Source organism: Rhinolophus ferrumequinum, chromosome 5 (genome assembly GCF_004115265.2).
Source record: "Rhinolophus ferrumequinum isolate MPI-CBG mRhiFer1 chromosome 5, mRhiFer1_v1.p, whole genome shotgun sequence".
NCBI lineage: Eukaryota > Metazoa > Chordata > Mammalia > Chiroptera > Rhinolophidae > Rhinolophus > Rhinolophus ferrumequinum.
This window is the reverse complement of record NC_046288.1, coordinates 30,504,745-30,624,164: the sequence shown is the minus strand read 5'-3', so window position 1 is coordinate 30,624,164 and position 119,420 is coordinate 30,504,745. Positions and strand designations below refer to the sequence as shown.

General features: G+C 35.8%; 4 protein-coding genes across 4 annotated transcripts; all 4 read right to left on the bottom strand.

Annotated features, from left to right (window-relative positions):
- Positions 1-486: 486 nt before the first annotated feature.
- On the bottom strand, positions 487-36,260 carry LOC117022256 (alpha-fetoprotein-like). The gene is made up of 15 exons (XM_033106207.1): positions 36,138-36,260; positions 34,968-35,019; positions 34,674-34,815; positions 32,853-33,064; positions 30,875-31,007; positions 28,006-28,103; positions 26,595-26,724; positions 22,564-22,778; positions 20,879-21,011; positions 18,857-18,954; positions 16,386-16,524; positions 14,148-14,374; positions 4,789-4,921; positions 1,094-1,133; positions 487-860 (listed from the first exon to the last, which is right to left on the bottom strand). Exons 1-15 carry the CDS (start codon positions 36,217-36,219, stop codon positions 832-834), a joined length of 1,863 nt encoding a protein of 620 aa, XP_032962098.1. The 5' UTR covers positions 36,220-36,260; the 3' UTR covers positions 487-831.
- Positions 36,261-39,400: 3,140 nt separating this feature from the next.
- On the bottom strand, positions 39,401-53,491 carry AFM (afamin). Its single transcript, XM_033105753.1, is given in 14 exon segments — positions 39,401-40,000; positions 40,632-42,007; positions 42,121-42,206; positions 42,295-42,427; positions 44,304-44,407; positions 44,409-44,528; positions 47,184-47,313; positions 48,103-48,200; positions 48,800-48,934; positions 49,802-49,994; positions 50,679-50,810; positions 51,118-51,166; positions 53,283-53,371; positions 53,487-53,491. Coding segments are annotated over 13 exon segments (1,314 nt in total). The 3' UTR covers positions 39,401-40,000; positions 40,632-41,967.
- Positions 53,492-63,729: 10,238 nt separating this feature from the next.
- On the bottom strand, positions 63,730-83,256 carry AFP (alpha fetoprotein). The gene is made up of 14 exons (XM_033106199.1): positions 83,137-83,256; positions 82,254-82,305; positions 81,085-81,217; positions 78,682-78,893; positions 77,424-77,556; positions 76,119-76,216; positions 73,403-73,532; positions 71,285-71,499; positions 69,540-69,672; positions 68,873-68,970; positions 68,154-68,292; positions 66,054-66,277; positions 64,794-64,926; positions 63,730-63,785 (listed from the first exon to the last, which is right to left on the bottom strand). Exons 1-14 carry the CDS (start codon positions 83,219-83,221, stop codon positions 63,741-63,743), a joined length of 1,830 nt encoding a protein of 609 aa, XP_032962090.1. The 5' UTR covers positions 83,222-83,256; the 3' UTR covers positions 63,730-63,740.
- A 15,064-nt stretch (positions 83,257-98,320) lies between these two features.
- On the bottom strand, positions 98,321-114,268 carry ALB (albumin). The gene is made up of 15 exons (XM_033106291.1): positions 114,141-114,268; positions 113,387-113,444; positions 112,418-112,550; positions 110,794-111,005; positions 110,139-110,271; positions 109,257-109,354; positions 107,532-107,661; positions 106,406-106,620; positions 105,087-105,219; positions 103,916-104,013; positions 102,723-102,861; positions 101,859-102,082; positions 100,506-100,638; positions 99,785-99,852; positions 98,321-98,495 (listed from the first exon to the last, which is right to left on the bottom strand). The coding sequence occupies exons 1-14, from the start codon at positions 114,217-114,219 to the stop codon at positions 99,811-99,813; spliced, it is 1,827 nt and encodes a 608-aa protein (XP_032962182.1). The 5' UTR covers positions 114,220-114,268; the 3' UTR covers positions 98,321-98,495; positions 99,785-99,810.
- Between the last annotated feature and the right edge of the window lie 5,152 nt (positions 114,269-119,420).

Below are 119,420 nucleotides of genomic sequence, written 5' to 3'. Positions count from 1 at the left end.
CTTTGTTGAAACCATGCCCGTTGTCTGTCTAGTCCTTGACCAGGGTCACTTCTTCCATGATCTTTCCTGGTCTTTGTGACACTGTGTGATCTCAAATTTCTATGCATCACATTATCAGTTAGCTCTGCTCGTGACCCTGGACATTGGAAATGTACCCTTTATTATAATTCCTTATGTGTTTATATCTTGTGTGAATTCTTGAGTGCTCTGGTCTTAATCATATTCATATTCCTCCCTGCAGCATCTAGCACAGTGTATTGAATGCAATACATACTTAACATCTTTTTATTGGATTTAACTTGCTAATGTACAGGAACATGTTGAAATCACTGGAGTGAGGAATACTATTTAAAATCAAGTAAAGAGCACTATAATGAGAATTAAATTTTTTCTCTAATCAAAATAATTCACTTACTTAGGAAACACTAAACTAGTACTGATTATTTTTTATTACCCCCAAAACATCTGGAAAAGTAAAAATAAATCCAAATAAGATTTTATATCATTTATGCCAGGATTTCCAGGGAAAAGACTACTATTAGAAATCATCAGTGGAAACTCAAATTAACAGAAACATATTAGGAACGCTTGTTTCTAATGTCAGTATCCCATACACAGGGTAAAGATGAGAGGCAAAACAGTTATGAGGGTAACTTTATTATAAAGCACATTTCATTCAACTCATCAATAATCACTTTTAAGAGGTGTAGATAGAAACTCCAGTTGCACTTGGGGTCTTTTTCTCTCTGAAAATCCCATAGCCAGTTCCCAGTTGATGGCAGCCCACTACATCTATCTGAGACATCACAAAGGTCCCTTTGATTTCATATTTCATTTTGCTGTTTCTAGGAAGCAGGAAGCTTAGGAGGGAAAGGAGAATGAAAGTGGGTTTTATGAGGGTAACAATAAGTAGATTTCTCTGCTGAGTAGGAAAGGAAAGATTTAGTGTAGACTGGCTAGTGTTCTTGAGTAATATTGTGAGTAGCTGAAATATTATTTTGTTGATTCTTATTTTATTTTGCATAGTAGACATAAGAAATAAAATGCACATCTCAGCAAAGATTCTATGTCGACGTTTTCTGGGATCATTTACCTCCCAAGAGAGACTGGCACTTTTCGATCAGTTTGGATTCCTGAGGAAAAAAACAAATAAGCACATCTGTGAGGGAGAGAGAGGGAAAACCAACAAACGAAAACACCTACACAGCTAGGATCCCCAAATAGAATATCTTTAAGATGTCCCTGTTGTATGCCTGAGTTGGGTTCTAATGTGCCTGCTTCTCAAGGTCTTAGAATTTCTCACAGGACTAGTCTGTGAGCTTAAGGATTTAATTAACTGCAATGCCTCTAACTTTTAGGACCCTAGACTTGGAATAAATAAAAATTTGCTTCCTCCTCACAAAAATATGGGACTCTTTTGCTGCAAGGTAAAAATGGACAACATCAGCTTTTCACTGAATCTTAAAACTGCTCTAGGCTAATCCCTGACTAGTTAATAATGAGTCAAGTACGGGTCTCAAGAGGAACAAACCACTAAAATAGATTAGATTATCTCTACCTCTACTGCTGTAGACCTCTATATATATAAATTCCAGCAGTTTTCCCAAATTTTTACCTGTATTGTCATTATTCAAATAAAAATCATTTGTGGAAGCCCAGATAAATAGATGAAAGTGAGATCTTTAACAAAGTGAGAATGGGACCTTCAGAACTCCGTAGCTAAGATATACACAAGCCGCCTGCACACACACGCGTGCAAGCGCGCGCGCACACACACACACACACATACACTCACACCCTGATGGTTAGATGACTTGCGCTCCTTAGAGCCTCTACAATGCTGTGCAAAATGGTTAGAAGTCTATTAATTTAGTCCTCCTTTCTACCCTCAAATAGTACCACACCTAAATCATCTAGAGAGACTGGAATCTGTTTAGGCTCATTGGAAAAAAAGAAAAAAAGAAAAAAAAAACCTCTGAAGTTTAGGTATCCTCACTTGTTTGGTAACCCAGACTTTTTAAATCAACCTTCATGGGAAATTTTCTCATAAGCAGCCACAAGACCCTGATATTTGATCTTATTCATTTTCTCTGAACCTAGCAATAGTGGAGGACATCACATTTCTCCACGTTAGCCGTTCCTGACTTTATTTATTCCATAGTTCCTTGGTAAATTTCTAATTTGTTATGATAACAAATGCTGGGGCAGGGGGGAAGAGTTTCTGGTAAGGCTAAGGTAGAAGAAAGGCATTATAATGAGGAATGTCCTACATGGAATAAGAAATTATGATATCTCTACATCCTGTGGTAAGGCCCAAGCAAGATTTTGAAATACAAAACGTGAACTCATGATGAAATAAATGCAAGTAACAAAGAAAAGAAAGAGGAAACATTTTCCTTGCACTGAGACCAAATCAGCCACTCTGATATCCTATAATCCTGGACATGTTGGGAGACGGCTAACATGTCACTTATCCTAAGACTTAGGGATAAAACATTGCCAGTCTATTTCTCCATATTCCGTGGGACAAGCTTTTCAATTATTTTTTCCATTTTACTCTTTGGACATAATGATTTGCCAGTATCCTTTCAAAATGTGTTGTCTCTCATCTTTTTCAAAATTCCAATGCAATAACAGTAAAATATACCAAAAAAAAAAAAAGAAAAGAAGGAAAAGAAGGAAGGAAGGAAGGAAGGAAGGAAGGAAGGAAGGAAGGAAGGAAGGAAGGAAGGAAGGAAGGAAGGAAGGAAGAAAGATCACTATCAATGTAAGAGATATTGATGAACTTCTGGGGGGAAAAAAAAGCCATTGGTATGATATGAACCAATATACCAAACTGCAGAAATAGGAGCTCAGAATAGTAACATGAATAGATATACCAGCAGTAAAAGACCAGAAAGTCATTGATGTCTGAGCTGCTTTTGTTCTTGTCCACTGTACTGCCTGTTTTTCAAGATTTCTATTTTTCAAAAACTTCCTAAAGATTCCAGAAGCTACCACTATCCTTTCAAAAACTAAATTTTACTTAGGTTAGCCAGAATTTGATCCTATTATTTACAACTGACTAGACCCAACTGCCATACCAGCCAAAATATTATGAAAATATATGGATAAAATAATATTTATAAATGAAGGACCCAGAAAGTTTATATTCCATGTACCCATTCTGAAAAAATACATACATACAAATACACATATGAATGCAGCCCAACGAAACTTAAAAGAATCCAAGAAAAAAACAAAGGGGATTTTAGAAATAATTAAATTTACCTAGGATTACGCTGAAAAGAAACCCCATGTGGACAACCATGAATTAGTCCCAGAAATTAGTAGATTCAAAGTGAAAGATTAAGTCAGAGGACTTTTTGACATACAGCTTTAAGATGATAGAATATGTTATTATAAAAACTGTATGATTAAGAAGCTGAAATATTGTAATGGTGCGATTAAAGTAGGTGCTTTATTTGTGAACATGGTAAAACAAAGACAATTAGAAACTCTCAGAAAAGAAGGATATACTAGGAAATCATAGTACAAACATACAAAACTAAATAAATATGGCATGATTTTCTACAGTTGATAGTAGGTAAGGAAAGATATTTCATTTAATCTTGACACCTTTTAGGGTATACAGGATAAGTCAGGAACCAATTGGTCAATTCATTCATGGTATTGCTGTAAATAATTTTTCAAGTAAATGGGCATGGCAGTGTTCCAATACAAGCTTATTGACAAAAACAGGAAGTAGAATCAATTTAGCCTGAGGGGTGTAGTTTGCCTACCCTTGAATAGACTACAGATATATGACTTTTAATATAACATACATGTACAGTTTAGCTGAACAGGTAGAAAAGAGTCACCGAAAGTAATAAAGGCATTCATGAAAATTGTTACCTGTGAAATGACTTTTCTGGGCCATGCTAAGCTTATCCACTGTCCTAACCAGCCCCAGCCTGTTTTGACTGTAAAGACTTCTTTATTTTTTTTAAACTGCACACTTGCATTTCTCTACTCACATACAATTATCTACTGTATCTAAGTTTCTGCTCCTCAACTCATGTCCCTGGGAGAGCAGTCCATCCCAAGTCTGCTGCATGACTTTACATGGATATTCTATGCCACCATGATAGTCTTTGAAATTTAAGTCACACAACTTTACCATCTTATGAAAAATAATTTATTTCTTAACTATATGCAATTAAATTGCAGAAAACAGTCTCCTGGTAGTCAGTTTGGCGTGTATGCGCAGATAGACACTCTTTTCTGGCCATTGCTCTTTCCTCTCTCTGTTCTCCTACCCCTATTCTAATGATCTTCTAACTACTGAGAAAATGAAATCCTTAGGTTCCCTAGTTAAGCTGCAAACTACATTTGGTGACTCTTCCTAATTGTGCCCTCAGAAATTTCTAGAACAAAACTAGCATTTGCTCAGACAGGTCCTTAAACTGCTACTTCTTATCAATTTTTCTATATTTCCAAGGACACCATTTCTCTGCAATTACCAGAGTCTTCAATTCATCCTTCTTTCTCCCGCCCCCAATTATAAACACGCCCAGTCCATCTGGTGCCATGACTCTTGTATTCATCTCTATTCATGTCTAACACTCCTAGTTTCCTCAAATAAACATAACTATTAACATATCCTAAAACCAAATATAACCAATTACACCAGTCCATCTAGACAGTGATTTTCTCCTAATTCACTCATAATTGGAATGGAGAAGAGATTTTTTTTAACTTTAATAACCGCTAAGAGTACAGAGAGAATAGACAAGGAAACAGGGATACCTCTTCTTGGAAACACATTTCACTTTTTTCTGCTTGGCAGCACATCTTCACCAGGTGAGTGAAATCCACAATAATTGATTGGAACTGCATCTCTGCTGCATACGGTTTCTGCTTCACAAGGTTGCTGAGGAGTCTGAAATCAGAAATGAGTGGTAAAAATACAAGCATTTCCTGAGTCCTAGAAAGTTTGCTTGCAAACCAGCCTTAGTTATTTAAAGCTGCATAGGACCATGCCTTTTCATCACTCCCACTCCTAAGTTTAAAGGCCCTCAAAACACCCTGATATCTTCATACTTTTCACAATGTCCATCACCAGCTTCATGTTTTATTCAACATACTTTTCTTCAAGCACATCTCTTCAATGTAAGTATTATATTAAATTTAATTATCTTCATGTAATTTTTACTAGGGTAAATATTTTTGTTTTCTATTTTCATTGCATGGAATAGTAAATAGGTTATATAGTAAGTTAGATAGTTTTCCTATAAGATTTGTTATAAACAACACTTATAAACAACAGCTTCCAAATAAATATTACAACTATACACATCTGGAAGTTGAAGGCCCTGCACATGGTATTAATGATAAAAACAGTAAATTAATTTGAAATTTCAATGGCTTGACAATCATCTCAGATTTCTCTCACAGAATGAGTTTCCCTCACAACTATACAAACAAGTGTTTCAAACCACTCTGAATATTTAAAATTGTAACCAGGTTTCTGTCTATTTAATAAAATAGTATTCCAAATCTTCCAATGTTATCTTTCCCTTCATTTACTGTTTTAGGCCAAAAGAAACTTAATCACAAAGGAAACAAGGCATGAAGGGTAGTGGAAATGTACATTAATTGGTATTTTACTGCTTATTTAAACATCCGTGGCACCCCAAAACCATTAATATAGTAATGCCAAAGACCACTGATCTCAGATCACCATGACAAATATAATAGTAATGAAAAATTTTGAAATATTGCAAGAATTACCATGTGACGGGCCAGCCACCACAAATCGAACAGTACCTGAATGGGGGAGTGGGAATGAAAAAAAGACACTCACACATGTAATGATGCGGCCGGTCTTCAGTGATCCTGAAGCACTGAGTTTACTCTCCTTCACCAATTTATACCATCAGAGTACATGCAGCTTAGCAGTTACAGAAATGCATTACATCATTGAACGTAAATTTTTAACTTTAACATAGACACTACAAATCACTAAAAGCTCCCCAAAGCAATTATCCCATAACAGAGCCTATCAATTATCCTGATAGCCATCAGTGATCTGTGTCCCAGAAACTGGCCATTCCCACCACATTCCTCAGCAACTTGTAAACACCCTCCAGTCGCAGGCAAAGATAACAACTGAGCCAGTCTGCAAGGCTTCAGAATAACAAGAAATTATGGCTCCCCACATTACCAGAACGTGACAGAGAGAGACACAAAGTGAGCAAATGTTGTTAGAAAAAAAAAAAATGGCACCAATAGACTTGCTTGGTGCAGGGTTGCACAAACTTTCAATCTATAGAAAAAAAAATATCTGCAAAGCATAACAAAATGAAACGTGCCTGGACGAACTCACAGCTAACATCATACTCAATGGTGAAAAGCTACAAGTGTTTTCCTTAAGATCAGGAATAAGACAAGGATGTCCATATTCACTCTTTTATTCAAAATAGTACCGGAAGTCCTAGCCACAGCAATCAGACAAGAAAAAGAAATAAAAGGCATCCAAATTGGAAAGGAAGAAGTAAAACTGTCATTATTTGCAGATGACATGATACTATATATAAAGAACACCAAAGATTCCACAAAAAAAACTATTAGAACTGATAAATGAATTCAGCAAATTAGCAGATGCAAAACTGGGAAGGAAAATTTTGAGAAATAGTGACAGAAAATTTTTCAAATTTTGTAATAAATATTAATCCTCCAAGCAGCAAGCTCAAGGGATACCAAGTAAAATAACCAAAAGAAACCCATATCTAGATACATTATAGTCAAAGTATTGAAAACAAATTACTAAAAGAAAATCTTAAAAACAGCCTTAGAGAAAAAGACAAATTGTTTGCAGAGGAACATTAATACATAGTTATATTGATTTATCATAAAATTAGTGCAAGGTACAAGACAATAGGAAGGCCATAGAAAGTACCAAAATAAAAACAAATTTGTCAACCTAGACAATGCCTTCAAAAAGGAAGGCAAAGTGTCAGAAATGGTAGCTTTGCAGGTAAATATTTCTTATTGTATTTATTGTTTTTTAATTTTTAAAAGATAGTTGGCTGTTTGAAACAAAACCACAGTGTAATGGAATTTATTGTATATATAGAAATAGAAAACAATATTACCAAAAGTGGGAATATAAAAGAAAAAAATATGATTTAAAAAGAAACAAGCAAACAAAGTATGCCTGTACTTGTGAGACTCATCCTGAGACAAGAAGTCAGGTTCACTGACTTCCGTTCAGTAGGAAAGGCTTGATTAGTGGTAGACAGGAGAAATTCTGTGATTCCAGCTGGGTCTCCAATAGACCCATATCTGAGTCATTTGGGATCAGAATAACTCTTTGAAAAAGTGCTATAAAAGTACTTCATAAAAGTCCTGCAAACCATTAAGACACAAGCAGCACTGCCATGACACCTGCTAAAAGCATATAATCCCAGGGGTCAGCGGAGGGTATCATTTTCTTCTTACAACTAAACGTAAAGCAGCTTTGTCACATCAAGGGAACCAGTCTTCAGCTGAGCAGGAGACAGTGGTACCTAGAGGGCATGACTGTTCCCAGGGGTACAGAAGCCGTGCCAGGAGAGCATGCCTGGAGAATTCCTGGGGCATAGGAGAGGTGAAGGGAATTTCATAAGCTCTTCCCTGAGGATTCTGGGGATATTTGCTAGAACTGAAATTTAGTATAAGTGGGTAGTAGCAAGAGTATGCAAAACTTGCATTATTAAATATTAGAATCATTGACTGTGGACAGAGGGCAGTCGTGGACACCCCCCCGCCCCAGTGCACTTGTATACATATGTGACATTCTATGTTCCTTATGTAGTACATATAGTTATAATAGATATTTCTGCCATGTTGGAATAAAAGTATTATAATTTTCTTCTCTCTACTGTATTTTCTTAATATTCTGCAATGATTATATATTATTTTAAAAATAAAATAAATCAATATTTTAAAAGAAATAGAATAGTACAAGTATTATTTTTTCTATCCAACTGTACCTATTCAATTTTCTAATCAGACCTAAACTTGGTTGCACTTGAAAGAAAACATTGTACTTGTTTGTATCTCAGTATAATTCAAGTCTGTATGGTTAGATATATAGTCAAATCAGTTTATGCTATCTTCAAATAATAATTATCAGTTTTTAACAAATTAATTATTTAAAGTGAGAGACACGGGCTATTTCCCATTGGAATTTGGTGGATTTTGGCTCAGAATATATTTTACTACAGAAACAATATTGCTCATGATGCTGAAATTCACTGACCAACCCTTAATAGCCTTGGATAGCATAAGTCCCAGGTTACAGAAACTACCATCATTGGTACCTACACAGTGAGATTATCCTGTTTCCAAACACCTATTTGGAGCATCTATGATCTGGCTTAAGGGATTCAGCACCACAATGGGCCAAAGCTGGTGTAGGAAGAGGACAGAGTTTACTGCTAATTCATGCAAAATCTGGAATTCTCTTTCCTTCTAATGTCATTGAAAGGGCACAATCTGAAGTCAAACTTACTTTGGTTCAAGTTAGGTCCTCCACTCACTCGTTTGTGTGATGGTGGGTGAGAGACTTAACCTCTCTGACCCTCATCTATATAAAGAAAATTTGAATACCTACATTGCAAGGTTTTTTTATAACAAAAAATAATATATTCAAGGGCTGGTATACTGAAGGCACTCAATACATAGTGGCAAAGATAAAGAATTATGATACTAATAATAACAGCACAACTTGCTTCCATTTCCAATTATTGATTGCTTCCAACCGTGGTCTCCCTCCTCCATGACTCCCACAATAAATGGTACATCATCATAACTTTTCTTCTATTTATTCATGTATTAATTCAGCACATAACTGATGAGCATCTTTACAATTTCCCTGAGGATCTGAGTTGTAGATTCAACAATTACAGGGAAACCTATACATACTCTACTTCTCTTTTCTCACTTACAAGCTGTGGGATTCCAAATGCCTTCATAGTTTAGTCTTTCCCAACCCCTCTAGTCTCATCCCAGAAAAGTTATCTCCCTTCTCTCACCCTATGCCTCCACACACTGAACCACTCTGCTTTTCTTTTTTCCCCTGCTGAGTCAACTGGTTTCTGAATGCAGTTACCCAGAGGAACCAGTAGAGGGAAGATGAGTGTAACTGTTAGGTTTCCAGAAGACCAGCCGGCAGCTGCTTATTTAAACAAAGAAAACCACTCCCATTGTACTGCTATAGGCAAGGAGAGAGAAAAAAGAAGAAAGAGAAGGAGGAGGAGGAGGAAGAGGAAGAAGGAAGAAGGAAGAAGGAAGAAGAAGAAGAAGAAGAAGAAGAAGAAGAAGAAGACGAAGACGAAGACGAAGACGAAGACGAAGAAGAAGAAGAAGAAGAAGAAGAAGAAGAAGAAGAAGAAGAAGAAGAAGAAGAAGAAGAAGAAGAAAAAGAAGAAATCTCCCGTTATGAGAAGGCAAAAGGTCTGGGAAGGAGATTCAGAGCAGGAGTATCAGGATGCCATGTTTGCTCTCCTTGGCACTCCAGATGTAACGGCTGCCATTTCCACAACTGGGGACTCTGTGCCACTTGGAAGCTGGACACCCCCTCCCCAGTAACTATGTCATATGCTCGTCATCCGCTTGCAGGTGCTTTGCCTCTCCTGCTCCCTCTTCCCTCCCCCACCCTGATCTCTCCACCTACCAACTGAACTGCTTTTGTTTAAAAATATTCCCCTAATCCTTTCTATTGTTTTAGTTTTACATTTTTTAATCTTAAAGTTTATTTTAATTTTCAATGCTATCAACTTCTTTTTGGTTTTTCTCTTCTATGATATTAACTTTTACTTTCATTAAGTTTATCCACCACTTTATTTACAATACATTTTAGTCTTTACATGCTGTCTTAAATTTTAACATCTCAACTGAATATTTTTTTTTCTTAATTGTATTTGAAATTCTTTTACTTTGAACTTCTATGTCCTTTTTTATTTTCTCTGTCCTATTCTGAGATGTTAACTCCTACCTTCCCTTTATTATCCTGCTGAATTTATTTTTTCCTCTCCAGGAATCCTAATCCCTTCACTCCCAATATGGATCCTCTCAGAATATTCCAGAAATCCTCAATTAACTCTCTCTATGCTACTCTTTTCTGTATCAGAGAACACAATAAATTCACTGGAACAGGGATGCTTCCTAATGTTTCACACTTATTATTTCACCCTTATATGAAGAGCTCCATGTTTTAGAAATTATAACAGTGTTATAACTCCTCAATAAGGGCACACTAACAGCTCGATGTTGGCAGTTAAGTTTATGCTTTTTGACCCAGACTGCTTGGGTGCAAATTCCTATCTATCTAGCTACCTGTCTCATGATCTCATACTAGGTCTTCTTCCCTTCACAGACTCAGTTTCCTCATAATTAAAATGGGGTAATAATATTACATACCTCATAAATTTGTAACAAGAATTTGGTGAGATGACATGTAGAAAGTGGTACCTATGTATGCCCAGAGAACTTCAAGAAAAAGCTAAGCCTGCACTCTAGAAGTAAAAATAGACTTCTTTCTCCTAATGTTCTCACATCAAGCCTGGGCTAAAGGAAGAATGACTCACTAAATGCTGCTACAGTGTTCTTCGGGTGCTTATTGGAAAGTTTTGAAGTCTGGTTTATGAGCAGCTCACCTCACCTGGGGAAATGAAGAAAGGACTTCAAGGATCAGCTGGCTTATAAGAATGCAAGGACTGTGATAAAGCAGAACCAGTAACAAGCTTGTGTTTGCTGACGGCGAGAATGTGTTCATCCCCAAAGCAACAAATACTTTGTATCACTTGGCAAAATGATATTGTCAGACTAATAATATTTAGACATTGCAAGAGCAAGTCTTAGAGTAAATAAGGTAATTAGAAATGAGGAACCACTTCTAATGCTCTTGGGGGAGAAGGAACAGGGAAAACCAGGGCCTGCTTTTCCTGAGGACAGGGTCAGGGGCCTGTAGGAGGGCAGGAAGCATGGTGGGCACTCTAAGGGAACTGCCCCACTGTCAAAGGTGGAAGTGCTTTCAATGCATCCTGCTGATTCAGAGACACTGGAATTTCACCCTTTGGCTTTTCCTAAAACAGTCACCATTTGTCGACTCCAAATGGGGCCTTGAACATCACGTCCATCATCAGCAGAATTCATTCCCAGGGAGAATGCCTGGACCATGGGAGTAACTTGGCTCTAGCTGAGTGGGGTGGGGGTGAAATAGATGGTCGATGGCACTAAGAAGGACATTTCTTTGCAGCAGCAAACAAGTAGCTTCTTTTCTAAGACCTGATAATAAGGGTTCCATTCAATCCATCAGTGTGATGTGGGATAGGGAGAATTGGGAGAAATTCTGAGCAGCCACTTGTCAGCTCTCAGGAGCTACGGGCAGGACCAGCTGCCCTAAGGTTGTGTGTGCTGCAGGTGGTACTTCCAAGGCTGAGCTCGTCATGCCTCGGTCACCTCAGTCAGAAAGCTAAATCTCCCAGATCGTCTGCCATCATATTGATGTTTCTACATCCCTAATCTGAACCATCTCCTGCCTCCTTGCCCTCCCTAACTTTTCCTCTGTCTGCTTTGTAACTTGAGACTTTCTCATCGAAAATTTCCCTATATCTACAGCTTCTTTTCGGAACTTCTCTTTCTTGCTCTCTATGAAAACATGAGGTCCTCCACACATAAAAACATATGTCCTCCCCAGAGGACACAACTTCCTCTTAGATCTCTCAAGAGGAAGCTAATTTTGCTTGAATTCTACTTACCTTAGCACCTAGTTCTCTTACTGCTTCCAACATATTTCTCCTTCATCCTCTTTTAAAAATCATAACTCCTTTATAGTATATGTCACCAAACTCGAACATCCCCCATCCCTTTTTATTCCTGTACATAGAAAACTTTGTCATGGCCCTCATTTTTGATGACTTCAGAACCAGTTAATTGCTGTACATTCCATTATTATCTTGACATTCATCATTTTCTGTAATTTCAATAACTACATTAATGATCCACATGTGACAGATAGATTTTTTTAAAAAATGGGCCTAATTGTCTATATTTTTCTGTATCCATGTCCTTTACATTGTGACTTTCCAACTCTTCCTATCAAGAAGTGAAGTCTATTCCCACACCTGTTTAACATGGGCTGGCCATATGACCTGCCTTCCAGCAAAACTGGCATTACCCAGGTTCCACACCTGGGCCTCAAGAGGCCTGCACACTTTCCCCCTTGCCCCAGCTACTATATGAAGAAGCCTGGATTAGCTTGCTGGAGGACAGAAAGCCACATGCATCAGAGACAAGCCATCCTAGCTGAGGAAAGCCTTCTGCCAGCTGTCTGAGCAGCTGACTTAGCAGTTGACCAGAGACCCTTGAGCAAGCCCTACTGAGAATAGCTGAGGCTGGCCCAGACTCTCCAATCAGCCCACAGACGCTTGAGCAACAATAACTGATTCTGTGTTGAATCACCCCATTTTAGCGTGATTTGTTATGCAGCAAAAACTAACTAAAATATCACATGAGGAATGGATGAGGGAAGAGATTTGACAATGAGCTGCAATAGCAGGAGGGCAAGAGGAGGGATAGCATAATGGAATGACTGCATATGTTAATCGATGCTGGAAAAGCAAGGTTGGAAAAGACCACTGGGCTGAACTCTATTGCTGACTTTATCCAGAAACCCTTTTTACATAGAACACACATTGGGAAACCCTGATCAAATGTAAAGTGACTATGTTCTTCTGGCAACATTTCTGGTCAATAACCTTCAGTACCAGTAAGAGCAACCAAATCAGAATAGCACTTTGTAAAGTAATAACTTATATCCATAATTTTTTTTAATTTACAAATATTTTCATATGCATTATACATATCATGTATATAATGTGCATGCACACACACACACATGCGTTTCCCCTGGAGATCCGTCTGCAAAGTAAGAGTATAACAACCCAACCTCATTCTCAGTTAGCAGTGAAATAATAGGGATCTATCCTTAATCAGCAACACAGAATATCTCTAGATAAATTATGTCTTTCTGTAGCTCCAGAAGTAGAAATTTGGTTGGAAGTAACAAGGAAACAGATTTCTACTTAATAAAAAAGATAAGCTTTTTAGTTAAGTGTATCTAGAGATAAATAGGCTGCTTTAAGCAAATGGTCTTTCCATTACTGGAAATATTCATGGAGGAACTGTACAATGTGTTTTAGAAGGATTTCCTTAACTTCAGGGTGGGGATGATTGATTAATATCTAAGCTTCCTTCCATTTTCAGTATTCTTTGATATTATATGTTTTAGAAAATATATAAATGGCATTTAAATATTTATTTCCAGTATTGTGAATTTTTAGTGATATCCTGTTTTTCTATATTCTGAGAAGTTACTATACAGACTCATCTGGTGCAAGACACTGTATTATAGGACGTGGGTGAGTGAGAGGAGAAGGAAATCAAGGATTCAAGGAGTTGAATTTACAGGCATTACATTATCAACCAGCTGCCACCCACTACCAATCACCCCAAAACTGTTCTAAACAGACAAAACAGTCACTCCTAGTAACAGTAGTAAAAGTAGTAGCAAAAGTAATGACATACTATGAGGTGATACACATCACTTCAATGGAATGTTCCGAAACACTTTCCCAGCATACTGGTGCTGCCTAATTTTAGTAGTTTCTATGGCCCAAATGATGCTAAATTAGAACAAGCTAAACAGATTATCGCAAGACTTCTCTGGCTTCCATTGTTAATGAAAGGTATGAATTTCTAAGAGGAGCAAGGAAATACAGTATTTCCAAACTTATTTGATCATGGAACCCTATTTGTATGAGACCCCCTTATGAAACTAATGTTCCAAAGTTCACATCGTAGGAAAACTACATGAATGTACTTCTCTGTCAATATTTTCTGACCAATAGGCTTCATTCTCATTTACTGATCAAGCTGGGGGTAGCAACCATGTTAGCCAAAACTGCAAAATTGCATGATATTCTCAATTTTACGTGACCTCCAACGTAACGTTTCACCACTGCATTCATTATGCAGTACTTATATCTGCACCCACTGTACAGTTCTCTATACCTCCTCCTTTGTTAGCAGAAAAGAACAAATTAAGCAAAGATCCTTACTTTTGCTTTTCAGTTTGGAATTCCTCCTCCTGAGCTTTGCACAAGCCCTCTTTAAGGCTGATAATTTGGTCACAGGATAAAGGTGGAGAAATGTAAGTCCCATCGACTTGCAGATCATCAAAGCATGGTTTCCTGAAGGCATAGGAGTCATCACAGCAGTGACCCACACCGACGTTGATAGGCTCTGCTTCATGTCTTCTGCATAAAGCTCCAAGAATTAGCTTAGCCTTTCCCAGGAGAAAATTAAAATAAGAGTCATAAAGTTCGTGGTCGTTATTTTCTTACCCATAGCAAATAAGGCTATATTTACGTATTCTCAAATTCTAGTTTCTGCTAGTTCAACTTGGGTTTCACTGTTCGGGAAAAAGCAAGAGTGTTAGGTGCAGTCTTATACTCCATTAAATTACAATAAAGCCTCAAGTCAACAGTACTGCTAATTTGACTCAACTGTAAGAAAGATGATTGGAGTGCCAAATGAATAAAAAATGAATAAATGAATGATGAAAAAAATTCTTAGCTCCTATTTCAGCTAACGCCTTCCTTTTCTTGTTCTTTTCTAGAACTGTCACTTGGTCTTGCTCCCAGTGTGTCTGATACTTATTCTCATGCTGCCTACAAGCCTGCCTGTGTGACTCTCTGAGTGTAATGGACACCCAAATTTGCCGTCACTTATGTATTTGGGAATGAAGTAATTGGAACCGCTAGGCATCAACATTTACTGTATGAGTTTATCCATCTTGAAGAGATGGATCACCTAAAAATAAGGCTTCAGGAAAATGTAAGTCTAACTGAAAGAGTTCTCCAAGGAAGGCATGACTATATAATAAAAATTTATAATAAAATAAAAGGAAGGCAGGGCTAGATAATAAAATTTTTTAATCTGAAATTTTTCAATACCCATATTTTAATTCAACTTCCCAAGTATCAACATTTTGATTCAGGAATAAGTGTAGCTTAGCTGTTAGGCCCAAGTAGGCCTGCCATTGGGAAAACATTGTTCATTGTAAATGAACATACTGGGGCTCTGCCTGATACATTTCATACTTGTGAGTTTGATGTAAGATGACAGAAAGTATAAATATTTGGCCTTTGATCCCAGTTCTTGACACAGGGCTTCTGAAACCCCTGTTTTGATAAGAGCAGCAGGAGCATCTTTTTTTCTAATAAGGTGACTCTGGGTGAGCTCCTGGATTGGGGCTGGTCACCAAAAAGACCAACATGTGATTAGAAGCTTGGAATTTTCAGCCTTACCCCTCGTTCTCCAGAGAGGGGAGAGTGACTGAAAATGGAGTTAATAATCGATCATATCTGCATAAAGCAGCCTCCCAAAGATCCCAAAAGTACCGCATTTGGAGAGCTTTCAGTTTGGTGAACACACCCACATACTGTGGGGGTGGGGGGGTGAAGGTGATGCACCCCAAATCCACAGGCACAGAACCTCCTGCACTCAGGACCCACTCAGACCTCACTTCATGTATCTCTCCATCTGGTTGTTCATCTCTATCCTTTATCATATCCTTTAATAAACTGGTAAACATAAGTAAGTGTTTCCCTGAGTTCTATGAGTCACTCTAGCAAATCAATCAAACCCTAGAAGGAGGTCGTGGGAACCTCTGATGTATAGCCAGTTGGTCAGAAGCACAGGTGACAACCTGGACTTGCAATTGTCATCTGAAGGGGGTGGGGGAAGTCATGTAGAACTGAGCCCTGAACCTCTGGGATCTGATACTATCTCCAGGTAGATAGTGTCAGTACTGAGTAAAATTGTAGGACACTCAGCTGGCGTCGCAGAGAATTGCTTGGTGTGGGGGAGATTCCCCCACATCTGGTGTCAGAAGTGTGAGTGTGGTGGCATTGTGAGAGTAAAGGAGAAACACAGGAGGAAGACTGGGTATTTTTCCTACACATTTGATTAGAATGAGTTAGTCTAAAGTCAGCATTATCTTTAAGTTGCTGGCAAAATCACTTTTGTTGACTTGAAAATCCAAGAAATAGACATGATCCAGGCAAAGGCCTGTTGAATCTGACACCCCCCAGGGTTAGGTCAGAGGCTTCCTTACCCCTGTTGCTAATCAAAGACAATTGGCATGAGCTGACCTAAAGAATTTCTCCCAGGGACAAAATTATTAGGCTCCATTGAACAGTTCAGAGATGTGTCCACTGACAGGAGATTGATTGCTGGGGATCGGAGATTAGAACTTCAAGAACAGGCAAACATGAAGTCACAGATGTGCTTACCTTATCCTCCATGCAGAGAAACTGTTGCTCATGACTCAGCGGGCAACATCTGGTGGCAGCAGCTGCCATGTTCTTCGTGAACATAATCAACTCTTGAACAGATAGCTGTGGGGCTTTTTTAGTATAAAGGACCATGAGCCTGCAAGAATAATTTCCTCTTACTCCTGGAAATGATTATGTGTCTAAAATGAAGACTTCTACAGAGGTATCCTCAATATCTGACATTATCTGGGATTTAGGATGAACAAGGAATTAAACTGAGTTTAATTCTATCCTTTCAGTCCTTCTTCCAATAGCCTAACGGCTTATTCAAAATACCTGGCATTCTCTTCCAAAATAACACATTGAGATGTTAATTATGTTGCCTAGAGAAGGGTTCTTCAAAGAAACACCAACAATGCAACTTTCGGTGTTTTCTCTTTTGCTTTCATGTGACCTTATGCATGTGGAAGATTAATACTGTGCCCCTACTTACACTAGTATTTAGTAAATCCTATTACTTTTTCTGTTTCTGCTTACTGGAAAGATTCAGCTATGTAGATTTTCTTTTGCTTTCAACTGGGGACATTTAGAAAAATATCAATCTCTTTCCTATACAGCATAGAGACGTGAATATTCATAACAGTTTTCAATTTGTTTATGATAATAATTTATCTTTAAACATACAATTTTAATAACTTGGTCTTGTCAGGCTCTGAAGACTTTAGAAATTATTGTCTTCAGGGAAAAATAACCTATAAAAAATTTGCTTCGCCCTTATCCATCTTTTTCTACTTATCAAGTTTAACTATGATAGCTAATTGGGATGGCTACAAAATCAGACTCGAGTAAACAGCTTCCTAAATAAATATATGCATAAGCCATTAAAGCTTTTATTGGTTGTCTGCAATGTGTAGGATTAGAGTCTACAGCAATGGTCAGGAAACAGTCTCTACTCTCATGGGGCTCACACCCAAGTGGGAGAGATAGACAAGTACCCTTGGCAGAGGGAGAGGAATACAGAAGTGCCTTAGGTACACATAGAATCATTGAATCCCATCCCAGGGAAATCAGGCAGGCCTCCTAGAGGAAATGACATGTGAACTGAAAGCTGACAATAACTAAAAATGACCCAGCTAGAGGGGAGTGAAAGTGGGAGGGGAGAATTTGGGAAGTCATTGAATGTGATTCTGTTTTCTTGATTGAAGGAGATTGAGGATTGGAGAGTGGAAAGCTTAGTTACAGAATCAGATTTACATTGCTTTTAAGATAATTATGGTTGATGTATAAAGAATGAACTGGAGGTGGGCAAGAGGCAATGTGAGGGAAGAAACAGTTTGAAAGCCATTCCTGTAATCCATGTGAGAGGTGGTGAACTAGAAGAGTGGTGGTGGGAATTGAGGGACGTGGAGAGAGATTTTAAGGAGAAAGACTCTACAGATCTGGATTTGAGGACAACAACTAAAAGAAAAACCGGAGTCAATTCTTGAATTTATGTTACATAAAAGAATTTTATGGGGGAAGAAATTAGCTATAACATCCACTGAAACAGTCAATCTAACCCAGTGGTTTTAAGACTGTGATTCCTGGACCAGCAGTATCAGCACCCCTGGCAACTTGTTAGAAGTGCAAATTCTCGCCCCATCCCAGAAACTCTGGGGGTGGGGCTGTATTTTAACAAGTCCTCCAGGTAATTCTGAAGTTTGAGGACCACAGATCTAATATTTAAACTAGACATTAGCAGCTGAACACAGCATAAAAGAAAAGTAATAAGTCAAATATTCTCTCTGAAACAAGAATTCTTTTCCTGGTTCCATTAATCTGGACAAGCCGTTTAAGCTCCATAATAGGGAACATCATATTAAACTGAATTTTTCCTTAATAGTCTGCTTCCAAATAGACTATTATAGCATGATTCTAAAGATTCCTAAATATTGGCTTTTGTTTTTTGATATATCAATCTTTGCAATACATTGGGATTTATCAGTCTCTCTGCACACAAGGAGTTGTGTGTGTTTCCTCTGGTCAATGACTAAGGTAACTAAGGAAAGGGATCCATCACTATTCTCGGTGGTGAAAATACAAAATTTGCTATGTGGACCTGATTTGAAACGGACAAAAGAACCCCACATTAGCTCTCTGCTGCAGCTTTGACTCAAAATTGCACGCAAAGCCCCAAACTAAATGTCTACGTGTGGGGGAATGAGCCCCTGTGAGATTGCAGTAAGGCAGCCAGGGGCTGGTTGGCTCTCTAACCTCTGGGTATTAACTGAAATCTGGAAACTGGCCTGGAAAGCAGTGTAAAAGCACCTAAAGTTATGTGGACACTATCTTATCAAGACAAAGATAGCTAGGTTAATTCAGAACTGGCTTTTACCTTGACCTCGGGGACTTTTAAGGTTGGATGGAGACTCTTGAGCAAATTCCAGCACCAGGAGTTAACAAAAACTCACTAAACAAGTATAAATCTGGACAATGTCTTACAAACATACCTGTCGTGGAAGTTATTATCTCCTAATTTTTCATGTAAACCACAATAATTTTTAACACGCTCATGGCTTTCAAGAACCACTCTTTGAAACATCTCTTTCTGAAAAATAAAGATAGTCAGTGTTTATCATTGCAACAATATATCTTGAGGTAAGATTGCAAAACCATCTTCTATAATCATTAAGTGTAACTGTTTTCCTAAACTCAGGACTTTATTTACCTACGAGTTAACAAATCTTGAAAAACACACTTTGCTAAAACAGGAATGGCTATGTACTTTGTGGAGAAAAAAGTGGAACAGCGACATTGATATTCGGCTTCCTGTGATAAAAACTCATTTGTGATTAAATGGTATATTTTACAAGCCTCAGGCAAATCATTCATCAAGCCAAAAATAGATCATTAAAGGTAGTTTATAGACCTAAATTTGATTGGTCGGTGTGTGTGTATGTGTGTGTGTGTGTGTGTGCATGTGTGTTTATGGGTTGTGATAATATAGCCTTACAAATAACCAGCAAATATAGAGATAAAGATATAGATATAGAAATATAGATATGTATTGTTGAAATTAAACTGACATCTTAAGACACTTAACCATAGAGCTGGGAGGACTATGGATGGAGCTGGGCCCCTTGTTAACTCTCCAGTCTTGACTTCCAGTTGAACTCTATGGTAACTTCCTGGGGAGGGATGCAAATAAAGTGGGGAGCCATGGTGGGTTCCTCCCTTCTTCCCACATGGGTGGCTGGTGGGCAAGGCTGGCTGGTGGGTGTGCATTTTCTCCTTGGTTCTTTTTCTTCCTGGAATAAACCGTTTTCTTTTGGTGGACTATCTGGAGGATTATTTGGCCAGTCGACAGTATTAAGAAGTCATAGTTTAAGGAAAACATGTACCAGCCTTGAATATAGTAAAGCTCCAGAAATACACATTGAAGTGAATCAAATGGAATTCTCAGCTCTAATTGCAAATTCAGAGTTCTTGAACCACACAAACAAATTCCAGTGGAAAGATACAAGTGAACTTGCAGTCTTAGCTGTTTGGTAAGATCACCAAATCCAGTCCATCAGATCCTAATAAGCAATATTTGTTATAGTAAAAATTTTACCAGACTTGCAAACTATTTGCCTGGATTTAACCCTTACCCTTGTCTTTACTGCCTGTGTGACATTGGGCAAGTCATTTGAACCTCCTGAAAAATCATTACTCCCACCTATAAAATGTTGTTAGTAATTCTGGCATTACCTATGTTACCAGGCTGTTATGAGGATCAAATGGGATACTGGTTGCAAAGTTGCTTTGTTGACTCCAAACATCCATGCTCCTGTATGTGTTACTATTAACATAATGATCATTGCGGAGGTCTGCTGGTGATACTATTAAAGGGTGCTAACCTACGAGAGACTGAATCACCTGCATTTATCCTTCTCTCTGGGAACACCAAGATACTGGAGTCCAGACAGGACAAGAGATGTCTTCATCCTCCACTCCCACCCCTCCACTCCCCCCTGTAAATATGCAACTCATTGTTTAGAATAACAATAGCCAGAACCACCTGGCTCCTGGTAATCCCTGAGTAATGGATGATCTGGTCAAATTTGTAAGTTCACCTGCTTTTTTCATGTCAAATGTATAACAGGAGCTGCTGCCTGTAAACAATACGATTTCTGGCCTGAAATAGGGACAGGTTCCAGGACTGCTTGGTGGAAATAGTTGACATTCCCCTAATAGGCTGTGCTTTCATGCTACCTGTTATTGTGCCAAGCAGACTTTCACTTTAAAGAGGAGATGCACAGACAATTTTCCGTGAAGCACAGAATCTATTAGACAGTGACTTGCAGAAAGACTTGCTACAGTATGATCTGTGGTCTTCGTTTTAGATGGAAATTATATTTGTTGTGCAGTGCTTGCAATTAGCAAGAACATGCATAATCATCTCGCTAACGTATGCCACTAATAGCACTGTAATTTTTCATATGTTTGTAATCACTTCTGTATAACAGGTTAAAAAATAAAAAGGCATTTACCCCATGGCGATAGCATTCTGGAGGATCTTCTAATTTACAGCATTTTCCTAATAAATTTTGATATACTGTAACCACTCTTAAAATCACTGGAAGTGGCAGCTCTGGAAGTCTTCTTGAATATTCATAAAGAAACCTGTAGTTATATGAAACATATTAGAAAGTAAACAGTAAAATTTAAAGAGTTTTCTTTGAAAAGCCAATTATAATTATGAAATTTATTCAATATTTTAACTGACCTTAAGACATTTGGAAACCTTGGGGGGCTGGCAGGGAGGTTTTATTGACTATATTTTAACATAAGGAACCCAAATCAATAAAATTACGTGATGGTTCCAAAGTCACACAGTAGTGAGTGGCAGCTCCATAACTTGAACCTAAAATATGTTAATTAGCTGATAGTTCCCGGCTCTGGATCTCTACTGACTTCTCTAGAAATTAATTTCAAGTATTTGGGTGAGATTACATGTTTCTCAATGATCTTTGAGGCTAGATTTTATAAGTATTACAATTCTTTTAAAGTAAGTGCTAGCCAGGTATTAAATCACCATATTCCCCTCTTTTCCATGAATAGACCATGCACAATCTGCAGTTCTTCTGGGGTACAAGAATGAAAAATCTGGACTTTAGAATATTTTGAAAGGAAACACAATCATGGGAGGCACTTTAGGAGTGATGCTAGCCAACCGCCTCAGTTTACAGTTGAAACACAAAAGCCTAGGGAAATTAAGTGGCATGACACCTTCTAAAGCTTATGTATGACAAAGCTAGGCTAGAACTCAGCTCTCCCAATTCAGTCTAATGTGATTTTCACTAGGAAGTTGTGCCTATCGACTTTTTCAGTATCAAATGCATGTTTAGGAATAAGTGGGCACAGAAAGTGACATTTACTTTTATAAGCCAGTATCAAATGAAATTTCAGAAATATAGCTACAGTCATTCTATAAAGAACCTTAAATAAAAAAATTTAAAAAAACTCAAATCTTATGCTTTGTTGGAATGTGGTTGCTCCAAATAATGCTTCACAAAGTGACTTTGGAAATATTTCAATCACACAGCAACATCATCTTAACATTACACATTAAACTCAGTTTGTCTTATGCACAAATTAATATGCACTTCTGAATGGACAACAGATATTAATACTCTGTCTCTCTAATCTTTAAATGCCACACCATGGCATTTAATATGCACTTCTGAATGACACCAGAGATATTAATACTCTGTCTCTCTAATCTTTAAATGCCACACCATGGCTTTGGTAGTAGGTATTAAATTAATTAGAATAGAAGAGTTGACCAGGTATACCAATCTGAAGCTTTTAGTGATGACTCTAAGTCTCTTAGAGTAAAGCTTGCCAACATTTGATCTCGATTGCATTTTTAAAGATTCCTGTGTTAGTTGTCAACATTAAAAAATCAAAAGACTTTCAGCTTCTCTCAAAATGCAATAGACCCAATCACCCAAAGACTGCATTCCAATGTGGTATCAAGTGGCTGGAGCTATTTAGTAGCTGCCAATGATGGACTCCACAAAACATCTCTTCTTGGTCACAATTCTCATTTCGTCACTCATTTGCATCATTGGCTAACCTCTGTCATCATTTAAGTTTACAGCCCGATATAATATTCCAAAGAATCCATAATCATAATATTCCATCATTAAGATTATACAAAAATCTGTATTACTCTTGTAGGAAATCATCTTGCTTGTCAGTGAATTGTTTGCATACAAATTGATCTTCTGTAAACCTGCTGAGTGGCAGGGATGAAAGATCAGGTTTATCATCATTTTCTGAATTAATAATGCATTCTCCTCGGAATGGCACCGGCAGTGCACAGCATGGAATGATCTTGCTGGATAGGATAGCCTGTTTAGAGCAGATATAGTTCATAAGCTGACTCTATAAAACATAAAAGGGAACGGTTATTTTGATGACTTCATTCTGAACTTATTTATTTGTATTGTTATTAGTAGAAAACCAGAAAAAACTTTGCTTCTTATATTGCTTTATCCTTGGCAAACTGAGAGACCAAAAACATCATTTCTAGTGATTCATTCTAATAAGAAAAGCTTCTCTTTTTGACCTTACTTACTCAAATGTCACAAGTACTTTTAACATCTCTTAAAGAACTTTAAAGGGAGACAGATCATATTATTGTTTTCATGTTTAACCCAACAAAATACAAATAGTTTTATTGTCTTGCTATTGCTATTACTATTTTAGGATCCCAGTTAGGAAACATTTGTTTCTGTCGTTTACTATATACATTACGATTATATTACTGTAACATTACTATTATCCTTACATATTTAACATGTTTACTTATACATAAACATGTGTACATGCACACAAATACTTTTGTGTGTTTGTATAAAGAAACTAGTCTCTATACTTAAGGAACTCACAATCTAGTTGGAGAGTTAAATAATTAAACAATAATAATAATGCATTATAATAGAAGTTGTAAGAGAAGTTCATGATGCTTTGGAAGAAAAAAGTGTGTTTGGCAATCCAGACCAGATGGAGGTCAGAGCAAAGATCTTGAAAATTTTGAGCCTGGAAGAACAAAGAAGTAAGTTGGAAACAAATGAAGAGGAAGAGCAGTCTAGAATTATTCATGTTTATATTAAAGAATCTTAGAGGTGAGAGGACATGATATTTCTGAAATGATCTATAGAATATTTGGAGGTTATTGAGAAAATTTAGTTCAAAAATGATGAGGCTTGAACCAAATGAGTATACTTAAGAGCTACTGAAAGGTAGAATTGACAAGATTTTAAAAAACAGTAATTAGATTGGAGTCAGGGAGTGAGATAAGGACAAAGGATCTAGAATGATATATGACAGTGAGTTGATGGTAGCACAATTTACTGAAATTGGCATTCAGGAGAAAAGAGCATGTTTGAAGAGGATGGCTAAAAGGGAAACCAATGAGTTCAATGTTGAATATAAAAGTAAGATGATTTAAGGCATCTATTAGACATCTTCATGGAGATTTCTTCTAAGTAGTTGGTATTGTAGATTAAGGACTCCTGAAAGAAGAATAGGCTGAAGATATAGAGCTGAGTGGTAAACTGAAGCTATATTCCGGGGTCAGATTGAGACTAAGAGTGTGTGCTAGTTAAGTAACTAGCACCACTCAGTGGCTTAGTAGAACCAGGGTTATTTCTTTCTCAGCAAAGTCCTATTGAGAAGGGAGGAGTAGCGCCTCTAGGCAGTACTTCTAGGAACCAGGCTGACAGAGCCTCTGTCATTTTCAACCTGTGGCTTCTCACGTTGCCTTCAGATGGGAGGTTTTTTAACCAGGAGATTTTTATGGACCAGGCTTAGAAATGGCATAAATCACTTCTAACCAGAACTCAGTCAGGTGGCCCCATCTAGTTGCAAGACGGACAGGAAATGTAGTTCATGGCCCAGCAACTAATCTAGGCTATGGAAGAGGAGAGTGAATACTTGCTGGATGGCTATCCAGTTCTGATTGTATGTGTAAAATAAGAAAGGACAAGGCCAAGATCAGATCTATGGGGAATACCAATTTTCAAAATGTAGTAAAAGAGGGGAAGAAGACTGATGAAAGAAACAGTAAGAATACATGCATTCTGGGTAGAAGAAAAACTTCTCCTACGATCTGTTGTCCTCCATACAACACCTTTGCAGGCATCATTGGAAAAATAAACTAGTGCAGTAGTTGACAGCTGTAGCTCTGTACTCAGATTTTCTGAGTTCTAATTCTGACTTTACTACTTCCTCACTATGTGACATAGGCAAGCTACTTACCTGTGTGCCTTGATTTCCTAATCTGTAAAATGGAGATAAAATAACACTTACTTCCTAAGGTTGTAGGAATTAAATGAGTTAATATTTGTTGAGAACAAAGGAAGGAGTCTGGCTCAGAGTAAGTACTAAAATAATGTTTGTTAAATAAAAGTAAAATGCTTAGAATTAGTGCCTGACACACAGAAAACATTTTTTAAAAACTAGTACTATAGCAATTATTATACAATCCTAGAATGTTGGTCTAATAATGCCATGCAGTCAGAGAAAGAGAGAGAACCTTACTATGTAAAATTGAATTATGTTGATACAACATATATATGTTTATATTGATTTATATCACTTAATATTAAAAATTAAAATCTATTATAAGCATATTTGCTTTATGAGTTGGTGTGATATTTTGTAGCATCATGCTATGATATAACGAGCACTAATAAAAGTAGGAAACTCTCTAGGACACACAATTCAAATGTATACAATCCATACACCATTCCTGAGAGCGTTAGGAGAAATACTCTAATCAAAAGAGAATTAATTCAATATAAAAAAATAAACAGTGGAATATAGTGCATAAAAGAAATGATAGTTCAAATGAAATAAATATTAACTATTATTTTAAAAGAATGAGTATAAAGAAACTAAGAAGTCCACCAAAACTAGGAAGTCCGTCAAACAACTGAAATAAAAGCAACTAACTAAACGAGAGAATTAATAAAGTTAAAAGCAGAAACACAGTAGAACTGATAAATAAGTTTAAGAACTTTGCCTCGGAAAAGACCAAGAAATTAAATAGTCCCCTTGAAAAGCTAATTAATTAAAGGTGAAAACACAAACACATGGGAAAAAGAGGTATAATTACATAATTGATATTTTTAATGATCAAATAATAATATTATCATGTAGAACCCTATATTCCTAAATGAGAAAATGCTGACGAAGAAGACTTTTTAAAGGAAAATGTATATTTAAAACCTTGATAAAATATAAGTACACTCTCATTATTCACAGTAGTCACATAAAAACTGAATTCATGACTACTGAATCATTGACCCTTGGGGAAATACAGGATTAGGTTCTGCAAGCCTCTGGCCACATTTTCACGAATAACAGATCAAGACATAACCTCATGTTATGTATCTTTCTGTTTAAAGACACCTTATTTAGTACATATTGATGATTCATTCATATTGAACTCACAGCTGCCAGCACCGTTACTCATGCATAAGCAAAGCTTATCTAACACAGATATTTTCTCTTTAACACCCATCATGGTCTTCTTGTGTTTAGAACACTAGACAGCACTTCAACACCACCTTTGGGGCCATTTCAAACAGCTAAATCACCAACAAAAAACACAAAAATGAGGAAAACGTGGCACTAACTAGACTGCAAAAAGAACACTCTCTACAGTATGGAAACTAAAACAGGAAGGCAGAACCTCATTTGGTTCCATCTCAGCTGGGACTACATGTATCAGGTGACTCAAATTTTCCAGTTCTTTGAGCATGCACAAGTCTGCGAATGACCACAAAAGTTCTGTGAGTATAGATTTTGGAGTTATAAATAAATTTTAGTGAATTCACAAGTATAGAATTCATGAGTAATGAAGATGGATTGAAAAATGTGAAAATAAATCCATAACAAAAGAAATGGAAAGACTGTCACACCAGTTTCTAATCCATCCCTGCTTGTTTAACAGACAAGTTCTTTCAAACCTTCACAAAACAGGTTAAGTCTTAATAATATTTCGTTTATTTCAGAAAATTCAAAAGGAAAAAAATTCTAATTCATTTTTTAGAAGTTAGCATGACTGCATACCAAAAATACCAAAACCTGATAAATGACAATTACTTTTTTAGATTCATTATATACCAATGCAACTTTTATTTAAGAATTATTTTAAAGGCTGAACTGAGCTTTAAGAAAAAAGGATCTTACCCTGCCCAACACACATGCTATTGTATTTCCTTCACAACAAGTCTGATGAAGATTTTTAATATCAACAGCCAATTTGGCAATTTCAGAAAAGTTAGCTTTAAGTTGTTTTTTCGTTAACAGAATCAATTCCCTGAAATGAAAAATAAGTACATTTCAAACAGTGTTTTGAATTTGATTATTTTCTAAAATTAGTTCTGGTTTATCGAGTAACCAAAAGAATAGAAACACACTTGCAAATGTAGGGTGAAGAGAGTATTAGAAATGCTTTCTATTTCTTCAGTGTTAGCATCCAGGGCCATCTATGATCTAAGTCACAAAACAAACACAATTCAACTCATAATTGTGGAAAATATAGTCATTTTAATCATTTAAATTATTGCTTAAAGAAGTCCAGTTGTTTAAAGAGGTAATTTGGATATTTATCTGACCTTACCTTCCAAAAAAAGTTCTTCATTATAAAGACAATAATTCTAGGAGGTTTGGGTCTCCTTTTCCTCTATTGACAATTGAGCAACATCCCTGAAATTTCTCTGGAAATAGGGAAAATGGGCATGCTTTATAAGGAGAACTGAACTTTCAGGCAGCCCAATGTTGTTCTAAATTGGGGAAGATGACACAAGGAAGATGCTTGTCTTCCAGGGTCATGTAGGACAGAAACACAATCTGGGCCAGGAAAGAGGTACATTGAGTAACATCAGATTTTCCTCCATTCCCACACTCCTCCATCCCCACTACTAAATACCACTATTTTTTGTGTTCTGCGTAACATTGGAGCCAAAATCTTTCCTATCTTTCACAAGAAAGGAATACCTTTTATCCTGCAGCCTTTACCATGCAGAACAATTAAGTGGCTGCATTTGAATGAACAGAATCTTTTGTGCAGTGAGGAAGAGACTAAGGAATTTGAGCAGGTGGAAGAAATTGAGGCAGAAGTTAATGGGTGGAGATGAGGATTGTGTGATTTCATGCACAACCCCCTGTGCCCTATTGAACAGGCAAGTATTAGGTTGGTGCAAAAGTAATTGTGGTTTTTGCAATTATTTTTAACCTTTTAAACCGCAATTACTTTTGCACCAACTTAATAGCATACGTGTAGAGAAAGTAACCAGGTTTGTACTGAGAGATTGTTAAACGAAAGATAAATGATTTTTCAAATGACTTTAATCAAAAAGGTGATCCACACAGTGTGAGGGATATAAATGATAAATGTCTAAGTATTACTTTGTCTTGTGCACCTGAAACTAATTAAATAAATAAATAAATAAATAAATAAATAAATAAATAAATAAATAAATAAATAAATAAATAATAAACCAGGTGACGCAATACGTACTTCACTTCGGGTGAGTGGCCAAAAAAAAAAAAATGATCCAATAGCAACAAAGTCCACAAATATAAATAGGCAACTTACACTGATTTTGCTACTTTGTGGTTGAACTTAATCCCAATTTCACATAAATGATGATGTCTCAAAGATATTTCTCTAATGTATTTTCTGATAGGTTCTACCTGTAATTAGAAAAACAATGCATCAAAGAAAGAAGATAGCAACAGAAAAAGTTAATTTCATCATTAGTAAAGAAGGGAGAAAAGTAAAAATTGTGTATCTCCTCAAAATTAGAAAGTTTTTAGTGTCTTATTTAAAAGAGGCCAAATGCAACAGCATAATGTGGTTTTTTGTTTGCTTTTATTTTGTTAAAAAGTAGCTTCTCACTTCCCCAGAGATCACTTGTTCCAGGGATCAAACATTGAAATATAAGAACAAGAAAGTAAGCAAACAAAGGTCCAGAGGGCCACTAGAATATGTTTAAAATGTCTTACAGTTGAATTTTTGTTTTATTCAAGTTTCTAACTCATCGTGGACATGTTTGCTACTGCTTATACATAATATATGCTCCAGTTTTACAATACATGTTAATGCAGTTTTCCTGCCATAAATATTCTTTAACTCAGGATTTTTACTTTTGAAACTATTACAACTAAACTTTTCTAAATAGATAAAACCATAATTCTGCAAAAGAAAAACATACATATTTTGTTATGATAGCAAAAATTTGGAGACAAAATGTCTCAACAGCTCAGTGATGGTTAAATAAATGATGACACATTATTTTTGAAAAGATGTATACTTCTAATAAAAAGTAGGTATGTTTTAATTTCTCATCAAAACTCTATGTTCAGTGTGATCACAACAATGTGCAAAAAAAAAATCTGTAAATGGAAAAAATAAATGAAAGGAAATATACCAAAATTAATATCTCTGTGTGGTAGAAATATAAGTAATATTTTTAAATTTCGAAGAGCTCTATATTTTCACTTAAAACATTATATTGACTATATAGCATTTTTACTTTAGGTAACTGTACCTTACAATGCTATTTTTAAAAACAATGTATTTAAAGGAAATATTCAAACCACAAAACTGGCATAATAATCATAATTATATTTATATAATTATAAGTATTTTTATCCTTATTTGTTTGTATTATACTCATTTGAAATCAAATACAGGCAAGCTTATTTACTTCATAAAATAGTATCTGAGCCTTAACTGATAAAATTGTGTCTGATCATAGACATAATTTTTGCACTATTGGTTATGTAATTTTTTCTGAGGATGGAGCCAGAACTACTAGGAACAGACATCCTGGAAGCAGCAAGACTAAACATCACAAAGTGAGGTAGAGGAGGAAAGAACTCTTAGCTAACTTAAAAGCATTTGCTTACGCTTAACAGTATAGGGGCATGTTATACATTAAGGAAAAATTTCCACTGAAGAGGGTTAAGGTTAAGAAAATTTTGTAACTTAAATTAGTAAATGTCAAGTTACCTACAAAACTCATCTGAATGAAATCTCATTCTTCAGAAATTCTAGGTAATGAGACATAAGTCTGCATGATCACTTGCTTTTAGTTTTTAATTAATATGAAACCAAAAGAAAACAAAAGACTGTACTGCTTAGGAATTCAGAATTGGCTTCAGAATTGTACTGTTTAGGAATTGGAGTTCACCAAGGGAAGAATGGAGAAGGAGGTAAGAAGGAAAGATGATAGATATAATAGATAGATATGATAGGATAATAGCTACAATTATTGCGTACTTAGCATATGCCAGAAACTCTTTAGATACATTATTTCGTTTCTTACACGAGATAAATAGACGATGAGCTCAGTAGAAGAAATTGGTTTAGGGTAATAGAGAAATAGGGGGTTAAAGGAATATGAGATAAATTAGCACTGAAAAGAGCAAAGAAAACAGTAAAGAAGAAGTGGCATTACCTTCAGCCTTCAGGAATTCATCGAAATGATGATCAAACTACTACTAATTTCAACCCAACCTTTGGGAAAGCCATCTGGTGCTCCCTTCCAGTAAAGGTGGTTATTTTATGTTGATATATTTAGAAACTAATAATTATGCATAAAAAGTACTTTTATCATGGAACTAATCACTAATTTACATCTATTTAATGAAGGAGAAAAGGCCACATAGTTAAAATTAAGTGTGGCCAACTGCATTTTCCAAAGATGGCTACAACATCTTCTATCTCATGCTCTTCTTCCAGTGAGACTTTGATAATCTTCCCAAACAAGTATGTATATACTGTCCCCTTCAAAATGACAAGGTTTTATGGTGAGTCAACCAGTTGAGTATGGCAGAAGTAACTTCTGAGGCTGGGTCATAAAAGGCCATACAACTTCTGTTTATCTACTAGAATAGTTATTCTTGAAGACTTTGACCATATGTAAGCAATCCAACTGCCCTCAGGCTGCCATGTATGAGGAAGCCCAAACTAGTCAAGGCAGTGAGCCCACATGGAGAGGCCCTGAGTTATATGAGAAGAAAGAAATGTTGAAGCAGCCCCCAAGTGCTTCAGCCCCTCAGTTCCAGTTCAAGCTGGAACTGTCTGACTATAACCATATGAAAGATCATGAGCCAGAACTGCCCAGATAAGCTCTTCCTGAATTCCTGACCCATGAAAGATAATAAAACAATTGTTGTTTTGAGTCATTAAATTTCGGGGTGTTTTGTTATATAGCAATAGTAACTGAAATAGTAAATATTTATTATGAAGTAATATCTGTGCTAGATCATGTTTCTACAATTTTAACAACTATCCAAATTGCCTGGGTATCTTGTTTATGAGCTTGTTCAGTAGGTTTGCAGAAGAGCTTAGATGCTGCATTTCTAACAAGCTGCCAGGTGATGCATATGTTTCTGGTCCACAGTCCACACTTTGCCTAGCAAGGCTCTACATAACACTTGAGAAATGAGTATTTTACCTTTATCTGGAAGCATTCAGTCTTATTTTCTTCTTGGCAACATGAGTGAATAGCTGTTTCATAGCAAGCAGACATGGTCAAAATAGTGGGTCCATACAGGAATGGATGCTTTCTAGAAGTTTCATAAATAAACCTAAAATTTGACAAATAAGTTGTATAATTTAGAATTCAAGAACATGTGCTGTTACTGTTTCTTAAAAACTTAGGGTTCATTTAATCTTGTTGACCTGAAACTTCTAGAGTATCATGTTCAAAGAGATGAGATAGCACTATACTTAAATACATCAAATGTTCGTGCTGGATATGTCACTGAGAGGTGAGTCACACATTTGCTGAGTGCCCATGAAGTGACCGACTATAGCTTCTGGGCCAATGGGGAAATAAAATCAGTAATCAAAACGTTCCACTTTTCTAAAAGTAGTAGAAGGTAGAAAGTTCAATAGTTTAAACTGAATTTTTGTAAATGCAGAATTGTATAGCAGGTCCAGGGGAATTAAATTTAGAAGCCATTGGTGGGCAAAGAGAAGTCTCTCAAGATCATCATGAAGTTCTTTCTAGACTAGGTAAGGGACTATGTTATCTTTTGATTAAGTCCAAAATAGCTGACTTTTTCTCAAGCTTTGATATAAGTTACTGTTTCTGTAGTTGAGAATTAATTAAAGTTCTTGGCTTATAATTATGTGGCAAGTTGGTAGAAAGTTATTTTCCCCTTAATATTTATGGTTGTATACACATAAGTTAAAATTAGCATGTAAAATAACTCCTTAATTACTGACTTCATTGTAAATGTTCAAGAAGAGGTTAGATTCACTGCCTGAATTTTGGTTAGACTTTTTCAACTCTGAATGTTTAGCCCAAATCTGATTCTATAATTCTCATCTACAATGGATAGAACTACAGTAAAGAGGTAGCCAAGCTCATGTTTTGGTTCCCATCTGGTTGCCCCTAATGTCAGACAAGTTGTAAACTACCCAATCCCTCCATCCTTTAGTCCTTTCTCCCTAAGTGGCTGGGGCCACTTAATTTTTTCTTGAAGACTCAGTAATCTGTGGGGAAATTCTGGCCTTCTGTGGGTGAATAAAAGGAATTTACGTTTATTGAGTATGAAGTTACCCTGTCTTTTCATTCGTCTCTGGTGTGGAGTTTATGTCTAAAATCTGAAATCAAATGTCTATCATGCTCCTTACACTGTAGATCCAGCAATCAGATATTCACTTTATTCTGTGTCTGAGCCGGTATTGACAAGATGGCAAGAACTGCATTCCTTAAGAACTGAAGCTTTGTATTTCTCTTATCATTTCTACTTTTCTAGGTATTGATGTCCTGCCTCTAAACACCAGCCATTTGCTAGCACCTCACTACCAAAAGGTAGACTTGTCCCATGCAAAGTAGGAAACCAAAGTTTAAGTTATCTACCCATTTGCTATAATGCTATTCACTCCAGGTGGGAATCACAGAATCAGAGTTCTTGAGTAGAAAATTCACCTCTGCCTAATCTACAATTTTTACTTATCTCTAGGTTTCCAAGGTTCCCAATGACAGACTATTTCCATGCCTATCAGTTACCCTTTCTGCTGTCCCTTAATGAACATCCCAAACGCCAGAGCCTTCCTCAGCTATGAATACCTGCTCTCTGTCCCCTGTAATCTCTGTTTATTATGCTTTGTCTACTTGACTATACCTTTCAATATCATTTGCTCCTGGTCTGACCAATCTAATCCTTAAGGAGATGGGTCCTTTACAGGTCCTAGTCATTTTTAATGTCTCATGGCACAGACATAATCGTCATGCCCTATTCAGTTCACTAAGACCAAAATTATAATTCTGAGGGAGAAAAATATATTGTAGCTTAAATTTTCAATTTAACTCCATATCATAAAGCATTGTGTTCTCAGAGGCTCTTATGTTAAAAAAAGACCTGTCTTCAAAATTGGAAAACACTCTTCTTCAAAGACAATGGTAAGGAGGAATGACTTACCTCCCTCTCACTGACACTTGATTCTCTTTGTCCATCTCACAGATTTGCTCAGGATTTGGAATTTGGAATATATCACTGTGACCTTCATCATCCTTTTTGTATAATAGGAAGCACTTGTGTCTTGCTGTGTTATTTATATTGCAACAGTTAGAAAACACATGTTTGTCAACCATTCCTTGGTTATTACAAATATGCTCTAGGAAGGTAGCCATCTGTAGGAGGAAATAATAATTGAAAGGGAATACATGGATAGTCTACATTCCTAACCACAGGAAAGACAACGAATTTTTATTTTTAAAAAGGCAGCTGAGTACATGATGCTACACCTTGTAACCAATACTCCCCAGACATAGGTTTTTTGAGCAAAAGCCTTTTAGGTTTTTAAGTCTCAGTTCCCACATGCTGGGCATTGACCAAATAGAATTTATCATTCTCTCCTTTCCCATGTAATTGCTTCGTTTTCATACATTTGATAGATATTAATATAAACATAAGCCAGAATGTCCAGGGCCTAAAGAAATCAAGGTATTTTTAATGAGAACTATCTACCAAGAAGTAGGTGGTGGTGCACTCTCCATGATTCCTAATTGTTTTTAGTTTGGTAGCCATGGGAGCTTATTTTAAAAATTAAACTCTGAAGTAATGTGCACTTAGTACCAAATATTCAAATGGAAATGTAATAATTCAGTTAGTTTTCAACTATCTTTGGGTGGCAGTAAATGTGTGGGATGCTGTAAACCACAAAAACATGTTTGCAGATTTGGGGGATAAAGGCATAAAACCTTCATCTTTTGAAATGGAAATAAGAACAAATCACTATAAAATTAAGTGAGACTAGCCACTAGCAAAAGTACTTCATTTAAAATGTATTTCTAATAAGACTGATAATTCTCCTATGTCTACTTAGATGCTAGAATTTAATAAAAGATAAATAGGTTTTAGCCCCCAAGAAGATGGAGTAAAAAAAAAATCTATAAATAAAGGAGAAAACTACTCAGTTGTATTTTAAATTGTTTGGCATGAGAATAATTTATACACAAACACACACACATACACACACACACACACAGGATGCCAAAACAATGTATACACGTCTTAAGAAAGTAAAAATTTGTATTAAAATTGTAATACTCAATATACCCCAATAACAAAAGATGAATACAAGTCACATTTGACTTCTGCAGTTACCACACGTACTCAAAGTGGTTATCATCAGTGTAATTTTAACACAGTTTTCCTTTCTTAAAATCTGTATACATTTTTTTTGGCACTCCCAGTAGAGAAAGAGAGAGAGAGAGAGAGAGATGATAAAAACATGTTAGTGTTTATCAAGAATTTGTTAATCACAAGATAGACATACTTTACAAGACACAATAGTAATGCCCAAGATTATCTACTAACTGGGAAAGGAGCCCATAATAATATGTACTTCTTCCTTCTTTTTTATATTCTCTAAGAAACTTTTAAAAATTATTTCAATTTCCCAGGAACATTTATATGAGGATGTCAGACAACAGTACTTTAGAGATGAGGCAGAGCAATCAACTTAAGTTAACACATTGACATTCTAGGCTCTAATTCATTCCTTTAAGTGTTTGGTTCACAGAGTCTGATCTCCCAGAGATGAACTGATAAACTATAGGTTTACAAGCCTCCACAGATTCTATCTTGAGTATGAATCATGTATGTACTGTTGCCTTACAATCCCCTATCTAATTATTCAAATAACCCCCCTCATAACAACGTCTTTTGGTGGTAATTTATTTGAGAGAGAGAGATAGAGACAGAGAGAGACAGAGACAGAGAACTTGATTCACCTACCAACTGGTAAGAGCATTCTGAAGGTGACTCATGCATCTTGAGGCTCTTGCACTTCTCTGCAAAATCTAACAACTCTTTAACTGTGGTTTGTACTTCTTCATAAGTCAATTTCTGAAGAAACTGAGTAACCATAGTGCTAATGCTGAAACAACAAAACACTATGTCACTGTTAAAGACAGAATCAAATTCTTTTCCTTCATCTGTCTTTGTTATATCACTGCCCCACTCCCCTCCCCCTAAATAATTAATATGATTTCAAATTTCAGACAAAAAAATATTGATAATAAAACTCACATGTCTCTTAAGTTCTCCTCCAGATAATTCTGGCTACCAGTGTGTTGCATGGCTGGGGGAAAAAATGAGATTTTATATGTATAAGAGGAAAGTTTCCAAATTAAAATCCCCCTTTACAATTCTGAATCTATATTCACTCATAAATTTCCAGATCTGTTTTTGGTTATCATAATAAATCAGAACAAAGTACCAGAATATATCTTCACTGGTATTTAAATTGCATTCTGTGAATGACTTATTTCTATTAAAAAATATTGTGTAGTTGAAATCTATCATTGGCCTATAAATAAGTTACATGTACTTGTGTTGACACTTCCGAATTAATTAAACTTAGTGATTTTGTTATTTAACTCTTTACATTAGAAGTTATAGCACACCCAAGAAATATTAATAAAATTAGAGTTTAGCTTTGGGAACCAAAGTGTAAACATTAACATTTGTCAGGTTTATTTTGGCAAAAGCAGTATCTCACACATCTTGGATTTCTCATCATCTTCATCTTCTTCATCACCTCCACCCAGGACATACACATACACATGTTCTCTATTGAAAACAATGTCTTGCTTCTCATACTAATAGCTTCTAAAGAGCTTAGCACCTACTGATTAAATAAAGAAACCATTATTATTCACTGTATTAACATAGGGAAAGGCTTTGGAGACTCAGTTATCCTAAGTTCAACTTCTAGCTCTGATACTTAATGTGGCCTTGGGAAAATAACTTGAGCTCTCTGGGTTTCTGTTTCTATACCTACAAAAAAGTTCTACTACAATGAGTGGTTGTTAAGATGAAATGAAATCATATGTGTGAAGCATGGAGCACAACACCTGGCTCATAATAAGTACTGAATAATGTAGGTTTAATATTATTTCTCTTACTATACACACTGTTGCTTTATGTAAGATCATTTATACAATTTCAAACACAAGTTTGAAATGTATCATTCCCTCACCTAGAGTGAAAGTAAGGCTAAAATGAGGTCTTCTTGGGGGTTGCCTCAATATATTAGCTCTTTTTCTATATTCATCCTACAGCAATTAATTTCCAGAAATTTTTAATGACCTTATTGAGAGTGATGAGACACTAAGATAAGTCTTTCCATATGCATCTTAGTAGCCATGTCTTACTCCTGACACATGGGGTGTATAGATGGTAAATAGGATTCCCTACCTGTATCTAGCAAAGTTCTCTGAAGAGTTTGACATTTAATGTAGCTGAAGAAAAGAAGAGATATGAGTCTACCAGTCTTCATTATTTCAAATGAACCTTCATAGAAGGTGGTCTATCATTGGAGAGAATTAATACATCCTTTTATAGTCTTCTCAAGTAATTACTATTAATAATTAAGCTTTTTCTGCTGAATATTTTTTCCAGGCCACTAAGAGCCTGATCAAATTGAAGAAATTCATGACAATGAAGAAATATTGTTGATGGATAGCCTTTCATTAATGAATAACTAGATTTTAAAATGAATCATGCCAATGTACTTGGTTTTTCAAGATTATACAACGTAGGCCTTGTAATTAAGCAATCAATAAACATTTTTGGTAAATATTTCATTTCCTGGAAATGCATATTGACATGTACAAAGTTCTAAGTGCCAGAGGAGAAGATAAACGTTTACTACCCCAGATTCAAATCAATGGCTAAGGTCCGGGTTCCAGTACTAGGCACATTTTCAAGGCTCTAAGGAGAGTGGGGAGCATAGGCCTCTGGAAAAAACTCAAGGGAATGGGACCTAATATATTGAGTGCTTACTGTGAGTTTGGCACTTTATACAACTATATAATAACAATACTTTTATTTTTTGTATAAGACTCAGGGTCACATAATTTGCTTATGAACTCACAGGTGGAAATTCAGGTTTTTTCTGACTTCAGAGCCCACACCACCCAAGAGTTAATATTAAAAGTTGAGTTCCCAACATTACTCAGCTATCATCATCTAGTTCTTGGGTCTAAGGCAGGAAAGAGATAACTAGGGATTAAGCAAAAAGTCTGAGATAAATGTAAATTCCAACATTTTTTGGAAATGGGTGATCACTGGGTACTACTTTAACCATCCAGTCATCAGTTGCTACATTTATAGGTGGTGAGTTTGACCAGGTAATCTCTATAGCTGGCAGTCATTGCTTGATTCTGCTACCCACATATTCTCATTTCTGGTCACCTAGGCAAAGAAATATCACAAGTGAGAGAGCTATATTTGCCTAAAATATAACAGCAACAAAAATCTGTTATTTTTTAGATTTGGAACATATTGGTTTATGGTAAAGAACATTGATGGCCATGTGTGATAGAAAGCCAAGTTGATCAAAGACTATCTTTGGCAGGTTTTCATTACCCTTTTCAAGGTCCTCTAAACAGGGTCCTAATGCTCAATATCTCTTCAGAGCCATTCTCTGGAGATCTTACTCTAAGCCTCCAGAAACTCTCAGAAATGGATTTATTACTCTAGGGACAGCAAATCCTTTTGATGAGTGCTGACAGACTGTCACCCATTGCAGACATTACTAATTGATTGCTGCACTCATTCTGTCTGAACCAAAGCTCAGCCTTAGAATCATTCACAGCACAATGCCACAGGACAGCCACTATTAATTGATTGGAGTTGGCACTTAAGGAAAAATAAAAACTGTTGTATGTGTGCTAAGCTGATTCCTTAAAAAAAAAAAAAGGACAAAATTAACTTCCATGGGAACCGTCCTCTCAGAGTAAGAGACTCTTGAAAACATAAACAGATGTTAAGTCCTCTAATAGTGACTAATGGTGGAATTTTAGATGAGAGGAAAGACAAGTACTGGGGATTATTTAAGTAAAAGCAATGGAATGGTTTTGTGATAAGATTCAAAAGACAGCACAGCATTTGTTCTCTAAGAGAATAATATCTTCACACCGAACTTTAAGATAAAAAGAAAAAAAATGGATGGTATACAAGTATAAGACACTCTGATGATTTTTTATAAATATTATTTGCCCAGCAAACCTAATTCTTGTCCAAGTCATAGAAACAGAGTTCAAAGGAACCTTAGAAAACCTAGAACTGGATCCCTAGAACCTACCAAAAACCTGGATAGTGACTTACTCATGTACATGCAGTCTTGGCACTCATTAATGCACCATGATCACATTTACAAGCATCTCTAATACTAGAAAATTCTTCCTGCATCAAGTCTAGGTATGTTCTATTCATCAGTATGAGTTTTGTGTGCGCAATACAGAATATAAGTGACTTGCCCTCATTCTAAATTCTGTCTTGTCCACGCAAAATGTGTTCTGAATGAACCATTCCTCTTCTTCTTCATAATGCAGTAGTTACCTGCTTTTTATTGGTGTGTTCTCTGACATATCAGTAGAGAATTGTATGAGAGAATTATCACAGTTTCCTCTGTGATAATAGAGTCTTATGATGGCAACATGTTCCTGGGGCTCTGGATTCATATCTACTGTTCTTAGTATAGCATTGAACACAGAGCAGAATCCACTATTAGGTATCAAATGGGATTAGCTAAACGTGCGCTGTTTCACTTCTGTTTGCTGAACTTATTATCCATTATTTAAGTAAAACTTTCTTATTTGTTATCCTCATTAGTAAATGAGAGTGTTTGGGAAAATGGTAAAAGGACAAAATAGCTTCATGAATTCAATATCTGTTATCTACTAGTCTTTGTACTGGGTACTTTATATTATAGTATAGTTATTTAATACAGTTCTGTAAAGCCTTTGTGACAGGGAGATCATTCTTCCACCCTAAACAAAGAAATGGAGGTTTTAGATTGTAGGGAACTTGATAGGGGCCGTACAGCAAGTTAATGGCAGAAGGAATTTGAAGCGCCTCATTGCCTTCTCACCCTGCACCTTCCGCTTCCATAAGTACCTGGGCAATGTGCACCCACAGCAGGAGCCTCTTTCCACTTCTGCACCTGTGACATCATATGTGCTTACTGGCGTACTGTCCTTGCCACCTGCCGAGACACAAGGACTTTGTCTAATTGGCTCACATTTGTATCCACAATGTCTGACACACACAGTAGGAGTCTAATACACATTTGTTGAATAAATGAGTGAGAATCCCAAAGACTGTGCTCTGAGTGCTAGACCAAAAGAACTCTGAACATTATCATGTATTACCTATTAAATGGTCACATCTTCAATTTCAGACACTGAAACATGAAAAGCCTCAGTTTAGAGAACGGTAGTGATGGTCAGGCCACGAGCCCGTGACCAACCTTCCTTTCCTGGCCTCCCAGTTCTTACCACTCCCTCTCCTCAGACATCACTGCCAAGTACTTACAGCTCCAACATAACAGCAATTTTTGGCTTGAATGGAGGGAGAGAAAACTCACTGTCACTCTTCTGCCTCTCTAAAACGACAGACTTTGTAAGGCATACAACATGGCCATACCTGAGAGATAGTATGTACAGGGGCTGAGACTGTTGTAATGGAGTTAGAGAACTCGAACTTTAGTCCTGCCAACTACTAGTCATATGACACTGAACACGTTAGTGTATCTCCCCTCGCCTCAGATTCCCAGTTTGTAAAGCAGGAATAGAAATGATGTCTACTTCAGAGTTGTTAGGGTTAAGTGAGATAATGCATGAAAAGAAGCTAGGACCGTGTTTGGTACATTGAAAACATTCAGTGCCAGCTAGTAATAGTAATAGTAGTTGTATGCCTTCAACGCCCCGTTTCCTTCCCAGTAGCAGCAAGAACAGGATTTGGGAGGATTCTGCCCCCACAATTGCTGTTTCAAGTCCTGCCTTCCATAGAGTTAGGTTTATTTACTAGCCAGTGAGCCAAAATGCTGATGGAATGAAAGACTCTTGATTGCTTAGTTTTGCTATCAAGTTGATACATGACATTAGTCTTTGAGAAATAGCTTTATAGTTTTGTTGTTTATTGCTTGCTGCAGTAACATAATTTCAGGTAAATGTTCCAAAAGAATCTTTTTACTGTGTTCTTCGCAGAAAATGAAATTCACCACAGGACAGATGAAAGCAGGTAAATTGGTCTTCCTCTCTTTTCTCCACAATCTGGGAAGAAAGAATAGTATGCTCTGCAGCAAAAGAATATGAAATATTATAACTTGGGTGGTGGAAAGTCATGTATATAAAAATTGTTAATGGTAACTATGTTTTGCCCCTTGTAGATCCAAACTCTCTTCCCAGACATTGAACGTCATTGCTATATCTAGGCAACATTTTGTTCCTAAAGTGTGTGTATGAGTCTTACATAAACTGTAGAGGAGAGGGCATCCTTTATATATCTTTTTGAAATCACAAACATATCACGCTTTGTTTATGTAAATGCTGCAGCAAGACTCAGAACGGGTTGACTGAAGCCTGTCTGCCGTCCTAATCCTTCTTATCTCTGTCAACCTTCAGATATTCGATTGCCTCCCCTTTCTGGTCTAGAGAACTGAGTGCATTGGCTGAAAGGCAGAGGAGTGCGTGCCTTTGGCTACTTAGAAAGCTGCTTGAACAGGAAGAAGTGCCAGCACAAAAGCAGCAGTACTACCCCATAAAGAGTGGCAGATACGTTACAGGACCAATACTGGGGTACAAGACATGTAGGATGAACCAGAAATAGACATCAAAGCATGAGAGGGGAAATGCCAGGGTGACCAAATAAGCTTTGGCATTTGATTGAGATAGAAAGTATTACCTTTGGTAGTTTTTACTTTATGTTTCTCAAATAGCCTGGCTTTTGTCTGCCAATTTTAGACCCTGAGAGGGGAAAATAAAATTAAATAAATACATACATACATACATACATATAGGAAGAAAAATTTAAGACGTTATTTAAATTTAGAGAAGCATGATGCCTTGAATTTTGGAAAGAAAAATTAAACCACTCACATAGGGTACAGGGAGACAGTGAACAGCACTCTTTCTTCAAGTGAACTTGAATTCAGGCTCCCAGCCTTTTATCAATTGCCTATGAATTCATCCCTCCCTTACAATGGCTTCAATGTACACACTCACTCAGCTAAATGCTACTAAGTATTAATACCCTCTAATTACATTAAGCCTATTAAAAAAACCCTAATAATATGTACCAAAAAATAATAATAATTCTCACAGACTAAGCATTCACTTGGAAAAAGTAGACGGCTCTCAACCAGATTGAAATCCATGTGTGAGCATGTGTGCATGAAGTATGCAAGTGTGCACAAAGTACGTGTGTGCACGTGAATTGTGAGTGAGTCTGGAGTGGAGTGGAGTGGGTGTTGCTAGGAAAGAAATTGAGAAAGAAAGTTGGAAAAGAATGAAGAAGTACTTCCAAGGAGCCATCCATTGAGGTTGGCATTCACAGGTACCTGAGAATCCTGGAATGGGGGCGTGAGTCAATCACAGACCACAGTCACTGGAGAGAGAACAAGCAGGAATACATCTCCTTCTTCCTCTTCCTCTACCCTTACCTCCCACTTCCTCACTTCACATACGTGTATTCTCAACTGAGGGATGTTGGGACAAGGTGCATGAAGATGGGACCCCCGAAAGACTTCACATACTCACACCCTTCTTTTTCCTCTCCCCTTGGAGCTGATTAATTTCCTTTGCAAGTCAGTTTGGATGTTGGTTGTATTAAGATTATTCAAAACAGAAGGGTAAGAACTCTTCTTCCCTTCTTGATTCGAAACAGAAGGGTTGATTCAAAACAGAAGGGTAAGAACTAATGGTATAAAGGAAGGATAATGATCACTAGCCTCATTTATAGATGTTGAACTGCAGTTCATTTGAAGTTACATGGCCAAGACTGGTGGCATCAGAACCTGAATTTTTCTGACATCTTTTCTTATACCACGTTGTCACCGAGGAGACAGTGCCAAAATCCTATCACAGACAGCTGCATATTAGCCGTGTAGAAATTGTGCTGTTAAGCGTGGACTTCGGAGACGTTGTTGGGAGGAAGCAGGATCCTATGGGGAGTTCTGTTTTATTTTATTTAACCAGAAATACCAGTTGAACTTCAGTGGAAAATAAATATAATTACCTCTTTATTGAAGCAATAAAGTGGCCCAATAAAATACAGAGTACCTAAATAAAAATATAAATGTAAAATGTTTAATGGGAAGAGTTCTTTGCATCAACGCATAAATTAGTAGTTCAAAACATTATGCAAATTAGTAGTTCAAAACATTATCCATTACCCAAATGGATAATGTTGGTCTTCCCAATGATGATTTCTCGGTGAATTTAAAGTCGACTCAGATTGGTCAATCATATTTTCTACCTCCTAAAGTAAAACATTGACATCAATTGTTAAGTGTTTGTTGTTTTCTTTTGTTTCAGTTATTGCTCTGAGTCTACATGATGGAACCCACCGCATTACTGTAACAGTCTGGAGCGTTTTCTGCATTGCAACACTCTTTCAGGAGATCATCGTGCACTCTAGCCATTCTTAAAAGCTCTGGTGTAGACAGTTCTGGATGTCTCCTTGAGTATTCAGAAAGAAACCTGTGATATAAAATATTTTCTGTATTAGAACTTAGAGAGAAAAGCACCAAATCCTGCTATCTTTTAGATCTTTTAGTCTAGTCAGATGTAATACTGAACCTGCTCTCAGATGCTGAGATCCTCCTCTGGTTTGGTGCATTTTGACTACAATCATTTTACAAAGATTCTCTTTTATGTTTTGTTTTAAATTAACTACACTTTTACTTGAGAGGATAAAATTGTTAAAGTTATTTAGAGTTAATTATTAAAATGATTATATCCATAAAGCATCAGAAATAGTATACTCATATCATGCCACAAATACTTTAGAAAATACAAATCACGTATAATTCTATTGGAAAATGTATTCGGACTTTCAACTTGAGATGGTAGAAGCATGGCTTTCTCCCCACTCCCACTGCCATCTTGGCGAGTAAGTGGAGCAGCCCTCTTTGTCCACTATTTCATCCTGTCTCTTGTCAAATATGGAGTAATCACTCCTGCAGCTCTAAATCCTTGTCAGTGGCTTCTAGGGCCTCAGTGAGAGGCTCCAAAAGGTGGGTGTGATTTGGGGAGAAAGTGAGAAAGGGAGAAAGAAAGGCTAAAGCTTATTATGCCCTTAATAGGTGCTAAGGATTGGATCAAGCTTTGGACATAATAGATAAAGATATTCTTTCTGGCCTTTATAAACATTTTCTTATTTAATTCCACTTAGTCCTCAAGATAGTACTATTTTATAGCTGAGGAAACTATGACTCTGACCAGTTAAGCATCTTACTATTAATGGAAGTATAAAATTTAAACCTAGATTCCATGTGATGTGAATTCTTCCTTTTTAAATCAAGCTGACTCTCTTTTCAAGACTGGATCATTTTCTCTAAGTAACTCAACTGCGCTATTTATATAATACAATCTTCTCCATAAAAGAATCTTATCCATTCAAAATAAGTTAAAATGGCCTTCATGTTTTGTAAAACAATACCTCACAAGAATTTTTCTAGTCTACAAAACTCTTTTCAACGCTTTTGTTTTGCAGCCTTTGACTGTCTTGATTAATCTTGGTTTTTCTGACATCACCTCTCCTGCTTCTCATCTGCCTTCTCAGTTGCATTCATAGGCTATATTCTCAAGCCTTTCCAGGGCTGCCAGGTAGAATGGACCACTCCCTCCTCTGTCCTTACATTACGTAGCACATACTGCCATCAGAAATAAAAGAACATTTCCTGCACTCATTTGTATATGCCTCTCTTCCCATAGTGATGAAAGCTAACTATGGATGGAAACCCTGTTTAACCTAGTAAAGTCCCTGGATTAAATTTCATTACCAATAAACTTTGAATGAATGACTATTGCATGAATTTTATATGTAATGAACTAAAGCACAGGGAGTTTAACCAGTGATTCAACCATGAGTGAAATCTTGGCCCTTTGGCTCAAGTCCACTAGTCTTCCCCTGAACAGCTGTGGGTGGCATAGCTTGACAGTTAAACCTGCAACTTTTTAGACTAGACCTTCTGGGGTCAAATTCTAACTCTTCTATTTTTTAGCTGTGAAACTTGAACAAGTTATTTAATTTCTCTGTCCCTCAGTTTGGGAGAAATCATATTTATTTTACATGACCTTGTGAGAATTAAAATAGATAATCTATATAAAGTACATAGCCCATTGTCTGGCACATATCAAGTTCTCAATAAATGTTAGCCATCACTATAATAACATTATAAATGCATTATCTTAAAATTATGTGAAAACACTACAATCTATAACCATGATTTTTTAAAATTATGTAATACCCAACGACTTGAATGGTTCCCATTCCTTCTATCCAAATTAGCCAAAATAGGTCAAATCATAAGTTTCTGTTAGCCTTATAAATTTCAATATAGAGTTTTTTCACTCATCCATGAAGCTGTCTTGGTCAGCATTGCATTCTTCACACACATTTCCACTTTCAGTGAATTTTGCTTCTCTTAGAGATAAATCCTTTGCTTGAGTAAATTATATCATCTTTGCTCGAGTAAGTTATGCACTCGCCATCCTCTGGTATTTTCTTTTCGCAGCAGTCTTTGATTTTGCCAGACATGGAATCTTGTTTTAAACAAATATAGCTCATAACTTTGCTCTGTATCAAGTAAGAATGAAAAATGACTTTATTTTCACAATTTCTTCAGGGCTGGATTTCCCTTTATAATAGAATGTAAAACCAATGATGAGCATAACATCCGAAATTGCTTCATCAGCTAATTTGATAGTTAAATGTATTTAAATTTTGTATTAATTTAATATCCATGAGGTTTTATATTAAGACAAACTTTATTTCTCAGGATTTTAGGTGATATAACTATGAAAAATGGACTATTATAAACACGCTTTCATTGTTAAATATTAATCTTTTAAATGCTTTACCCCTACTCCTCTGGTATATTGACATTTTTAATTCTAAATATTTCTTTCCAATAAGAGTTTACCTGTGCTTCAGTGAGGACCACCAAAGACATGTTATTTAATATCTATAATCGTAGCTTTCTTCTCTTGTGGCCTGAAAATTATATTGCCAATCACATAGTAGAAACTCAATAAATATTTGATAAGTAAATGAAAGAATGGTAAACAAATGAACCACTACAGCAATTACCAGAAGACTTCTGAAACATAAGAAGCTATCCTACTCATTGTTGTCATTTTCCTATAGATACTATTAATTTGAAGCTGTTCAAATTATCAAATAATGTACCCCCAAAAAAAAACCTTACTCTGTCACCTCTCCCTAACTCTCGTTGCAATCCTGACCTGCACATAAACTTTTGGGAATAAGGGAGAGGGTGATGTTATCTTATTTACACATTAGTTGGATAACTTTTTTAATTTATTTTTTATTTAAGTATGGTTGTTATACAATCTTATATTGGTTATATTACTTTCAGGTGTACAATATAGTAACTCAACATTTTTATATCCCAGTAATTCTAGTAATCATCTGTCACCACGCAAACTTATCACAATATTATTGACTATATTCCCCTTCCCCTTTTCAATCATTCCCGTACCCCCTCTCTTCTGATAACCACCCCTTTGCTCTCTGTTTCTGATTCTGTTTTTGTTTTATTTGATTGTTTGTCTTATTTTGTTTTTAGATTCTATATATAAGTGAAACCATATGGTATTTGTCTTTCTCTGCCTGACTTATTTCACTTAGCATAATACCTCTAGATCCATTCATATTGTCGCAAATGGCAAGATTTCATTCTTTTTTATTGCTGCATAACATTACATTGTATGTATATACCACATCTTCTTTATTGATTGGCATCTAGGTTGCTTCCATATCTTGGATATTGAAAACAATGCTGCAATGAACACAGGGGTGCACATATCTTTTCGAATTAGTGTCCTCATTTTCTTTGAATAAATACCCAGAAGTGGAATTGTTGGGTCATATGGCATATCTATTTGTAGTGTTTGAAGACTCTCTATACTGTTTTTCATAGTGGCTGTGCTAGTCCTCGCCAATACGTTATTTGTTGACTTTTTGATAATAGCCGTTCTGACTTGTGTGAGGTGGTATCTCATTGGGTGGTTTGGATTTGCATTTAGTTGAATAACTTTTTAAAAAGCTGATCTGGCCCCCTAGTCCCTTCTCCAGACTTGCCAGAACGAGTCTGTACATTTTTCCCTCCTCTCTGTTCCAACTTCACATGAACTACATTGAGTTTCATCAAAACACCAGGCTATTCCAGAACACTTGACTTTGTTCAAGCTGTTTCTCCTGCCTGGAATCTTCTGGTGAACACTGAGGGTGAGGAATGGGATGAAGTTCTGGGTTGAGGTGAGAAATGGAATGGGGGTTGGCACCATGTTTCCAATAAACCACATAGAACCAGAGAGCCAGTCTTTGCAAACATATACGCGTCTCACCTAAGGCCATCATCATTCTAGGCAACACGTCTCTTATTGTCTGGAATTCACTTCTATTTTGAATGAACTACAGTTCAATTCCTCTTATTTTTCCATAAAGACATCAAACAGAAAATTAAGGATATTATATAATCCCTTTGTCTCAGCTCCAAACATCATAGAAAAATCTTCACTTATATTCTAATTCGGTACACTGTATTTAATATTAAAAAGCCCACATCTCTATAAACAGTCAGAAAATACAAAAATAAACAGCAAGTGAGATAGCTTTTAACTGGAGTACAGTTAGGAAAAAAATAATTCTTGGGGATATCTGTTGTCCACTGCTTGAAATAAAATGTGCATATCTTCATATTTTAAAATTCAGATTGCTTAATTAACATGCTATTTCACTGTGAATTTAAAACAGTAAAAACTAATTAAAAATCATTAATAAAAAGTCTAATTTCAACCAAGTCAGGATATTTTAAATGAAATTGTGTTACCTTTGTGTGCATGAACAACTTAAACTAGGTCAATATATTGACCAGTTTATGCTCTTGGAGAATCACTTTAAAGAATAAATTTATTTTAAATTTACATATCGACTTATTTGGAAAGACTGTTCCTAAATACCCTGAGGAAACTCAGAGAAAGCAGCTCTTAAAAACATAATGGTAACAAATCATTCTCTGAGCTTTACTACTGTTTTCTAATATCTCTAAAAGAGGATTTGCAATATTACAGAGAACTTTGGCCAAAATGAATGTTCACAAATACTAAATTCCTGAAGTTTTATGTCAAGAATGTTTAGCCATGTAAAACAGAATCTGCTGACTACTCTAAAAACAATCCCCTGTATACTGGGAGAGAGAATATTTACCCCGTCACGGGTGCACAGCACAACATTCCCTTCACAGCAGCCGTCATACTTGGAAGAAACATCTTCTAGGAGGGAGGTAAGTTCCTTAAACTCAATCTTGGGGAATTTTTGACTAAGTACAGCAATGCTTCTGGAAAGAAAAAATTGATAAATCACTAAAACAACTTGAACAGTAAGTAAGACAAGAGGCCGTTCTTTGATGGGACAGTATAAATCGCTGCAATAAGCATTGGTACCCTTGTTTTCTCATAGATATCTTTACCAAATAACTGTTTATACATTGCACAGCCTGAATGAACACTTTGAAAATCCTAAAATGATATTTTGAGTCCTGGATCAGGACTGAGGATAAAAGGCCTGAGAGATATGTTTATTTCCATGAAGTTTATAGCAAAGCACATTTTGTAAGGACTGCCATTTTCTGTTGTGAACTCATCGCAAGCATAAATAATCTATCACAGAGCTCTTTCCTGCTGAGTTATTTGAAATCTCAGAATTTTTCTCGAGACATTGCATTAGCACCATTACTAGTTGGTTAGGGTGAGCAGTTGAGGTAAAATTTATCCTTAAATGTTGTCTTCTAGTCATTAAGGTCAAAGATGTTTGGATAAGTCAGTCTAAAGCACTTGGAAGTTTCAAAACTCTGGCTGGGAACTCCCAGACCAATTCAGATTCCCAAGTAACAACAAAAAAAAATCTCAGAAGTAGCCCTCTTTCTCTCTGGGGTGTCCCTACTTCTTGAGTCTTTTCTCATTCCCACCTAATGTCCTGGTTCTGAGCTGCTACATAGACTGAGACCCACCTCAAAACCTCTGGGGATCTAGGAGGAGTATAAATAGAAAGCAATTAATGATTTAACAAAAATGGAACACAGACAAGTAAATATGAGTAGAGACAAGATACACATTATAAAACTCACAAAGATTTTAAGACTTGAGGTTCAAATTTCCAATATGCCCCACAGACAGTTTTTTGATAAGAAGACAATGCTTTTAAATATTGTATGACAGGTTGTGCCTGAAGGAGAAAGTGAAAATTCTGTTGAAGCAAGAGCAAAATCCCACTATTCTATTATTGCTTAACTACATGTCAACCAAACTGTTCTAATGTTTGTTCAGAAACAGAAAATCTAGGCAGTGTTTGTTGTAGTAAATTTACATATCAACAGAACATGCATTTGTGGCACATTATAAAGAGGGCCCTGTCTTTCTGACAACTCGCACTTGGTGGGAAGGCAAGCAAGGCAGTGTGCTGGGAGCTCGTCCATCTCTCCTGCGATGATTCTGTTTTATAGTTAGCTAAAAGAAGCCTTGACAAAAACAGAAGATAAAACAGAATATTTTACCTTAATATGAACTCACCAAGGCTTTCTTCCAATTTACAAGGAAGACAAAGCCAGAAGAGAGACTCTGGAAATGGAAAATTGTCTTTTGAGGGTCTCAGGTAATAAGAACTTTAAGATCAGTAGCAGGTGACCAATGGGGTAAAAACCAGTAAAAGTAGAAAGAGAATGATTATAACTGGTAAACAACTCTTTTGTTATAATTTAATTTTAAATAAGGATCTGCTGTGTTGGGTAACTCCTTATCCTTTAATCAAATAAATGTAATGCCCACCTTTGTTTGAAAGCAGTTGGCTTTGTCTTGTTCTCTGCAACGTGTTTTAGTTATCTCCTCAAACCGAACAGTGACTGTTAGAAGTGTGGGGGTGAAAACAAAGAGGTTCCTTCTGGAAACTTCATAGAGATATAGCTATAAAAGAAAAAAAAAAAGAGAAGGCAGAAAAGGAAAGAAACAGGAAAGAAATGAAGGAATGGTAGACAAGAGGAGGGAAGAAAATGGAAGGGAAAGGAAAGATAGGAAAAGACAAAGAGATCAAGCTGTGAAAATGAAAGTGTGAAGAAGAATTTCACATCACAGAAGTTGTCAGTATAAGGCAGCATTATCCAGTCTCCAGTAAAAGTTTTCAAAGTTGTGTCATTGAAATGGCCACTTCTAAAATAAGAGTGATGCTTGCAGTTCCAATCCTGAGCACTGAGATATAGCTATTGCCCTCCCGTCCCCGTGCTGCCAGATGGTGGGCAGCTCTCCCTTGTTTAAAGACTAGCCACCTAGGCGTACTCCATCTGAGATTCAGGGATCAGATTCACTTACGTTCAAATAAACTTGTGATTTAAGTTTCAATGAGTATACCAGCCTTCAAGAAAAAGTCTCTGCTTCTGCAATTACTGTGCTATTGAAACCAGAGTTTTGCTAAACATTTATTGATTTAATGTTTACCCTCAGTAAAAGCTGCACTTTCCCTTTGGGAAGACTGTATTATTTCCTCCACTAGCAATTTGGCACCATGCAAGCACTTCTGTGCTAGGGCTTATCACATTAGGAAATACAGATCATTAATGAAAGGATCTTGAAAGCAGGTTTCATATCTTATTCATGTCTATATCCCCTGCACTGCACACAGAATCATGTTAAGTGAATTAATCACTCAATGAATGTAGCCATGTTCCTTTGGAATAGATATTAGATATTCTTTAGCTTAAGAATAATTCTTTAATTAGATCATTTTTCTACTTACTTGCTTAGAAAAATTAAACTTACTTGCTTAGAAAAGATTCAGTTACTTTTATAAGGCTGGCATTTCTCTTCAGGATCCAGAGTAGGAAGAGGAGGCAGAAACCCTACATTAGCTTTCCCATTACGAAAGAAACAGAGTTTTCTTTCAAAGCCAACCTTACTGCAGCAATGGGAAAAATTATGCTTCTGTGGTAGCTCCTCCCTAGCACACATCACTTCCAGTAAAGCATCATTCTGGACAACAGAGAAGTAAAAGGCACTTTTCATTCATTGTGAAGTTTCTCAACCTTCTGAGATAACACAATGACGAGTGAGTATCACCCTTAGGAAAAAAGATTGCAATTTTCCCAATATCACCAGCACAGTATCTTGACCCACACCCTTGACAACCATTTTGCACTTTGGGAAACTTTCTCTACCCTATCCTGAGGTCCCTTAACCTCTTACTTTTCTTTGCTGCCTATCTTTCCCTTGTATGACAGCTTTTTCCCCCCTCTCCCAATGTGACAGGGTCAGAGTGTGAATATTTTGGTAACTTATTTAGTAGTGGTATTTGGCAATACTTTTCTAGAGATGCAGATGGTGACTATATTTGGGAAAGGCTAGGAAAATAGGGTGTGATGATAGAGTAGATATTGAGACAGGCAGCTGAGGGTAACTCTGTACTTCTGTGCACTTTGCAGGCATTTTGCTGCCCTGTGTCTGTATACATATGGCATGGACTGCAAGCTCATTGCCAAGTTCTCCTGTACGTCATAATATAGAATTGCAACTCTCCTAGAAAACTACCTTACCCTAAATACCCAAGTCAGGCCAAATAAAAATGAAGAACATGGAGCATCTCTCTTTTTATTTTAAGCCAAAATTTCTCTGTGTTGACAAACTTGTTTGTCTAAGAAATGCAAACAATTTACTTATTGATAATTTTGAACACTATGGGAATATCACATTAGCCAAGCATTGATCTTTGTATTCTGTCACAGCTTTCACTAACATTTCTACTCCTTCAGAGGATGCCTCCTGAATATATTGAGCAAAGGCAACGGTGGTGCTGCAAAAATCCACACAGAGTGCACAGTGATTACCTGCAGATATACCACGTATGTCCAACAAAAACTCACAGGAACATCTACTTGTTGACTAGTCTCAGGAAGTTATCGAAGTATGAGGCTATAAATTTTACAACTTCTTGATGATTCAATTGCCTCATCTGAATTTTATGATTAATATTGTACTTACTTTTTTGATATGCTGTCTACTTAATTAAATTATTTTGAGAAGCATTAACATTTCTGGAATATATCAGATAATATTATGATAAACACCATAATCATCAAAAAGACTTTAGAGAAACTCACATATATCCAAATTTCTCCTCTATAAATTTCTGAGTGATGCTGAAATCATCTGAAAAACAAAAATATTTAGGTTATTATATATCCTGGTATTTTAACATTTTCCCAATAAATAATTATGTCTGATATCTAAATTTACAAAGTATAAAATAAAGAATTGATGGTAGGAAACAATTTGCTGTATTTAACAAAAAGGAAAAAGTCATACGAACCAAATATGGGATCTTAATCACAGCTGATTATGTGCTCAAGACACATTCGTTAAATTGAATTGACTTGAATTAATCTAAAACTGACCAGACTTTAGATTTTGCCACTGATGGCTCCCTAGCCACAAATGTCAAATACAAGCACCATTTCCATGTTAAGTACTTATCATGTATGACTAGAAAAGTAATATAAAGGTTAACTGATATGTGATTTAATGCTACAACAAGAGATGCCATACATGCTGATGGTCGGTATAGTTCGTAGTGCTAGCCAGATACAGACATTTAGATAATCTCCGGACTAGTCTCAGATCATTAATTCCCTCCCAATGAGCATGTACTAACGAGGGCACATCTGTATTTGCCCACATAGACTATTTTTATGGAATCCTTACTTTTGCAAAATATTGTGCTGGACCCTATGAGGCAATCAGTGATGACCAAGACATCTCCCCTGGACCTCACGGTCCTAAGTACTCTCAGTGCAAATGACTCATGAACAAGACTACAATCCAATTTAGAATGTATATGACATTCTAAAGTAATGTGAGTACATATATGACAGGAATGCTTTATGGGTGAAGAACTAGAAGTGAATTATAGGAGGAGTAGCATAAATTGAATCTGAAAAATGTACAAGATTTCAGCTAGCAGAAAAATAAGAAGCCTGGTATTTCTATGTGGACAGAATGTCGTGAGTAAAACACAAAGGTGAGAATCCTTGGGATGTTTTCAGGGAAAATCAATTAATCCACTTTGATGAGAAAGTGGGTCATAAAGAAGAATAATAGAACCTAAGATAGAAAGAACCTGGGTCCAAATTACATATAAAGCTGAATTTGGGCTTCAATTGAAAGCCATGAAGAACCATTGAAATGTTTATATAAAATAGTAAAATGATCATTTCAGTATGGTAAGAAATACCAGCCAAGTAGTGGCACACCTAATATGCTGGGATCTCCCATGGTACCTGATAAATAGAAAGTAACTAGAATATTTGTCAAATAGATGGATGGAAGAATCAAGAGCTGGATGGGAAAAAAGCCCATCAGGAGACTTTTGCAATTGTCCTCTTGAGAAATCAGCAGGACATCAGTTTGGGTAAATGGATATGCAAAGGAAAACATGAATGCGAAAGATGTTAGACTCAAAAAATCAACAGGATTTTAAAACAAGTTATTACAAGAGTCAAAGGAGAAAGAGAACTCGAGAACGACCACTCTTCTTCAAGTCCTGTGACTCGTCTCTGTAGCAGGCACTGTGGGAGGTACCAAGTTGAGTAAGACACAATCCACATCTTCAGGGCCACTGTGATACTTATGGAACCTTTGTGCAAGGTACAAAAAGGTGCTCCTTCCAGGCTAGAGGAAATACAAAAAGACACCTTCTCTGAACAGATGAAGTTCAAAATGTTCCCCTTTGGGGTAGAAGAAACATAAAAGTCACCCTGTCCTCCAGGCTGACACTGCATTGGCAAGGCTTGGGGTGAGGGATGTGGGTGTACAGGCGTGGGGAAATTTAGAAACTGTAGGGTTGGAAGAAGCTAAAGGTGTTTTCCACCCAGTTAGGAGATATGTTGGACAACAAAGGTTTCACAAAAATCACAATTCAAACCTAGTATTCCACTGTTATCATACACTATATACATTTGCAAGAAATATGAGTATTTTCAAATCCAAATTATATTTCCCAACAACACTCTATAGTGACATAAGTCTGGTGACCGTTTGCTGGGTATGATAATTGTCTCTGTTTATAGATTGGGTAATATGACCACCAAAATGCAAAATCTGGGGAGGGTAGTTCAAGATATCTGTTCAGTATTTATAAACTAGTTGGGGTGAGGGGAGAAAAAAAACAAGTGAAAATTAAGTTGAAAGAAAACAAGGTAAAAAAAAAATATATAGAAATTATCCCAACCTAGTCATTCCTTAGCTGGTACACAAGTAAATTTCTTACCTACATCTTGAGGCTTTATGGGCAAGGTTAGAGACCCAGTCAAAAAGAATAAGAAAATAACGAACGTGTAAGTTTTAACTGTTTCAATTCTTTAGAAGTCACTTTCACAAAGGAAAGTAATGTGATTGAGGAAAACCAAGTTTTTATATTATTTTTTGACACTATTAGTAAAAAAGTAACCTGTTTAACTTGTTCCTCACATACCTCATATTTGATTGTTATTTGATCATATTATAGAATTTTTGCTAATTATTAACTAGGAAAAAAAAAATCTCTGTGTTTCACTGGAAAAATCTATTGAGTTAGGAAAAAGGTCCACAGGTTAAGTATGTACCTTACTTAATCAAATAGACAACCAAAATAAAAGAAGAGAAAAATCTCGAAATATTGCAAATGTTAGAAGAAAAAGGGCTAGAATAATTCACCAAAGAAAAAACATAACCAGAAATATATTGAATTTCACTCATAATCAAAAGAAGTTAATTTTAAAAATAATAATTTTTATGTATTTGATAGAATTATAAAAAGAAAATAATTAAGATATAGCATTCTGGTAAACATATAGCAAAACAAGTGCCCATATAATCAAAGCTTTTGGAAAAGAATTTATAATAAGGATCAATAGTCTTAAAAATATTCATGTTATTTGAACTAATCACTCAAGTTTTTGAATCTATACTAAAAATATGATTCTAAATATGGAAATATTTAAATATTTTTAAAAGAAATCTATTTCTTAGTTATGTCCACCACAAGGGCCTGAAAGCAACGAAGTAGCAAGGAGCACATTTAGTGTCCACATTTTGGATTCTAAACACACTTCTCTATTACAAGGATGTTGGGCTTCAAAGAGAAATAAATTATTCCAGGACTGGGAAATGAAAAATATAAGATGAGCTGAAAATATCGTGCCAGAAACTAAGGAAGTGCTCAAAACCTAATGTGAGCATGTCAAAAAGAGATAAAAGGCAATGGGACAATTTGATAATTAAAATAAATAATGATAGTAATGCATTATACTCATTAACTTTTTGAAAACTAATTCATGAATCTATACCAATACAAAAGTAAAATAAAACTGGGGGTAGGAAACGCTCTTTTCTACAGGAGAATGCCAACTAATAAATGTAGTTAGAAACAAAGCATAACCGTTTGTTACTACCATAGGAATAACTAATTTAGGCTAGTTTCATGAAACGATGCTAAAGTCACTGTGAGAAGTTATTGGGCAATAGCATATTTGCAGTTTCAAAGTATCACTCTACAGATTACTTATTAATTACAAATAAAAAAGACATCTGTATAGGTGGATAAGTAAACAGTGGTATAGTCACTCTGAGTTGATATTTGTCTTTATAATTAATGAATATAAAGAATATGTAATACAGGGGGAAATATTTTCTATATAATATTTGGAGAAAGAGCAGAATCTAAAATTTTATATGTTATGTGTACAAGACTGTAGAGTTAACAGACCTATTAAACCAAAAGGAAGGGAGGGGGGAGTGAAAGTGAGAAAGAGAGGAGGTGGAGAAGGAGATAGAGGAGAGGGAGTAGGAGAGAGAGAGAGAAACAGAGGGAGAGAGAGAGCTTGAGAGAGAGATTGAGAGATTGATTTTTTTCCCGAAACTGAGAATCAGGCAACTGATATGGTCAGCATCTTTGGTTGAAACTAATGAATATTACTGATAGTGCTGACCTCTAATTGGTCTTTTGTCAGGGGATAAACCTGTTTCTAGGTATATTCAATTATTAGAAATCAATTTGCTTTTTATTTTCTTCTCAGATATGTTATAGTAGTCTCCCCCTTATCTATGGTTTCACTTTCTGCAGTTTCAGTTACCCGCAGTCAACCACTGTCCAAAAATACTAAATGGAAAATTCCAGAAATAAACAATTAATAAGTTTTAAATTCCATGCCATTCTGAGTAGCGTGATGAAATCTCATGCTGTCCCACCAGGATGTGAATTGTCCTTTTGTTCAGTGTATCCACATTGTATATACTCTCTGCCTGTTAGTCACTTAGTAGCCTCCTAGGTTATCAGATCGGTTATGAGAGAGAGAGAGAGAGAGAGAGAGAGAGAGAGAGAGAGAGAGATAGAGAGACTATATTCACATAGCATTTATTACAGTATATTGTTATAATTGTTCTATCTTATTACTGTTGTTCATCTCTTACTGTGTCTAATTTGTAAATTAAACTTTATCATAGGTATGTATGTATAAGAAAAAACAGAATATGTAGGTGTCAGGTTTCCACTGGGGGTCTCAGGACATATCCTCTACAGACAAAGGGGACTACTATATTTATTATTTGTGATTAATGGTTCATACCTGGCAATTATGAGAAGACAGCTCCAATTCATCCATTTGACAAATCTAAGCCCTCCATCACTGATAAGAATGTGATTCTTTTTATAACCATATGAAGTAAAATAGCAGTCTGTGCCTAGCTAAAAATTTAAGATATTTAAACTAATTTTCTTCCTGGTCATTTCGAATTTGCTTGGAATTATCTAACAGCTAACTTCCTCATTGATAGATAACACATTTTGAAGCTTTGATAAACGTGCCTAGAAATTTTTGCTTCAACAATATAGACATATACAATATAGATACTGGAAAAGAAGAAGAAGAAGAAGAAAGACAGTGATATATTCAAAAGATTGAAAAATAAACTGAAAACCATAAAACAGAGGGGATCAAATTGATAAGAAAAAGTAGATAAGATAGAACGTCAGCTCAAAATGTGGAAGATGAGTTCTTCCCAGGGGCATTTCAGAGAAGCTCCAAGTCTGAAAACTATAAAGAGCAGCTGTAGGCTATAGGGAAATAATCAGGAGGATAAACTTTTTAAAAAGGCTAATTCTGAACAGCTAAGTTAGAAGATGATACTTCCTCTTCCCTTTCTCTGCCTACACACACACACACACACACACACACACACACACACACACACACAGCACCATTGAGTAACTGTAGTTGGTGTCTTTTACCTCTAGGTCAAAATCCAAACATGACCCTTTCTTAGTTTCGGTTCCCCAAAAGCCGACCTCCAGACAAAGACTTGTCATTTATTTGGAAGGTGATACGAGGAGGCACAAGTGAGGAGGTGAGGAAATGAGACCAAGAAGGGAGAAAAGCTAATAAAGCAGGTGTTAATGAGAGGAGTAACAGTCAGGCGCCTGGGTGTAATCCTACCGGATCTGTCTAAGAAGTGGAAGATTTCCTAGAAGTGTCCTATGAGAGGACCTGGAAGCTGGAGCATTTATCCACTGACTGAGGTATACATAAATAAGAAGAATAATCATGACAACCCTAAGGGGAAAAAAAAAAAGCTACTGGCATGAGAAATTGTGCAAAGCAGCACTACCAGATAATAAAACATCCTAAAACATCATAATAATTTAAATGGTGTGGCACTGGCAATCAAGAGAGAGACAGATAAAACAAACTAAAAATCTAAAATTATATTCAAATATCTATCCATACACTAGGATGATTTCAAGTAGATCAGAGATCCAAATGTAAAAAGGAAAAAAAATAAATAACATAAAAGTACTAGAAGAAGCACAAGTGGGGAAACTTTTCCTAACTATGATGCAAAATCCAGAAGCAGTAGTAAATTCAACTACCTAAACTTTTTTTCTAAGACTTTACATGGAAAAATACTATAGACAAAGTCAAAAACAAAGAAAAGGTAGCTGTAATCTATATCATAATATACAAAGCACTCCTGGAAATTTGATAGAAAACAAAACACCAATAATCTGATAGAAAAATAGTAAAATGGTATAAGCAGATAGTACACAAGGAGAAAAAAGCTAACGGCCTTTAACGATAAAAGAAGATGCTCATAATATGAAACATGCACGTCTAAACAACACCCCAGTATACCATTTCTCACCTGATTGGCAAAAATCTAAAAGTTTGACGACATACTTTGAAGATAAAACTGTGGGGAAATAGGTCCTCTCATCCACTGCTAATGGGAATGCAAAATGGTGACGCAATATCTATGGAGAGGAATTCAGCAATACTTAAACAAATATGCGTTTGTCCCTGGAGCCAACACATTTTCTAATAGGTACCTCACCTAAAAGTATACTGCCAATGTTACTAAACGATGAAGGCACTAGGTTATTCATTGTGACATTATTTGCAGTAAAAAAAGATTAAAAATCATCCAAATGTCCATCAACAGAAGGTTGGTTAATAAACTATAAAGAAATTTATAAATTTATAATTTATTAATAAATAAGAAAGAAATTCTATGAAGTGTCAAAAAAATTGAGGAAAAAAACTTATGCACAATATTAAGTGATTGCCAAGATTACATTTTTAAGTGAAAAAAAGCAACGTATGGAACAACAAATGTAGTATGTAACCCCTTGTGTAATAAAGATAGAATGGTGTAATAGGAACATATTTATATACATATTTACTTAGATGTAAAAAACAAAGAACAGATGGATAAACCAAGAACTAAGAAAAGCTCTTACCTATAGGAGAAAGGGAGACCAGGGGAGTAGGGTTAATGTCTTAGTTCAGACTGCTCTAACAAAATACCATAAACTGGCTAGCTTATAAACCATCGAAATTTATGTCTCACAGTTGTGGAGGCTGGAGTCAGAGATCAGGTGCCAACATGGTAGGGTTCTGGTGAGAGCTCTTCTGGGTGCCAACTTCTAGTTATACCCTCATATGGCAGAGAGAGGGTTTCAGGGAAATACTGGCCTCATAGAATGAATTGGAAATTATTCCCTACTCTTGCATTTTTTGAAAGAATTTGTGTAGAATTAGTATTATTTCTTCTTTAAATGTTTAGTGGAATTCACCAATTAAGCCTGGAGTTTTATTTGTGGAAATGATCTTAGCTAAATTTTCCATTTCTTTAATAGATATAGAAATAATCAGATTATCTATTTTTTCTTGAGTGAGCTTTGGTAGTTTGTAGTTTTCAAGGCACTCGCTCATTTTATCTAAATTGTCAAATTTGTTGGCAAAAAATTTTTCAAAATATTACCTTATTATTATTTTAATATCTATGGTGATGTCACCTCTCTCATTCACGACATTGATGGTTTGTTCTCTTTTTTCCTAATAATAAATCTGGCTAGAGCTTTATCAATATTATTGATCTTCTCAAAGAATCAGCATTTGGTTTCCTTGATTTGTATGTTTTCCTTGTTTTTTTCTGTTTTCCATTTTACTGTTTTCTGATTTTATCTTTATTATTTCTTCTCTTATGCTTACATGTTTTAATTTGCTCTTTTTTGTCTTTTAATTTCTTAAGGTGGAAGCTAAATTCATTGGTTTCGAATGTTTTTTCATTTGTAATATATGTTATATGAGGATAACAAAGGGGTATAAATTACAAAACAGAGTGCCCTTATTGATATAAATTTTAAGTATTGTCTTAGCATTTCACAAATTCTGATATGTTGTCTTTTCATTTTCATTCAGTTCAAAATATTTTTAAATGCCCTTTTTGCTTCTCCTTTGATACATGAGTTCTTTAGAAGTCTGTTATTTAGTTCATGAATATTTTGGGATTTCCAGAGACCCCACTATTATTTATTACCAATTTAATTTCCATACTACTAAGCAATTCTGTGGATTCTCCCTTAACTCTCTGAAAGTGGCATTTTTGGGAGACAAATTCCTTATATAGTAATCCACCATTGGGGGCGGGGGTGGAGCAGGGGTCAGCAAGAGATTGGAGGAGCTAATTCTTAAGAGTGACTGCCCTGTACTCACTTGTTTTCAACAGTTTGTCACCCCCACAGAAGTTTTTAGTTTACCAATATCAGGAATGAGAGAGGTGACATCACCATAGATATTAAAATAACAAGTGGAGGGGGGTGGCTGGATGGCTCAGTTGGTTAGAGCACGAACTCTCAACAAAGTTGCTGGTTCAATTCCCGCATGGGATAGTGGGCTGTGCCCCCAGAAACTAAGATTGAAAACAGCAACTGGACTTGGAGCTGAGCTGCTCCTTCCACTAGATTGAAGGACAACAACTTGGAGCTGATGGGCCCTGGAGAAACACACTGCTCCCCAATATTCCCCAATAAAAATTAAAAGAAATAAAATAAAATAACAAGAGGGTATTTTGAAAAATATTTGCCAATAAATTAGACAACTTAGATGAAATGGGCAAATGCCTTGAAAAACAAAACCAAAGCTCACTCCACAAAAAAATACATTATCTAATCCTGTTCACACCAGGCAGTCTGGGTTATTCTGATTTGTTTCACAGCAGTGGCAATGGGGCACGTGATAGTCTTCTTTGCAATTTAAGAGCGCAAGTTAAAACCTCTCATCCCCTCCACCTATCCACCCTCTTTAAAGCCAGCGACCCTAGATTGCCACCTCTCCCTAATCCCCATTAAATACACACACTAGATATTAAGAGTCCCTACCCTTCTCTGTGGTGTATTGGATGTTTTATGTTAATTTCTCAGACCCAGGCTTCTCCTTCTTCCCGGTGTGGGTTTTAGAAGATGGAGCTGGCAACTCTTCAGTTCACTACCTTATAAGAGTATTACAGCTATGCGGTATTCATCCACATAGACAACAAATATTTATAGAATGCCTGTTATGTTCCACACACTGTTCAGGATGCTGAGAATAAGAGAAATGAACAAAACAAACTGAAATCCCTGTCCGCGTGGGGCTTACACTGGTGGTAGACAGAAAAATAAAGTAATAAACAAGTAAAAGCTAGCGTATATTAGACGGTGCTAAGCGGTGTGGGAAATAGGAATGGGGTACTATCTAAAATAGGGCAGTTAAGAAAGACATCATCATTTAGCAGATGATAATGAGTAGAAGTCCGAGGCATGGATGGAGTGAGCCCCACCCATATCTGAGGGCAGTTTTCCAAGCAAGAAGACTGGCAAGGGCAAGACTGAGCAGGACATTAATTGGCAACTTGAAGAAGAGCAAGGAGGTCGCTGTGCAGAAGCAAGGAGATCCAGTGGATAAGGAGAAAGAGAAAAGGGCAAAAAGGTATCATCATGTAGGGTCATTGTACAGACTTGCATTTATTCTGAGTGACATGGGAAGTCACTATAGGTTTTAGGTGAAATAGTGGCATAGTGTGTGTGTGTGTGTGTGTGTGTGTGTGTGTGTGTGTGTGTGTGTGTGTTATGTTAGCTCTGACTCCCGACGATCCTGTGAATCTGTGTCCTGTCCTCAACAGCCCTGCTCAGCTCCTGTAGACTCATACCTACGGCTTCTTTTATGCAGTCAATCCATCTCACATTTGATCTTCCTCTTTTCCTGTTGCTTTCTGTTTTTCCCAGCATTACTGTCTTTTCCAAAGAACCCTGCCTTATCATGATGTGCCAAAAGTAAGACAGCTTTGTCATTTTTGCCTCCACTGATATTTCACGCTTAATTAGCTCTAGGACCCACTTGTTCTTTCTGGCCATCCAACATGTCCGTTGAGCTTTTCTCCAGCACAATGTTTTAAATGAATTCATTTTTTTTTCCTGTCAGCTTTCTTTTCTGGCCAACTTTCGCATCAGCACATTGTAATTGGGAATATGAGGGTGTGGGTGATCTTAGCCTTGGTCTCTAATGACACACCTTTACTCTTGGTGATTTTTCCTAGTTCTTCCATTGCTGCCCTTCCAAGTCTCAACCTTCTCTTGATGTCTTGGCTGCAGACATGATGTACTTAGATGTAAAAGATCACTTCAATTTGTATGCTGTGACTAGAGCTGTGGGTGGGGCAAGGAGACTAATTAGAAAGTTATTGAAATAATCATATGTGGCATGATTGTGGCTTGTACTACGGATATTGAGAAACAGTCAAATTCTGGATGGACTTTGAAAATAGAGACAACAGGCTTTGTTTATAGATTGACTATAGGAGTGATATGGAAGAGAGGAACCACAGATGACTCTAAAGCTTCTGGCTTGAGAAACTAGAAGGATGGACAAAACAGAGAGAGAGACACAAGTTTGGGACAGGGCAGAGTTCAGTTTGGAATGTGCAAATTTTGAGTTATTTCTGCATTATCAACAGGGAAACGTCCAGAGAGAAGATGACACACGAGCCTGGAAATTAAGGAAGAATCCAGGCTAGAAATATAAATATGTGTTGTCAACATCTAGCTGGTATTAATGCACTAAGCCAAGATGAGATTATCTAGGGAGCTAGCTAGTTTAGATTAAGGATAAGCTACTCTGGGGACACACCAACATTTATAGGCGAAGAGTTGCAGAAAATGCAACAAAGAAGACTGAAGAGATGCAGCCAATAAGATTGGAAGAAAATCCAAAAGCCACATAAGAAAATGTTTCAAGGAAAAGGGAATGCTCTATTGTGTCAGATTCTACTGAGAGAAATCAGATAAGCTAAAGACTGAGAATTGACTACCAGATTTTGTAGCATGAAAGTCATTGGTACTTTGACTAGAGAAACTTTCACCCTGAGTTTTTATTTATTGTTTGACTAACTTGTCTTTTCAAAGAAGTAGAAATGATCTCAAATCTCCAATGTACTATTGTATTTGTGTCGGTTTGTCCTTGTATTTCCAATCATTTTTTTTCTTTATATACCCCAATGAAATGTCATTTGGCTCATAAATTTTCCTGAGTCTTAACTGAACTCTTCTCTTAACAACAAAAAAAAAAATTTATTTTTCCTCTATAATGTTTTCATATTGAATTCTATTTCATCTTACTGTGATCTCCAAGTCAACACTTTTCAGAATTTCAACAAAATCAGACAAAGTCCATAGATGTTGCAACAGAAGTCAAAGAAAAACGTAAAGTACAAAGCAATTGATTTAGAACTGAAAGCTTATTTTATTATTCCAGAGCAACTGCTTTCTCCTGAAGGAGAGGCCAAAGCGTGAATGCAATTTTTTGATTTCTATTCAAAGCTAATATAATAAACAGCCTCCCTACTGGTAGACTGATCTTTTGGTCACTACTTGCTGACCTTGCCCCTCTCAGTTCTGTCCTGTCCCTACTCCTTGGCTTCCATATCTCATGAGTTATCCTTCTAATAGCTAACCACTGATGATTCTCTGCTTAGATATCATTTTGGTCCTGTTACCTATAATGTATTATCCAAACCCTTTAGAATAAAGCCAATGAGAATCTGACTCAATCCTACATAGCTTGCACATCATGCCTGATCTTCCATATCTATAACCTTCCTACCCACCCTGTCATCCCCTAAAACCATTTATCATGTTTTGTCATAGGCTGTTTTACTCTTTCATAAATTTGCTTTCTCTTTTACTTACACTGATGAATACCCACTCATCTTCTAAGACTCTTCTTAAATGTTTGTCTCTTCCATCCAGTATGAAACTTTCCCCAGCCAGAGTTGGTCTCATCTACCCTTTTATTCTCTCAACAATTTGTCATCACATCTAGTAGAGGCATAATCTTGTTCCATTGCTATTAGCTGCTTCCTTCTCTGCTTGAGCAATGGGACGACAGTGACTACACCCGGAACAGGAATCAGTATCCGGTAAGTGCCCAATAAATATTTGTGGAATAAAAAAATTAATCGATGAAAATATTAATTACTTTCAATCAAAACAACTACAGTAAACACTTATGTTCTTAAATGTCTGAATGGAGAACTGAACAAGATTGAGAAAAAAGTAGATGTTAAATGGTGAGTGGCATCGTTCCTAATGGCTCCTATAGAAACGTAATTTCTCATCTCCAGCTTATCTGTAAGAATGCTTAAATGGTCATCTAACGAATAATGTGCTCTGGAGGCACCAAACTGTACTTTACTCGTTAACATTTCTGTAGTTCACCAAGTAATCTAGACTTTAGTGTTGTAAATTCATCATTGAATGGATTTAATCCCTACAATAACCAATGCTCAATGCTTTTTGACCGGAAACTACTTCAGACAATGGTACACAAAACCATTTAAAGAAATCATCTTTAAGTTTTCATAAACAAGCAATCTAGAAAAAAGGAAACATTTTAAGATACTTTATTTCTATGGTAAGGAAATCTCACATAAGAGTCTTCATCATTTTATTAATTTGTAAAAAGTACTAAGTCATTTAGAATTAAAGATGAAAGTTCAGACCACACCATAAAGACATATTTTGTCTTCTTCTCTTCCCCCTATAATATGAACAAAAATATATTAAGTGCTAATTAAATAAATAGGTAATTGGTCCTATTATTTTATTTCAGAAAAATATTAGATAATAATTTCTTCTGATGGCATTCTCTGAAGCCTTTGAGATAAAATAATTTTGAGTTAGTCGAGTCACTAATTTAACATTGTGGGCAAAATTTTGTTTCAATGTCTTTAAACTAAAGTTTTTTATTGAATCGTATTTCTTTTTTAAGAAAAGCATTTAATGATAGCTCTTAGGATATATTTGACTATGGATTGATATTGGGGAAAATCAACATTATATTTATCCTTGTCTGAATTTTTTGTTACCTGAAGTAATTTAAACTCCCAAAGCTTCACGAGTTTTTGAAATCAGTTTTGGACCCTGCAAATTAAGAACAAATAAGAATCATCAGATAAAGAAATGGATGCCAGTCATACAGTTAATTCTCCACTATCCAAGGTATATAGATTAACAGGTATATAGATTAACCAAGTTAAAAATAAAGATATACATTCACAGGTATATAGATTAACCAAGTTAAAAATAAAGATATACATTTCTGATGCCAATAAGCTGGGACAATAAGCAAGCCAGAAAGAAAAACATCCACTCATATCAATAGTAGATTTTAGTTTTCCTATACCAATCGCTGAAACACAGCCACATACTGAGAAATGCATACACTCAAGCACACTTAATTACATTATCTATTGAAAAACTCGACAATTATAAATATAATCTATTCTTGGAATTTATATTAAAAAAAAACTTTTACGTTTTTAGTCTTATTAAGTTGGCCAAAAGGCTAAATTACAGAATATATTTTTAAAATATAGCGATGATACATTCAAATATATTTAGTAATACAAACTAAGGCTTATAAAAGGTAGCCAATTACAAATCCAGCTAAAATGGCTAAATATATAGATTAAGATACTTCCTAAGATACTCTGTTGATATTCAAAGGCATACTTCCAGATGAATTCAAACATATTTTCTATAAATATTTGTCCAGTATCCGGTGTGCACAATACATTTGCTATTAAATCCTTTTAATCCATTTAGCTGAACTGATAAATTTTTGGTCAGATAGTGTCTACATTATCATCAATTAATTATACATTCAATTGATCATTTTCTCTACTAGGAAATAAATCAGAATTATTAATTCTTGTAATATGGTTTCAAATTATATTTCTTCCTAATGTTTGGTTAGAAAACTGTAATTATTTTTTAAATGTCATAAAATTCTTCAATCTATTTCTAAATAAAATTTAAATCTCTCTGGTATTATTTTACAGATACACATCACTGGGGGTATTCTTTTCATTACTCATTGCAGAAAATTCTGTATCAAGTACTCTGAGTGTGAAAATGAGCTACACACACCTCTTCAGCAAAGCAGACTTCTTGTTCTTCACCTTGGCAGCACTTTTCCAGTAGTGCAGAAAAATCTGCAATGACAGCCTCAAGTTGTTCCTCTGTTATTTGCGGCTTTTGCTTCACAAGGTTAATGAGAAACCTATGATATAAAATGATACAAAATACAAGAGAAGTCTGTTATTCAGTTATATTTTTCTAAAGCCCTCCCAGTATAATATTTTTCAGAGCCCTAGTAAACCTATCCCTAAACCATCATTCCATCAGCCCATCACCAGACTTAGCTCATACACCTTGTCAAATACTTTCATCAGAAAGACCGAGGCTAGAAACATGCCAAGTGTTCCACTGGTTTGGACTTGCACAGATTATAGATGAAACATTATTTCATAGTTCCACCACACTTATATGTAGTGAAATACAGTCTTTTTCTTACTTGCCTAGAATATCCTTTCCAGTTCTCTCTTCTAAATTATGTCTTATCCAGACTCAAAGGTCCAGGTTTCCAAACCCCTGCCATCCATAATTATCATAGCATACCTGAACACTGCCATACTAACTGCCTGCATTACTCATTTAGCAATACTTTCATGTTGGAATTAATGTTAAATGGGGCAACAGGGAAGGCTTGCCAAAGGAGGTAGCATTCTTACCGTACCTTAAAACATGCCCCAGATGGTGACAGAGAAAAAAGGGACCAGGTTTTCCAAACTGAAGGAAGACCATTTACAAAGCAAGCAGTAATACAATGCATGGGAGTTTGGAGACCATGAATTGCACTGACTTGCATTACGATGACCATTATAGAATGCCTCCCACAATGAATTGAAATCTGCATTCTATTTCTTAACACCCATCCTTCATCGTTCAATCAAATATTATGGCTATTCTCTTCAAAGAATGGATAATGTTTAAAACAGATTCAATAGTGTTTTTCTAGTATTTTGAATGGACGTACCCAGCCTTACTGCAAAGATATATCATAATTTCCCAAAATAGATTACCCATTATTCCTCAATCTCTAAATGCATTACAATAATAGTTACAATGGTATTTTTACAAACAGGAAATTGTCTGCTTTAGCAATTTTTTCCAAACCTATGTCCCAGTAATGCTGTTGACACTGAGACAAAACTTTTTAAAGCCACTTTAAGTGCTTTGAGGTAATTCTCCTAATGGGACCAAGAGTGTTGAACGTGTAAGAAAGAAATCTCAACTACTATTTGGCGTTAGCAGTCTTCTCCATGCCAGCAAATAACAATTTCTTACTGTTGCTTCATTGTTTGCAGTGCTACCCCCTGAGCTTGACACAGATCCTTATGGAAGATGAACTTGTCATCAGAAAATGGTGGAGGGACATATGTTTCATCCACCACCAAGCTGCTAAAGCACGGTCTCCTGTTGGCATATGAAGAAGTGCAGCACTGGCCAACACCAGGGTTTATAGGAGTCTCTTCATGCCTAATGCACAATTGTCCGATAATAAGGTCAGCCTATTGAGGAGAATGAGTAAAAAAGAAAGCAAAGAGATTAAGCATTAGCTGTAAAATTGATTCAGTTTTCAAGAATATTATTGTAATAATATTTAATGTCCAGTAATTTTTAATTAATATTACAGGAAAATTTGCTGTCTGTGCAGGACCCTGTGCTGCCATGTTGTCGACTCCTAGTTACCTATTTGTTTGGGATAAGCCTCAGGATTTATTGACAGATGTTCCTAGGTGGTGTTGAAGACAGTCCCTTCAGCTATTTGTGCCAGCTATTTGAAACATGCTTCCAAAAGGGGAAAAAAATATCTGCTGTGAGCTAGGAAATCAATACATGTCTTACATTTTCCATGTATATCTAGTTGAGTTTTCCATTTTACTTTTGGGATCCAGGGAATTTCTGAAGATAAGAATAGCACAAACCTAGTGTCCTTTCATATAGATCTATATCTATAGATATAGCTACAGATATATATATATATATATATCTAGATACAGACATATCTAGATATATATATATATATCTGGATATATATATAGATAGATAGATACAGATATATATGTATTATATTATATATATATAATATATATTTCCTGTAATATATAATATATATTTATATATTATATATAATACATATATATTGATATATTATATAATATATATATATGTATACATGTTATATATGGAGAGAGCGAGAGCATGCTAGTATATGTCCTAACTGAAAAGAAATAGGGAAAGTGTGTGTGTGTGTGTGTGTGTGTGTGTGTGTGTGTGTGTCTTTAGGGCTTTCCTAATTTAGAATCCTCCTACCTTCCATACTTCAGAGATATTTCTTAAGCACCTACTAATAACTTGTAATGTGGGCAAACATATTTTGTGCATATTATGTATCAGGCTAGTGCTGAGTGAGTTTAGCAGATTACTGTGTGACAGCCATTCTATGAGGGCAGCACAATTTTTATTGTCAAATGTCAGATGAAAAAAAGCTGAAGCTTAGTAAGATAACTAGCTTCCCCAGTATGATATGACTAACAAATGTTGAAAGCAGGATGGGATTGTAGGCAGGAGGCCTCCAGCACCTCCACTCCTGAGGCATTACATCCTGCATCTTCCCCACATGTGGAATTCAATAAACGACAAAGGTGATGCTTAATCAAGGAAACTTTCATTTTACTTCTAATATTTGGTGAAAAGTTCCAAGACATGAAGACTAACTAACAAATAATTCCCTGTCATTAAAGAGAGGAAAAAGGAAAAAATTTGATACACAATTTTGTTCACAACTGTGGGAACAAAATAACGTAAACTAAGGGGGAAAAATAACAAAAATAAATCAAACTATAATCACATGTATGACACTAGTGACATTAGTGATTTTACTAATGGGAACATGGGACTTACCCTGTTCTGTACCCTACACCCTACGAAAGGGAACAAATTGTTCCTAATAGCATAATAAGCTTATACTACAAGAGGTAAAAATATAAATATGGCTAAAAACAAAATGACTAATTTTCATCTATCAAAGATGAAGCTTTCTCTTTCCCTTTTTAACATTAAAGTATTTAGTGAACAAAAAAAGGAAACCATGAATTGAATGATGTGTTATTGGTCATTCTATCTTCCCTATACATAAAGCTTGCTCAGACATTGTTGAATAAATTGGTTTTACTTCCACCAGCCATTCTAGAAGGATAGGAAACCTGGCCTTGAGCTAACTGTTCAGAGCTGAGTTCTCACACCCCCTCTAACTAAAACTAATCAGACAAGTCTAGTAAAGCCACCTTCAGATTGGTTTTTGCCATTTTCCCTACATGGGAATTAAAAGTCTATTTTAATCCAACAGGACAGAAACAAGATGGGACTAAACAAAACACTCACCGCTCCCTCACCACAGGCCAATTGTTTGTCTTCACTGAGCTGGCAACAAGTGGCTGCTGCGGTTGCCATTTTCCTGGTGGAGGCCATCAGCTCAGATGGGGTCAGCTGAGGGGCTTTCTTTGTGTAAGCAACAAGAAACCTGAAAGAGGCATTTTTCACCAAATCCTGCTAAGTCATTTACAAGTTTATGGACTCCTCACTTCTCAAAGACCTTCTTTTGGGATCAGAAGACATGAATGAGCTCAGCTCATTTTTTCATCCACGTGTTATGTGGACCAGCTTTTGAGATTGTTTACTCTAACAACCACTCCTCATCCTCCCATCATACCAACATATCACAACGGGAAAACAAACTCGGGACAGGTTGACTCCTATTCCCAACCTCAGAAGCTTAATTGATTTTAATTTTGATCTTTTGGTGTTTTAACAATGATAGACTATGACAGAATGGATATCTTTACTACAAAAAATCTGCACGGTTTGGGGGAACCCAAATCCAGTGCCACACGTCAGATTTCACAGGCCATTCTTGTTGCTTCCTAAATGAGGGGAATGGAAAATGTTGCTTTTATCGGGAAATCAGTGATGATGTTTACACTGACTTCCAGGCTGAAGTGGGGGCTGAAACTAGAGTAGCCATGGGTGACTAATTTAGATATATATTTCCTTCACCAGTTCATAATTTTATATCACTAAAAATTATACTTAAAAAAACGTACGCATTTTGTAAATAATATTCTCCTAGTTTTTGGAACAGGCCACAGCTTCGTTTTGCCAATGCTTGGCTCTCCTGGATATATTTCTCTAATTCTTCTTCCTGAAAATACAAGCATTATTACATACATTTTTTTTTCTTCTTGGACATATAACTTCGTATGTAGAAATTGTCCAATAATATTTTATCCTATTACAGTACCAACCTTAGAGAAAGCAATTTTAGAGGTTTTTTGTTTTTCAATTTTTTTTTTATATTAAAGATGGTAAAAGATGGTAAAGTGTGAATTGTGAGAATTAAAAGCAAATGGACATTGGGAAGATTAAGTTTAAAAGTTTGCACATCACAAAGTTATTTGATAACAGGATTCAATCTTTGGGTAAATGATTACAGTTCTTTCTACACAAATTCTGGCCTTTCTGGAGCTGTTCAAAAATGAATATTTTTATTCTGTGCTTCAAAGAACTTTTGTGTAACATTTTTATTTCTAAAGTAAGTCACTAGTTATTGACTATTAGTTAATAACTACTTAATATTTAAATGACTATATAATAGATATAATTACCTAACCACGAGTTAATAACTAGATGCTTTCAAAGTAACAACATTTTTAATAGATAATATCAATCCAGTATTTCAGATTCCCCCCCTAAAAAGCTAGAGAAATTTACCCCTTTATCCTGGCATTCAAGAGGGTTTTCAGACTGGGAACATTTCTCCAATAACTCCTGGTATCCTTTAGCGACTCTTAGAATTACTGGGACAGCAAGCTTAGTATGTCTTCTTGAATATTCATAAGTAAATCTGAAATGTGTGTGAAAAAATATCATGCTATTAGAATTAAAAGAACAATTATTCCTTTCTTATATGGCATGCGGAAGTTAAAATTCAAATAAATAACCCTGGAAATCAAATGTGATTTGAATTATATGCATGGCAATACTATTCGTACAAATTATAATCTCTCAAACTTTTAAAATGGTGTTTTGTTTTCTTTTCACCCTTTATTTTGGCTTTTTAATTGTGCACTTTATTCAACAAATATTTTTGCAGTGCCTACTCTATGTAAGCATTTCTTTAAGCAGCAAATTTTCAATAATGTATAAGATAAAATGTCTGACGTCTCAAAAGCATACATGAGAAGGAGACAGAAATGAATGAACAAGAAATAGGTCATCTAATTTCCGGTACTGATAAATCAATGAAGAGAAATAAAGGAAGATAGAAGACAGGGAAGGGGATGATACCTAAGTTAGAGTGTGTGGTCAAGAAAATTCCCTTGGGGTAGCTGTTTCCGACCAGAAGCCTGGGTGAAGTAAGCCGCACAAGTGTCTGGGGGAAGATGGTTTTCTGCTGAGAAAATTTCTACTGCAAAGAACCTTTCCAGTTGAAGAACTGCTTCTATTAGATAAACAATTAGCTGTGGATGTGTAGGGATGTATAAATTTAAAGATAAATCTTGAATTTAGTAATTGTATTCCAAGGTTATAGAAATAGGTTATGTTAGTTCTGCCACCAATAAATTGTCAGTATGGGTTTCTTAAATCTGGATTTTGTTCTTGTTTGCATAATTTTATTTAGCTGTACAAGCAATGTGTGGAAGTCTAATTTCAATGCAAGAATAGAGTAACATCTTCAGGGAATATTAAAGAGAAAATTGGGCCATTATTTTCATTACTACATTAGAAGCGGACTCTTAAATTTAGAAAGACCCTTGGAGATCGTTAAGTATAAAGTCCTAAGAGCTGTGCAAATCCCTCCTCTGATAGTGTCCATAGATATACATTGTACATTAAAAGAAAATGTATTAACTGCTTGCTTCCCTTAAAGGCAAACAGAATGAGAACATGTCCTATCAATTACATTACAACAAAATCCTATACTGCACATGTCTCTAAACATCTTTTCATTTTCTTACAAAAATAAAACATGTATTCAATAAATAGAAAATAAACTTCCAATAAAAGCCCTATCTAGCATTATCTATTGAGTTATATTAGGGGGGGAAAGTTTTTAAAACATGCACAGTGAATAAGCACATTCTTAATCATGAACCTTCTAATTACAAAAATGTTCATATCCTATGTGTAAGTTCAATGGCAGTCTTCATATGAGTCATACAGGGATGACAATGTTACTAATTCCAGAAAAATTCATACAAAATAAAATACAGCCTAAAAAGCAAACCAGTTAATAACAGTAATGGTGAAAATCTCATCGATATAAGATAGATTCCATTCCTTATTCCCTAGTTATCTGCTGAAATATATTTTGGCTTAGAACATTCTAGCATTATTTTCACATAGTGAGCTCAAAAACCATAGCCTTCACTCCCTATTTCAACAACACAAAGCTGTCAGCCATATAATAATCTTTACTTGTGAGAACATATTAATACATTTACAGAGTGTGTTACCTTGCCATGAGGAGATCTTTTTCCCTCGAAGAAAATTGGTTGAAATCTCTCTCTCCTAAAAACCCTTTTAGAGTTGGAGATAAGCCTTCAGGCTTGTCATCATTTTCTGCATGAATTATGCATTGACCAAGTTCAAGTATGGGCAATTTGCAACATTCTGTTATTTTGCTTGACAGAGTATCTTGTTGAGAACATATGTAGGACATAATTTTCCCCTGTAATAGGAAAAATAAAGTGTAAGTTTTTAATGATTGATTCTTCAATGCAGGACCTCAGGGCCAGCTCTATGAAGAAAGGAAAGGAGGAATGAAGGGAAGGAGGGAGGAAAAGTGGCATGAAGGGGTATAAAAGAAGGGGAGGAGAACAAAAGAGAGGGAAGAGGGAAGAAAGAAGACATTTATCTTGTCTCCTACTTTCTCTATACTTTGCCTTTCCTCACTCTTTTCCAGCTACCCGTTTGTTCAAATCTTTTCATAGTTGTCAGCTAAAACCTACTCTTTTATTTTAATAGGAATCTTTTAAAAACAAGAGAGAAATGTACTCCTCAAACCAAATGATACGCACATTGACGTATATCTTTCTATTTAGTATTGAAATTTGCCGTTAGACAGACATTTGCTGTTGATGTTGTAACATGGAGAGCAAACTTTCAGCTCCATCTATAACGGAACAATCTGCAGTGACCCACTATGACCTCCAGAGGGCAGTCTAAAGATAACGAAATGTCAGCGCACCCCAGTGGCCAGAAAGAAGCAGAACTTACGTATGGACACATTCCTATCACAGGACTAAACGTTCTGTGCATTCTCCACAGGGACAGTTAGATCCCATTATTTAGCCATTAAAATCCAACTCACATATCATACTGAAATTAATTTTTCCACTTTAAGAGAAAAAGTGGTTATGAGCTCCAAAAAATTGAAAAACTGATTTTTCAAAAAAGACTATACAAATTAATAAAATTATCAATTAACACTAAGAAAACTGACTTCAAAGTAAGACAACATAGATCTCATTACTTTCCCTAACATGCAGGTAAATACTTCTAAAGAGAAAAATAAATGAAATAGGAAAATCTGTCTTTGGGACAGCCTCCTCTCAGTTCATCTTCCCCAACTCCTTACACCAGGACTTCTGCCTGTGCTCAAAGACTGTCACCTTCGGGCCTCCTCTGCAGCCTCACCTTTTTGCTGACTTCCAAGACTATCTCTGCCAGATTGCCATGGGACTGGGCTAAAGTGAGCATTTTATCCTCACTTTCAACTTTCTGGAAATGATGTGTAAGCCTCCTTAGAGAAGACGGTGTATCACAGGGGACCAGAGAGGGAGTAATTTGGGGATAGACAGACCTCTTGTACAATATCTAGGAAGCAAGCCTAGGGTTGGCCAAAAGGGACCAGTGCCACACTGCTTAAATTGTGACTGACTATGGCATGCTCAAGGATTCTGTTGTTGGGGTGGTTTGGTTTTGGTTTTTAATTCTCCTAGAAATCTTTATTCACACCTCTCTTTGACATGGCTAGCTTTACCTAATAGTTTCTTGTGTTAAGTTTGTTGTTTCTTGTGTGACTTTTCTGTATTCATATGCCTTCCGTGTGCCAGGCATTTTGCTGGCAGCCTATAGAGATAACAATGAACAAAAGAGAGCCCCTCGCTCCAATGAGGTCACATGTCTTATCCTTTCTATCAGCCTATAAATGCCTTGAAAGGTCAGCTTGTGCCTTCATAGCAAGTGTCCCTAACGGTGGCTGGTGCATAGGAAGTATTCAATATATATCTGTCAAATGAAAGAACAAGTGGATGGAAAAACAAATACATTAAAAGTGAAGAGTCTTCCCCCCAAGATCCTATGTGGAGGCCTTCTGAGAGGTTACCATCTCCTTTAGAAGCAAGAATGAGTGCACACTGGTCTCACCAGAGGAGAATATCCATTAAGTGAAAGGAAAGATCAACAAAAAATGGTTCAGGTTTCACTATCAAGAAGTCTGTAACTTCACGGAGTCAGCTAATTACCATAACCTGTGACCAACTCAAGTCAGATAGCTTTCTCCCATTTAGAATGAGAGCAAAAAAAAGAAAAGGGAGTAGAAATGTGTCCTTTTTAAGAAGGCTCTTCACCCCATCCTGCAGACACTCCAGCACATTTCCTCTGCAACATTCCTCATGTACGTGACTCACATCCAGGACCAGTTTCTGAATTTCAGTAAAATTAGCTTTTGAAAATTTTTGACTCAGTTTTGTAATGGTTCTGGAAGGAAAAAAAGAATTATAAATCAATCTTGGTTATCCATTAAAATTAAATAACATTTATAGAGTATTAGTAGAGTGGAAACTCCAAAGAGAAAGAACTAAAATGTTTTTATTGCTTAAAAAGAAAAGGAAAAATGTTATAAGTCTTGTCGATTCCAGCCCAATCTTTCAAGGCTCTGTAAACTGTGACCTGGCCCCACAAATGGTTTGGAAGTGATTTATCTTTCTCTAAAACTTTTCTTGTGTATTGCCATGGAATCTATCTTTTTGCTGTTCACCCCTGATGCCAAGCATTTGGAATCATTGTAGTGAGTTGATAGAAAAAGTTGAAAAGGATAAACAATTAAGAAATGGAAAATTCTATGAGAATGATAATCATTATTTACTCGGGAAGAAAAAAAAGTACTTCTGAGAATACTGGGAGGGGTGTATGTGTACAAATCAATAAAGTGGGACAAGAAAGTGGAGCAGACGAAACATTCAGACATGTCATCATGCCAAGACATGTAAGTGGCTCAAAAGGGAAATAAGAAATAAAAATTCTTGTTCCTTCTGCATATTTCATTAAGTTTAAGAGTTGTCTAGGTGAAACTGCTACTGCCTAGAGCAGCTGGTATTGTTGCTACAACTGATGAAGATGGGTTTTCTTCATAAATTTACAACATTTAAGTTTAATTGCTTATGGATATCAAATAATAGCATCATTATAATAATACATAATTTATATTTTATTACTAAACTAAATTTAAATACACCAGTTCATGAATCAATGTTTAACTTTCTAATGAAGTGCGAAGGTTAAGCATAAGTGTGACCTCTTCCTAGAAGAAATTTCAGTGATTCTTGGAACTAACTCCATGACTAAAAACTTTAATCTAAGTCTGTGTACAATATTTTTAAATGTCATTTAACAAACAAAAAAGAAATAAACTTTGAATGCATATACTTAATACTCTGTGATTAGCAGCTCAGATGTTTTCCTATACTAGAATCTATATTTCATCATAAAATTTGAAGAGTACTTTAAACCAGATAAGCAATTTAAATTTTTCTGGTAGTCACATTAAAAAATAAAATGGGACAGGTTAAATTCACTTTAATAATATATTTTAACACCACATATCAAAAATAATATGACTTTAATAAGTAACCAACATAAAAACCTATTAATGAAATATTGTACATTCTCTTCTTCACACCAAGTCTTTGAAATCTGGTGTATATTTTACAATCAGAGCACAGTTCCTCATTTGCACTATGACATTTCATATGCTCAGAAGCTACAAATGTTCCGTGGCTGCCGTATTTGATAGCACGGCTCTAAACCATTGATACTTTTAATTTTTATATCTGATCTCAATGTCTCAGTTATCATGATACAGACAATTAGAGATCACTGACACAGTAGACAAACAGGTATAATGAAAATAAATCACTGACAGCCATGGAACCAGACTGTGTCCTTGTACAATGAAATTGTTTTAGTCACATTTTTATGGGCAAATAACTTATGTATGGCAAAAGGCAGGAACCTAATAAAATATTTCATTGTCAGAAAAAGAAAAGAAAAGAAAAGAAATAATGACAAGGACCTAGATAAACTGGCATCTGATGTCCAGGACAGTGGTCTTGGACAAATTACTTTAATCTCTATGGCTCTCAAGTTACTCATGTGTAAAAATGAAGACTTTGAACTAGATGATTCAACTGGGTTTATAGTATATTCCTCTTCATTGTAACAACAAAGATAAAAGATGAGGTAGACTGGATGGATGGATGGATGGATGGATGGATGGATGGATGGATGGATGGATAGATAGATAGATAGATAGATAGATAGATAGATAGATAGATAGATAGATAGATAGATAGAGATGGGTAGATAGACAGACGATAGATTGATAGATAGATAAAGACAATCAAGGAAAAAGGAAGCCGGCAAATATGCTAAGTGTAAGAGTTAGCAAGGTCAATTGAAAAACTCCAAATTTGCTTCGAGTTTTTAGCAGTTGCGACAAGAAAACAAACTTCAGTGAGTCACATTCCTTTTATCAGCTCAAAGAAAACATGTTAGTTCTTCAAGCATGACGTTTTTTTCCTCCTGACCCAAGATTCTAATATTATTGACTCAAGTGAATATTTTCTTAGGAAGCAACAATTAACATAATGGACTTTATAGCAAACTAGGAAGCAAAATTAATACAAAAAAATCCTTCTTAAGCCAAAAATATGAAATGACACTCAGTGGAGACTAATGTACTTTGAAGAGAATCTAGGAAAACATAGTCTAACTATGAGGTATAATTTGCAGGCCAGGGCTTAAAAGTATCTAGAAGAATAGACGAATGGTATATATCTCAGTAGTCTTTTCTAAGTATTATTTCATCTAGGTTAATAAGTGTGAAACAATGGACTGAACTGTGAGCTTCCTTCCAATCCTAAGATTTCATGATTCTTAATCACATTAGCTCTGATCAAAGGAAACTTCTTTCTCTACAACAGTGGCAAAGAGAAAATGAACTCAAATTGCAAAATGGTAGTAGTTCTGCAGATCTCACCTTCCCTGGATAGAACTTAAACTTACATGGCATGGAAGGTTCGGGGTCCAAAATTTTTCATTACTGAACATATATGTTGATTTAGCAAGCTGCTTTCTCTTAATTCCTTTGTAATTGGTGCTGCCTAGATATAGAAGAAACAAGGCATCGAGATAGTATGTATTTTCTTTTACAGGCTCCGATAATTACAAAAACAACAGATATAGGTAAAATACGAAACTATAAAAAAAATTACTAAAATTATAAATGCAATGCATTTTTGCAGAACTATACTCATTTATCTATTCTTTTAGGTTGGTTTATATGCATCTATTCCAGACAGATATATTTTTAATACCTTGAAACAAAACCTTATAATTTTTATATTTGGAATAGTGAATAAACAACTTACTTTTAAACAGCTTTAAAACAGATTGAAGGCTGATAATTTATTAAACATCTGCTCAGTCACAAAACATAAGACTGTATTATAGCCTGACATTTTGGGCATAGTCACAATTCTTAGGAAATTTCTGTTGTAGGACTTCTGGTGGCAAGTGATTAATTCTGGATATTATTCTAGCTCTTTGAACCTAAGAAATCTATTTTCTTCTCTAATTCTAAGTTTCTTGTTTGTTAAATGACAATAATATAGTTGACCCTTGAACAACATGAGTTTGAACTCTGCAGGTCCACTTATATGCAGATTTTTTTTCAATAAACACCTGTACTGTGGAAGTGATCTACAACCTTTTATACAGGGAACTTGAGCATCTATAGATTTTGGTATACTCAGGTCCTGGAACCAATCTCCAGGGGGTACCAAGGATAGTTAAGTTTTGGGGAGAGTCAAAGTTATATGTAGATTTTCAACTGTGGTGGGGGATTGACACCCCTAAGGCCCACGTGTTCAAGCGTCAAATGTACCTCAAATCTGTTCTAAGGATTAAAAGAAATAGTGAATATAAAGCATTTGTCATAGTTTCCACTGTTTTCTCTCTCTTGCTCCTCCTGTTCTACTTTACTCCATCTTCTTTCAATTCCTTCTTTCACTTCTTACTCCTCTTTCTTTCATTCATAGTATCACCTCTATCTTTGTCTTTCTCTATTCCCACCTAACTCATTTCCTTAATAATAAAATAATTTTGGCTGAATAAATGAATAAAAAGAAAGCAAATCCAGTTTTTTTGTTGTTTTGTTTTAGCCCAATGAGCATCAGACTGCTGAAATATGCTCTATTCTGGAAATTATTTTCCACACACAAAGTGTATTTCCATTTTTAACTTTGTTTGGTTTTAATGAGTCATAGCCAGATGGAAGTATTGGTTCAGGTGTTCACACAAATATAATACCTTTGTTTGGAAGCATTCAACTGCATTTTCAGCTTTGCAACAAGGTGGAATTATCTTGTCATAGTGAGAAGCCAGAGAAAGAACTGTAGGCGCATACAGGAAGGGATTCCTTCTTGCTATCTCATAGATGCATCTGTGAAATGAAATAGAACCGTAAGATTTATAAGCACATAAAATAAGACTTCTACTGCTTGAAACTGGACTCTGGAATGTGTTTAAGAATTCATAAAACAATCATATTTTTTCCCATGTGCTGTCAAAACTTTTCCTCACTAAAAATCCCTGAGGGAAAAAAATCTGACAACTGATACCATATTCTAATTTAAGAACAAAATAGGCAGAAACGCTGACTATGATTTCTACTAAAGTGTTCTTTTCAATAAGCCTACTCAGACATGTTTCGGGAGCCAGCAAGGACACACCACCAAGTAAAACAGAAAGATAGATTTTTTTTTTTCTTATAAATGCAGAATGGAATTATGCACCTTGGCAGGTCTCCAGAGCAGAGATATTCTAAGGGCAGGCTCCCTAGTTCTCTGGTTTAGGTAGCAACATTGGAGATAGAAGTGATTAAGTGTTAGCTACAGGCTTTCCCAACAGAGAACCTGAGTTCAAACCCCAGTTGGGGATGCACTAGCAGTGTGCCCTCAGCCAATTGTTCTAACCTTCTAACCTTCAATCTCCTCATGTGCAAAATAGGAAGAGAAAGAAGAATGAAGAGGAAGAGGACAAGGTGAATTCAAAGGCTGCTTGTCAGCACTGATGGGATCATATGCTCCAACCACACATGTTGCCATAACATGTGCACAGTAAGTGCACAATAAATGTTAGTCATGTTTGTGTGTCTTAAATATTCCTGGATCACTAACGGTTTTTTTTACTGCAGGAAATTTATTCAACATAAAATACCAAATATTTGATTCCAGAAGAAGTCATTTTGTGTGGTACTTATATATTCTTGAGCAGTCTAAACTTGAGAAATTAGAAGGGAAAAACCAAGGTGCATTGCAGGAGACTAAAGGAACGACTGGTGGGTCTGGTGTGTGGTCTCTACGGCATCTCTGTAGCATTCTATGGAACACAAAGACACACTGAACATTGCTCACCTAATTTCCTAGTGCAGGACCTCAGCAGATGAAACACCAAACATTATTTCTACTTCTCCATGTTTTAGAGTAAATCCTTAAATTGCAGAGATACTGGATTCTGTTTAGTACTGCTCCCTTTCTGGGGATTTAATCTACCTTTGGATCCTTACCGGTTCATGAATGTCTCTCTGTTTTCTTCATACGCTTTACATCTCGTGACAGGTTCTGGAATTTGGAAAGGTGGGATGGATGTGTGGCTGGCTTTTTTGTGTGCTAGTAAACAGTTATGTCTTTCCTCTTCTCGTCGGCTGCAGCAGTCTAACAGTCCATACTTTTCAGGAATTTCCTTCTCATGGCAAATTTCTTCCAGAAAGGCAGATAGCTATAAGAAAGATTTACTCTTAATGAAAGACAACTAACTTTACTTTAAAACTCTGTAAAACACATGAAAAGTTTTCTAAAAGCCAAAATCAGGAGTATAGGTTAAGAAAATACTTCCCCACACAAATTCCAATATACTTAATTTTTTATGCCTTTTGCAAAATGAAATTGTACTTTCTAAACTTGAGTAATACACATGATTTATTAAACAAATTTTTTTTCAAAGGAAAAAAGGCCATGGAATATTTTGTTCCCCTCACCCCAGAATTTATTTTTCCTCTTTATTATATCAACAATTTGGCCCAAGGATATATACAAGCTCTTCTTTTTCATATAAGCCACTTTTCAGACATAGGTACTTATTCCATGTGGAATTCTTATGATTAGATATTAATCTAAAATTGTATATTATTTTTAGATAAAAATAAAAATAATTTGAAATGGAACAAAAAATAGCTACAAATACTTTTCATGGGTCATAATTACAGAGTTAACATGTTTTAAAATGTACATTTTAAATGTTTAAAATCCTTAAACATCTTTTTGTTGCCTTAATTTTACCAAAGTCAGATGACAACACCAATATTCTGAAGAATGGCTACGAGGAATACAGGTATTCACAAAACATTTTATTTAGCTTTCATAACTGCTAATATTCTAAAAATCCTTGATATCTTAAGTAAGATTTCCAGTTCCCAATATACATAAAAATTATGCCTTTAAGTCCATAAAGATAAATCACCAATCTGTAACATTATATTGAACCTCTCCTTGGAGGTAAAGTTGCAATAAATATGTAATGTATATTGTTTAATTTACACACTTTTTTAGAAGATTATCACTACAAGCAAAAAACAGAGATGCAAAATGGAGATTTTTATTAAAACATCAAATCATCAGAGTTAGAAAGTACTTTATATCTTTAAAAGGGCATCTCCTACACAATATCCCAAACACATTGACTTCTGGTCACTTCATCAACCCACCATGACAAAGGATTCTCTGGCACTTTGTTCCATTTTGGGTAGCTTTAATTATTATAAAGTTGTTTTCTATATTGAGATAAAGTAAACAATAATTACTATTATTTATTGGATTTTCTACATTAAGATATCCTTATACTAAAAAATCTATTCATTGTTTATCTGAAATTCAAATTTAAGTGGGTTTCATGTTTTATTATTGTTGTTTGTTTGCTAAATCTGGCAACCCTACATATGTGCTATGTACCTCAAATTCACTATATTGTAGGGTATCGTTTAATGAAGCTATCAAGTTTGTTACCGTGTTTCGCTGAAAATAAAACCTAGCCGGACAATCAGCTTTAATGTGTCTTTTGGAGCAAAAATTATTATTAGACCCAGTATTCTATTCTATTCTATCTTATCCTATACTATCCTATTCTATTAAAGACCCAGTCTTATATTATAGTAAAATAAGACCAGATCTTATATTAATTTTTGCTCCAAAAGACGCATTAGAGCAGATTGTCTGGCTATGTCTTATTTTCGGGGAAACACAGTAGTTCTGGAGCCAGATGGCTTAGTTTAAACCCTGGTTCTGAGTTCTCTTAAACAAGTTACTTAACCTCTCTGTGCTTCAGTTTCCTCAACTGAAGATTAACATCTATACCTTAGGATTATTGTAAAAATGTAATAAATTTATATTTGTAAGCAAAGATGATGTACTGCCAGAGTCTTAGTTCACTGGATATCCATTATGATTCATCAGTGCTATGCTCAATGTCATCAAATATTTTGATTATCAATGTGTATGTGTCACTCTCTAGAATAATGCCTGTCACTGTGTGCTTAATAAAAATCAACTCCTACTACTATCATTATATCAGTCTCCATAACAATCCTGAAATGGAAGCTAGTATTAGCACTTATTTTACAGATAAGGAAATTAAAGCCCAAAGAAGTTAAGAAATATGCCCATGGCCACCCATATACTCTTATTTCAGAACCTTACCCCTCAGTTACCATGCTTACATTGATTGTCTCTTTACAATAGGCACTCATTGTTTTCTCTATGACCCTCTATAGCAATTCAGAATTAATGTAATGCCTCTTTCATACAACAGTTCTTTAAATGTTTAACTGTATTTCTCATGCCATCCCTGTATCTTCTCTTCTGCAGGTTAAATTTTGGTCAAATATCACAGTGCTTTTTAAAAATTATTCACACACCTGGTTTTCTAGACATCCTGTAGGCTGTTCACCGTCAGTGGGTTTCTCAATCACAGTCAGTACATCTTTTACCATTTTGTCTACTTCCTTATAAGTGGCTTCTTGAACAAACTGGGCAAAAAATATGGTAGCTCTGAAAAAAAGTACATGTGAATGCTTAAGGAACAGACTTACGTCAAGCTTTTTTTTCTCAAGTTTAGTTTTTGTTTGTTTTTGTTTTCTGTTATGTTGCAACCTGTTTAGGGAGTAACCTTTGCTAAAACTTTATGTGAAATTAGGTTCTACCCAACCAGGAAAATGTCAGTGTTCTTCTTGATCCTACTCCCATAAATATACATATGAGGTCAGACAATTAAATTTGTGAAATTTCCACTGTGTAAGTGCATAGTGGAAAGTTCGCAAATTTAATTGTCTGACTTTTTCATACATCTGTTAAAAACCAAAGAAGTGGATTTCCCATGAGAACCATTCCTCCTTTTTGTAATGCAACTGTAATGATCTATTTTCTTTATAGTTATCCATTTTCTTTAAGATTCCTTCTAAATTTAAGCAAATAATTCGTTATCAGACCACCACCAGTGTCCATTCTTAGCATGATCAAGTCTGATCCAAGAACACGGAGCTCAGGGATTGCAACACCAAAGTGTTGCTTTAGCAGGATTCTGTGTGCAAACAGTAGTAGTAACACATTACTTTAAATTTCTTATTAGAAACTCCAGAAGTATGGAACAGAAAGATAGCTTTCAAGAGAATAACATATTCTCTACAAATAACAGAAAATAGAATATTTTACCTCCTCTCTTTTGCTAGTAGGATTTAAATAGTATTCAGAATAAAAAATGTTGCAATATCAACTTGTTAGTAATGATGAGAAAATTTCCTGAATTTATATATGGTTGCCACTGATCAGATATTGACCTTCAGTTTCTAAAATCTGATTTGTCCAGTGGAATTGCAAGGAATCTAGAGGTTAACATGTAAAGCATGGACCAATAGCTCAGCGTCTTCAATATCAACTTGATATTCAATACAAATAACTTTTTCTGACATTGTCCAATTTGCTTTTATACTTTTAAAAACTCATAGGGCTATCCAATTTCATTTAATTACTCAACTAAAATTTTCATTGCTTTGCATATTTAAAGTGAATCTATACAAGCAAAACTTACAGGTCAGCTAAATTCACCTCTGCAGAACATGGGGAAGAATCCAATATGGAAGCTGGAAAGCAAAATAAACTTCATGAGAAATGGTGTTTTCCACTGTAACCAGGAAAGTAATCATTATTACATGTAAATGTTTGTATTTAAGTTAGAACTGTACGGTTTTAGAAATGAGAAGACATTAGGGATCATCTATCCAAACATCTTCATTTTGTACTTGAGAAAACTAGAACACTAAGCAATGAAGAATAATTTATAGTAGACTTAGCACTAAAATCCAGATTTATATTTTCCCATTGTTTGGTTCTCCCCTGTACTCTGATGCTCTAATAGGCTTGCAAATCAAATGGTTAAAAATGTTCCTTTGACTCATCCTGCTGAACACACGTATACCACAGTTTGCTTGCCTATTTGTATCCCAGTCACATTGTTTCTTCTTCAGACAACTAAATAATGATCCATTTTACCTGAAGAATAAAGATTTTACTTATATTACTTATTTTAGCAGTCTGAGGGGGTTTTGCATGTGAAAGAGCCAGGATTATGGCCTGGTGTGTGCGTGTGCGTGTGTGTGTGTGTGTGTGTACTTTTATATACACTTTTATATATACATATGTAAAAGTAATATATGTATACCAATTAAATAATGTACAGAAAAATTAATTCAACATGGAGCATACAAACATTCATAGGTAATGCTAAGTACTGCCGTAATTTTGTAAACCTCTTGTAAAGTTACAAGTTTATCATTCATTTAAAGATATTCATTAATTAAATATTTTTTCTCCATGTGGAACAACGTGTGATAAATAAATCAAGACAAATAAATAAATGTAAATTCAATAATTTTGATATAGACAAAAGACAAAAAAGAAAAAATATATCTTACCTATTCCATATGCATTGCTATGCATTGTTCTGGATTTAGTAATATTTAGTAGGAAAATTAAAAAAATTGATACCACCCACTTCATGGTTGTTATTTCGTTGTTGTTGGCAGTGGAGGGGACAGAATATTGAAAATCATGCTGAAATTCTTTTATACCCTTCTCAAGTGAAGCTTGTTAACTAGTAATCTTTCATTGGTATATCTGTTACTTTATTTCCTTAGGTTGCAAATGGACAACTTGCCAATAATTAACAGCACAGGGATTATTGCATTTAATGTTCAAGGACATAGGCCACTTTGGGGTAGAAAAAGAAAAAAACTTGCAAATTCCTTCCATGTTGCAAATATAACAAATATTCCTCTCAAACTAGAGAGTATTCAAAAAGATGATTTTTCCTTAAGTTGTACAATGATTAATTTCTTTCAAATTAAAAAGTTAATGAGACTATAAAGACACCCGACTTTATATGAAATTCAACTAAATGCATTAATTCATTAAAAAATATTAATTGAATGCCTGTCATCTGCCATGCACTGGACACATTGTTTGACCAATTCAGACTTTCACTGAAGAATCCATTCTTGATTATTATGTTGTTGTTTAGCTCAAAAATCCTTTTCACTTGATTTGTGTGTTAATAATGTCCATTTTTAACTATTTAGTATACTATGTATGGCTTAACATAGAAAAGTTATAGTATAAACTCTGATGAACCAAGCCCTATAATGATTTTATTTGTTTCAAGATAATTTTGCATGTGTGTCAAACTGTGAAGTGGGTCAGCTACACTGGTCGTTTAACATTCAAGATGATTATGTTAATAGTAAATAATGGGCACTTCCAAATGCCACCTGATTCCAGGAGTGGTTCACTATATATCTTCCCTATCTATGAGGGTTCTCAATCTTGGCTGTACATTAAAATCACTAGAGGAACTTTTAAAATTCCCAATGGCTAGGCTGTACTCCAGACAAATTAAATCAGAATCTCTGGAGTTTGGACCTACACAGCAGTATTTTCTAAAACTTCACAGGTGATTCACTATTCCAATTAATATTAATATCAGTTAATACTGAAAAATCAAATGAGCTATAGTAGGAAATAAATATTCATAAGACAAAATAATATGTAGCCATCAAAATAATTTTGTGAAGAATATTCAATGATATGGAAATATGTTCAAGCTGGTCGAGTCAATATCATTTCATCAAAAACTTAGAGGGGGGGCATATGAAAATGTCTGGCATATAGCAGGAATTTACAAAATTGTGATTATTTCAATGTTATAGATGTACATTAAATAGACACGTAACTATAAGTAATATGCACATATCAAGCGAGAGGTGTGTTGTGTCAGCCACCAGTCTCATTCATTGGGATGCTGATGAGACTCAACCAACCTTACTGTCAGTCCAGGTCCAATTTGGACCTTTCCTCTGATATTACGTTAGGTTTGTGTCTTCCTTTAATCTCCTTCCATATTCTCCCTCACCAAGCAGATCTCTGCAATTCCCTGCCATCTGACCAGAAAGGCAGTGCAGTGTTGTGGTTAAACACACAGGCTCGGGACCAGGTTTGAATTTCTCCCCATCACTCATTCACTACATGTCATGGCTGAGTTATTGAATTTCTCTGGCCTTTATTTTCATCATCTATAAAATGAGAATGGTGATTGGACCTCCTTCATGACTGAATCAGGATGAAATTAAATTAATGAACATAAGTGACTCAGACTCAGGCCTTGCAGAGAGTAGATGGGTTTTATTTATTTATTCAGCAAAAAGATGAAATCTGCATACCAGGCCCTGCAATTTGATGGGGATAATCAGCAACAACAAGAAGCAGGCATCATCCTGCTCTCACTGCATTTACCGTCTCATAGGAGAGACAGACAGTTATGTCAGCAATCACAACAAGCTGTGATGGGCGCAGTGCGAAATGGAGTGAAGAGAGAAACACCTGACATCTTTGGAGGGTGTCAGGTAAGGAGTAAATAACTTTCTGGAGTAAATGACATCTCACTGGGAATAGGAAGAAAAATTGGAGGCGAGCCAAATAAAGAGAGGGGGAAGCGTGTCTAGGTAAATGTAGAAAACCGTGGAAATATCCACTGGTGAGGGCGAGCATGACATACTTAAGGAACTGGAAGAAATGCATTTTCAATGAAATACAAGGTTTAAAGATGAGGGGCCTTATTCCATAAAGGAAATTTTCTGCAAAGTTGGCAGGGGCCACATCTCAAAGACTTTTTAAATCAAGTGTATACCTCATCCTAATACAATGGGAGACTATAAAAGGGAGGTAATAAAAATCACATTTCTGTTTTGAAACCACCTCTCTGTTATAGAGAGAGACAAGATTATGATAAGAAGATGAGTTAGGGAGCTTTTGAAATAATATGATCCAGTAAGTGGCCTGGATGAGAGCAATGCTAATGGAAAATGAGAGCCGTGGGTGAAGCTATGTGGTATGAATGAGATAAAAATCAAAGGAATTTACTTACTGAACACATGCTCAGCTTTGGGGATAGTGAGCTGAAGATAGAGTGACCAGTTTGCTCAAACAGCCCTGGTTTATGCCTGTTGACTTAGTGTAATTATTAAGCAGAGCACTCTGATTTGTGTGTTGAAGTGTCTTTAAGACCTTGAAATGGAGAAGATGGGCAACTGAATTGTCCTTCTTACCCTCTGGAACAAGATTGTGACGAGAAGGAGATTCAGGAACCAACATCTTGTAGAAGGTTATTGTAGCCATGTGACTGGGGGAGAAAAAGAGATTGTAATGAAAAGAGGTACCCCAAGGAGCACCAAATTTTAAGAGGCAAGCTACAAAAGGAGCTTTGAGCCAGAGTTTGCTTACTAATTGCAAACAACCCTTGATCTATATGTGTCATTGCTCAAAGTTTAGGCTAAGTACATAGTTCACCTCAAATTCTTTTCCATTGCTCCAATTCTTACTCTGTTTACTTTTTCATAAATCTTAAAACTGCTCAGAACCAACAAAGCACAGTAAACTGGACTTCGGTATCAGACAGACTCTAATCTTGGCTGCGTCAATTATTAGCCATATAGCCATATGACATTAGGCAAATAATTTAATCTCTCTGATTCTTCATTTTCTCACATATGTAATGAAAGTGATATTTTCCTTGAATTTTTTTTTTTTGGTACAGATGAAAGAATGTATTTAAAGTATCTGATACCTAACAGACATTTCAAAGGATAATTATTTTCATGATTAGCATTACTATTAGATGTACTCTTCTTCACAGCAGTTAAGCTACAAATGTGATTGCTAGAAAATGCCATCTCTTTTGGACTACTTATTCTCTCTGGGATCCATTTGTTGGTTGTTGTTTTTTTGCTGTTGGTTGGTTTCAATGGTTGATTATTTGAAAGTTTGTTTGTTTTTTACTTCTCTTCCCTTCCCCATTAATGTTTTTAAAAATATTTATCCATTCTTTAAGGTCTATATTAAATAATGTCCATGAATGTATATTTGATTACTCCCTAACTAGAGACTAACCCTCCTACCTTTGACAACTTAGGACACTTTTTAGATTGATTTTTCATGGTCATGTTTGACCTTATACCACAGTCATTTGTAAGTTTATGTAATTCTCCCCAGATAGGTGACTTCAATGACTCATCTTTGGGACTTCTATGGTGCTTAGCACAAAGTGTGGCACAAAGCACAACCTTTATAAGTAGAAAATTAATGGCACTGAATCAGATTTTTGTAGTCAGGATCACTAATTGTCCTCAATTCATTTTACACAATTACCCTTCTCCACACAGAATTACTGAAATGTTTGCATTTATATTTTCTCTGATATTCAGGGTCTAGATGCCCTGGGACAGGTCTGAGAAGAGGAGAGTGTCCAGAGTCTTGAGAGGAAGCTAATGAGTCTGGTTGCAAGGCATAAAACTTAAAAAAAAAAAGCTCCATAAAGCAGATATAACTCACATTCTAACAGGATGAATGTCCCCAAAGTCCTCTGGCCTAATAGGGTCTTCTGTCCCTTTAGATTTATTACCTTTAGTCTCATATTGATTCCACCTGCGGAGAGCAACAACCAAAATTACCACCACCACCCTCTTCAAATTTCTAAGAATTCATGTGTCATGAAGAACTGCTTGCATTTATCCATGGCACCTGCGGCTCTTATTTCCTGGTGCCGCTAAAGTCTATCTTTACCTATGCTTTATCTTCTCTCCTATATATGCTCTCTTTTCTTTGCCCTTTGCCCTGTGTTGATTACCCCCTCAATCACTTTTTCAAGAAATCCCCAAAACAACTTTGTATCAAGGAACTTGAAATAAAACATGAAAAGTCTTTTTCAGAAAAATCCCCTACATGATCCAGAGATTTCACATACTACTATGAGCTAAATGTTTATGTTCTCCCAAAATTAATATGTTGAAGCCCCAACTCCCAATGTGAACCCTACCAGAAACTTGATCTTGGACTTTCCTGCCTCCAGAAATGTGGGAAAATAAATTTCTGTTGTTTAAGCCACACAGTATTTTGTTATGACAGCCTGAGCAGACTCTGGTGGGCAAACACACACAAACACACACACTTCTGTAAATATACATTCTTCTCATGGGAAATACATGAAATAAAAAACTAGAATTATTATTTATTGATCATAAGCAAAGCCCGCTGTGGGGACAGAGCCAGGAGTGCAGTTTCCGGGCTCTCGGCCTCACATGCAAAGGTGCTGGCTCAGGTACTAAATGGCCATCAACTGTGATTGGATGGCCATCAGCTGTGGCTAGTTGGCCGTCAGCTGTAACCAGTGAGCCACTGGCCACTAATATAACTGCTGTGGCCACACTAGAAAAAATGGGGCCTAGGAAGAAAATGGTAGCTGAGCTAGCAAGCTCAGATTGCAGCTAGCAAGTGGGGTTGGTTGTCAGAGAGAAGTGGACGGCAGGTTGCGGATCGTGTGGCTCCTGCTTCCTGTGTCTCCAACCCAGCCACCAGCGAGACTATGGTGGTGTGACTCCCCTACCTATGGCTCCGTGGGTGTTCCTTTTTGGCTTCACCATGTCCTGCGTTCTCATGTGGGGAGCAGGAGCCAAGACCCCGCATGAAACCCTGCATGACACCTGCTGATTCCTAAAACATAGACTATATATTTCTAAACAATTTATCTTTGTTAGAGAAAGGCTACTTGCTTTTTATGTTCCTAAAAAAAGAATAACATATTTGCTTGCCAGTATTCTGTGGAAGGTAAGAAATTTGTGAGTGGAGGGAGATCCAAAATGGCAGAGCAGATAAACACTGTGCCTGCTTCCTTCCCTGAACAAACTAAAATTAAAACTAAATTATAGAACAGTCAACCTGAAGTACCATCTGAACAGAAGTTTTATAAATAAAGATATGAAGAAGAAGCCACATCAAGACTGGTAGAAGGGGAGGAGACGCAGAACTGGCTAATGGGGAGGTTGAGAATAGGGAGGGATATCTTGGCCATGGAGGTTCCCTCCGGAGGAGTGAGGGACCTGAGCCCCACACCAGGCTCCCCAGCCCAGAGTACTGGTACCAAGAAGAAGAGCCCCCACAATATCTGTCTTTGAAAATCAGTGAGGATTCCAATCATCCAGGTGGGACAGAAGGTGGTGGGAAACCCAGGCGTCCTCTTAAAGGGTCCGTGCACAGACTTTCTCACTCGCAGGCACTCACCTTGGGCTCCAGCAGAAGAACAGTAACTCAGGAGGTATTGGAGACATATGGAGATAGCTGAGTTATGTGGCTTTGGGAAAAGGGCTAGATGACAGTTGGCATTTTCCCTATAAGGAGTCCTCCTCCCGTACAGTGGCAGACTGGTGCCATCTTTCCTGTGTTGAGCCCTCCCCCTACAGCCAAATCTGAATCTGATTGGTCAGGTGAGTTCCGGGACTCCACCCTGCTGACTCACTGTGACCCCACCCCACCCAACTTTCCCAAAGCTGGAAGCACTTTCTCCAGGAGCAACCACTCCCACCCACATTGTACTCTTTCTTGGAAAACTATCGGAGTCTGACAGACACCAGGTGCATGATAATTGGCCTCCATGTGCTCTGAGACTTTTGCTGAGTAGCTTCAGGCTCAGCACTGGCAACAAACCTGAATTTACATTAACCTGGTGACCACAACTCTTCCCATTCTAGTGACCCCCTGAGGCCCTGCCTCATCCAACTTGCATACTGCCTGAGGCTTTATCAGTGGCTGAACTTTAAGGGAGCTGGCAGGTGGCAGCAGGCCTCAGGGTGTCCTGGCATTTTGCAAAGATACCCCAGGCCTGGTACTGGTGGCAGACATCCTCGGTTCACAGTGTGGCCTCTCCCACACACCTCCAGGATTAGCACAAGCGGTGAACAACTGCAGATCACTTTGTAGCTCTTAACAGGCAGTGCCTGGCTGGTCACAAGCAGTGGGTGACCTGGATCTGCACTGGAGCCCTTCACAAGAGCCCCAGAACCAACATACTTGGAGGTTGGCTTCAGAGCACAACAGAGCACTGCCCAATTAGCCCCACAAGCGGCACACGCAAAGGGTGGTCTAAACAGGCACCAGAGTCCACTAGGATGAATCCTACTCAGTGGAGTAAGCCTCCTGCACAGCAGCCTATAACCTGTGGACGTGGCAAAACCCCACAGCCAATCAGCCTGTGGGTCAATTCCACCCACTGATGTGGCAATAGCAACCAAGGCTCAACTACAATAGGAAGGCACACAGAACACATAAAAGGGACACTCCTGGAGCACCCAGAGCAGGTGCCAGGGAGACTGTGCCACTGGGCCCCACAGGGCACCTACTACGTAGAGCCACCTAACCAAGACTGGGGAATATAGCAGATCTACCTAATACATGAAAACAAACAGAGAGGCAGCCAAAATGAGGAAACAAAGAAATATATCCCAACTAAAAAAACAAGAGAAAACTCCAAAAAAAGAGCTGAACAAAGTGGAGGCAAGCAACCTACCAGATGCAGAGTTCAAAACAATGGTTATAAGGATGCTCAAGGAGCTCAGTAATTACTTCAACAAAGAGTTAGCAAACATAAAAAAAGGACATAGAAACAATAAAAAAAATAACCAGTCTGAAGTGAAGAATACGAAACTAAAATGAAGAACGCACCAGAAGGAATCATCAGCAGAATACATGAAGCAGAGGATCAAATCAACAAGGTAGCGTAAAACACCTAATCAGGCAGCAAAAAGAAAAGAGAATCCAAAGGAATGAGGATAGTTTAAGAGACTTCTGGGACAACATCAAGTGTAACAACATTCACATCATACAAATAGCAGAAGGAGAAGAGAGAAAACAAGGGATTGAAAACGTATTTGAAGAAATAATGACTGAAAACTTTCTTAACCTGGCAACGGAAATAGACATACAAGTCCAGGAAGCACAGAGAGTCCCAAAGAAGATTAACCCAAACAGGCCCACATGAAGACATATTATAATTAGAATGGCAAAAGTTAAAGACAATGAGTGAACCCTATTAACAGCAAGAGAAAAGCAGTTAGTTAATTATAAGGGAGCACCCATAAGACTATCAGCTAATATCTCAACAGAAACTTTGCAGGCCAGAGGGATTGGCACAAAATATTCAATGTGATAAAAAGCAAGGACCTACAACCAAGATTACTCTACCCAGCAAAGTTATCATTTAGAATGAAAGGACAGACAACGAGCTTCCCAGACGAGAAAAAGCTAAAGGAGTTCATCATCACCAAACCAGTATTACAAGGAATGTCAGAGGGACTTCCTTAAGATGGAAAAAAAAAGTTCAAAATTATGAATAATAAAATGTCAATAGCTATGTATCTATCAACAATTACTTTCAATATAAATGGATTAAATGCTCCCCTCTAAAGACATAGGAGGGCTGAATGGGTAAGACAACAAGAGCCTTACACACGCTGCCTAGAAGAGACTAACTTCAGATTGAAAGACACACACAGACTGAAAATAAAGGGATGGAAAAATGTATTTCCTGAAAATGGAAATGGAAAAACCAGAAGTAGCAATACTTATAACAAACAAAATAGACGTCAAAACAAAGGCTTTAAAACAAGAGACAAAGAACGACCCAGTAATCCCACGTCAAGGTATTTACGATCTGAAGAAACCCAAATGCTACTTCAAGGGGACATGTGTTCATTACAGCATGTTTACAATGGCCAAGATGTGGAGACAGCCTGGGTGTCTGTCAATGCAAGAATGGATAAAGAGGAGGTGGTACATATATAAAATGGAATATTGCTTGATAATGGAAAGGAATGGTTTCTGGTCATCTGCAGCGGCATGGATGGACCTGGAGGGAATTGTGCTGAGTGGAGTGTCAGACAGAGAAAGGCAAATGCAATAAGATTTGCTAATATGTGGAATCTAAAGAACAAACTAAACAAACAAAACAAAACAAAATTGTTAGATACAGAGAACATTTTGGTAGTTGCCAGATTGTGCGGGGCGGCGGGGGGGTGGGTGCAGATGAGTGGACAAAGGAAGGGATTAAGACGTACAAATTGGTTGTCACACAGTAATGGGGATGTAAGATATAGGAATATATCTTCATATATTCCTTATGAAGAATTGGCTCCTCCATATTTAGAACAGTATTGGATGAGAGAGCTGGCCTCCCTAACTTTGTGATGTGATGGACAACAAATACATTGCTTGACACAAAACTGATTCAATGCAAAAATGATCGTGAGGTATCAAGGATGGTAATGGAGGTAATTCATAAGGAATATAGTCAATAGTGTTATAATAACTACGTATGGTGTCATATTGGTACAAGATTTGTTGGGGTGATAAATGGGAGGGGGTTGGTGGTAGGGTGAAAAAAGGTGAAGGGATTAACAAGTACAAATTGGTTGTTACACAGTAGTCATGGGGGTGTAAAGTAAAGCATAGGGAATATAGTCAATAATATGGCAATAACTCTGCATAGTGCCAGTTGAGTGCTAGACTAGTCAGGGGGATCACTTCTTATATACAGAGGGTGCCCAAAAAAATGTTTACAAATTTTAAGAAAGGAAAAAAACTGTATTAAAATTGTAATACTCAGTATACCCCAATAACAAAAGATGAATACAAGTCATGTGTATACATTTTGGGGGCACCCCTGGTAAATGTCTAGCCACTATGCTATACACCTGAAACTCATATAAAATAATATTGAATGTCAACTGTAATTGAAACATTAAAAAGGTGGGAAGAAGGTGAAGGGGATTAAGAGGTTCAAATTTCCAGGTATAAAACAAATAAGTCATGGGGATGTAATATACAGCATAGGGAATATAGTCAATAATATTGTGATAGCATGGTATGGTGTCAGATTATTGCTGGACTTATCATGGTGATCACTTATTTAGATACATAAATCTTGAATAACTGAGATGTATACCTGAAACTAATATAATGTTGTATGTTAGCTATATTTTAATAACAATCTTTAAAAAAAAGAAAGTGTGAGTGGGTGGCACTGTGACCTCACAATTTCTGCCATGGGAAAGGTAATAAAATGAGTTAGAGCACATCTCCATTACCATCCTTGATATCTCACGATCATTTTTGCATTGAATCAGCTTTGTGTCAAGCAATGTATTTGTTGTCCACCATATCACAAAGTTAGGGAGGCCAGCTCTCTCATCCAATACTGTTCTAAATATGGAGGAGCCAATTCTTCAGTACTAGAAAGAAGCAGTGGAGTGAGTACCTGGATATTGTTTGTGATATTCTATTTTTTTCTTATTGCAATTTAAAAAGGAAGTCAGGGAATCATCTTTCTCATAGTGTAGAGACATCTTAATTTTGGAACATATTCTTAACAGTCACTGGAGCTCACTCTGCAGTCTGCTCTCTTATAGCTCTTGCCCTAGTACCAAGCCCAAAAACATGAGCTAAGTTTATCTGAAACTGTTGATCTCCCCTTCCATCACTAGAAGATAGCTATGTCTCCTGATACTCTACTGTGTGGCTCCTTAAATCACCCAGGAAATTATCCCAGCTGAGGTGGGTAAGGGCTTTCATCCACCCAAATGGGATAGGTTTCCATTCTCTGTCACTTACAACACCCCTGCCCCCGCCCAGTGATACTACTCCTTATTCTCTAGTAATACTGCTCCTTAATTCAATTCTTCCCTTGAGATTCTTAAGATCAGCTTTGTAAGGAACCAGTACCTAAGGTCCAGATAGAAATTGACTAAGTGAATAAAATGAAATTTACAACAAAAAGACCCAAGTAAGACCTGAATGGATATAAAGAGTAAATATGAAAAAAAATCATCTTTTCATTTGCATGCTGTATTTTTCAGATACTGTCCAGGTAATGGCTTATAGTCTAGTGCTGAAAAATTATACAAGGTTCACATGAATTAATTAAAATGGGGAAAAAATGGCTACTAATCCACCTATTTATTTACCATCATGTGTAACACTTTTCTAATATAAAATCTTTCATTAGTCAGAAAATGATTCTACCTTTCCCAGAAGAGATATCCAAAATGCTAAAATACTTTCTTTGGTATCATGCAAGTATTCATGTATTTATTCAACAGTTACTCACACAAGAGAGATGATTTGGGTAATTTTAGATCAGTTGAACTGATTCAATAGTGACACCATCATATGGGACATTTCTACGTCTATCAGTGTAGAACATGCAGTTCTTGATGTATTTTAATTTGGAAGAATTTTCATTTTTTCATATTTTAAAATAGAATGTATCATTATTATCATCTCAAAGCACAAACTTGCATGATTCAAATTTGCATAATATTCTATTTACTATATTTACTGTTTGGAAATCCAAGATATTATTATAAGTCAGGGTTCTGCAATTTGTAGTTTAGAATAGTTATAGCACATAGTATAAATCAATTTATTCATCTAATTTCATTAAACTGCTAACGTATCAGGTTATGCTAAGTGCCAAGGGAGACACATGGACTTCTATTTCATGGTCCCCTTTGGTGAGAAAAGGTAGCCATTAGTTTGGTGCAAAAGTCATTGCGGTTTAAAAGGTTAAAAATAATTGCAAAAACCGCAATTACTTTTGCACCAACCTAATAGTTGAAGAGAAAGGTATATAAATGAACTGATACCATTAACTGGGCCTGTTTTCAGGAGTCCTAACCATGTGTGTTCAAATTCCAGCTCTAGGACTCAGATTTTTACGTATTTAAAATGGATACGAAATCTACCATTATTACAATAAAACGTGAAAGCTGTAATAATTCAAGTTCTAAGGGAGAGGGAGCATCAGAAAAGGAACTAGATAACTATGCAGGGACGTTTCCTCAAAGAAGGTGACCTTTGAGTTGAATTAAGCAAATAGAGAGAGAAAGACATCCCAGGCAGAAAGAAAACACATGCATGAAAAAGGATGGTGTGTTACTGAATAGTATAGATTTCAATCTGATTAGAATATGGAAGGGAGGGTGAAAAAAGAGACTGGAAAAATAGTGAATCACTTTATACAGTGACTAAGAGGAGCAAAGAGAGTTGTTAGGTGAGAAGGGAAGGGTAGAAATGATGTGACGTCATGTATAATTTCTATATATCCAGTATATCTGCTATAAAACAGAAATCTTATCACACTGTCAACTGCCCCTTCACAAGCCAACTGCCTAAAATTCTTAACGATAGTAATAAAAATAACTGAGCCCTTATTGCTTAACTCCAGGACACACCCTTCACATTTTATTCTGTGTTTATGATGTACTCTGGATTTATGCAACACCAGCATGGGCCAGTAAAGTAGACTAATTTCTCGGTTAAGATTTTGAATAATGAGTTGAGAAGCGACACTTACGTACTTGTTTATTGTCCAATCTGTGCACATGAAGATTCTTCGTAACGTCCTGGCACCATAGTATCTTCCTGTCAGGTCCAGGACCTTCAGTTTGTTGATACCATCTTTATTGTCAAATGCATCTCATTCCTGGCTAATTTTATATCTGCTATCTCAAGAAAAAGGTAGCAATGCTGTTACTACTCATGAAGCAATGGCTCCTTGGAGCCTGTTTGTATTGAAGCAAATAAATCTTCTTGCCTCGATGGTTCTCTATTATCATTTATTTAACTTCATACTAGTTATCTCATCCATCATGTCACCATGAATTCTGGCTCCCAATGACTCTTAAGTTATCACTGTACTTCATTGATGATAACCACAAACACAAGTCTCTGGTCTTCTTAAATTTACCATTACACCTTTCTTAGCATAAACACATCTTCCAAGTGTGTGTTCTCCTGAACTCTTAAACCATAATCACTGAATTCATAGAATATGACCTGTTCCACTGTTAACTGCACCCCAGACTTCCACACACAGACACCAACAAGGAGGACAGATGAGAGGCTTGTAGTGAAGCATGCAGAGTGCCCCCGTTCCTGGGAGGCATGTTTGGCTTAAGACCAACCCAGGGGAGCACAACACGACAACATGACCGCAATGACAGAAGCGAGCGAGGACATCAACTGGAAGGGCGCAGGGGTGTTACAGAGTAATGGCCTCCAGTGTCCTCAAAAGATATAGACATGCCCACCCCTGAAGACTGCGTGACACTTAATGTGAAGTTGGTGGAAGAACTAGAGTGACCACTCCTGGGTGCCAGTGTCAGGGAACACACTGCGTCAAGGATACTTGCCACCACCCCTGCCACCTTTGTGTACTGTTGACAGAGGCTGCTCTATTGGAACACAGGAGAGAGCTGCCCACACATGCAGGTCAGCCCAGAAGTCAATCAACAGCCCAGACTCCAAACTTACCTTGTGTCCAATGTGAGTGAGTCACCCGAAACTCACCAGTCAGGACCTCACTGAAGAAGGTAGAGAAAAAACAGAGCTGATCTAAGTAACTTTGGAAAATGATGTTTCGACTGGAAACTATAAAGCTAAAAACAAAAGGAACTGTATATAAACACTATCTCTAGTAGTAAATTTGTTTCTCATGAAGGGATGGGTCAACAACTCTGAAACTCCTTCACATGTATCCTGTGATTGAACAAATAAGTAAATGGATGATCGATAGTGGTAGCCCAGATTCTCACTGTCAAAAAGGGAAGTTACAAATAAGCAAGGTGGGAGAGGCTCAGATAAACTCTGTTGTTCTGGAGCAGAGTCAGAAACATCAGTTGCAGCTCATATATAGCCAGACAGATGGATAGACAGAAAGATAGATACAGAAATAGTTACAGGCATGTGTATATACATGGGTTAGCATACAAACCTACATTTCTTAGCTCTGTTCCCTGAATCAGTCTAGAAGAAGTGATACCCCATTAGCAGTGAGCATGCCCAGTGCTAAGAACATTTTTTCTTATACCATTCTGTATTAAACAGAACCAGGGCCCTTGAAGAAATGGCATGTTCCAGGTCTGGGGAAGGGAAAAGGCAAGATGAGCCTGAAGCAACTCATAGTGCCAGGAAGTTAAGAAGTATTCAACAAAGTTTGGGAGATGTCAAAGGGACACAAGCAGCCAACTTGAGAAGCCACAAAAGCCAAAGCTGGAATAATTTAAGTCACAAAATAAATAATATAGCATTGAATTATAACCCAAAGTATAAAATAAATATATGTGAGTTCATAGTGATATAAATAATTGAATAAATAAATAAATGGAGTGAAGTGACAAATCTTTTTTACCAAAGAATTCTAAATATATATGTTGATACTCCTCCTTCCAGGAACTTCATCTCCTCCCTTCCTCCCTTTGAGTGTGAACTGGATTTAATAATTTGCTTCCAAAAAATAGATGTACAAAGGGAAAAATAATAACTGTACAGTAGAGAAACCTGGAAAACACTACCTTAACCGAGTGTTCAATCTCAACATTTCTGATGATGACTCATGTGGATGTCATGTACCTGCTGATAGGAAATGAGAAGAACACTACAAACACACACACACAGACCAGTGTGTCTACCCCATTCTGGTGGCCCAATCTCCTGCACTGTGCAGCAAAAGACATACTGTGAAAGCCAGCCAGCCAGAACAATGCACTTGCCAGGCCATTGTCTCAGAAGCACAGTGACCCTGGGGCTCCTGGACCGCTCTTAGACTCAAGTGCCTGGGCAACTCTGAAAATCTGGTGGGCGCTGCAGGAAGCCGGGAAAGCCAGGCTCCAGGGGGTCGGCATTTTGGAACATCTCTCTCCAAAAGTTTTAACTCTCCCTTCAGTGCCTGGACTGCAATACCATGCAGGCAAGGGTACTCAGATCCAGTCCCATGTGGGTCCAGGTGTGCAGAAAAGCCTTACTCAAAATAGTCTACGTCTGCCTCCGGGAGCCTCGACAAGCCACCCCATCTCCATTTCTCTCCTCCCAGGCTCTCTGACATTTGTGATGATTGCAAAAATGTGGAAAAGTATTTGATGCCATCATAAGGCCAAATTGGGGGTTGGCTGGGGGTGGGGCAGAGTGTGTACTGTAACATTCCAGATACAGAAAGAGCCTTTTCTTTAAAAAACTGGGTACCAAAATCTTTTGCAGGCATTATACTTAAAATAAAACTGTAAAGCATTATTATTAGGGACAAAGTAAACAAGTGGTAGAATAGCAGGTACACTATGAAACCAAGTCTATCAAAAATAAAACACTATATACCAAGAAATAAGGGATAAATGACTTTTAAGTAGGTAAATTCATACACAATGGTCTAATATCAGTGGTTACCTCTGAGACCAGGGGAAGGAGGCCTGATACTGAATATAACGTCTTAATTTTCCTTATCGTACTTTTGTCCAAGCCTCCTAATCCTCTCTTCCACTCAAAACATGATAAACTTCTTACAGTCTTCATGTATTGTCATCCTAAACTATCTTAAATTTCTTCTAGGATCAGTGTTTTATTCCCCATTCAATTAACTATCCTTACAATCATCTCTATCTTCTTTGCTTGAAGAGTTCTAAGAGTAAGGAAAAGCCATTTATTTTATATACCTTAAGTGTACCACAATCTTTATTCTTTTATTCAGAATTATCATAATGTTAAAATATTACTTTACATGTTGATAGTCCAAAACTGAGAAGAGTATTGATGTTTCTTTTAATTAATTAGCCCATTCGAAACTAGAAGTCCTCCACTGAAGTGAGGAAAGAGAAAACAGTGGGACTTTCACAGAACCCACAAAGTAATCAGGATGGCAGTCATTCTTTGAAAAACAACAGTCCTTTACCATTATATTGGATTGTTTTTATTTTTTTATTAATTGCAGAACAGAGAAAGGAGGCTAAATGTTTAAAGAAATTTGTGGGCTTTAGACAGGCTGTTGGTTGTACATCAAATGAAAGGAAAAACAGATGAATAAGTTCTGGGTCTTCATTTCTCTTTCGTTTTCTTATTCCAGGGCAAGCTGGAAAAAAAATAAAATAAAAAATAAATACAAGTATTGCTTGTAAAATGGTGTGTGTTTTCCAAATCTATTTAAATGAATACCAAATTGCTTTGACTGTCTTTCTGCAATGCCCACCAATGATAATAATTCAAGCTTGCCCTAGACTCATGGCAGCTGAATTCTTTTGTTGGGCTGAGGGAAAGGACACCCCAGTAAGCATTGCAAAGTCTCTCTTCATCATTGATGTCATCGGACTTCTCAAGCTTCGAAGTCACGGGCTTTCCTCATCACTCCTCAGAGTTATTTCCTTAATGCCTATTTCTTACCTAAGTTAATTACAAACAGACAAGGTGTCTTCTTCAAGTTAGACCTCTAGGAATAAAATCTTGATGTTTAGGACTAAAACGAATCACGTTTTGAAATGACCAAATTCCCAGCGATTCAAAATTGCTTCCTTGCCTGAATGCACAATACGCAGGTGTTCTCGTGTGGGCAAAGGGTAAGTTAAAATCCAGTCGTACAATAGACATTATAGTCAGTTTGCAAAGCATGGAAATAATTCATGCTAAACAATAGCTGGACACTTGCTTTAAAAAAGGAAAGTTCATTCTATTCTTTAATTTCCCCCAAGTATTACAAGCAAAATGGATATAACATGTTTATGGTCAAACATCTGAATTTTAAAGTGGGTCTTCTTGTTATAAGAAGAGAAAATTCTATTAAAACTCAGCATGTTGACACACTACAAACTTAGAGCAGATTATTTACAATTAAAAGTGAAAGTTCATATAAGATAGATCCATCATATTCTCCAATTAAATGAATTTGTTATTGAACTATGAGGTTGAACCTCATAGTAAAATGAGGTTCAATGTAAAATCATTGTCAGTCACCTATTTTTAACCTACAGAACTGCTCTTTCATATTGTCCAGCCTAAACATACCCCACTGCTGAGCCATGGCTCAGCTGAACTGCTCCATCTACTGTGTCACATTAGGTCAGAGCAGGACCGTGATTAACTGTCAAGCTCTGGTTTGAATTTTGAATTATGGCTCCACCTCTTACTAGCTGGGTGATCCTTGGGTGAATTATTGAACCTATGTGTTGATCTGTGCTTTCATTTTCTGATCTGAAAAAATGGGAATAATAGTGGAACTTTGGCAACTATTTTGAGAATTAAATAAGTTATATATAAGGCGCTTAGAACAGGGCTTGGTCTATGTGGCTTTTAGCAAATGGTCAATCTTTGCTATTTTAATAATAAATATTATAATTATTATTATTTTTAAATCCAAAGTATAGTTACCTGAGAAGCTTGTGATTGTGTTGTTTTTATGCTAAGGCAGCTTGACTTGAAGCAACAAGTTTTGGACCCTGAATACAAAGAAATGACAGATTTGGGAAAAATATTAGCATCACTATTATGATAAAAAATTAACATTTATACAGCCATTGGTGATTACAGAGTAATTTTACATATATCACATCCTTTAATTCTAGCTTAGTACTAGAATCTCTAGAAGGAAACCTACTGAAATCCATTGTCCCCAAAGGAATAAAAACATTACTGTCACGTCATAGGGGAAAATATTAAATGATTCACCCATTTAAATATAAACTTCCCTACTAACCTGTAAAATCAAGTGCTCAGATTCAACCAAATCACGAACTAGCACTTTTAAAGAAAATGCTTAAATAAGTTAATGTTTTGATGTACTGATGTCTCTACCAAAAGATTTCAGAACTTCCAAATACTTCTATCTGTATTCTGAAACATCACAACTTTGGAAAACGAGAAAATATTGCAAACAGTAATATGCTCTAGCGCAGCAGGAGATTAAAAAAAAGAGAGAGCGAGAAAGAAAGAAAGCTACTTAAATCATTGTGTCAGACCACTGTATGTAGACTAAGACCTCTGCCCCACAGGCACAGAATGTCCTGCAGGTACATAAACCCCCAGGCCCTAGCCTGATCAGGTGCAACAGCAAAGGAAACCAGACGTATTGAAATGGAGGCGAGTCCGGCACCTCCTCAGCAAAGCAAGCCTCTTTGTCAGCAGCTATGCAGCACTTCTCCACAAAAGCGGAGAAATCCCCCAGAACAGTCTTCAGTTGTTCCTCTGTCGCCTTGGGCTTGTGTTTCAACAGCTCAACAAGTGCACTGCATGGAATCAAAACAAAATAAAACAGGGAAACGTTTACTCGCATAAAGAGAAATGGAAATGGTCAAGACAAGAGTGCTGCTGTTTGAGATTGTAAGTCTTGGAGCCAGGTAAGTCTGAGCCTGAGGCCCACAGGCTTACCACTGTACACTTCAATATTCTCAGTGGTAGAATGAGGAACATAAAATCTACCTTCGTAGGATTTGTAGAAGGATTGAATGAAACCATCAATGTAAATTGCCAAACATGTTTAGTGTCAACAAATCTCAATAAATCTCTTTTCAGTTAAATCTTTGGAAAGGCGTATATCATTGCAATTAGAAATTTTTCAGGTTTTGAACGTTATGCCACATTGAAGTTTACAGCGATGTAAGAGCTAAAAATGATGTTTAAATGCTTAATTATCTTAGACTATATTTAAAAGCTTCTAACCTGAGAATCTTTATATTTGGTCTTTGAAATTCGGCCCTTTGAAAGTGAAGAGTGGGGAGACCTTGGGAAATCAAATTATTCAAACTCATGGGAGCTGGTGGTTCTCTTTCATTGACATCTGTAGAGATTCTAGTGCTTGAGAGAATATAATATTGCAATAATATTGCAAAATATAATATTGCAATAGTTTTGCAACATTATTCTTAGCCTATGGCCATGATCAGAACCCACCAGAGATAATAGTAACTTTATGTTGCATTTCTAACCCCTTTTGACAGCAGTAGGGAGTCAAGACTCAGAACTCGCATTTCTAGATGTTTTTCATCCAAATTCCATTCTCAAAAGTTACATCTTGGGGGGTTTGTCTCGCCTGAGGGTTGTCATAGAACAAACTTAAAATTATCTTTTTTGCCTAGAAATAAATTCTCCTATGGTTTCTACTAACAAATGTGCTATCTGAAAAAATGCATCAGTTGATTGTTCGGCTTTTTCTATTGGACCTGTCCTAAGATATTATTCTACTGAAGCTTTTATTCACAAAATTATTCTGAATGATTTCTAGGCAAGATTATAATATAGTTTTGTTTGGGGTTTGTTGTTGTTTGTTTTTCCAAGAAAACAAAAACATATCCATTTTATTCTTGACATTATCACCTTAACAAGACCAATACTTAAATATTCTTTTCTAAGGAATATAATCACACTACTTCAAAAAAAGTTACTCATTTCAAGGTACAGTTTTCACTGTCAAGACTACAAATGCATGCAGTAATGAAATACTCCTCACGTTTGTTTCTTGAGTTGTTTTTCAGTCTCAGGAAGTGTGCACACATCTGCATGGAAAGTGAATGTGTCAGCATTAAATGCTTTGGGAACATATGTCTCATCGACTTCCAGAGCAGAAAAGCATGGCCGTCTGTTCACCAAGGATTCTGTGCAGCATTTGGTAACTCTTTCGCTCACTGGTGTCTTCTCATGCAACACACACAACCGGTTCAGGACCGCGGACAGCTAAAGAAAAGGGTAGAGAGCAGAAATTTAAAAGAAGCATAATTAAAAGTTTTCCATGAACTTCTACTTTCCAACGGACCAAATGAAGTGTTCTATTTTAACTAGCAACATTGAATCCAATGTTGATTTGAGGCAGTGATTTGCTTATGTTCAGAACTACAAATAATAAGGGACATTTAAAAGTCTCTTTTAAATGTCTATGTTTTAAGAATTCATTTGTGAAAATATTTGATTAAAGTAATTTGGGATGAGCCCTAAGGTATGTGTTGGAGTGGCAGAAAAACAGCCTTATATTGATACATTAAGGGAAAGACTCCAAAGAAAGTGAACATTTTTTTAATGCCAGGATAAAACTGAATATTCATGAAATTTTTTCCAAAACAATTTATCATCTTTAGAATCTTATCTAAATTTTCATTCTGATGGTCAGGATAATAGGGGATCAAGTCCTGGCTTCCACTACCATATGTACACATGCACATATACACACATACACAAACACACACACACACACACACACACACACACACACACAAACTCACACACACGTTAGTTCACTCCTGCTTCTGAAAGTTAGGTTTGTCAATATCCAAAGGCAAAAATTCATCATTATTAACTTATTATATTTTAAAAGACTCACATAGTCTTCAGCACAACCCATTCTTTGTGCTTCAGGAAGCTTACAACACCTGGTGCCCACTACTCCTAGTTTTCTTGCAACTTCCACAAGAGTTGGAGTTGACACCTGGGGTGCTTTCTTGGTGTAACGAATTATGAGCCTGTAACAAAATATTCTGGGTGTTTTCAGCCAAGCAAGAAACTTTTTTTTGTCTAACATAGTTTATAAAGCAAAGAACACTTAGCCAAAATCAATGTAAATGATTTCCATTCATAAAATTATCTCCATCTCCAGGTTGGTGGGGCAGTGTGGGGGAAAACCTTGTCCTAATTAACTAGTTAAGCCTAATGGTGAATTGCACCTGTGCTGTATAATGTTAAGAAGGTGACTTAACTTACTATAGTTCAATGACATTCATATATTTGTTAATTGCTTCTTTCTTTCAATAAAATCTACTGAGAGCTTAACATCAGCACTGTGCTAAATTTGAATGATATGGATGAATTTTCTCATTTATAAAATGGAAGGAAAGAAACCTGACTCAACAGGGATGGTACAAGATTAAAAGAAATAAAGTATGCAATCAACCTGGTGTGGTATCTAATATGTAACAATCCTTTATTAAGAATGCCAATCAACATTGAAAGTCAATGCATGACTGTAATCTACTCAAGGGAAGATGCTTGTTCACTGTGGTTCTAACTGAGGTTCCCTAGCACCCACAGTTAGAAGAGTGCTGCCATGTGTAAGTTGAACAATAAATATCCACCTCATGATGTGTCCCTTATTATCTTTACCTCCATAGGTAACACTCAACTAGACCAGGACATTAGTCTATCGACTTATATGTTACAATACTTCTTTCATACTACTTATGAAAGGCCAACTATTTCCTTCTTTGTAAAGCACAGCTGTTTTTTGTTTGCCCATAAAGTATTCCATAACCATCAAAGGGCATCCTCAGTTCCTATATCCCAAGATTTAGTATTTTCCCTCCCAGTCTCAAGAGGCCAGTTTTTTAAACTGCACTCAAATATAGGCCTCTTCATCCTTTTCAACTCTTTTATCTCTCCTTCTCCAGTCTTTCTTCACAGAGAGGGATTAGAAATATATACTGTATTTTCAAGATTAAAAATTCTATGATAGGTGGTCTACATATTAAATCAAATAATTACAAATTGATCAAGAAAAAAATAGTAAACAAAAATACGTACGCATTCTGGAAGCCATACTCTCCAATTTTTTCGAAAAGATCACAGTTTTCTTTGACTAATTTCTGAGGCTCATCCACAAGAGTTTGAAGTTCATCAAACTGAAAGATAAACGAATTGTGTTTACAAGATTCCACCTGAGGACCAGATGCAGACTGTTTTTTACCCCTATAGGCAGAATGATATCCTTCTTTCTTTCTGCTCTAAGCCATGTAAATAGATCTTTGATAACAAATCTTTTATAACATATACAAACTGTATAGTATAAGTGATTAAAAATACTCAAGATCCGGAGTGTGACTGCTGGCATTTGATCCAGGCCATCTGACTCATTTTCTAGTTGTGCAACTTTACTTCCAATCACCAAGGTTTAGAAACCTCACCTCTAACAGGGGATGGAGATTGTGCTCACCTCAGAGAATTACTCTATAAACCACCTGAGCTAATGAAATTAAAACAGTGCCTGGAACATAATAAAAGCTCAATAAGTGATAGCTATGATTGTAAGCATTATTATTAATCCGTCTCTCCAGTTGGATTCTGAGCTCTCTGAAATTAGAGATTTTACCTTGGCCATCAGTTCCAGCACGGTGTCTGGGCATCAGTTTGTAGAGGAAAAAATGACTTTCCTCTGATTCTAAAGTTTGGAAACCACTATGTAAGTTAAAAGTGCTTAGTATGCTAAACATGCTAAATATGCTAAAAATCCTCCAGAACAAATTTCCTCTCCTTACTTAATTTCTTGTAAAATCATTCCTAAGCCTTCTCAAAAAGATTTGAAAATATTCTAAATGAACAGATTCACAACCTTCCTTAAGAGGCTAATTATTGATGCTTGATACATCTTGGAATCAGGTTAACTTTATATCTAAGTTAAATCTCTTTTAATTAACATTTACTTTACTTTGCCTTATTTTGTTCTGAGGAGTGTAAAAAAGAGAAAGCTTTCATAAAGACTGCTCTCCTCAGATCTCTTTTTCTAAACTATTCTAGATTGTATTAACCATTCTACTTTAAGCTACTTTTTCCCCTTAAATGTCTAAGAGCACAAAATTGAAACCAACTCAAGAAAATATCTAAATTGTACTATATAACATTTTGCATTATTTTTCTTCCTTGCTATTGGCATGACCACTCGAAGAGCTCCATTTTGTTTTTCCTTTGAGAAACCTACCACTTTAGAATAGCACGCATGAGCATCAGCAGTGGCACAGCATTTCTCCAGCGTAGCTTCATATGCCTTGGCAAGTCTCAATAGCAATGAGACAGAGTAATCAGGATGCCTTCTTGCGTATTCATACAAAAACCTAATTAAGATGAAAATCACACACACTTAGTTGAACAAATAAGCAAGAAAAAAAATCACACATATTACCACAAAAGTAACTTATAAGCCAAAGGTCTCAATTTGATGAAACCCCATGCGGTAAAGCTTGGTGGCTAAAGGCAAGGGGGTCAGAGTTAAAGCTACCTTCATTCAAACCCTGGCTCTGCAACTTATTTTACTGTATCCCCTTAGGCAAATTATTAAAACTATCAGAGCCTCAGTTTCCTCCTCTTTAGAATGGGTATAATAATAGTATCTGTCTCGTAAGGTGAGAACACATGAGAAACACATGACATAATCTATGCATAACACACACTGTCTGGCACATATTAAATGTTTGATGATACTTATTAAGTATATTTTGTTTGATTTGGACTATACCTCAAAAAGGTTTTGATAGATAGACAGATAAATAGAGATACATTCTTAAAACTTTCTTTGCCCTCCCTGAGTGAAATTTTAAAGGGTATACAATTTTATGAAATATTATTTAGTGCACAGAATACTATTATAATCTAACAACAAAAATGCAAAAGTTTATCTCCACACTGACTTCCATATATAATCATTTATTTTGGCATTTAATTGTATGATGCCTTGCCATGCTACTGGACTTTTGATCTTTCCAAATATAAAGCACTTGGTAGTCGACTCCACACTTCTATTTATACTTCTTGCTGCCATAAGATAGACAGATATATGATTGACGATAGATGTTAGATAGATAGATAGATAATAAATAGACAGATATAAAGATGTATTATATATATTCACATATATATGTTATGGTAATTCAAGAAATAATCCTTGAATGAATAAAAAAATAATATGTATATAATTTATATATACACAAACTGTGTGTAGAGGTGTTTCCAGAAATATCCCTAAGGAGAAGGAATGGGGAGGGGGGGGTAAAAATAGAAACTTTTACTAAGTACTTTGTACTCTTCTATTGGTTAAGATTTTGCCATGAACAGTTATTTTATGACAATTTTTTAAAAACCAATTAATTTTTTCCAAAAAATGTAAAGGCTGGGAAGTAGAAGGAAAAAGAAGCACTGTAGGCAACATGGGAATTATAGCAACGCTAAATCAAAGCCTAGAAGAGCTTCCTAAATCTTCAAACCATATAAAAGCCATGAAAGGATAATTCCTTATCTACTTACGTGCCCAGGAAAACATCTTTTGCCTCCTTATAGTTTGTGCAAACATCCTTATCATCAACATAATCAGTAGTTAATGAGGGCAGGTCAGCAGGCAAATCATCATTTTCCACTGAAGCAAGGCAGTGGGATTTTTCCAACAGAGGCTTATCACAGCATTGCTTCAGTTTACTGGAGATTGAATCTTGATTGTCACACATATATTTGGCAAGATCTGCCTGTAAGCAAGTTGATGAAAATTGTTCAACATAAATTGACATTACTACACTTTCTTTTCAGACTTTTATTGTTGGTGGAACATGTCCATTGTATTCTAAGAACAGACACTTACCAACCTGCCTTCTGTGAACATTTTCAGTCTGTTCTTCTAAGCCTGGAGACTCAGATAGAACAACTAAAACATTTCCACTCAATTAAAAACTAGTCAGCAGACCACGTCAGTTATTTATTAATTTTATATTTCAACTGCTAAGATACTTAAGTTTTTTAATAAAACCCAGTACTGTTTTCCCAAATAGTCCCCAAAATTAAGTGCAGGCATTTTGAAACCAAATAACTAAATAAAGTGTGAGCGATTTTTGAAAAATTAGTCAAGATCATAGTCACAGGCCCTACTTACACATGTAAAATATCTGCCTTAAATTTTCCTGAAAATGTTATGACAGATTAGGATCCTGGTATCTGGTCATATACTGAACTTTTAGAAAAAGACACATCATGCTATAAATATTTGTATATTTAACACAGTTAATTAAGGGAGAATATGGCGGGGGGGAATTACATAATTTCCAAAGATCTCTTCAGGTACCAGCACTTCTCCAACTCTACCCACCTCCTAAAAAAATCTTAGAAATCTACCTTTGTAGCTGTCCTACTTCAGTTTAAGCCTTTGTTCTCAGAGTATGACTGAAAAGGATTTCAAATTAGTGAAAGTGTTTATCAGATAATTTAGTGAGTGGGATAGCCAGGTTTACCCCCCAAAAAAGTACCACTAGGCAGGGAAAGGACTGAGCAGATTAGGCATAGAAGACAATTTCAATTCACTGGCAGCTGTCACCACTATATTAAACAAATTCATTCTAGCAACTGAAATATGTAAGTAACAAAGAGAATACTGAGAATTCTTTACCCTGTCATCTGCACATTCAAGCAGGTCACCATGGCAGCATTCCTTGTGGACTTTGGTAAGATCTGTCACTAGCTTGGAAACCTCCATAAAATCAGCCTTGGGAAATTTTTGGCTCAGGCGAGCTACGGACCTAAAAAGAAAATTCTCCCATCAAAACTTTATTAACATGCAATATTTTATGTGAAAGTACCAGGAAAATACCACTTATAACAAGAAAACTCAGGACAAAAGAACATATAGAAATAATTTGTAAAATTTATTAGTTCTTGTTTTAGTGCTAGCTCTGAACCATATTGTTATCTTAGGGCAAAATGTTTCCTTAGGGCAGAATTATCCATTGTAAGAGTGTGTGGTGGACAGAAAGAAGTCCAGCAATTCATAAACTCAAAAATCAAAGAGGGATTCTGAAAGAGGTGGCATACGTAGGAGCATCAGGTTTGGAGCCCATGTCTGACTTCCAGATCTGACTTTGTGGCTTATTAGGAGTATGATCCTAGATAAGTTATTTAGACTGTCTGAGCTGCAGCCCCTATAGAGTCACAGCAGTATGCTAAATCAGATTATTGTGAAGATTAAATTAGATAATGCATATAAAAGCCTTTCATCAACTGGAAAGTGCCATACAAACTCCAGTGACTTTTTTATACCGATTAAAATACATTCTCCCTACCTTCTGAAGAACAAGAACAGAAATTTCGTGACTTCTACAAAATTAGGGAGTTTTAATTAAGCATATTTTTACCAAGAAATTGACATAGCACAGTCTCTAAGCCCTATGACAAGATGTAAAAGGCAAAATATTCACATGCTAAAAATAAAAAAAAATATATTTATATTGATAGTAAGTACACAGCTTTAGGTTAATCAAAATGCTTTGAAACAAACAAACAAAAAAATATTCACATGCTTTCACAGATCATTTCAGAGTTGCCTAAATCTTATAAAAGATACTTCTTCCCCCAAACCAATCACAGTGTGTTTAACTGTGTATTATTTCACATTGGGTTGTTTTGTTTATTTATTTGTTTGATTTTGGTGGTTAGATGGTAGAGTTGATAAGCAAAGATAGTTCAAATGATGGTTTCTAAAGACTTTGCAAAATGTCTATTGTTTTCAATTTGTCTTCTGTTTGTGTTGATTAATTGTTGACTAGCAAGTGAGGGATTGGGGGAGTGGGTGAAATTGTTTGTGGTTCAGATATTTAAGGATATTCCTAGAACTAGCTAAGTAATATAAAAATATAGGCCCAGGCAAAAACAAGAAATTAAGAACAAAGCTGGAGCTATGAGAAAATGAGAATTAACTTTAATGGCTGAATTTAATTATCAGAACATAAAAGGACAATCAGACACTTTCAGATAATTGCAGGGGGCAGAAGGAGATAAAAATAAAGACCCTGACTACAACTTTATAAAAATAGTGGACCATTAGCATAAGGTCCCTAGTCTTTATAAATAAATGAAGTTTCAATACCATGTCTTACAAGGACAAAAAATATATATCCTCTAAACTCTTTGACTACTTTGAAAAAACTGTGATAAAAAACAATGACAAATTGTCATTCATGCTCTGATTTTCACTTCTGTTAAGATTCTACCTTTTAGACAACCAAGAAGATGTATGTATGTGACAGTACTGTGTGAAAAGCTATAAAAATATACAATTTTGTCAACTGAATCATCATCATTTACATCATTATATAGCACAGAACTAAATTTAAATTACCATGCTTTGAAAGCTCTATCTCCAAATTTTTGGAGACTGGAGCACTTGAGTCTGTCTTTGGCAGATGCGGCCATTACTGTATCCTTCAAAGCATCCATCTGCAAAAAGAAATAATTTTGAAAGTATTAAGAAAACAATTCTACATGAAACACCCCTTCAGTAGTTAGATGAGACTAAGTCAAATTAAATTTTAAAGAGATAAGGTACACCTAAATTCCCAAGTACTCACTATTGGCAATTAATTATTTTACTATGTAGGAAGAGGAAAAAGCAACTGGGTCGTAACGGAAGACTGGGTAGTTACGGGGAATGAAGGAAAAGGTGGAAGAACAGAGTATACTAATATCCTAGGGAATATAATTTTGCTGACTTCTTAATTTTGCATATAATTCATTTCAATCCCTCCTCTACCAACTCTCACATCAATAAACACCCTAGAAAAGATAATGCAGTATATAATAAATATTTATGGAATGGATTAATAAATCCAGGATTCCGGATGCAATGAAATTCTTCACTTTGAATTCCCTTCCCAATAAGAAACCCTCATGAAAAGATAAACAAAAACCGTGGCCCTCTGCTGCACAATTTTACAAATGAGTTTCACTATAGTGACCAGCACCATAAAAAGAGGAGGGATATTTAGACACATGCACAGTGATTCCCTCTTTCAATGCACTTTGACAAAACTTAAAAAGAACGATTGAAGATGTGATGGGCCTTCAATGAGGGTGAAAGATCTTTGGGATGGATAAGAGTGAGGAAGTCTTTTTTGACCAGGTAAAGAAGTTTATATCAGAGACTTTGGTTCCCTAAATCTAGCCATAAGATGCCCCACATCTGAGGTTTGAGGCTGAGCTGGTTCTATACTTCTGGGCATACCTTTGGTCCCAGGCAGGCAGCTTTATCAGCAGCTTGGCAGCATTCTGTTAAAACGTCTTTATATTTTTGAGCATAGTAAAGGAGTTCTGGGGCATAAAAGTAAGGATTTCTTCTGGCAACTTCATATAAGTACCTACATTTTAAAAAAGAAGAACAGGGAGTTAATATTCCTATAGCAAATAGTATTACAGGAACAATTGTAATCAATATTTTCCCCCAAACCCAAAGACATCTCATTTACCAATTAAGCTCCATTTACACATGATGATCTTGCCTTTATCATTCTTCAAGTCAATGAAAAAGTTAAACATATATATAAATTATATATACATACACACATAAAATAGTTAAGTATTGGTGATATAAGGTTATTGACTAAAATGAAATTAATTCTGAGAATAACTAAGCATATATCTTCATAATATTATAATACGTGTCAATTTCAATTTTTTTCCTACAGATCATATCTGGTTTCAATGAAAGATCTTTGATCAAATTTTTATCATGTAAAATTTTATAGTATCAAATATTACTTCTTTAAAACTGTCATTAGAACAAAAGCTTCTAAATCTTAATGTCGAAAATATTTTGTTACAGTGAGTCTTGAACTATTTCATAATTTTTAATTTTGAAGCATAAAAATCTGATTACTTACTGTCCCAAAAACTTCTGTGTATTTTCCTGAAAGGCAGTGCACAAAACATCAGGCTCTGGTCTCACCAGTGCAGGGAGATTTGGGTTATCATCTTTGTGTTTCAGGAAGCATTCGTTTCTCTCAGGTTCTTGTTTTTCACAGCAGTCAGCCATGTCACCATAGGTGGCACGAAGAGATGCAACTGTACACAGTTTATCTCCAAAGAGAGTATGCTAAATGGAAGACAGAAGGCTTCAAATTTCTAGGCAGTATATTATTTTTTATACCCAAAGAATAGTATTAAAAATGCAATATTCTGGTAAACCTTGGTTAGGAAACCATATAAAAATCTACTTTTTTCACAGGTTTAGAGAGTGTCCCTTGATTTGACCATCTATGTGTAATTTTTTAAGAATTAACTGTCACACTATTAATTACAGTGGATAAAACAGAAGGGCAAAAAAGATAAGGAATAAATGTTATTCTAACTTCCACCTGAGGCTAAAGACTAGGAGAGCAATCATAATTTAAAAATCAAGCAAAAATAATTCTCTAAGTAGCAGCTGAATTCACATTAGGGAGGAAAGTATTCAGATAGCTTCTCATTTGATCTGCTTCTTTGTGAGATGTGCAATGTTTTAGCAGATACCATTCAAAAACTGAGGAGTAACACAACATACTATATATTAATTGTTATTGTATTATAATAAAGAATTTGCCTTGAAGCACATTCCATTAAATGAATTATTTACATCACCATTAATTTTTATTATGAAAGTAATTGTAATTCCAGGGAAAATACACTGCTCAAGAGAGAATTAATTCTCAAAAATACATTTTTAAAAATTCATATTTAGAGACATTATATTGTGTGGAATTAAAGTATTGATTCTGGCTTGATATATATATATATATATATATATATATATATATATATGTATATGTATGTATATGTGTGTATATATATATATATATATATATATATATATCGAGAGAGAGAGAGAGAGAGAGAGAGAGAGAGAGAGAGAGAGAGAGAGAGAAATAAGAGAAGGAAAGACTTAAGTGATAATTGAAAAATGGACTTGCCCCCAGAAAAGTATATATAGATTGAATGGTAAGAGAAAACATTAACCTTTCTTTGTATTGAAGACCTATTTGGAAATACCAAAAGCTCAAAATTTTTTAAAATAAATGAATACCTCAATATTTTATTGTATGTAAAAATATGAATATCCCTGAAACAAGGAATACATAGCTATACTATAATTTTTACCCAGGTAACAAAATGAATGCAGAAATCAGTTAAGTACTTTCTGAAGATTAAAAAACATGCTATCACTATTAGCCTCTATGAAGAGAAATCAAACTTCAGATTTTTAAAAGAGACTTTAACAAATTAAAAGCTTTCCATTTAAATACATGATAACCACTGGGTGTGGTCTCCAGAAAGAATTGTTTTTAAAACGGTGGGTATAGCTAGCATGTCTCTATCACAGAAAAAACGATGGCTCTACCTACTTTTGACTGTTGCTTACAAATATGGTCATTTAGTAATAATTGAGAAAACTAAAATGGGACTGTTTTCCCTTTGAAATGCTCAGGCTTACTTAAAAGAAGAACTAATATTCAACATCAGACTACTTACAAGGGACTTGTCACAATTTGCAGCTGACTCATCAGCAACACATGTTTTTGCAAACTCAGTTATTTCATTTGCTAATTTTACATGATCTTCAAATGGGCACTGCTGGAGATACTGAGAGAAGGCTATGAGCACCCTGCAACAAAGGACATAGTAAAATGCAGTATAATAAAATTTGAATATAAAGTATGTTGCTATATTAGACTAAAAGCATATGTTTTATATTTTATACATCGTACTATTATCCAGAAAGCCTAGTCACATCAGCTATCATCTGAGGCTTTCTAAGCAAAGAGGTTATGTATTTCCACCATGTTTAAACATGTGTCTACACGTGAGTAGATGCACACATATATAGCTAACAAGCAAAATGTATTCTAAACAGATCTAATCATTAAGACAAGGGGCATTGCATAGGCCTTTTGACTATGTAAAACAAATTAAAAAACAACAACCAAAAAAAAAACCCAACACACCTCGTTTAATCAGCCTATAGAATGACATGACCTTTAAAAAATAAATTGTTTTCTCATTTTTTAATAGATTAAAAAATACTGAAATGCTCTCAAGAAGCCACAGATCTGTTTGCTAGGTAAATAAATTTAACTAAGTATGATGCAAAAGGGACCACATATTAAAGTCTTTCCCATCATCCAGGTTCAATAAAAGTGCCAGAGTTATATCTTCCAATGCATAGTATTCAGTAGCCACATGTGACTATATAAAGTTGAATAAATTAAAATTAAATACAATTTAAATTTTTGTACCTCAATTGCACTTGCCATATTTAAAATACTCAACAACATGAGGCCAGTGGCTACCATATTGGACAACACTGATATAGAATATTTTCTCCAGTGCAGAAATTTCTACTCTAGAGTCTGGATTCTGATGACAGGAGATTATAAGAATTTAAAAATAATAACCAATGCTATTAGAAACATTAAATTTGACTTCAATATTTTAACTTACAGGCCTTTGAAATGTTCTTCTGTCAAATCCTTAAACCGATGAGCAATCTCACTCTTGGCTGGGGAAAAAACAATATTTATTTAAAACCTGATGAAAACAACTGATTAGGATACTACTTCTTATATGTCTCTCCATTTGACTTAAGTATTCATTTGCTCTAAAATATTGAGCTCTGATCTCTACAGAAAATATTAGGATGACAGTGAACTATAGCTTCTTTTAAACAGAAGCTATTCAATCACCAATGATACTATTTGAAAAATCATTTAAATCATTACATATTTATAGCTGTATATTCATTTTTTGATAAGATCTAATGCTCTTAGTGTCTATTAACAGCTACGGAGAAGACAGTCTGAACGGAAGAATATAATACAAGTTCCCTTTACAAGATTAATAACACAGGTTTTGTTGTTTTTATATACCCATCAAGGTGTTTTGGGATAGGGCTTTGGGAATTTGAAGTTATCAATTATATCATCAACTACATTCTGTGAAGTTTAAGTCACTCTAAGTTCCTTCATATGCAAAAGGAAATTATAGCTACTAAACAATTCTCACCATCTTTTTTTCATTTAGGATGTTAGAAATATATTAATAAGATAAATTCCTGTGGGTTCACAAATACAAAATACCATCATAGTCTAGAAATAAATGCTAAAGAGAAACTTCTTTAAAGATACAGAGTTTACTAAAATGTTCTTTTACTAGGAAAATAAAATAAATTTAAATATTAGAAAAATAGAATTCTTACGTGCATCTCGACGAAACACACCCCTGGAATGAGCAGAGCTGATAAAAAAGACAAGGGAAATAAAGGTTACCCACTTCATTGTGCCAAAGGCTTGTGGGTTTGAAAAAAGGGAAAAGGTAAGATGAATAGAGCGAAATTAGTGCTAATATACTTCTTTAACCAATAATTGTAGATTATTAACTAGACTAATCTTTGTATTTCATTGGCTCCTAAGTGATTACAAAATTCATAATGTTCTTGCCAAAATATTGTTTGACTAAATCCCTTGCGTATGTTTGCCATCTGGAACTGTTTTCCCCACAAGACCTTGTCAATTCATTAAAGTTATGTAAAACGTCTTATCAAATTTTACCTAAGAGTTTAAACAATCTGTACGTATTATTCATTACCATGTTCTTTATCTGTGATTTACCATATGAACAATTTAGTGTTCAGTATTTCCAAAAATTAGGCAAACCAACGACTTAGCTTGAAAATCAGACATACTAAGAGAGCTAAACTCTGAACTGTATAGATTACTAATTCCAAGTATACATCCTTTTGTCATGAGTAATGGAACCAGACTTGTCCTTCAGGCCACATATGAACAGAAATAAAAGAAGATCTGCCTATGAAATTATTTCCATTGGAAAAAAACATTTTTTTAAAGCCTAAAATCTTAAATTACAAAAGCAAAAAGGAAACCATTCTAACTTTCTAAACAGAGAAAATAATTCCCTTTTGGGTAAATTACGTCAACTTTTCTTTTAGCTTCAGAGAAAGAGTGGGCACCTTGTGTCTGGTCAGTGTCTAACCCTAGGCTCTCCTCTATATGAGTCTCCAGGGAAGACTTGATCAAACACGTTATCCTTATAATTGAATGTAATTGTATTACTAGTTCACAGAATTAGGCCTTGTCATGTACATATACATATACTTTGTGCATATTCTTCATGTAACAAATGAAAAGAATAATATTCGTTTCTCCATCTACTTTTCACTGCAATATAATGTTGTAATACAATGGTAAATATAGAAAACCAAAAAAAATCAAGTTCATCAGGATTTTAAAAACTGAGAATTGATTTTCCTATATTTCAAGAAGATCCCATCCCATAGCTTTCAATTATAAAAACTGAAACACCTGAACTTTTCCTCATAGTACCAATAAGGTGTTTTCCATGTGTATATCCTTATTAAAGATTAGTAGATGGTTGAGAAATTAATATTTAATTCTTAACACTACCTGGGTGCTTAAAACCCATCTTAATAAGCAACCCTTTAACATTTGCATTTTGTGGATTCCCAAAGTAAGAATTCCCACATTTTTCTTCTACTAATTCTGTATGCACACTGTGTATTGAGAGAAATAAAACCACATAATTGTTGTTTTTTTCTGAATATTCTGTTCCTCAAATTTTTAAACTCTTATGTTTAATTAGTCACCAAAGTACTCTGGCTTGAGAGTAAATGCATACATTTTAAATCAAGAGTTATAAATATGGCTTACAGAATCTAGTTTTTTAAGTAAATAGTAAACTAGCTCCAGTGATTTTTTAAATGTATTTTCATTTTATGGGAGAAGTTTAAAAAGAGAGTAGTTAAGAAAATTATTTCATATGGAAAGAATAGTAGTGTGCTGATCATTTAGAAGAGAAAAAATACCTAATTGAGATATAAATATAACAGGGAATTAAACCTGAGTTTTATCCCTTTTGTCCTTTGCTTTGCATTCATTTGGACAGTAGAAAAGGCATCATTTTGAAGCAGATGAAATATCTCTTTGGACCAGTCTCCCACTTCCTTACCACCCTAATCATAACCTTAAAACTACACCCTCCTCTGCCCTCTGGATTCCGGAAGCTTCTCACCAAATCATTCAAAGCAGGTTTTTCTCCATTTGGTCATCAACTTGATCCAGCCTTCATGCCGTCTCCTTCTGTGATAGATTATGACTTCTGAGTCACCTTCTCTTAGAAATAAAGTGAAATATATGCTTAACAATGAGATACCTGTGTCTAATAACATCCACAGTATTGTAACAGAGACTTTCCAGTGATAACCACTGAAGGCAAAGTCATTCCAAAACTCGAGAAATTTGGAATCCTTTGGAAAGAAAATTAAGGACAGGAAAATCCTTTTTTAGCATTCTTCCTACAATGCTGTGGACATATGCAGATCCTACCTGTCATGAAGGGCATGGACTTTTTTCTACAAAATACAGAAGGGTAGAAAAATGAAAGACTGCTAAGCATCAAACTAACCAATTGAAACATGGTGAGCAATTTAATTTTTTTATTTACTTGTGAAGATACAGTTCCCTTTAAAACAATAAGAAAACAAATTGTCCAAAATGTATGAACTTACACAGGCATTTCCAATGCAAATAAAGAAATAGTAATGTAATCCAAATATCAATTGTCCTCTCATTTCCTTCCATAAGTCATCCCTCCAAAATACCCACTTGCATTAGTGATAAATATAGAATTGCTGAGGATTTCATAAGGGACAGAAGAAGAAGTTTACATTATAAAAACACACTAAATCACCATCTTCGGCTTGTCCTATCTCTTAAGTCCCTCTCTCCAAATCTCCCATGGCAGGAGGGTCCCTTTTTCTTCCTTTCTTCATGTTACACTGGACCTCTGGAATTTTCATCTACTTCTTCTCAGATATCCAAACCATTTACTTCAAATTTCTCAACTCTTTACTATGCAGTTTAATTCAGCTCATTGTCAATTTCTAGCTCCAAACTCAAACCTGCGGTCTGTATATATATCTCCTTGCCATATAGGTCAAGTTGGGTTAAATTATTTTTAAGGACCTTTTACCTTGAACATTCTATAATTCCATATTCCCAACATAACAGTCCTATAGAATGAGAATAGGGTCTGGCTGGTAGAATGAATATATAGGTATCCCCCACTTTTCAAAAGTTTGCATTACGCCACTTCGCTTTCGCAAAAGACCTACATTGGTACCTGTTTTTGATAACTGAAAGAAATCTGAAGATGACTTTTGCTTTTATGAAAAAAAAAGGTCAAAAGTGAAAATAGCGTTCAGCATTCGTTGTACAGCGAGCCATTATATAGGCAACAGGCACCCTGAGTGGGGAGAGTGGCCCCGCCAGCTCCTTCCCCAGGAACCACGCTCAGCATCTCAGCATCAAGCTGCCATCGCTTTGAACTGTGTCTGTGAGCACGTGTGCTGTACCTTGATTTATTTTGTGTATCCATTAGCAAGCTCTGTCCCAAGGTATCAGAAAAATCTAAGAGAGCTCGTAAGGGTGTTATGGCAGAAAACTGGATGTAATCAAGCTGGATGTTTCAATTGTGGTGAACAAAGAAAAGACATCTTGCCTGTTGAATTTGGGGTCTGAAAACATTCAAATTTTTTACACATAAATTAATGGTAATTGCTTCTTCACTTTACACCAGCTTGGCTTACAAAAGATTTCATGGGCATAGCATACTTTCAGATAGTGGGGGAAACCTGTATCAAGTTAGGAAACTGGAATCCAAATTTGAGAATTTCGTCATTGCTGAGCTACCCAACAGCTCCTCAGACATTACTCACTACCTATTAGGTTGGTGCAAAAGTAATTACGATTTAAAAGGTTAAAAATAATTGCAAAAACCGCAATTACTTTGCACCAACTTAATAGTTCAGGTTAACATTTTTTAAAAAATAAAAAGGTCGTTTAAACACATCTAAACTATATAAATAAAATGACACTGTAGCATATCTTTATCAGTTTTCCAATCCAAGAAAAATGCAACTAATGCATAAAATTCATGTGTATCCATTCTTCATATGTTAACAACAAATAGCTGTTGTTATATCCATAAACAAATAAGTTGAAATTAACGTTACTAACTCCTCTCTCATAATAATAGCTACAAATGGAAATCAAACAGAAATGAATATGCTGCTGAGAGTTTAATAATTCTTAGTCTGTTCATATTCTGTATTTTTCCAAATGTAATTCAACAGACTTACTACTAGAGGAGGTGAATTTAAATTTACAAAATTGAATGGTTTTTTTTAAATTTTGTAAAATAATAAAGGTTGTGTAGCTAAAATATTCCTGTGTAAAACTTCAATGGATCAAGGTTAGAAAATTTTTATTAGAAGATAAATTATTTTTCTCCTTGATGTCTTCTAACGCTTAGATTTTATTAGATGTTTTGTAATCTCTTAGTGCCAGTCTTCAGCTAAAAATTTCCAGCCTGACACCCAACTGAGTCTTGCAATTTAAGTCTTGAAATTCTCATCAGTTTTTCAAGCATCTATGTATGGGCTAACATCAAGAAATTAATTATTTCATCCAAAATAACTGTAACTTCAAGAAATGTAACAAATAAATAATTGACCTGTATTCTTTTTTATTTGAAAGAAATTCATTTCTAGCAAAATGATAATAAAGTATATAATGTAAATGTTTTCAAAATGATTTTTAAATATTAATATTGCATATATAAGCACTGAATTTTTCAATTAGTTTTTCATTGCATAGACATTGGAAAAAATGAAATTCTTCTATTTGAATAATATTTACAAGTTTGAAAGTTTTGTTTGCAAAAATAGTTCATTTAATAATAATGTGTTGCAACTAAAATACGCACTCAAACAGCATAAAGACGTAACTTCAGTAACATATGATGCTGACAATGGTACTCGCTTTACAAAATGTTTCTGATTCACAGTTGTGGGATATTCAGTATATTTAACACCAATAGCTTAAATTACTAGATGAAATACATACAACTACTATTTCAAATCAATCTTAATTTTATATTTACACTAGATATTTATTCATTCATTAAAATTATATAAATTAGCCTCTCAGTATTTAATGTCTTGAAGGCAAATGAATGTTATTGACAAATGCAAATTTCTTTCTGTTGGAAAATTGGCCAAAAATACACATCAAGAATGATAGGATCTAAAGCAAACACTGTTCTGGCATCAACAACCCCTCTATTTATTTAAGAACACCAATGTTCTTGCTGACAGGGCACAATCCAGGTTTCATACTTATTTTAAGTAGCACCACCTAGTCTTTCATTCATGCTCAAAGCTTATTGACTGCCCACTAAATGCCAAGCATTTACTAAGCGATAAGGATATAAAAGATTAACAAGACACAGTCCCTCACTTCAATGAGCCCACAGTCTCTTAGCAGAGGTGAACACATAGAAAGATAATTTTACTGCAATATGATAAATTACTGTGCATGTGGAATACAAGGTATCCCTGGGGTGATAAAGAAGTAATAGTGGAGAAGCTCTAAATCCAAGG

Excerpts from the sequence above, each read along its gene's own strand:
- LOC117022256 (XM_033106207.1), bottom strand. The coding sequence starts at position 36,219 with ATGAAGACTGGTAGACTCATATCTCTTCTTTTCTTCAGCTACATTAAA. Across the intron at positions 35,020-36,137 it reads GAGAACTTTGCTAGATACAG|CCATGCAACACACTGGTAGC; the intron begins GTAGGGAATCCT and ends TTTTTCCCCCAG. Across the intron at positions 31,008-32,852 it reads CAAGTGTCAGTGAGAGGGAG|GTTTATTTATGAAACTTCTA; the intron begins GTAAGTCATTCC and ends GTCAAATTTTAG.
- AFP (XM_033106199.1), bottom strand. The coding sequence starts at position 83,221 with ATGAAGTGGGTGGTATCAATTTTTTTAATTTTCCTACTAAATATTACT. Across the intron at positions 77,557-78,681 it reads AGAGAGACATTCATGAACCG|ATGCATCTATGAGATAGCAA; the intron begins GTAAGGATCCAA and ends TTCATTTCACAG. Across the intron at positions 64,927-66,053 it reads CTGCAAACAATGAAGCAACA|GTTTCTCATTAACCTTGTGA; the intron begins GTAAGAAATTGT and ends TTTATATCATAG.
- ALB (XM_033106291.1), bottom strand. The coding sequence starts at position 114,219 with ATGAAGTGGGTAACCTTTATTTCCCTTGTCTTTTTTATCAGCTCTGCT. Across the intron at positions 109,355-110,138 it reads CTGCCTGCCTGGGACCAAAG|ATGGATGCTTTGAAGGATAC; the intron begins GTATGCCCAGAA and ends TTCTTTTTGCAG. Across the intron at positions 99,853-100,505 it reads AGGCTTGCTTTGCTGAGGAG|GGTCCAAAACTTGTTGCTTC; the intron begins GTGCCGGACTCG and ends CTTTGTATTCAG.